Genomic DNA, 144,179 nt, shown 5'->3' on the forward strand with positions numbered 1-144,179 from the left:
GCCTTCATCCAATTAGGTTTCTGCTGTCCCTGTCAAGCAGTCAAAACATCAACTTACCTAGAGTAATTGGCAAGGAACTAACATCCTAATTGAGTGTAGAGTAAGTGAGGGGGAGTTGATTCTGTCAGAATTGAATCACTTTCTCTAGACAAGTGTCTGATTGTACACTGAGGATAAAATCAAAGCTACATTCTTTCAACATCATAATTTATGCGGGACTTATCAAGTTCTGATGTGTGTTTAAAGAACAACCAAGGGGTTTCATTGGAGGATCAGTGAGTGTTATGCAATTGGGAAGTAAGGAAGGCAAAAGACATGGGAAAGAAACAAGAACTTCCTTAGGAACAGCAAGAGCAACTAAATGCAGCTGTCTGTACTGACAGTGACACGTGCTACGGTTCAGAATAGTGGGCAGAAGTGATAGATGTGTTTTTGCACCTGAGAAGCGAGAACTTGAAGATGAATCACAGTATGACACGACATCTGCAGCACAGAATGTAACCATCCTCCCAGTCACCTCAGCATCATCTTTTCCTAATTGAGATGCCTCAGGTATAGATGGGCAGCTCAACAGCCGACATCAATGTACTTAATTACTTCATCAAAAAATTCTACAAAATTAGTGAGACAGGTATCCCCTGGACAAAATTATGCTGACTATCCCTCATCAGTCCCAGATTTTTCAAGAGAACAAGAGATACGTTTTTAAAATAGCTTCCTTTCTAGTGATGTAAGACTTACCAGCCTTACTTGATTTACCCCTGCTGCTCTTTTCAAATAAAAGAACAGTATTAACTATCCCCCATTGCCTGTGGCTATTGAAGATTTGGAAACCTTCATCAGAACTCTGCCATTCTCCACCCTTGGCTCTCCAACAGCCTGAGAACCTCATGAATGTACAAAGTCCAGCTCTCTTCAACCTCTCCTTGAGAGGCATTGATGAGCTTTCTTGAGTGCTTAGGATGTGTTCTGGGATCATAAGAGGTTGCATATGATGTGCAGTGTCCCAGGAGTTTGAAACTACAGTTTCCACTGGTTTTCCGCTACTGTAAAAGGGGGTGTGAGAGATATGAGTTCTCCTGAAGCCAATAAACATCTCCTTTGTCTTATTGACATTGAGGAGAAAGTTATTTGCCTGGCAACAGGCCTCGAGCTCTTCCACCTCCTCTCTCATCGTTGTTGGTGCTGAGCCCCACCACTGTCAAGTCATTTGGATAATGTGATTGCTCTGATGTTTGGCTGTGCAGTTGTGTTTGAGCAGAGTTTACAATAATGAGCTCAGCGCACAGCCCCCGGGGGGAACCTGTGTTAAGGATATGAGGAGGGAGGAGCGGTTGTGCATCCTGACTATCTGAGGTCTGTTGGTTAGAAAGTCCAACATTCAGTTGTACAGTGGTGCATTTAGACCAAGAAGTGGGAGTTTGTTCACAAAGTCTGTGGGACAATAGTGCTGAATACTGAGCTGAAATCCTAAATGAGCATTCTGACATAATTATCCTTGTTTTTTTGGTATGTCATTGCCAGGTACATGACAGATGCTGTAGTAGAGCACGCAGTAGCTATAGCATCTGTCACAGGCGGTTCTATCAGTAAACATATTGACGAGTGTCAATATTGCAGGAATGGAGTTTTTGATATGTGTCATTACCAGCCATCCAAAACACTTCATGATGATTGGTGTCCATGCCACTGTGTGGCAGTCATTTAGCTCTGAAGGTGTAGAGTTCTTTGGTACAGGGATGATGGTGACTGATTTGAAGCCTGTGGTGATATCAGCCTGGATGAGTGAAGTGTTGGAGATCTTCATGATGACATCAGTGAGCTGGTGTGCACATTCCTGAGTACTCTCTTGGCTGCCTTATAGGGATTGAATCTGCTGAATCCTTCTCATGTTTACTCTCACCAGAGAAGCAGCTGGCTTTCATGGCTGGCTGAATGTTGCATGCCTTGAAGTGTACATGGAAGTTGTTTACAGTATCAGGGAGGGAGCCATCGCTGCTACAGTTGATGTTGGTTTTTCTTGGCTGATTTGAGAGCTATTCCACCTCTGGACTTGAAGCTAGTGTCCCGGGCTTTTAGTAGGGAGGTCACCTCTTCATTCTGCCAGGGTTTTGGCTGGGTTGTGTGATGACCATTCTCGAGGTACCAATGTCATCTATACACTACTGATGTTGCCATTGATAACTGAGGCAAATATCCTGAGGTATGTGTCTTCATTTGTGGTAGCCTCCTTGAACATCTATCATGTTCAACAATGTCCTTGAATGTCTAGAACATAGAACGGTACAGCAGAGGAGCAGGTCCTTCAGCTCTGAATCTGCCGAATCAGTTAAATTAGTTATCAAATGGCTAACTAAACTAATCTCCTCTGCATATGGAAAATCCATAGCTTCCCATTTTCCTCAGATTCATGTGCCTATCTAAATGGCTCTTAAAGTCTCCAATGTTTCTGCCACTCCCAACAGCCCAGACAGGGCATTCCAGAAGCTCCCCACCAACTCTCTGTGTAAAAAAACTTGCCCCACTTATTTTCTTTGAAATTACCCCCTCTCATCTTCTGGTATAAGATATTTCAACCCTTGGAAAAAGATATTGTCTGCCTACTCTGTTTCTGCCTCTCGTACTCTTATAAACCTCGATCATATCTTCCTTCAGCCTCTTTTGCTTCATAGAAAACAACACAATTTTGTCCAATCTCAGTTATAGCACAGGAAACATCCTGGTAAACCTCTTCTGCACTTTCTCTGAAGCCTATAGGGCAATCAGAACTGCATGCAATACCCCAGATGTGACCTAACTAGAGTTTTGTAACTCGTAACATAACTTCCTGACTTTTGAAATCAATGCCTTGAACAATAGACAAGCATGCCATATGCATTCTTAACCAACCTATCAACCTGTGTAGCCACTTTCAGGGAGCAATGAACTTGGACTCCAAGATCCCTCTGCTCATCAACATTTTTAAGGATCTTGCCCTTAACAGTGCATTGTCTCTTTCCATTTGACCAGGCAAGATGTAACGCTTCACACTTGACTAGGTCAAACTCCATCTACCAGTTCTCTGCCCATGTCTGTAACTGATCTACAGTATATCCTGTTGTATTCTCTGCCAATCTTCAACATTGTCCACAACACCACCAATCTTATCTTCTGCAAATGTATTAACCCAAGTCATTTATATACTGTATATCATAAATAACAGAGGTCCTCATACAGATCCCTGTGGAACACCACTAGTGACAGGCACCCAACTAAAATAAGTCCCTTTGATCACAACCTCTTGCATTCTCTGGGCAAACTAATTCTGAAATGGAACAGCCAATTCACCATGGATCCCATGCATCTTAATCTTCTGATGAGCTTCCCATGAGGTACATTGTCAAACACCTTGCTAAAATCCATGTAAACACAATCAACAGCTCTAACTTCATCAATCACTCTCATCACCTTGTCAAAAAGCTCAATCAAGTTAGTAAGGCATGACTAACAACTAATCAGCAAGTGGCAGTGCATCAAAAGAGCTACCCTTCAGTCAGGCCCATGTTCAGGGTTTAAAAATGCAGAGCTTCACAGCAGCGTCTCTGCATTGAGGAACGTTATTAAATTCTGAATGCAGACCTGACTGAAAGTTAGCTCTTTTTACTCTGTTTGGCCACTCCTCAACAGAGAAACTCCTCAGCCACCTCTTTCAGAACCCTGGGGTGCGCATCATCTAGTCCAGGTAACTTACCTACTTTCAGACTTTTCAGTTCCCAAGAAACTTCTCCCTAGTAATGGCAACTTCACACACTTCTGTCCACTACTCTGCCTGAGTTGAGGAATGACCAATCAGCAAGAGATAATGTGTAAGGATTTGTGGCAGAGCAGCAATGGCTGGAGTTTCTTGGAGTAATTCAGAGGACACAGAATAGATGCATTCCAAAGAAGTGGAAGTATTCTAAAGGCAGGAAGATGTACTGTGGCTGACAAGGGAAGTCAAAGCCACCATAAAAGCAAAAGAGAGAACTTATAATAGAGCAAACATTCATGGGAAGTTAGAGGATTGGGAAAGTTTTAAAAATCAACAGAAGGCAAACAAGAAAAAAACATAAGGGGGGAAAAGATGAAATATGAAGGCAAGCTTCATATTTCAAAATAATATCAAAATTGATACCAGAAGATTTTTCAGAAATATAAAGAGTAAAAGAAAGCTGAGAGTAGATATTGGACTGCTGGAAAATGACACTTGAGACAGAGCAATGGGGGACAATGAAATGGCGGAAAATCTTGTCTGACAAATCTTTTGGAATTCTTTGAAAAAATCACAAGTAGGATACAAAAAGGATATTTGCTGGATGTTGTGTACTTGGATTTTCAAAAAGCTTTTGACAAGGTGCCATACATGAGACTGCTAAACAAGATAACAGCCCATGGTATTACAAGAAATATACTAGCATAGATAGGACATTCACTGATTGGCAGGAGGCAATGAATGGGGTAAAGTGATCCTTTTTGGATTGGCTACTGGTGATTAGTGGTGTTCCACAGGGGTCTGTGTTAGTACCACTTTCTTTTTACATTACATGTCAATGATCTGGAGGATGAAATTTTGTGGCCAAGTTTGCAGATGCTACCAAGATAGGTGGAGGGGCAGGAATCAGATTGAGGAATCAGAGAGGCTGCAGAAGGACTTAGAAAGATTAAAAGAATAGGCAAAGAGGTGGCAGATGGAATACAGTGTTGTGAAGAGTATGGTCATGCACTTTGGTAGAAAGAATAACAGTATAGACTATTTTCTAAATAGAGAGATTTGGAAGGGATTTGGAAGTCCTTGTGCAGGATTCCCTAAAGGTTAATTTGCAGGTTGAATCAGTGGTGAGGAAGGTGAATGGAATGTTAGCATTCATTTCAATGGGACTAGAATATATAAAAAAAGATATAATGTAGCTGTATAAGGCACTGGTTAGGCCTCACTGTGTACTTTGAGCAGTTTTGGGCCCCTTATTTAAGAAAGGATATGTTGAACTTGGAGAGGGTTCAGAGGGCATACATGAGGAGTATTCCAGGAAATAAAAGGTCATCATATGAACAGTGATTGAAGGTTTTGGGCCTATATGCACTGAAATTTATGAGAATGGGGATGAATCTCATTGAATCTTATTGAAAGTTGAAAGGCCTAGATAGAGTTGATGTGAAGAGAATGTTTTCTTTAGAGGAAAAGTCTAGGACCAGAGGGCACAGTTTCAATACAGAGGGACATACATTTAGAACAGAGCTGAGCAAGAATTTCTTTAGCCAGAGGGTGGTGAGTCTGTGGAATTCCTTGCCTTAAGTGTAAGCTTGTTGGGTGCATTTAAGGTAGAGTTTGATAGGTTATTGATTAGGTCATGAAAGTTTATGTGGAGTAGGTAGGAGAATAGAGTTAAGGGAAATAGATCAGACATGAAGAAATTTTAGGTGCAGTTAAGGTGGAGTTTGATAGATTCTTGACTAGTGAGGGCATGAAGGTTATAAGGACAAGGCAAGAGAATGGAGTTAAGGGAAATAGATCAGCCATGATGAAATGGCAGTGCAGACTCAATGGGCCCAATCGGTTAATTCTGCTCCTGTGTCTTATGGTCTCCCTACTGAAGAAGAAAAGTAAATACAATAGAAACAGTTCATGAGAATTTTCCAGAAATAATAAGTCAGAGGAGTGGGTTGTTTGATGTAGAAAGGTCATGCTAAGCTTGTATGAGCTGGAATTTATGATTCCAGTTGAGAGGAGCTTCAATTGAAAAAAGATAAGATCTGGGGGGATCTTGACAGGGTGGATGCACTGAGGATGTTTTTACCATGTGGGAGAATTTCAGTTGACAGCTGTATTGTTTAAAAGTAAGAAAAAAAGACAAAAATTTGGCACAACATCTCATTGGGTGGTGAGTCTCAGGTATGCTGTTGTTAACAGACAGTGGAAGCCATGTATCTGGCCAGAGGGAGACAGACACAATGAGCAATGGAATCAAGATAGGAATGTGGAGCTGTGATTACAGCCACATCAGTCACCTCACTAAATGCCAAGGGAGTTTTGAGTATTGGTGAAGTCTCTTCCAACCTTTGTGAGGGGCCAATCAGCAGTGGCAACTAAGCTTGACGAAGGAGTGCTTCTCGCAGGTCAGAGCTGGTTGATTTAAAGTGCTAGCTTCTTGGGCATTAGTCCATTGTGCAGGGCCTATTGACGAGCTAAATAAAAGTACCGAAGGGAGTAGAAGCACAGGCTTTTGCTCATTCAGGCTTTGGTGAAAGCGGGCTTTAGCGAAGTAAGTGGGTAAGTAGACTTCGTTTTTGGTTTTCTTTGCATTTTCTTTAGGAATAGCGAGCATGTCGGTAGGGTTAGCATTTTGCTCTGGGTGTTGGACGTGGGAATCCTGGGAATCTTCCAATCTCCCAGAAGGCTACAACTGCACCAGGTGCACTGAGGTACAGCTCCTCAGAGATCATGTTAGGAACCTAGAGCTGCAGCTCAACGACCTACAGCTTATTAGGGAGAGTGAACAGCAGATAGAGGGGAGATACAGGGAGTTAGTCACGCCGGGGCTGCAGGATTTGGATAAGTGGGTGACAGTCAGGGAAGCGAGGGAAAGAGCTCAGATAGTAGAGAGCATCCCTGTGACCATCCCTCTCAGTGATCGTTATTTTGTTTTGAATGCAGTTGAGGGCGATGACCTGACAGAGGACGATCATGGTGATCGGGTCTCTGGCACTGAGCCTGGTTCCATGGTGCAGAAGGGAAAGAGGAAGATGAGGAATGTAGTAGTCATAGTGGATTCCATAGTGAGCGAACGGACAGGAAGTTCTGTCAGCCTGATATGGATGTGCCAATGCCATGGTGTGCTGCCTCCCAGGTGCCAGGGTACGGGATGTCTTGAATTGGGTGCAGAGTATTCTGAAGGGAGAGGGTGAACAGCCAGAAGTCTTGGTACACATTGGTACCAATGGCATAGGTAGAAAAAGGGAGGAGGTCCTGAAGAGAGAATTCAGGGAGTTAGTTAGGAAGCTGAAAGGCAGGACCTCTAGGGTCGTACTCTCAGGATTACTGCCTGTGCCACGTGCTAGTGAGTACAAGAATAGCATGATCCGGCATATTAATGAGTGACTGGTGTAGGGGTCAGGGATTCAGATTCCTGGATCATTGCGGCCTCTTCTGGGGGAGGTACAACCTCTACAGAAAGGATAGGTTACACAGGAACCCAAGGGGGTCCAATATCCTAGCAGGCACATTAACGAGCTGTTGGGGAGGGTTTAAACTAATTTGGCAGGGGGATGGGAATCAGAGTGATAGGGCTAAGGAAAAGGAAAACAGAAATAAATCAAAGATAGTGTGCAACAGAGATTATAGAAAGAACAGGCAGGAAATGAGGTTTAATCAAAGCCATTGGCATGAGTTACAGGGCAATAGAGGTGTGGTGCAGTTAAATCAGAAAGCAATAAATACTGGACTGAGAGTGTTGTATTTGAATGCATGCAGCATAAGGAATAAAATGGATGATCTTGAAATTCAGCTACAGATTGGCAAATATGATGTTGTGGCCATCTCTGAAACTTGGCTAAAGGGTGGCTGCCATTAGGAGCTGAATGTCCAAGGATATATGGTATATGGGAAAGATAGGTTTGTAGGCAGAGGGAGTGGTGTGGCTCTGTGTATAAGAAATAATATTAAGTCACTGGAAACAGATGACATAGGATCGAAAGGTGTAGAGTGTCTATGGGTTGAGTTAAGAGATAGCAAGGGTAAAAAAACCTTAATGGCATTTGTATACAGGCCTCCAAACAGCAGCCAGGATGTGGATTACAAATTACAGCAGGAGATAGAAAAGGCGTGTCAGAAAGGCAATGTCATGATAATCATTGGGGATTTTAACATGGAAGTGGATTAGGAAAACCAGGCCAGTACTGGACCTCAAGAGAGGGAATTTGTAGAATGTCTAAGGGATGGCTTTTTAGAACAGCTTGTTGTTGAGGCCACTAGGGGATCGGCTGTGCTGGACTGGGTATCGTGCAATGATCTGGAGGTGATAACAGGGTTTAAGGTTAAGGAACCCTTAGGGAACAGTGATCACAATATAATCAAGTTCACATTCAAATCTGAGAGGGAAAAAATAAAATCCAACATGTCGGTATTTCAGTGGAATAAAGGAAATTACATTGGCATGAGGGGGGAACTGGGCGAAGTTGACTTGAAAGGGACACAGCAGGAAGACAGCAGAGCAGCAATGGCTGGAATTTCTGTGACAAATGAGGGAAGTGCAAGACAGATATATTCCAAATAAGAAGAAATTTTCAAAGGGAAGGACACTACCGTAGCTGACAAGTGAAGCGAGAGCCAAAGTAAAAACAAAAGAGAGGGCATACAAAGAATCCAGAGCTAGTGGGAAAATAGAGGTTTGGAGAGCTTTTAAAAAATTGCAGAAAGAAACTAAGAAGGTCATTTGGAAGGAAAAGATGAATTATGAAAGGAAGCTGGCAACTAATATCAAAGAAGATACTGAAAGCTTTTTTAAGTATATAAAGGGAAAAAGAGAGTTGAGGGTAGATTTAGGACCAATACAAAATGACGCTAGAGATATTGTAATGAGAGATACAGCGATGACAGAGGAAATGAATGCGTATTTTGCATCAGTCATCACAGTGGCAGATGTCTGCAATATACTGGACATTCAAGAGTGTCAGGGGAGTGAGGTTTGAGCAATGAAAATTATGACTGAGAAGGTGCTCAGGAAGCTTAATGGTCTGAGGGTGGATAAATCTCCTGGACCTGATGGAATGCACCCTTGGGTTCTGAAGGAAGTAGCTGGAGAGATTGTGGAGGCATTAATGATGATCTTTCAAGAATCGATAGATTCTGGCATTGTACCCGATGACTGGAAATTTGCAAATGTTACTCCGCTATTTAAGAAGGATGAGAGGCAGCAGAAAGAAACTATAGACCTGTTAGCCTGACATCAGTGGTTGGGAAGTTGTTGGACTCGATTATTAGGGATGAGATTACGGAGTACCTGGAGGCACATGACAAGATAGGCCAAAGCCAGCAAGGTTTTCTGAAAGGAAAATCCTTCCTGACAAATCTACTGAAATTCTTTGAGGAAATTACAAGTATGGTAGACAAAGGAGATGTAATAGATGCAGTGTACTTGTATTTTCAGAAGGCCTTTGACAAGGTGCCGCATATGAGGCTGCTTAGTAAGATAAGAGCCCATGGAATTACAAGCAAGTTATTAGTGTGAGTGGGGCATTGGCTGGTCGGCAGAAAACAGAGAGTGGGGAAAATAATGATCCTATTCTGGCTGACTGCCAGTTACCAGTGGAGTTCCACAGGGGTCGGTGTTGGGACCACTGCTTTTTATGATGTATGGCGATGATTTGGACTACGGTATTAATGGACTTGTGGCTAAATTTGCTGATGATACAAAGGAGTGGGTAGTGTTGAGGAAACAGAGAGATAGTTTAGGGGAATGGACAAAGAACTGGCAAATGAAATACAATGTTGGAAAGTGTATGGTCATGCACTTTGGTGGAAGAAGTAAACAGGCAGACTATTATTCGATGGGGATAGAATTCAGTATGCAGAGATGCAAAGGGACGTGAGTCCTTGTGCAAGATACCCTAAAGGTTAAGTCAGTTGTGAAGAAGGTGAATGCAATGTTGGCATTCATTTCTAGAGGTATAGAGTATAAGAGCAGGAATATGATGTTGCGGCTCTATAAGGCATTCGTGAGACAACGCTTGGAGTATTGTGTGTTGTTTTGGGCTCTTTATTTTAGAAAGGATATATTGACATTGGGGAGGGTTCAGAGAAGATTCATGAGAATGATGCCAGGATTGAAAGGGTTAACATCTGGCAGCTCTTGGGCTGTATTCCCTCGAGCTCAGGAGAATGAGGGGGGATCTCATAGAAACATTCCAAATGTTAAAAGGCCTGAACAGATTAGATATGGCCAAGTTAAATCCCATGGTAGGATATTCTAGGACAAGGGGGCATGAAGGTCATGCGTGGAACATCATGTTTGACAAATATTATTGAATTTTTTGAAAAGGAAAGTTGATGAGGGTAATGCAGTGGATGTTGTCTATATGGACTTTAGCAAGGCCTTTGACAAGGTTCCGTATGGAAGGTTAGTTAAGAAGGTTCAATCTTTAGGTGCTAATATTGAAGTAGTAAAATGGATTCAACAGTGGCTGGATGGGAGATGCCAGAGAGTAGTGGTGGATAACTTTTTCAGTTTGGAGGCCGGTGACTAGTGGTGTGCCTCAGTGATCTGTACTGGGTCAAATGTTGTTTGTCATATACATTAATGATCTGGATGATGGGGTGGTAAATTGGATTAGTAAGTATGATACTAAGATAGGTGATGTTGTGGATAATGAAGTAGATTTTCAAAGCTTGCAGAGAGATTTAGGCCAGTTAGAAGAGTGGGCAGAAAGATGGCAGATTGAGTTTAATGCTGATAAGTGTGAGGTGCTACATTTTGGTAGGAATAATCAAAATAGGACATACATGGTAAATGGTAGGGCATTGAAGAATGCAGTAGAACAGAGTGATCTAGGAATAATGGTGCATAGTTCCCTGAAGGTGGAATCTCATGTGGATAGGGTGGTGAAGAAAGCTTTTGGTATGCTGGCCTTTATAAATCAGAGCATTGAGTATAGGAGTTGGGATGTAATGTTAAAATTGTACAAGGCATTGGTAAGGCCAAATTTGGAGTATTGCATACAGTTCTGGTCACCGAATTATAGGACAGATGTCAACAAAATAGAGAGAGTACATAGGAGATTTACTAGAATGTTACCTGGGTTTCAGCACCTAAGTTACAGAGAAAGGTTGAACAAGTTAGGTCTTTATTCTTTGGAGCATAGAAGGTTGAGGGGGGACTTGATAGAGGTATTTAAAATTATGAGGGGGATAGATAGAGTTGACATTGATAGGCTTTTTCCATTGAGAGTAGGGGAGATTCAAACAAGAGGACATGAGTTGAGAGTTAGGGGGCAAAAGTTTAGGGGAAACACGAGGGGGAACTTCTTTACTCTGAGAGTAGTAGCTGTGTGGAACAAGCTTCCAGTAGAAGTGGTAGAGGCAGGTTTGATATTGTAATTTAAAGTAAAATTGGTTAGGTATATGGACAGGAAAGGAATGGAGGGTTATGGGCTGAGTGCAGGTTGGCGGGACTAGTTGAGAGTAAGCGCTCGGCATGGACTAGAAGGGTTGAGATGGCTGTTTCCATGCTGTAATTGTTATATGATTATAAGATGCAGGCACAACTCTGTACACACACAGCTTATGGTAAGGTCTGCATAACATCGCAGACTTCAAAGCTCAACGCAGTGGAGTTTCCAACATCGCTGCCTCTCTTCCAGATGAGCTAAATCTTTTTTACACTTGATTCAATGTCGCCAACACTGAGCCCCTGAGGAGAACCACTGAAGAGACCTTCAACTTGTCATCTCTGAGGCTGAAATATGCAAGTGTTTCCAACGAATGGACAGTTGCAATGCTGTGGGACCAGATGGCATCCCAGGGGAAATATTCAGAATGTGCGCAGCACAACTGGCAGGTGTGTTTACAGACATTTTTCATCTCTCCCTCTCCCAGTGTAGAGTGCCCTCCCGCTTCCAGCATTGTTCATCCTGCCTTGTGTAGCTGGATCCTGGTCTTCCTGTCAGATTGCCAGTAGGTGGTAATAGAGGGCTCCCTCACCTCTGCCCCTCTGACCCTCAACACAACAGAAGCCCCTCAGGGCTGTGTCCTAAGCCCCCTCCTTTACTCCCTGTATACCCATGGCTGTGTCACCACCCACAGCTGCAATCTGCTTATTAGATTTGCTGATGATACTACACTGATTGGCCTAATTTCAAATAATAATGAGGCAGCCTACAGGAAGAAGTCATCACACTGACACTGTGGTGTCAAGAAAACAACCTCTCCCTCAATGTCGCAAAAACAAAGGAGCTGGTTGTGGACTACAGGAGGAATGGAGACAGGCTAACCCCTATTGACATCAATGGATCTGGGGTTGAGAGGGTGAAAACCTTTAAGTTCCTCAGCATACACATCACCGAGGGTCTCATGTGGTCTGTACGTACAGGCTGTGTGGTGTAAAAGGCACAACAGTGCCTCTTTCACCTCAAATGGATGAAGAAGTTTAGTATGGGCCCCCAAATTCTAAGAACTTTCTACAGGGGCACAATTGAGAGAATCCTAACTGACTGTATCACTGTCTGATATGGAAACTGTACTTCCCTTAATCGCAGGACTCTGCAGAGAGTGATGCAGACATCCCAGCACATCTGTAGTTGTGAACTTCCCACTCTTCAGGACATTTACAAGGACAGGTGTATAAAAATGGCCCAAAGGATCTTTGGGGACTCGAGTCACCCCAACCACAAACTGTTCCAGCTGCTACCATCTGGGAAATGGTACTGCAGCATAAAAGCCAGGACCACAGCTTCTTCCCCCAGACCATCAGACTGATTAATTCATGCTGATACAATTGTATTTTTACGTCGTATTGACTATCCTGTCATATGTACTATTTATTATAAATTACCATAAATTGCACATTGCACATTTAGACAGAGACGTAACGTAAAGATTTTTACTCCTCATGTATATGAAAGATGTAAGTAATAAAATCAATTCAGTTCAATATCTACAAATCACATCATCATCCACAACACTGCAGATCCTTCATCAGAATCCTTTGGACTATCCTTAAGAGCAACATCCAGAAGCAGCCAAATCCATATCTTTAACTTTGGCAAACCTTGTTCCATCTTTCTCTCTCACATTCCTTACTAATTCCTGTTCATTCATATACCTATCAAAGAGCCTTGTGAACACTTCTATTGTATTTGACTTTAATACCCTCCCAGGTGGGGCATTCCAGGTATTCACCATATTCTTCCAGGGAGCTATGGAGTTGGACCCAAGATTCCTCTGCACAATAAAACTGTTAAGTGTTCAGCCAATAACAGTACAACATCCCTTTACATTGGATCTCTTTAAGTGCAACACTACATGTTTGGCCAGGTTAATCGCCATCTGCAATTTCTCAACTGCTCTATGGTATATCCCACTATATCCTTGTGTATATATCCACTATATACACACAAAATGCAGCTCCCCTCCCCCTTTCTTTCTTCCTAGGCCTCCCGTCCCATGATCCTCTCCCTTCTTCAGCTCTGTATCTCTTCTGCCAATCAACTTTCCAGCTCTTAGCTTCATCCCTCCCCCTCCTGTCTTCTCCTATCATTTCTGATCTTCCCCTCACCCTCCCACTTTCAAATCTCTTCTTTCAGTTAGTCCTGATGAAGGGTCTCGGCCCGAAACGTCAACTGTACTTCTTCCTATAGATGCTGCCTGGCCTGCTGTGTTCCACCAGCATTTTGTGTGTGTTGCTTGAATTTCCAGCATCTGCAGATTTCCTCGTGTTTCCAGTCTGCTATGTTATCCACACCAATCTTCAGATCATCTGCAAACTTACTAACTCATCCATCTATGCTTATTTATATTTCACAAACAGGAGAGGTCAATGTATGGACCCTTGTGTGGCACCACATGTCACAGACCTTCACTCTGAATGTCCTATTGTCCATAATTCCCTGTCTTTCATGAACAAGCCAATTCTGCATGCAAGTCACTGTGGATCCCATGCATCTTAATCTTCTGATGAGCATTACCATGACAGACCTTGTCAAATGCCTTGCTGAAATCAGTGTAGACTATTTCCACATGTCTACCTTCATCAATCACTTTCTTCACCTCCTTGAAAATCAAATTAGTAAGACACAAATTGCCCTGCACCATGCCATTGTTTTCTAAATGCTCATAAATCCTACCTCTAAGAACCCTATCCAGTAACTGTCCTACCACTGGCATGAGAATTGCCCTTCTATAGTTTCAAGGATTATCCCTATTCCTTTTCTTGAATAATGGAACAAATTTAGTGACTTGCCAGTCCTCTGGGACCTTGCCTATGGCTAATGAGGACACAAAAATCTTGGTCAAAGCCCCAGCAATCTCATCCCTTGCTTCTCTCAATAACTGAGGCATATTCTATTGGGACCTTGGGCCTTATCCTCCTTTATGTTTTTTAAGAGACCCAACAATGCCTCCTCCTTTATCTCAAAAATGCCCTAGCAAATTGGCATGTTTCCCACTAATCTGCTTATCATTCCCCTTGGTAATTACCGATGTAAAATACTCATTAAGGACCTCACCCACATCTTCGGCATCCAAGCCAAAGTTTCCCCCTTTATCCTTGAGTTGTCCTACCCTCTCCCTAGTTATTCTCTTGCTCTTGATCTATGTATAGAATGCCGAGTGATTCTCTGTTAATCCTATTTAGCAATCATACCTTTGGTGCCTTCATCCAAGTTATTTGTATGAATGATGTGCGTTATAGCACTGGTGTGGCTATTGCATTCAATGGTTGGAGGATTTGGAAAGGTGTTGTCTGTGGACATTTCTGTTGAAGTTGAGAACTTTGCAGATGTTGAAGTTGTCACTGAAATGAATGCATGTTAGATGTTCAGGAGCAACTGCTGTGGAGATAATGTTTGTTGTGTCACGTTTCTTACGACGGTGCATGTGAATCTTACGAACGGATGTTTGTTGAGGAAATTGTCAAACTTGTGGACATTGAGGCTGATGAGGCTGGTATGACTTTTCTTAATTCTCCCTATTGCGAATATTGTTGGTATTTCTGGGCTATGATTAACAATAAAGATTTTTGATATTGTCACCCCCACCAACCATCCCCCCCCCAAGCTCTCCTGAGGCAGGGTCTTGCATTGAAACATCAATCGACCCCCACCTCCACCTCCACAGATTCTGCCTGAACTATTGTGTTCCTTCATCAGTTGGTCTGTTACTCCAGATCTGAACATCTGGTAACTGATAATTGGTATTAGTTTATTTTTACACAGGTCATTTACTGAGATACATTGAAAAACTTATTTTTGCATGCAGATCATTACATAATAACAGCACATTGATGCATACGAGTGAAAAGCAATAATGAAATGCAGAATATGGTGTTATGGTTACAGAGAAAGTGCAGTGCAAGTGGACAATAAAGAGAAAGTCCATAGTGAAATGGATTGTCAAATCAAAGAACTATCATTCTAATTCAATCATATTGTTAAAAAAAGTTGTAGTCAATCATCTTACAGTGGGGCGGAAGCTGTCTTTGAACCTGGTGGTATTTGTTTGAGTAATGGGATGAACTATGGCTACATTTTTAAGAAGTCTTGGGAAGAGCAGATGCCATACAAAACTATGATATCCAGATAGGATACTTTCTATGGAGCATTTATAAAAATTGATGAGGGTCAACTGGGATAAGTCAAATTATCATTTGAGTCTCCTTTTAGATAATGCTGATGGTTTTGGGGTTTGTAGATATGTTGATGCTGGATGCTGTGCTACTTTTTAAAAGACGTGTTCTTGCACCCAGACAGTGATTCTCTGCAGCAAACTTCTATAAAAATGCCGAGTGCATCTCAGAACATAGCAAATAAAGTGAACCGAAATGCCCAGTAAGTATTCTCATCTGAAGGTAGATTTGTCACCTGAACCAGATGGACTACATCCTAGAATTTTGAAAGAAATAGCTAAAGAAATTGTAAAGGCATTAGCAATGATCTTTCAAGAATCACAAGATTCTGGAATAGTTCTGGTTGAATGGAAAATTGCAAATGTTACTCCACTCTTTAAGAAGGGAGGGAGGCAAAAGAAAGGAAATATAGGCCAGTTATTCTGTCAGCAGTGGCTGGTAAGATGTTTGAGTCTATTGTTAAGTATGAGGTTTTGGAGTACTTGGAGACACATGATGAAATAGGACAAAGTCAGCATGGTGTCTTTAAGGGGAATCGTGAATCTTGCCTGACAAATCTATTGGGATTCTTTGAGGCCAGATAGACAAAGGAGAGCCAGTGGATGTTGTTTACCTGTATATTCAGAAGGCCTTTGACAAGGTGCCCCATGTAAGGATGCTAAACAACATAAGAGCCCATGGCATTCAGGAAAAATACTAGCATAGATAGACGATTGTCAATCTGGCAGGAAGCAAAGAGTGGGAGTAAGGCGGACCTTTACTGGAAGACTGCCAGTGTCTAGTGGTGTTCCACAGGAGTCGGTGTTGGGACCGCTTCTTTTATATTGTACGTCAAGTATTTGGATGATGGAGGGGCAGGTAGTCTGTAGAAGGACTTAAGACAGATTAGAAGAATGGGAAAAGTGTGGCAGATGGAATATGGTATAGAGAAGTGTATGGTTGGTCTTGCACTTTGATAGAAGGAATAAAGGCATAGGCTATTTTCTGAATGTGGAAAAGATTCAGAAATCTGAGCTGAAAAGGTACTTGGTGGTCCTCGTACAGGATTCCTTAAAGGTTAATTTGCAGGCTCAGTCAGTAGTAAGGGAGGTATTCATTCAGAGAGGGGTATTACTATAAAAGCAAGGATGTAATGCTGAGGATTTACAAGGCATTCATCAGACTGCATTTAGGGTATTATGAGCAGTTTTGGGCCCCCCAACTAAGAAAAGTCATGCTGGCATTGGAAAGGTTCACGAGAATGATTCCAGGAATGAAAGGGTTAACATATAGGGAGCTTCTGGTGGTTCTGGGTCTGTACTTACTGGATTTACAAGAATGAGTGGGAATCTTACTGAAACCTATTGAATATTGAAAGGTGTATATATTCAGGGTGGAACTGAAGAGGATATTTCCTATACTGAGAGAGTCTAGGATCAGAAGGAAAAGCCTCAGAATAGAGGGACGTCCCTTTAGGACAGAGATGAGGAGGAAGTTCTTCAGCCAGAGGGTGATGTATATCTGGAATTCATTGTGACAAATAGCTGTGGAGGCAAAATCTTTGGATATATTTTAAATTGAGTTTGATAGGTTTTTGATTATTAAGGATGTCAAAGGTTATGGAGAGAAGGTAGGAGACTGGGCTTCAGATGGATAATAAAGCAGCCATGATGAAATGGGGCAGAGAAGATTCGATGGGTTGAGTAACCTAATTCTGCTTCTATGTTTTATGGTCTTATGATTAATGAAGATCATTTTGAAGCATGAGTTCATATCTGAATGAAGCTTATCATGAAATAGACCTGTCAAGAGAATGAAATTGTGTATTACATTGCAGAATTCAGAGCTGAAAATTTGAGAGTTCATATCACATCAATTTCTGAAAGGTTCCCAATCAACACAAAGATTCCACTGGATGACCCCTGTTAGTCTCATAAGAGACTGAATGGTAGAATCCCCTCATGTTTTATCTATATCCATATTTTTTTTCTCTGGAGTTGCATAGAGAAAAGGACAGAGATCAGTGCAGCGCAGAAACGAGCCCTTCAGCCTACAATATTGTTCTAAACCGATTAAACCAGTAATTAAAATCCTAATTGAACTAATCCTTACTCCCGACACAATGTCCAAATATCCCTTCATTCTTTGCATATTCATATGCCTAACTTAGATTCCTAATCGGTGTATTTCAACAGAACTTGAAGAGCTGTAAAGTGAAACTATCTAATTGCTTGGGCTATTAATTTGAAAAGCCTTCCATTATCTGACCATACTTACCAAAATATATGATCATAGTCAAAACACTAGCCAGCATTTATCAAATGTATGGAATGTTTCTGTTTCATTATTTGAGCATCTATGGCCATTAACCCATCTTAGCACATCCTCATCTTCCACCCCAACTCACCTTCTACCCCTCTCACCTTCCACCCCCTCAGCTTCTATCCCTTTCACCTTCCACCCCCCTCAGCTACCCCTCTCACCTCTACCCCTCTCACCTTCCACCCCTTCACCTTCTACCCCTCTCACCTTCCACCCCCTCAGCTTCTACACCTCTCATCTACCACCTCTCTCACCTTCTACCCCTCTCATCTACCACCCCTCTCACCTTCCACCCCATCAGCTTCTATCCCTCTCAGCTTCTATCCCTCTCACCTCTATCCCTCTCACCTTCTACCCCTCTCACCTTTTAGCCCTCTCAGTTTCTACCCCTTTCAACTTCTACCCCCTCACATTCTACCTCTCTCACCTACCACCCCACTCACCTTCTACGCCTCTCACCTTCTGCCCCTCTCACATTCTACCCCTTAACCTTTCCCCTATTTGTCCAAAAGTGTTCTCTTTCCCAGCCTTTCAGAGTGCAACCTGCTGTCTATAGCCAATGTTTCAGGTTTAAATGGATCTCTTGCTGCTGCCACTTTGCACTAGTTAATGTCTGGGTGATGCTCCTTGTAGTGATCAAAAGATAATTTAGTACTTTGGAGCAAAACTGAAAAACAAAATTGATCATCCAAGTCATGCGGTACAGAACTAGATTTTCCTAGAGCTAGCAAAACCATGACACAATGCATCATTGACAATCTATTATAAAAAAGAATTCATCATTCATTTATTACTTTTCCATATTTCAACTTCATAAAAATCCTTCAAGCTCATGAGACCTGATGTTCCTTTGAAGATTGCAGTTTACATAGATTTCAATGGTACTTTGAATTTTAATTATTTGAATTCAAAATGTAAATGCTCATGCTATTTTTCTTTGCTTTTGATCTCTGGAGTTTACTCTCATTTGATCTACACATTCATCTTCAATACATGAATTAAAAATCAGGATAGGTTCCAATTTGGATAAAATTATTTTGAATGCCTATGAATAATGCAGCTCAATCCACTGAGAGAATAATTAGAACACTGGATTAACTGAAAGGGATTTGTGGACTCCATGGAACTACTCAGACTGCGAACTGCTGGTCATTTAGACATGACACAGGAAGAGAGGGTTGATAAACCAAATTCCTCACCTTCTGAGACCATAAGTAATGAAACGTCTTCCTCCTCCATGTTGAATCACTAATAGTTGGATGTAAGTGAACATCTTGCTTTAAGTTCTAGAAATTATGAAATAATTACCAAAATGTTACTGGCAAAATACTGCAAGTCAAACAAGCCTCATGGGTCAGGAAGTTCATGGTTTGAATCCCCATGCGATGTTTATTCAGTATTAGGCAGGATAGAATTATCAATGCTGAGGACTCCTGGGCACTGTGATACACAGGTAGGTATTGCATCTGCACAGTTTGAGTAAAACAGTCATGACAATCACAGGGCATTGGACCCATCATCATCAGAGTTCCTCAATACCAGAAGCACCACTTGGCTGAAAGGAAGAACAATAAATCATAAGTGAAAGGCCTGGAGTAATAGGCGTTAGTAGTCGGAGTGAGAGAGAATAGCCAATCAGGGAACATGGTGAGCTAATGGTACAGTAACTCTGCTGCCTCACAGATCCAATGACTCAGGATCAAACCTGACCTTGGCTGCTGTATGTGTGGAGTCTGTAAGTTCTTCCTTTGACTGTGTGCCTTTCTTCTGGGTGATATGTGGGTTGGTAGGATAATTAGCCACAGAAAATTGGCTGCAACATGAGCAATAAAATTTGGAGGAGGAAGAGAATAGGTCAAAAGGAAATTGATGGGAATTAGATTGTTCTGAGCCATAGATATGATCAGACTAAATGGGTTCTTTCTCAAGGGAACGAGGAAAAGAATTAAAATATTGGAACCGTTATAATTTTATTAACCCTTGTATTATCACACAACACATATCCCCACATACTTTGAATGAATAATATACATTGGAACATGGAGGACAAAAACTAGCCAAAATCTATTCTCAATTTGGGATTTCCCCAACATTGTCCAAGTCAGTAGATTTGGTGGAGTATTTGTTACAGCACACTGATAGTCCACTGCTTGAATTTAGACCTTTGATGTAGACAAAACCTCTTCCCCACTATGCTGTTACTATATGTTACATGTTAACGTCACTGAGGGCAGTGGAATCTCCAACAGTCAACCTCTCAACAAGCAAAGTTAATCAGAATTAAAACATTATGAGGGATATAGATAGGGTAAATGCAAGCCCACTGAGTTTGGGTGGGACTACAACCAGAGGTCATGGGTTAAGGGTGAAAGGTGAAGGGAAAATTCTTCACTCAGAGGGTTGTGAGAGTGTGGAATGAGCTGCCAGCATAAGAGGTGCATGCAAGCTCGATTTAATGTTTAAGAGGTTTGGGTAGGTACATGGATAGCAGGGATATGGAGGGCTATGGCCCTGGTGCAGGTTGAGGGGAGTCGGCAGTTTAACTGGTTTCAGCACTGATTAGATGTGCCGAGAGGCCTGTTTCTGTGCTGTACTTCACTATGACTTTATGACTCTATGAAACTTTCAGAGTTTTTGAAAAGATAACCAAATCGGACAATGAGAGTAGATTGTTTATTTGGACTCTTGCATGCCTGTTGACAAAGTCCTATATATATGGCTGGCCTGGGAGGTCATATCCCATGGAGATTTAGTTAGGTGGATTGAACATTGACTCGGTGATGGAAAGCAGAGCATAGTGGATGCTGATTGGGAATGGAGGTTGGTGCCACAGAAGTCAGTGTTGTGATCCATGTTGTCAATTACTTATATGAATGATCTGGATGAAAATGCACAAATTGGAATGAGTAACTCTGTGGATGACACATCATTCGAAGATAGAGAAGGAAGTAACCACCAGTAGGAGGAGTGATGAGATCCTACAAGGTAAGTTTAGTGAGTCAGGTGCTAAGTTAAAGGACAGGACCTCCAGGGTTGTGACTTCAAGACTATTACCGGTGTGGTAGTGGAATTGGTACAGGGAGCAGCATTTCAGATTTCTGGATCATTGGGATCTCTGCAATGGAGGGTATGACATATAGAAAAAGGACAAATTACACCTGAACCAATATCCTTGTGAGCAGATTTGCTGGTATTGTTGGGAGGGGTTTAAACTAGTTTGGCAGGGAAATAGGTGCTAGAGTGATAGGTCAGAAGATGGGACAGCTGTTATAAAGATAGGGGCAGTGTATAGAGAGACTGAGAGGAAAAATAGACAGTTGAAAGGGTAAAACTTCAGTAGGATGTTGAAATGTGTCTATTTTAATACAAGATGTATCAGGAACAAACGTAATGAACTTGGAACATATGTCAGTACTTAGAAATCTGATGTTGCGGCCATTACATAGATTTGCATGCCACAAGGGCAGGATTAGCTGCTAGATGTTTCTGGGCTTAGATGTTTCTAAAAGAACAGGGTGGGAGGTAAAAGAGGTCAGGAGGTGGCATTGCTAATTTGGGACAGTATCACAGCCGTAGAAAGGGAGGACATCATGGAGGGATTATCCACTGAGCAAGTATGGTTGGACGTCAGAAACAAAGAAGGGAGCTATCATTCTACTAGGAATATTCTACACCCCGGTAGCAACAGAGACAAAAGAAATAGATCAAGAGGCAGACATTCAAAGGTGCTGAAATAACAGGGTTATTGCCATGGGTGACTTCAAATTCCTTAATATTGATTGTCATTTTCTTAGTGCACAAGGCTTAAATGGGCATGAATTTGTTAGTCGTGTCCAGGAAAGATCCCTGACACCATATATAGATAGGCCAATTACAGAGGAGGTCATACTGGATTTGGTACTAGGCAGTGAACCAAGTGAGGTAAGAGATTGCTCAGTGGGTGAGCATTTCGGAGACAGTGACCACAAGTCCCTAACTTTTACTATGGCCTTGGAGAGGGATTGGAGCAGACAGTGCAGGAAAGTACTGTATTTAATTGGGGAGGGGAAATTATGATGCTATTAGGCAGAAACCTGGGAGCTTAAGTTGGGAACTGATGTACTCAGAGAAATACACCACAGAAATGTGGAGGTTGTTTAGGGAGCACTTGCATGGGAGTTCTGGAAAGGATTGTCCCATTGAAGAAGGGAAAGGATGTGGGAAGTATAGTTGTCAAGAAACGTGGAACATCTTGACAAGAGCAAAAAAGAAGCTTACTTAAGATTTAGGAAACAAGGATCAGACAAGGCTCCAGAGAGTTACAAGGTAACCAGGAAGGGGCTGAAGAATGGATTTGAGAGAGCTATAAGGGGGCATGAGGCCTTGGTAAGTAGGATTAAGGAATGCACCAAGGTGTTCTGCACATATATGAAGAACAGGAGGATGACTAGAGTGAGTGTAAGACCAATGAGGAATTGAAGAGAACATAAGAGCATAAGAAATAGGAGCAGGAGTAGGCCATCCGGCCAATCAAGCCTTCTCCGCCATTTAATAAGATCATGGCTGATCTGTCTGTAAACTCAGCTCCATCTACCTGCCTTTTCCCCATAACCCTTAATTCCCTTACTATGTAAAAATCTATCTAACTGTATCTTAAATATATTTAGTGAAGAAGCCTCAACTGCTTCCCTGGGCAGAGAATTCCACAGATTCACCACTCTCTGGGAAAAACAGTTTCTCCTGATTTCCGTCTTAAATCTTCTCCCTGAATCTTGAGTCAATGTCACCTAGTTCCAGTGTCACGTACCAATGGAAACAACTTTTCTACTTCTATCTTATCTATCCCATTCAAAATTTTGTATGCTTCTATAGGATCCCCTCTCATTCTTCTGAACTCCAGAGAGTATAGTCCCAGGCGACTCAATCTCTCCTCACAGGTTAACCCCTCCATCCCTGGAATCAACCTGGTGAACCTCCTCTGCAGTGCCTCCAAAACCAGTATATCCTTCCTCAAGTATGGAGACCAGAACTGCACACAGTACTCCAGGTGTGGCCTCACCAATACCCTGCATCATGACCTCCCTGCTCTTGAATTCAATCACTCTAGCAATGAAGGCCAACATTCCATTTGCCTTCTTAATAACCTGTTGTACCTACAAGCCAACTTTTTGCGATTCAGGAAACAAGCACGCCCAAGTCCCTCTGCACAACAGCATGCTGCAATCTTTCACCATTTAAATAATAACCTGCTCTTCTATTATTCCTTCCAAAGTGGATGATCTCACATTTACCAACATTGTATTCCATCTGCCAGATCTTGGCCCACGCACTTAACCTATCTATATCCCTCTGCAGACTCTCCACATCCTCTGTAAAATTTGCTTTTCCACTCAGTTTCGTGTCATCAGCAAATTTTGCTATGCTACACTCTTCCAAATCATCAATGTAAATGGTAAACAGCTGTGGGCCCAGCACCGACCCCTACAGCACCCCACTCACCACAGACAGCCAAACAGAGAAACACCCATTTATATCAATTCTCTGCCTTCTGTCAGTTAGCCAATCCACTATCCATGCCAATATACTTCCTCCAACTCCATGCATCCAAATCTTATTTATAAGTCTCTTGTGCGGCACCTTATCAAATGCCTTCTGAAAATCTATGTATACAACATCCACCTGTTCCCCTCTATGCACTGCACTCATTATGTCCTCAAAGAACTCCAGTAAGTTTGTCACATAGGACCTGCCCTTTCTGAATCCATGCTGCATCTGTCTAATGGAACCACTCCTTTCTAAATGTTTTGCTATTTCCTCCTTAATGACAGCTTCAAGCATTTTCCCATCTACAGACGTTAAGCTAACTGGCCTATAGTTACCCGTCTTTTGCCTACATCCTTTTATAATAAGTGGCATGACATTTGCTGTCATCCAATCCATTGGGACCTTCCCAGAGTCTAGAGAGTTTTGATAAATAATTACCACCGTGTCTACTATAACTTCCGCCAGTTCCTTCAGCACCCTGGATGCATCCCATCAGGACCAGGGGACTTATCTACCTTCAGGCCCTCTAGTTTGCTCATCGCTATCTCTTTAGTGACACTGATTTTATCGAGGTCCTCACCTCCCATTTCATCCACAACATCCTTCTTTGGCATATTGAACGTGTCCTCCATCATGAAGACCGACACAAAATAGTCGTTCAATGCCTCAGCCATTTCCTTAGCACCCAATATCAATTTCCCCTTCTCGTCTTTCAAGGGAACTATGTCAACTTTAGCCATCCTCTACTGCTTTATATATTTATAAAAACCTTTGCTATCTGTTTTTATATTTTGTGCTAATTTACTTTCATACTTTATCTTCCCTTTCCTTATTTCTTGTTTAGTTGTTCTCTGTTGCTTTTTAAAGTTTTCCCAATCCTTTAGTCTCCCACTACTCTTTGTGACTTTGTACACACGAGCTTTTAATTTGTTACTATCTTCTATTTCCTTAGTTATCCAAGGCTGGCTCTCCCCACATTTACTGTCCTTACTTTTGACTGGAATATACTTTTGTTGAGTACTGTGAAAAATCTCTTTGAAAGTATTCCACTGTTCCTTAATTGTCCTACCAAATAGCCCTTGCTCACAATCCACATTAGCCAACTCCTCCCTCATCCCATTGTAGTCTCCCTTGTTCAAGTATAATACGCTAGTTTTAGATCTGAATATTTCATCCTCCATCTGAATGCGAAACTCAATCATACTCTGATCACTCTTTCTAAGAGGATCCCTGACTACAAGATTGTTAATCTTATCTGTCTCATTGCACAGGACTAGATCTAGACAGTATTTTCCCTTGTAGGTTCACTAACATGCTGCTCAAGAAAGCCATCACGGATGCATTCTATGAAGTCCTCTTCAAGACTTCCTTGACCAACCTGATTCACCCAATCTATGTGGAAGTTAAAATCCCCCATGACAACTGCTGTTCCACTCTTACAAGCTTCAGTTATTTGGTTATTTGGTTAATTGCCTCTGCCACTGCAATATTTTATTAGGTGGCCTATAGGCAACACCCACCAGTGATTTTTTTCCCCTTTACTCTTCGTAATCTCTACCTAGATGGACTCAACATTTTGCTCCATAGATCTTATATTGTCTCTCATAAATGCCCTGATCTCATCCCAAATTAAGAGCGCCACCCCACCTCCTCTGCCTTCCTGCCTATCTTTCCGTATGACTTGATTCCCTTGGATATTTAATTTCCAGACATCTCCACCTTGCAACTAGGTTCCTGTAATGGTCACTAGATCATATGCCTTGGTACCAATCTGTGCCACAAGTTCACTAACTTTGTTTCTAATACTATGGGCATTAAGATAAAGTGCCCTTATACTCATTGTCCTTTTAGAATCTAGTAACCTATGCATTTTTTGCTTTTTACTGTTATGCACTCTACTCTTACTTTTTCAACTCTAGCTTTGGTTTCTGCATCACTTCCTTCTTCTGTGTGGGTTCCCATCCCCCTGCCATATTAGTTTAAAGCCTCCCCAACAGTCTCCTAGGACATTGATCCCGGCCCTGCCCAGATGTAGACCATCTGGACGGTAATGGTCCCACCTCCCCCAGAAGCAATTCCAATGCCCCAAGAATCTGAAACCCTCCCTCCTGCATCACCGCACAAGCCACATATTAGACCATAAAACCATAAGACCATAAGACAAAGGAGCAAAAGTCAGCCATTCGGCCCATCGAGTCTGCTCCGCCATTTCATCATGAGCTGATCCAATCTCCCCTTTAGTCCCATTCCCCCACCTTCTCACCATAACCTTTGATGCCCTGACTACTCAGATACCTATCAATCTCTGCCTTAAATACACCCAATGACTTGACCTCCACTGCCGCCCGTGGCAACAAATTCCATAGATTCACCACCCTCTGGTTAACTTTTTTTTTTCGCATCTCTGTTCTGAATGGACACCCTGCAATCCTCACGTCATTTTCTCTTGTACTAGACTCCCCCACCATAGGAAACAATTTTGCCACATCCACTCTGTCTATGCCTTTCAACATTCGAAATGTTTCTATGAGGTCCCCCCCCCCATTCTTCTAAACTCCAAGGAGTACAGTCCAAGAGCGGTCAAATGTTCCTCATATGTTAACCCTCTCATTCCCGGGATCATTCTAGTGAATCTTCTCTGAACCCTCTCCAATGTCAGCACATTCTTTCTTAAATAAGGAGCCCAAAACTTCACACAGTATTCCAAGTGAGGTCTTACCAGTGCCTTATAGAGCCTCAACATCACATCCCTGGTCCTATACTTTATTCCTCTAGAAATGAACGTCAACATTGCATTCGCCTTCTTCACCACCAACTCAACCTGGAGGTTAACCTTAAGGGTATCCTGCACGAGGACTCCCAAGTCCTGTTGCATCTCAGAACTTTGAATTCTCTCCCCATTTAAATAATAGTCTGCCTGTTTATTTCTTCTACCAAAGTGCATGACTGTACACTTTCCGACATTGTAATTCATTTGCCACTTCTTTGCCCATTCCCCCAATCTATCCAAGTCTCTCTGCAGACTCTCTGTTTCCTCAGCACTACCGGCCCCTCCACCTATCTTTGTATCATCACCAAACTTAGCCACAAAGCCATCTATTCCGTAGTCCAAATTGTTGATATACAACGTAAAAAGAAGCGGCCCCAACACAGACCCCTGTGGAACACCACTGGTAACCGGCAGCCAACCAGAATGGGATCCCTTTATTCCCACTCTCTGTTTCCTGCCAATCATCCACGTATGTAACTTTCCCGTAATTCCATGGGCTCTTATCTTGTTTAGCAGTCTTGTGTGCGGCACCTTGTCAAAGGCCTTCTGAAAATCCAAATACACAACATCCACTACATCTCCCTTGTCTAGCCTACTTGTAATTTCCTCAAAAAATTGACTAGGTTTGTCAGGCAGGATTTTCCTTTAAGGAAACTATGCTGAGTTCTGCCTATCTTGTCACATGCCTCCGGGTACTCCATAACCTCATCCTTGACAATCGACTCCAACAACTTCCCAACCACAAATGTCAAGCTAACAGGTCTATAAATTTCCTTTTTGCTTCCTTGCCCCCTTCTTAAATAGCAGAGTGACATTTGAAATCTTCCAGTCTTCTGGAACCAGGCCAGAATCTATCGACTTTTGAAAGATCATTGCTAATGCCTCTGCAATCTCCACTGCTACTTCCTTCAGAACATGAAGGTGCATTCCATCTGGTCCAGGAGATTTATCTACCCTTAGACTATTCAGCTTCCTGAGTACTTTCTCTGTCGTAATTGTGACTGTGCATATTTCTCTTCCCTGACACCCTTGAGTGTCCGGTATACTGCTGATGTCTTCCTCAGTGAAGACTGGTGCAAAATACTCGTTCAGTTCCTCTGCCATCTCCTTATCTCCCATTACAATTTCTCTAGCTTCATTTTCTATCTGTCTTATATCTGCTTTCACCTGACTTTTACTCTTTATATACTTGAAAAAGCTTCTAGTACCCTCTTTGATATTATTTGCTCTTCCTTTCATAGTTCATCTTTTCCCTCTTAATGACCTTCTTAGTTTCCTTTTGTAAGCTTTTAAAAACTTCCCAATCCTCTGTCTTCCCACTAATTTTTGCTTCCTTGTTATGCCCTCTGCTTTGCTTTTACTTTGGCTTTGACTTCTCTTGTCAGCTGCGGTTGCATCCTTTTTCCATTCGAAAATTTCTTCTTCTTTGGAATATATCTGTCTTGCACCTTCCTCACTTCTCGCATAAACTCCAGCCACTGTTGCTCTGCCATCCTTCCTGCTAGTCTCCCTTTCCAGTCAACCTTGGCCAGTTCCTCTCTCATGCCATTGTAATTTCCTTTACTCCACTGAAATACCAACACATCGGATTTCGGCTTCTCTTTCTCAAATTTCACAGTGAACTTAATCATGTTGTGATCACTGCTTCCTAAGGGTTCCTTCACTTCCATCTCTCTAATCACCTCTGGTTCCTTACACACTACCCAGTCCAGTACAGCCGATCCCCTAGTGGGCTCAACAACAAGCTGTTCTAAAAAGCCATCTCGTAGACATTCTGCAAATACTGTCTCTTGAGATCCAGTGCCGAACTGATTTTCCCAATCCACTCACATGTTAAAATCCCCTACAATTATCATAACACTGCCCTTCTGGCAAGCCTTTTCTATTTCCTGTTGTAATTTGTAGTCCACATCACTGCAGCTGTTTGGGGGCCTGTAGATAACTGCCATCAGGGTCCTTTTACCCCTGCGATTTCTTAGCTCAACCCATAAAAATTCTGTACCTTCTGATCCTATGTCAACTCTTTCTAATGATTTAATATCATTTCTTACCAATAAAGCCATGCCACCCCCTCTACCTACCTGCCTATCCTTCCGATACACCGTGTATCCTTGGACGTTCAGCTCCCAGAGACATGCATCATTTAGCCACGTCTCAGTGATGGCCACAATATCATACCTGCCAATCTGTAACTGTACAACAAGATCATCCACCTTATTCCTTATGCTGCATGCATTTAAGTATAACACCTTAAGTCCAGTATTTGGTACTTTTTGCATTGATTGCACTGCAACCTTATTGCATTGCAACTCATCCCAATGGCTGCAAATTTGCTCCATCACCTGCCAGTCCTTCCTGACATTTTTACTGCTTACTATCTTAGATCCATTTCTGTATTCCCTCTCCTCCGCTCCATCATTCCGGTTCCCATCCCCCTGGCAAATTAGTTTAAACCCTACCTAACAGCTCTATTAAACCTTCAAGTGTAACTCGTCCTTTTTGTACAGGTCACACCTGCCCCAAAAGAGATATTCGTTCTAGCTGTCCTGCTCTTCCAACTCCAGCTAGCACGTGGCACCAGTAGTAATCCTGAAATGATTACCTTTGCGGTCCTACTCTTTAATTTATCTCCTAGCTCCCTAAATTCAGCTTGTAGGACCTCATCCTGCTTTCTTCCTTTATCATTAGTACCTACATGCACCACGACAGCTGGCTGCTCACCTTCCCCTTTCAGAATGCCCTGCAGCCTCTCTGAGACATCTCTGGCCCTTGCACCCGGGAGGCAACACACCATACGGGAGTCCTGTGCAAAGAGGAAACATGTATCTGGAGTAGGAAGAGGTAGGGAAGGTCCATAATGAATATTTTGATTCATTTTCACAAGTGAGAGGGACCTTGATGTTTGTAGTGTGGTATAAAACAAGTTGATCTGCCCTGGGCCCAACATAGTGTGCATTTACAAAAAAGGCAGGCCAGCAGCTATATTTCATGGTAAGTTTGAGGAGGTTTAGTATGTCATCAAAGACTCTAGCAAATTTCTGCAGGGGCACCATAGAGAAAGTTCTAACTGATTGATTCACTGTCTGTGTGGAGGGACCACTGTACAGGATTGGAAAAAGCTGCAGCAGATTGTAAATTCAGCCAGCTCTATCAGAGGCAATAGCCTCCTCACCATCAAGGACATCATCAAAAGGCCATGACTCACTAAGGCTGCATCCATCATTAAAAACCCCCACCACCCAGGGCATGCTCTCTTCTCATTATTTCCATCAAAGAGGAGATACAGAAGCATGAAGACACCCACTCACTGTTTTAGGAATAGCTTTCTCCCCTCCACCATCAGACTTTTGAATCTACCTCACTACCTGACTGCTTTTGCTCCCTTTTTGCATGACTTATTTAATTACTCTGATTATATTATCAGTGGCCACTTTATTAGGTACCTTCTGCCCTGATAAATTGGCCACTGAGTGTATGTTTGTGGTCTTCTTTTGTAGTCCATCCACTCCAAGGTGTGACATGTTACGCATTCCAAGATCTCTTCTGCACATCACTGTTGTAAGAGGTGTTTATTTGAGTTACTATCACTTTCAGCTTGAATGATCCTGGACATTCTCCACAAACCTCTGACATTAACAAGGCGCACTGATGCTCACTGGATTTTTTGTTTTGTTTTTTGCACCAGTCTCGTAAACTCTGGAGACTGTTGTGCGTGAAAATGCCAGGAGATCATCAGTTTCTGAAATATTTAAAACATCCCATCTGGTGCCAACAATCATTCCATGATCAAAGTAACAGAGATCACATTTCTTCCACTGTCAGACGTTTGGCCTGGACAACCTCCTGAAGCTATATAAAAGGGCCGGTTTGCACCTGAATTGGAGAGGGACTAAAATCCTAGTAGGAAGGTTTGTTAATGCTGCACAGTGGAGTTCAATCTAGAGTTTCAGGGGGATGGGAACCAGAGTGCCAGAGCATGTTCATGGAGAGGTTGTGGAGGCAGATGTTGGCAAGACCTCAGACAAAGTTAAGAATCAAAAGGTGGAGCATGGAGTGACTGGTGTCCTGGGCTGCGTATACCGTATTTCAATACAAGAGGTATTGTAGGAAAGGTGGAGAGTAGTGTAGAAGATGAGATAGCTGGTTTACAAAGAGAGGCAATGTGTAGTGAGGAGAGGCTGTTGATAGGGCAAAACTGCAGTCAACAGGATGAGTTGCAATGTAAAAGGTGGGCAAAATCAAAAAGGGTGAATACAGGACTGAACGTGTTGTCTCTGAATTTGTGCAGTATGGGAATAAGGTAGATAAGCTTGCAGCACAGTTGCAAGTATGATGTTATAGACATCACTGAATCATGGCTGAAAGAATATAGCTGGGAGCTTGATGTACAAGGAAACACATTGTATTGAAAGGATAGGCAAGAAGGTGGAAGGGTCTGTGTTGCTCTTTTGGTAGAAAATGAAAGCAAATCATTGGAAAGAAGTGACATAAGGTCGGAAGGTGTGGATTCATTGTGGATAGAGCTAAGGAACTTCCAGGGCCAAAAAACCCTGATGGAAATGGTATACAGAACCCCAAACAGTAGTAAGGATGTGGCCTACAAATTACAATGGGAGATAGAAAATACATTCCAAAAGGGCAATGTTACAATAGTCATGGGGGACATCAGTATTTAGGTAGATTCGGAAAATCAGGTTGGTGCTCAATTACAGGAGGAGAAATCTGTAATTACCAACAGAAGACAGCTAAAACAATCATTAAGAAGTTAAAGACAGAATATGAAAATAAGCTAGCCAATAATATTAAAGAGGATTCTTCAGATACATAAAGTGTAAAAGAGAAGTGAGAGTGAATGTTAGACCATTGGAAAATGATGCTGGTGTGTTAATAATGGGGGTGAGTGAAATGGCGGACAAACTGAATAAGTATTTTTCATCAGTCATCACTGTGGGAAGACACTAGAAGTATTGTGGACATTCCAGGTGTCAGGGGCCATGAAGTATATGAAGTTACCATAGCTAGAGAGAAGTTTCTCAGGAAACTGAAACTGATGTTTCTCAGGAAACTGATAAGTCACCTGGAACTGATGATGCACACACCAGAGTTCTGAAAGAGGTGGCTGAAGAGATCATGGAGACATTAGTAATGATTTTTCAAGAATCACTAGATTCTGGAATGGTTCCAGAAGAATGGAAAATTTCAAATGTTATTCCACTCATCAAGAAGGGAGAAAGGCAGAAGAAAGGAAACTATAGGCCAGTTAATCTGACCTCAGGTGTTGGGAAGATATTGGAGTCGATAATTAAGGATGATGTCTCAGGATACTTGGAGGCACATGATAAAACAGATAGTAGTTAGCATGGATTCGTCAAGAGAAAAACTTGCCTGACAAATCTGTTGGAATTCTTTGCAGAAATCACATGCAGGATTGCCAAAAGAGAATCTACTGATGTTGTATACTTTGATTTTCAGAAGGCCTCTGACAAGGTGCCACATATGAGGCTCCTTAGCAAGCTATGAGCCCATGATGTGACAGGAACCATTCTAGCATGGATTAAGCAGTGGCTGATTGGCAGAACACAATGAGTGAGATTAGAGGGAGCCTTTTCTGCTGGTTATCGGTGACTGGTGTTGTTCCACAGAGGTCTGTGTTGGGACTGATTGTTTTCCATTATATATCAATGATTTGGATGATGGAATTGATGGCTTTGCTGAAAAGGTTGTAGACAATATGAAGATAAGTAGGGGGCGGACAGCTTTGAGGAAGTAGAGAAGCTACAGAATGACAGATGGATTAGGAGAATGGGAAAGGAAATGGCAGATGGAATACAGTGTTGGGAAATGTATGGTCATGCACTTTGGTAGAAGAAATGAAAGAGTTGATTATTTTCTAAATGGAGAGAAAATGCAAAAAAGTGAGGTACAAAAGGCCTTGAGAGTCCTTGTGCAGGATTCTGTAAAGTTTAATTCTATGTTGAGGAAGGCAGGAGATTGGAGTTGATAGAAAAATTGGATCAGCCATGGTGAAATGATGGAGCAAACTTGATGGGCTGAATGGCTTAATTCTGCTCCTGTATCTTATGGTCTTATCCCTTCATGTTTTTATGCATTGGGTTTCTGCTACCTGGCTGAAGGGCCTGTTCCTGTGCTATACTGTTTTATGTGCTACATAATTGGCTGATCAGATATTTGCATTAATAAGCCGGCGTACAAGTTTACCTAATTAGTTGGCCCCTGAGTTTATATTTCTTACTTTACTTTATAGTATATTTTATGCACTGCCCTGTTCTGCAGCTGTGAAACAATACATTTCATGTTATTTGTCAGTGATACTGTACCTGGTACTAATTCTGATTCTGATTTGACATGTCCATGATAAGAAAGAGGATGTGCTGGAAATTTAGAAAAGTATTCAGATAGATAATTTCATGGGACTTATCATATCTAATGTGTTTCAAAGGTGAAACTATTGAAAAGACCATTTTAATTAACAGAGTTATGAAAACCACAAAAAACAGGGGTCCCAGAACAGTTCCCAGTGGAACTCCCAGGGGTTCCAGAACAGATCTCAATGGAACACTACTAGTTACTGACCTTCAGGCATAATACCCTCCATATACAACCTGCCTACTGACAGTAACCTCAGCTAAGAGGGAAGAAAGTATTGCATCTCTAGTGATGGTGTTTGCACCTCATTGGCCATAGGAGTAGTACCAGATGATTGGAGAGTGATAAACAGTATTCCCTTGTTCAAGAAAGGGAGTAGGAATAATGCTTGGAATTATAGACCAGTGAGTCTTACGTCGGTGGTGGAGAAGATTCTTAGAGACAGAATTTACAAAGATTTGGTCTGATGAGGGATAATCAGCATGGCTTTGAGAGAGGCTGGTCACTCCTCAGGAGCCTAATTTAATTCCTTGAGGATGTGACAAGGCATATTGATGAAGGTAGGGCAGTGGATATGCTGTATATAGAGGCTAGTAAGGTGTTTCATACGGATCCCACCATAGACTCATTCTGAAAGTCAGAAAGCACGGGATCCAGGGAAATCTTGTGGATAAAGAACTGGCTTGCCCATAGAAGGCAGTAGGTGGTTTGTAGATGGAGCCTATTCTGCCTAGAGGTCAGTGACCAGAGGTTTTCTACAGCGATTTTTTTTCTGTAGAAATCTCCTCTTTGTGATTTTTATAAATAAGTTGGATGAGGAAGTAAAAGCATGGGTTGATAATTTTGCAGATGACACAAAAGTTGTTAGAGGTTTGGACAGCATAGAAGATTGTCATGAGTAACCACAAGACATTGAGAAGATACAGAGTTGGTCTGAGAAGTGGCAGATGGAGTTCTACCCAGAATAGTGTGAAGTGATTCATGTTGGAGAGTTGAATTTGAAGGCAGAACACAGGTTGAATGGCAGAATGCTTAGCTGTGTGGAAGAACAGAGGTAGCTTGAGATCCTTGGCCAGAACCCTGAAAGCTCTTGCTCATGTTGATAGGGCTGTTAAGAAGGCAGATGGAGTGTTGGCCTTCATTCGTCATGGGACTGAATTCAAGAGCCACAAGGTAATACTGCAGATCCATAAAACTCTGATTAGACCATATTTGGAATATTGTGTTCAGTTCTGGTTGCCTCATTAATGGAAGGATATAAAAGCTTTTGGGAGGATGGAGAGGAGATTTACCAGGATGTTGTCTGGATTAGAGAGCATGTCTTATGAAGAAAGGTTAATTAAGCTAGGGCTTTTATCTTTGAAGATAAAAAAAGAGAGGTAACATTCTAGAGGTGTGTAAGGTGATAAGAGGCACATATCGAACGGAGCACCAGAGGCTTTTCCCTCCTGTGTAAATGGCTAGTACAAGGCACGTAATTTTAAGGTAATTGGAGAAAAGACCATAAGACATAGGAGCAGAATTAGGTCATCTGATCCATTGAGTCTGCTCCGCCATGGCTGATCCTATTTTTTTTATCTCCTTCTCAACCCCAGTTTCCGGCCTTCTCGCCCTAACCTTTGATGCCATGTCAGAGGTAAGTTTTTTATATAGAGAGTGGTGGGTGTGTGGAATGCTCTGCCAGAGCTGGTGATAGAGACAGAATCATTAGGGTCACATGGACGATAGAAAAATGGAGCAATATGTAAGAACAATTAATGAGATTGATCTTAGAGTAAGTTAAAAGGTTGGCACAGCATTGTGGGCTGAAGAGCCTGTACTGTGCTGAAATATCCTCTGTTCTGTTTTCTAACTACGTCAGCACCTGAGAAGATCAGCAAATAATGGCGGAAAAGGTCACATCCACTGCGCGAATAAAGGAGGTTCTTTGGCAGAAAGCTTGAATTTCTAAACACAGAGGAAATAGTCCTCATATCTCAGCAGTCTGGCTTTTTCCATTGATCTACACAGGTACTGGCACAAACTTTAGGAAGTGGAGTTTGGAGAAATTGCGATATATTAATAGAATGCACATAATGTATAATAAACTATGAATTTTGCCTTAAGAATTAATGGTCCTTATGTCTATAATGTAATGATTTTTCAAGCTTTGATACCTTCCCTGTTATCATGGCCCGAGCGACAAATTTGCCCTTTCACTAGTTCTCTGGTGAGTGACAAGTGGGAGACTTCTCAGACAAAGAAAGGTGTGGTTATTCTTGATGCAGATTTCTTTCTTATTATTTTAGAGGGTGTTCCATACTGTATTACTCAATGGAGACCACGTTCCAGCATCACACTGAGAAATAATGGAATGCACACAGCCAATGGCTGCACTAGGTTGGAGATCTAGAGAGTCAAATTGGCATGTGGTGTTGGTGGCTGAGAAGGGGACAGACTGATCTGCCTGGATCTAGTGTGAATGGAGAAGAAAGAGAGCAGGGGGGAGAAAACAGTGCTGGAACTGTCGTAACTGGAGCACTGCAAGCTGGAATAAAAGAGGCTGCTGAAAAAGCTCTACATTGAACTCCCATGACGCTGGGAGATGATAGGTGGAGGTGACAAATTTCTCAGTATGATGGAGTCTGATAGGAAAGGAAGATATGGCATGGAGACAAATAAGGGAGGTGAGATGGGCAAACAGGATCAGTGGGAGCAGTGTGCAGGTGATGGGCAGATGGAGTGTGTGGTGGACAGGAAAGAAACAGAGTTGGGGGCAGGGCAGACTGAGATGGATGTAGGAAAAACTGGGTAGATCAGTTTCCTGAAGTTGGAGAACTCCATGTTTATGCCATCAGATTGTAGAAAAGTCCAACCCAGCAAATTACCGCTCTATCAGCCTACCCTCAATCATCAGCAAAGTAATGGGAGGGCTCATCAACAGTGCTAAAATGCAGCACCTACTCGGCAATAACCTGCTTGCGGATGCCCAGTTTGGGGTCTGGCAAGGCCACTCAGCTCCTGACCTCATCACACCTCCTTGGTTCAAACATGGAACGAAGATCTAAATACCAGAAGTAAGCTGAGAGTGATAGCTCTCGACATCAAGGCAGCATTTAACCAAGTATGGCATCAAGGTGCCCTAACTAAAATGGAGACAATTGGAATTAGGGGGAAAACCTCCTGCTGGTTGGAATCATATCTGAAACAAAGGAAGATAGTTGTGGTGGTTGGAGGTCAACCATCTCATCCTCAGGACATCACTGCAGGAGATCCTCAGGGAAGTGTCCTAGGTCCAACAATCTTCAGCTGCCTCATCAGTGACCTTCTTCCGTCATAAGGTCAGAAGTGGGGATGTTTGCAGATGACTGCACGATGTTCTGCAACATTCGTGACTCCTCAGATAGTGAAGCAGTTCATACGCAAATGCAGCAGGATGAAGCTTGGGCTGACAAGTGGCAATGAATAAGTGCCAGGCAATAACTATCTCCAACAAGACAGGCTCAAACTATTGTTCCTTGACATTCAGTGGCATCACCATCACTGAATCCCCTACTATTGATATCCCGGGGGTTACCATTGACAGGAAGCTGAACTGGTCTAGCCATATAAACACCGTGGCTACCAGAGCAGGTCAAAGTCTAGGAATCCTGCAGTGTGTAACTCATCTCCTGACTCCCCAAAGCCTGTCCACCATTTACAAGACTCAGGTCAAGAATGTAGTGGAATACTCTCCACTTGCCTGGATGAGTGCAGCTCCATCAACACTCAAGAAGCCTGACACCATCCAGTACAAGGCAGCCCACTTGATTGGTACCCCTTCCACAAGCATCCAATCCCTCCACCATCGGTGAACAGTTACAGCAGTGTGTACTATCTACAAGATGCACTGCAGCAACACACCAAAGTTCCTAAGGCAGCACCTTCCAGATCCACGACCACTACCATCTAGAAGGACGAGAACAGCAGATACCTGGGAACACCATCATTTGGAAATCCCCCTCCAAGTCACTCACCATCCTGACTTGGAAATATAATGCCGTTCTTTCATTGTCGCTGGGTCAAAATCATGGAATTGCCTCCCTAACAGCTCTGTGCGTGTACCTACACCTCAGGGACTGCAGCGGTTCAAGGAAGCAGCTCATCACCGTCTTCTCAAGGGCACTAGGGATGGCTAATAAATGCTGGCGACGCCAACATGCCATAAATGAATAAGTTAAAAAAAGACTATCCAGGTGGCATAGAAGGTGCTGTTTGTCTAGTATAACATAGAACAGGGCTGAAATTTGTTTATTAAATCTACCATAATAGTGCAAATTGTGCAATAGTACCCGCCAAAGTCCAACAATAAAACACAGCTTTGTTGAGTAGATTTCTGATTTACTCCCTCAAGAAACGCTGGAATAGAGTCTTTGGAACAACCTTATGGTTTTTTTAACCTCTGTCCTTCTCCAGCCTAGCTAGTCTTGGAGGTTAAAACATTCAAAATCAAAGTTGATTTTATTGTCACAAACAAAAGTATATGTATGCAAGAGTGCAATAAAAAACTTACTAGCAGCAGCATCACAGGCACAAAAAAATATAAACAGGGCATAACTATCAAAAGAAATATAATTAGAATTTAAAAATGTACATTTTAGTGAAAACCAGTCAAAATGTTGTGCAAGTTCTTTCAAGAAGCAGGTGGTTGAAGGGAGGTAGATACTCCTGGACCTGCCGGTGTAGACGTCTCTACCTCCTGCCTGATGGGAGCTGTGAGAAGATGGTATGGCCCACATGCTGGGGATCAGTGATGATGGATGTTGCCTCCTTGAGGCAGCACCTCATGTAGATGCTGTGGATGGTGGGAAGGGATGCACCAATGGGTGCATTTGAATTGTCATGCCAGATCCTGCTGCAATCAGTCAGAGTTCCTACAACAGTACACTTGTAGAAGTTTGGTGACAAACCAAACATCCTTAACCCCCTAAGAAAGTAAAGACGCTGAGACCCTTCTGTTATAATTGCATCTAGGTGTTGAGCACAGTTCATCTGACATTTAACACTCAGGAACTTAAACCTGCTGACCCTCTCCACTGCTGATCTAACAACGTAGACTGGTGCATACTCTCCCTCTTTCCCTTCCTGAAGTCAACAATCAGCTCTTTAATGATACTGATGTTGAGTGAGAGTTTGTTGAAATCAACTCCAGGAGATAATTTGGAGAATAGTTCAGATGGTTTTCAGTTATTGATGTCAAACTATTATTGAGCTGATGAGGTGGCTACTATAAGAGTAATTTTTGTATATTCCTGACAGATTCTCCATGCCAATTATTATTCATACTAACTCTGTGTGATCCCCCCTGAGTTTAATGGCACGTGTAATCTCATCCTGTGAAGCAGAATAGTATTCTGCAAACAGTGCAGTCAGAGCATCCCATTCAACACGCAGCAGCTACGCTCATTGCACTGAATGAAAATCTTTCGGTAAAGAAACAGTGCACTTTATTTCACTGTGTATTCTGGTGCACTGCTGAGCAAGCTCCCTCCACCACTTCAATCTGCATCACTGTCACCATATTCCAATTGGAGCAGCAAATTTGAAGTGACGGTGATCCAGCTGTTTGAGATTTCCATGCAGCACATATCATGCACAGCACAGAGAGTAACTGGAAACCTGAAGCTTGTAATCCTGTCACTTTAATATGTGTCTTTGTAATTGTCTAAACCCTTATTCACAATGGAAGCTGTCAAGAGATTATGAAGAGCACGCCACTTCAGCACAAAGTCTGGAGCTGAGACTGCTGTCTGAAGCAATTACACCCTAGGCTTTGGATGCTTATAGATCTCAATGAATGAGGCACCTGAGATCTGAAAGGATTCACCAGATATGCTCACTGTCTTTCTAAAGCTCCCGCAGCCATTATGTTTGTCACATTCTATTTGACACTTCAAAGCATCACATTCATCAGTCAAAAAAACATTGCTCGTTTTGTGTTCACATTTCCCGTGGGATGGAGAAGTTGATCTCTCCCTGAGGAACATCGGTCAGGAACTTACAATGTCCAGAAGGAAAGACAGAGGAGCAATTTATGACACAGACAGTGCAAAATTTATTACTTTAAACAAATTACGATTGTCAGCATTGTCACTGTTATTGGACAATAAATGCAAATGACAGGCAATCAGATTTCTCATGCTAAACAAGGGTCACACTCTTTTGTATCGAATAAGAAGCTAAACACTGCACTGCAGGGTTGGAAAAACTGAAATAAAAATGAGTTAGTGCCAGAAATATCCAGTGGGACAGGTACCATTTGTGGAGAAATAAAAAAGATTTAACGTTGGAGGTTAGTGGCTTTACATCAAAAGCAGATATAGATGGCAACATAAGAACCAATGGAGGGGTAAGGTAGCAACAGCATAAAGGAAAGCTGACAATTGGGGTGAACACTTGTTAACTATATCTATTCTGCTACAGAAAGGTAGAAATGGAGTGTGATATATGAGAACAGAGGAGGGAAATGCAATTGCCACAAACTGGAAATATTCAGTTGGAAATACTAAGTGTTTTCTATTATTTAGGGAATATCGATGAAGAGAGGCAATCAATTAACATTAATGGCCCACAGCCTTTTGTCAAAACTGGCAAGAGTTACATCTGAAGATTAAAGACATCTTCTAATGGATTACACTGCACTAAACATCTCCTAATGGATTACATTGCACTGAACATCTCCTAATTGATTACACTACCCTGAAGATCTCCTAATGGATTACACTGCACTGAACACCTCCCAATAGATTACCCTGCACTGAACACTCCTAAAGGATTACACTGCACTAAACATCTCCTAATGGATTACACTGCACTGAACACCTTCCAATAGATTACACTGCACTGAAAATCTGCCAATGGATTACACTGCACTGAACACCTCCTATTGGATTACACTGCATTGAACATCTCCTAATGAATTACACTGCACTGAACATCTCCTTTCTATTTTTTCTTTTTCTTTTTCAATATTTTTATTAATTTCTTACATAAAAGAATACAAGGTACAGTAAGATATATAATAATTAAAATATATAATATATATCAATTACAATATATTGTAATCACAGATGAAGTTTAATTATGTCATATCCATATAGATTAAATTTAAACATAATATTGAAAAGAAATAATTTTATTATACATAAAATCTACCAGAAAAAAAAACAGCTGTTTGGTTAAAAAAAAATAAAAGGAAAGAAATCCTTAACATATTGTAAAACATATTATTAGCTACCATCTGTGCTTAATAGCAAATCAAAGATTTTGAAAGTAATTTAAAAAAGGTCCCCACAATGCTAAAAATTTTGTCTAGGTTCAGAAATTGAGCAGTGAATCTTCTCTAAATTTAAGCAAGATATAACATCATGAAACCAATGAGTATGAGTAGGCAGAGTGGCATCCTTCCACTTAAGCAACAATGCCCTCCTGGCTATAAGAGAAATAAAGGGCAAAATATGCAAATCGTGTGTCTCCAAAATAATATCATTTCCTTGAACAATACCAAATAAGGCAGTCAAAGGATTAGCTTTAAAATTTACTTTAAAAAGCACAAAAAAGTTTGGAATACTTCCTTTCAATAATTTTCAAGAGTCGGTCAAGTCCAAAACGTATTTATTAGTGAAGCTTCTCCATTATTAATCTATCACAATAGGGAGATATATCTGAGTAAAAACAAGACAGTTATCTTTAGACATATGGGCTCTATGAACCACTTTAAATTGTAGAAGGAAATGACAGGCACATACTGATGAGGTATAAACCAATTTAAAAATTTCATTCCAAGTGTCCTCAGAAACTGAAATCTGTAAATCTTGTTCCCAAAGATTTTAACATACCATAAATATTAGATATAGATGCATTATATAAAGGTTTTAAATTAAAAATTATCTCAAGTAAATTTTTATCTGGACTTTTAGGAAACGTATGTACTTGAGAATGCAAAAAGTCTCTAATTTGTAAACATCGAAAAAAGTGAGTTCTAGGTAGACTATACTTAAGTGACAGTTGTTCAAATGAAGAGAGACTATCTCTAACAAACAAATCATGAAAATGTTTAATACCCAATCTATTCCACTCTTTAAAAACTACATCAGACATAGAAGGTTTAAAAAAAATAGAAAAAATGGGACTGGAAAGTGAAAATCTCAGTAAACCAAAATATTTTCTAAATTGTACCCAAAACCTCAAAATGTGTTAAACTACAAAATTATCAGTTAAATTACTTAAAGATAAAGGAATTGAGGATTCGAAAAGAGAATTGATAGAAAATTTATTAACAGAGTTAGCTTCTAGAGAAACCCAGACCGGACAGTCCTCTCGATTAATATAATATAACCAAAACGTACGATTCTGTATATTGACCGCCCAGCAATAAAACCTAAAATTGGTTAAGGCTAAACCTCCATTTTTTTTAGCTTTTTGAAGATGAACTTTATTTAATCGAGAAGTTTTATTATTTCATATATAAGAAGATGTAATAGAATCCAAAGGATCAAAAAAAAAGATTTAGGAATAAAAACAGATATGGCCTGAAATAAATACAAAAATTTAGAGAAAATATTCATTTTAATAGAATTGATTCGGCCAATCAACGATAAAGAGAGGGGTAGCCAACCTGATAGTACCTCCTTAACATAATTCAGAAGTGTAAAAAATTTTCTTTAAGAAGGAATTTATAATTCCTAGTGATTGTTATGCCCAAATAAATAAAATGATTTCTTACAGTTCTAAAAAGGTTAGTATTAACTAATACCAAATTATTCAAAGGAAAAAGTTCACTCTTATGAAAGTTAAGTTTATATCCTGAAAACTGACTAAAGCCAGAGAGTAAAGAAAGTAAAGAAGGTAAAGAAGATTCCACAATTGAAATGTAGAGCAAAATGTCATTAGCCTAAAGCGAAACTTAGAGGGTAATACCCCTCCTTAAAATACCAGTTATACCATTAGATTCCCGGAAAGCAATAGCTAAAGGTTCTAAAACCAAATCAAAAAACAAAGGACTGAAAAGCCAACCTTGTCTAGTTCCACGATGAAGTTTAAATGGTTTAGAGTACTAAGGGTTAGAAAGAACCTGAATGGAGGGAGATAAATAAAGTAACTTAAACCATTGAATAAAATCGGGCCCAAAGTTAAATTTTTCTAAAGTTTTAAATAGATAATTCCATTCAACCCGATCTAAGGATATCACACATTCCAAAATCTTTTTAGAAGGAGAATAAATAACATCCAGTAAACAACGAACATTAAAGTGGGAGTATCAATTTTTGATAAATCTAGTCTGATCATCAGAGATAATAGATGGCAAAATATTTTCAATCCTACAAGCCAAAAGTTTAGATAAAATTTTATTATCAATGTTAAGTAATGTTACGTACCCGTGACACGTGACAGTGGTACCCTTGTCACGTGACTGGGGTTGAAGTTATACTGGACATGAGGTAATGGTGGAGTGATGTCATTTTCCCGCCAGTAGAGGTCATGTGACAGGTTTTTTCTACAGGGTATAAAAGGAAGACCCACCCTGTCAGGTGGGGCAGTTCGTGGCTGGATTTGCCAAGATGACTTCATATCACTGTGTGATTTAATGTGATGACGCAGTTTAGTTAAAAATGAAGTTTTATATAATGCCTAAAGTTTAAAAGGTCAGAGCCAACGGTTTCTTTGCTAAGGGAGAGTGAAGAAAAGTTTGGAAAATGGAAATTGAGAAGAATCGATTTTCAATGGATTGACTTCGACCTTGTGTGATCCTCATTCGGAAGGATTTCGTTTACTATTCTCACGATAGTCTCCGCGGGAAAAAGCGGGAGATTGAGAATATTTTGGAAGGAAGGTCAGTCACTTTAAGTTGTTATATTTAATAAAATTCGACGTGGGAGTTCGACGCTGGGAATCGAAGGACATCGACGTGGAAGAGAATTTACATCGCTTTAAAGAGTCTCTCCTTCTAAAAGTACCGTGAGCTTTTGAACTGTCGGCATATCGTTCTTTGAACTGTTTTCATTCGGCAATTCGCTTTAGAGAACTGAGTTTTTTTCAATACTACTTTAAAGACTGTTTGAGACTGCAAAGCTATTAAGAACTGTCTGACCAGCTGTCAGCAGCTGAGCTCGGATCATTGTTTGGGTTTGTTTACTTTTGAAGGGGGTTTGTTATCTGTGTTTAATAAACGTGTTATTCGTTATAAAACCCCTTGCCTAACTCATCTATATTATTGTTGCCTGAATACGTAACAGTAAGGAAAAATTCTATAAAAAGAGCAGTCAATTGGGTCCTTACTCTTTTTAAGAATAAGCGAAATACAGGCTTCATAAAAAGATTGTGGCAACTTACCTAATTTCAAAGGGTTGGAAAGGACTGAATATAAATGAGGTATAAGCAAAGAGGAAAAAGCCTTGTAAAACTCTATGAAATCCATCAGGACCCGGAGCACTCCCCGAGTGCAAAGTGTGAACAACCTCGGCAATTTCCTCATAAGAAATAGGCTGATCCAACAATTTTTGAATATCATCAGAAAGTGTAGGAATGTTTAATTGATCTAAAAATTATTCATTAGAGTATTACCTTTAGGAGGATCAGAACTATAAAGTTTAGAGTAAACTTCTCTAAAAGCATCGTTTATTTCTAAATGATCAGATGTTTTAAATTCACTTGGTCCATCTCAGACACTTCTCTCCCCTTTCTTGAACTCTCGGTCTCCATCTCTGGAGACAGACTATCCACTGACATCTTCTACAAACCCACTGACTCCCATAACTATCTTGACTATACCTCTTCCCACCCTGCCCAATGCAAAAATGCCATTCCTTATTCCCAGTTCCTCCGTCTCTGCCGCATCGATTCCCAGGATGAGGCTTTCCATTCCAGGACTTCTCAAATGTCCTCTTTCTTTCTGGATTGTTGTTTCCCTTCTGGCGTCATCAAAGATGCCGTCACCTGCATCTCCTCCACCTCCCGCACTTCAGCCCTTAACCCATCCTCCCATCACCACAACAGGGACAGGGTTTCCCTTGCCCTCACCTACCACCACAAGAGCCTCCGGATCCAACACGTTATCCTCCGCAATTTCTGCCACCTTCAACAGGACACCACCACCCAGCACATCTTTCCCTCCCTACCCCTCTCAGCTTTTCGCAGGGATCGTTCCTTCCGCGACTACCTGGTCCACATGTCCCTCCACACAGAACTCCTACCCGGCACTTATCCCTGTAAGCGCAAATGCTTCACCTGTCCCCACACCTCCCCCCTTACCACCATTGCGGGCCCCAGACAGACCTTCCAGGTGAGGAAACACTTCACCTGCGAGTCTGCTGGAGTTGTCCATTGCATACGGTGCTCCCAGTGTGGCCTCATCTACATCGGCAAGACCCGACACAGATTGGGGGACCGCTTCGTTGAGCACCTCCGCTCCGTCCGTCACAATAGACAGGACCTGCCTGTTGCCACCCACTTCAGCTTCTAATGGATTCTAATGGATTCCCGTGTAATGGATTACACTGCACTGAACACCTTCCAATGGATTACACTGCACTGAACACCTTCCAATGGATTACACTGCACTGAACATCTGCCAATGAATTACACTGCACTGATCATCTCCTAATGGATTACACTGCACTGATCATCTCCTAATGGATTACACTGCACTGAACTCCTATTGGATTACATTGCACTGATCATCTTCTAATCAATTGCACTGCACTGAACACTTTCTAATGGATTACACTGCACTGAACATCTTCTAATGGATTACACTGCACTGAACACCTTCCAATGGATTACACTGCACTGATCATCACCTAATGGATTAGACTGCACTGAACACCTTCTAATGGATTACACTGCACTGAACACCTTCTAATGGATTACACTGCACTGAACACTTTCTAATGGATTACACTGCAGTGAACACCTTCCAATGGATTACACTGCACTGAACACCTTCTAATGGATTACACTGCACTGAACACCTTCCAATGGATTACACTGCACTGAACACCTACTATTGGATTACACTGCACTGAACACCTTCTAATGGATTACACTGCACTGAACACCTACTATTGGATTACACTGCACTGAACACCTTCCAATGGATTACACTGCACTGAACACTTTCCAATGGATTACACTGCACTGAACACTTTCTAATGGATTACACTGCAGTGAACACCTTCCAATGGATTACACTGCACTGAACACCTTCTAATGGATTACACTGCACTGAACACCTTCCAATGGATTACACTGCACTGAACACTTTCTAATGGATTACACTGCAGTGAACACCTTCCAATGGATTACACTGCACTGAACACCTTCTAATGGATTACACTGCACTGAACACCTTCCAATGGATTACACTGCACTGAACACTTTCTAATGGATTACACTGCAGTGAACACCTTCCAATGGATTACACTGCACTGAACACCTTCTAATGGATTACACTGCACTGAACACCTTCCAATGGATTACACTGCACTGAACACCTTCCAATGGATTACACTGCACTGAACACCTACTATTGGATTACACTGCACTGAACACCTTCCAATGGATTACACTGCACTGAACACCTTCTAATGAATTACACTGCACTAATCATCTCCTATTGGATTACACTGCACTGAACACCTTCTAATGAATTACACTGGACTGAACACCTTCTAATGAATTACTCTGGACTGAACACATCCTATTGGATTACACTGGATTGAATACCTTCTAATGGATTACACTGCACTGAATACCTTCTATTGGATTACACTGCACTGAACACCTTCCAATGGATTACACTGCACTGAATACCTTCTAATGGATTACACTGCACTAATCATCTCCTATTGGATTACACTGCACTGAACACCTTCTAATGAATTACACTGGACTGAACACCTTCTAATGAATTACACTGGACTGAACACATCCTATTGGATTACACTGGATTGAATACCTTCTAGTGGATTACACTGCACTGAATACCTTCTATTGGATTACAATGCACTAAACACCTTCTAATGGATTACACTGCACTGAACACCTATTAGATTACACTGCTGTGAACACGTTCTAATGGATTACACTGCTCTGAACACCTCCTATTGGATTACACTGCACTGAACACCTTCTAATAGATTACACTGCACTGAACACCTCCTATTGGATTACACTGCACTGAACACCTTCCAATGGATTACACTGGACTGAACACCTTCTAATGAGTTACACTGGACTGAACACATCCTATTGGATTACACTGGACTGAACACCTTCTAATGGATTACACTGCATTGAACACCTTCTATTGGATTACACTGCACTAAACACATTCCAATGGATTACACTGCACTGAACACCTTCCAATGGATTACACTGCACTGAACACCTTCTAATGGATTACACTGCACTAAACACCTCCTATTGGATTACACTGGACTGAACACCTTCTAATGGATTACACTGCAGTGAACTCCTCCTATTGGATTACGCTGCACTGAACATCTCCTATCTATTTTTTCTTTTTCTTTTTCAATATTTTTTATTGATTTCTTACATAAAAGAATACAAGGTACAGTAAGATATATAATAATTAAATTATATAATATATATCAATTACAATATATTGTAATCACAGATGAAGTTTAATTATGTCATATCCATATAGATTAAATTTAAACATAATATTGAAAAGAAATAATTTTATTATACATAAAATCTACCAGAAAAAAAAACAGCTGTTTGGTTAAAAAAAAATAAAAGGAAAGAAATCCTTAACATATTGTAAAACATATTATTAGCTAACATCTGTGCTTAATAGCAAATCAAAGATTTTGAAAGTAATTTAAAAAACGTCCCCACAATGCTAAAAATTTTGTCTAGGTTCAGAAATTGAGCAGTGAATCTTCTCTAAATTTAAGCAAGATATAACATCATGAAACCAATGAGTATGAGTAGGCAGAGTGGCATCCTTCCACTTAAGCGACAATGCCCTCCTGGCTATAAGAGAAATAAAGGGCAAAATATGCAAATCGTGTGTCTCCAAAATAATATCATTTCCTTGAACAATACCAAATAAGGCAGTCAAAGGATTAGCTTTAAAATTTACTTTAAAAAGCACCGAAAAAGTTTGAAATACTTCCTTTCAATAATTTTCAAGAGTCGGTCAAGTCCAAAACGTATTTATTAGTGAAGCTTCTCCATTATTAATCTATCACAATAGGGAGATATATCTGAATAAAAACAAGACAGTTATCTTTAGACATATGGGCTCTATGAACCACTTTAAATTGTAGAAGGAAATGACAGGCATATACTGATGAGGTATAAACCAATTAAAAAATTTCATTCCAAGTGTCCTCAGAAACTGAAATCTGTAAATCTTGTTCCCAAAGATTTTAACATACCATAAATATTAGATATAGATGCATTAAATAAAAGTTTTAAATTAAAAATTATCTCAAGTAAATTTTTATCTGGACTTTTAGGAAACGTATGTACTTGAGAATGCAAAAAGTCTCTAATTTGTAAACATCGAAAAAAGTGAGTTCTAGGTAGACTATACTTAAGTGACAGTTGTTCAAATGAAGAGAGACTATCTCTAACAAACAAATCATGAAAATGTTTAATACCCAATCTATTCCACTCTTTAAAAACTACATCAGACATAGAAGGTTTAAAAAAAATAGAAAAAATGGGACTGGAAAGTGAAAAACTCAGTAAACCAAAATATTTTCTAATTGTACCCAAAACCTCAAAATGTGTTAAACTACAAAATTATCAGTTAAATTACTTAAAGATAAAGGAATTGAGGATTCGAAAAGAGAATTGATAGAAAATTTATTAACAGAGTTAGCTTCTAGAGAAACCCAGACCGGACAGTCCTCTCAATTAATATAATATAACCAAAACGTACGATTCTGTATATTGACTGCCCAGCAATAAAACCTAAAATTGGTTAAGGCTAAACCTCCATTTTTTTTAGCTTTTTGAAGATGAATTTTATTTAATCGAGAAGTTTTATTATTTCATATATAAGAAGATGTAATAGAATCCAAAGGATCAAAAAAAAGATTTAGGAATAAAAACAGATATGGCCTGAAATAAATACAAAAATTTAAAGAAAATATTCATTTTAATAGAATTGATTCGGCCAATCAACGATAAAGAGAGGGATAGCCAACCTGATAGTACCTCCTTAACATAATTCAGAAGTGTAAAAAATTTTCTTTAAGAAGGAATTTATAATTCCTAGTGATTGTTATGCCCAAATAAATAAAATGATTTCTTACAGTTTTAAAAAGGTTAGTATTAACTAATACCAAATTATTCAAAGGAAAAAGTTCACTCTTATGAAAGTTAAGTTTATATCCTGAAAACTGACTAAAGCTAGAGAGTAAAGAAAGTAAAGAAGGTAAAGAACATTCCACTATTGAAATGTAGAGCAAAATGTCATTAGCCTAAAGCGAAACTTAGAGGGTAATACCCCTCCTTAAAATACCAGTTATACCATTAGATTCCCGGAAAGCAATAGCTAAAGGTTCTAAAACCAAATCAAAAAACAAAGGACTGAAAAGCCAACCTTGTCTAGTTCCACGATGAAGTTTAAATGGTTTAGAGTACTAAGGGTTAGAAAGAACATGAATGGAGGGAGATAAATAAAGTAACTTAAACCATTGAATAAAATCGGGCCCAAAGTTAAATTTTTCTAAAGTTTTAAATAGATAATTCCATTCAACCCGATCTAAGGATATCACACATTCCAAAATCTTTTTAGAAGGAGAATAAATAACATCCAGTAAACAACGAACATTAAAGTGGGAGTATCAATTTTTGATAAATCTAGTCTGATCATCAGAGATAATAGATGGCAAAATATTTTCAATCCTACAAGCCAAAAGTTTAGATAAAATTTTATTATCAATGTTAAGTAAGGAAAAATTCTATAAAAAGAGCAGTCAATTGGGTCCTTACTCTTTTTAAGAATAAGCAAAATACAGGCTTCATAAAAAGATTGTGGCAACTTACCTAATTTCAAAGAGTTGGGAAGGACTGAATATAAATGAGGTATAAGCAAAGAGGAAAAAGCCTTGTAAAACTCTCTATGAAATCCATCAGGACCCAGAGCCTTCCCCGAGTGCAAAGAGTAAACAGCCTCGGCAATTTCCTCATAAGAAATAGGCTGATCCAACAATTTTTGAATATCATCAGAAAGTGTAGGAATGTTTAATTGATCTAAAAATTATTCATTAGAGTATTACCTTTAGGAGGATCAGAACTATAAAGTTTAGAGTAAAATTCTCTAAAAGCATCGTTTATTTCTAAATGATCAGATGTTTTAAATTCACTTGGTCCATCTCGGACACTTCTCTCCCCTGTCTTGAACTCTCGGTCTCCATCTCCAGAGAAAGCCTATCCACTGACATCTTCTGCAAACCCACTGACTCCCATAACTATCTTGACTATACCTCTTCCCACCCTGCCCAATGCAAAAATGCCATTCCTTATTCCCAGTTATTCCCAGTCTCTTCCGCATCTGCTCCCAGGATGAGGCTTTCCATTCCAGGACTTCTCAAATGTCCTCTTTCTTTCTGGATTGTGGTTTCCCTTCTGGCGTCATCAAAGATGCCGTCACCTGCATCTCCTCCACCTCCCACACTTCAGCCCTTAACCCATCCTCCTGTCACAACAACAGGGACAGGGTTCCCCTTGCCCTCACCTACCACCACAAGAGCCTCCGGATCCAAGACATTATCCTCTGCAACTTCTGCCAGCTTCAACAGGACACCACCACCCAGCACATCTTTCCCTCCCTAACCCTCTCAGGTTTTCGCAGGGCTCGTTCCCTTCGTGACTACCTGGTCCACATGTCCCTCCCCACAGAATTCCGACCCGGCACTTATCCCTGTAAGCGCAAATGCTACACCTGTCCCCACACCTCCCCCCTTACCACCAGTGCGGGCCCCAGACAGCCCTTCCAGGTGAGGAAACACTTCACCTGCAAGTCTGCTGGAGTTGTCCATTGCATACGGTGCTCCCAGTGTGGCCTCATCTACATCGGTGAGACCCGACAGAGATTGGGGGACCGCTTCTTCGAGCACCTCCGCTCCGTCCGTCACAATAGACAAGACCTGCCTGTTGCCACCCACTTCAGCTTCTAATGGATTCTAATGGATTCCCTTGTAATGGATTACACTGCACTGAACACCTTCCAATGGATTACACTGCACTGAACATCTGCCAATGGATTACACTGCACTGATCATCTCCTAATGGATTACACTGCACTAAACACCTTCTAACGGATTACACTGCACTGAACACCTTCTAATGGATTACACTGCACTGAACACATTCTAATGGATACACTGCAATGAAGATCTTCTAATGGATTACACTGCACTGAACACCTTCTAATGAATTAAACTGCAGTGAACACCATTCAATGGATTACACCGCTCTGAACACCTTCCAATGGATTACACTGCACTGAACACCTTCTAATGGATTACACTGCACTGATCATCTCCTATTGCATTACACTGCACTGAACACCTTCTAATGAATTACACTGGACTGAACACCTTCTAATGAATTACAGTGGACTGAACACATCCTATTGGATTACACTGGACTGAACACCTTCTAATTGATTACACTGCACTGAACACCTTCTATTGGATTACACTGCACTAAACACCATCCAATGGATTACACTGCACTGAACACCTCCTATTAGATTACACTGCTGTGAACACGTTCTAATGGATTACACTGCACTGAACACCTCCTATTGGATTACACTGCACTGAACACCTTCCAATGGATTACACTGCACTGAACATCTGCCAATGGATTACACTGCACTGATCATCTCCTAATGGATTACACTGCACTAAACACCTTCTAACGGATTACACTGCACTGAACACCTTCTAATGGATTACACTGCACTGAACACATTCTAATGGATACACTGCAATGAAGATCTTCTAATGGATTACACTGCACTGAACACCTTCTAATGAATTAAACTGCAGTGAACACCATTCAATGGATTACACCGCTCTGAACACCTTCTAATGAATTAAACTGCACTGAACACCATCCAATGGATTACACTGCACTGAACACCTTCCAATGGATTACACTGCACTGAACACCTTCTAATGGATTACACTGCACTGATCATCTCCTATTGGATTACACTGCACTGAACACCTTCTAATGAATTACACTGGACTGAACACCTTCTAATGAATTACAGTGGACTGAACACATCCTATTGGATTACACTGGACTGAACACCTTCTAATTGATTACACTGCACTGAACACCTTCTATTGGATTACACTGCACTAAACACCATCCAATGGATTACACTGCACTGAACACCTCCTATTAGATTACACTGCTGTGAACACGTTCTAATGGATTACACTGCACTGAACACCTCCTATTGGATTACACTGCACTGAACACCTTCCAATGGATTACACTGCACTGAACACCTTCTAATGGATTACATTGCACTAAACACCTTCCAATGGATTACACTGCACTGAACACCTTCTAATAGATTACACTGCACTGAACACCTCCTATTGGATTACACTGCACTGAACACCTTCCAATGGATTACACTGCACTGAACACCTTCTAATGTATTACACTGCACTAATCATCTCCTAATGGATTACACCGCACTGAACACCTTCTAATGAATTAAACTGCACTGAACACCATCCAATGGATTACACTGCACTGAACACCTTCTAATGGATTACACTGCACTGAACACCTTTCAATGGATTACACTGGACTGAACACCTTTCAATGAATTACACTGCACTGAACACCTTCTAATGGATTACACTGCACTGAACACCTTCTAATAGATTACACTGCAGTGAACACCTTCCAATGGAGTACACTGGACTGAACACCTTCTAATAGATTACACTGCACTCAACACCTTCCAATGGATTACACTGCACCGAACACCTTCCAATAGATTACACTGCACTGAACACGTTCTAATGGATTACACTGCACTGAACATCTTCTAAAGGATTAAACTGCACTGAACACCTTCCAATGGATTACACTGGACTGAACACCTCCTATTGGATGACACTGCACTGAACAGCTTCCAATGGATTACACTGCACAGAACACCTTCCAAAGGATTACACTGCAGTGAACACCTTCTAATGGATTACACTGCACTGAACACCTTCTAATGGATTACACTGCACTAAACACATTCCAATGGATTATACTGCACTGAACACCTTCTAATGGATTACACTGGACTGAACACCTTCTAATGGATTATACTGCACTGAACACCTTCTAATGGATTACACTGCACTAAACACATTCCAATGGATTATACTGCACTGTACACCTTCTAATGGATTACACTGCACTGAACCCCTTTCAATGAATTACACTGCACTGAACATCTTCAAATGGATCACACTGCAGTGAACACCTCCTATTGGATTACGCTGCACTGAACACCTTCCAATGGATTACACTGCACTGAAAACCTTCTAATCGATTACACTGCACTGAACATCTTCTAATGGGTTACACTGCACTGAACACCTACTATTGGATTACACTGCACTGAACACCTCCTATTGGATTACACTGCACTGAACATCTTCTAATGGATTACACTGCACTAAACACCTTCTAGTGGATTACACCGCACTGAACACCTTCTAATGGATTACACTGCAATAAACACCTTCAATGGATTACACTGCACTGAACACCTTCTAATGGATTACACTGCACTGAACACCTCCTATTGGATTACACTGCACTGAACACCTTCCAATGGATTGCACTGCACAGAACACCTTCCAAAGGATCACACTGCAGTGAACACCTTCTAATGGATTACACTGCACTGAACACCTTCTAATGGATTACACTGCACTAAACACATTCCAATGGATTATACTGCACTGAACACCTTCTAATGGATTACACTGCACTGAACACCTTTCAATGAATTACACTGCACTGAACACCATCTAATAGATTACACTGCACTAAACACCTTCTAATGGATTACACTGCACTGAACATCTTCTAATGGAGTACACTGGACTGAACACCTTCTATTGGATTACACTGCACTGAACACATTCCAATGGATTATACTGCACTGAACACCTTCTAATGGATTACACTGCACTGAACATCTTCTAATGGAGTACACTGGACTGAACACCTTCTATTGGATTACACTGCACTGAACACCTTCTATTGATAGATAGATAGATAGATACTTTATTCATCCCCATGGGGAAATTCAACTTTTTTCCAATGTCCCATACACTTGTTGTAGCAAAACTAATTACATACAATACTTAACTCAGTAAAAATTATGATATGCATCTAAATCATTATCTCAAAAAGCAGTAATAATAGCTTTTTAAAAAGTTCTTAAGTCCTGGCGGTAGAATTGTAAAGCCTAATGGCATTGGGGAGTATTGACCTCTTCATCCTGTCTGAGGAGCATTGCATCGATAGTAACCTGTCGCTGAAACTGCTTCTCTGACTCTGGATGGTGCTATGTAGAGGATGTTCAGAGTTATCCATAATTGACCGTTGTCTACTCAGCGCCCTTCGCTCAGCTACCGATGTTAAACTCTCCAGTACTTTGCCCACGACAGAGCCCGCCTTCCTTACCAGCTTATTAAAACGTGAGGCGTCCCTCTTCTTAATACTTCCTCCCCAACACGCCACCACAAAGAAGAGGGCGCTCTCCACAACTGACCTATAGAACATCTTCAGCAACTCACTACAGACATTGAATGATGCCACCCTTCTTAGGAAGTACAGTCGACTCTGTGCCTTCCTGCACAAGGCATCTGTGTTGGCAGTCCAGTCTAGCTTCTCGTCTAACTGTACTCCCAGATACTTGTAGGTCTTAACCTGCTCCACAAATTCTCCATTAATGATCACTGGCTCCATATGAGGCCTAGATCTCCTAAAGTCCACCAGCATCTCCTTGGTCTTGGTGATATTGAGACACAGGTAGTTTGAGTTGCACCATATCACAAAGTCCTGTATCAGTTTCCTATACTCCTCCTCCTGTCCATTCCTGACACATCCCACTATGGCCGTGTCATCAGCGAACTTCTGCACATGGCAGGACTCCGAGTTATATTGGAAATCTGATGTGTACAGGGTGAACAGGACTGGAGAGAGTATGGTTCCCTGCGGCACCCCTGTGCTGCTGACCACCGTGTCAGACCTACAGTCTCCCAACCGCACATACTGAGGTCTATCTGTCAAGTAGTCCACTATCCAATCCACCATGTGAGAGTCTACTCCCATCTCCATTAGTTTACACTGCACTGAACACCTTCTAATGGATTACACTGCACTGAACACCTTCTATTGGATTACACTGCACTGAACACCTACTATTGGATTACACTGCAGTGAACACCCCCTATTGGATTACGCTGCACTGAACACCTTCCAATGGATTACACTGCACTGAAAACCTTCTAATCGATTACACTGCACTGAACACCTTCCAATGGATTACACTGCACTGAAAACCTTCTAATCGATTACACTGCACTGAACATCTTCTAATGGATCACACTGCAGTGAACACCTCCTATTGGATTACGCTGCACTGAACACCTTCCAATGGATTACACTGCACTGAAAACCTTCTAATCGATTACACTGCACTAAACACCTTCTAATGGATAACACCGCACTGAACACCTTCTAATGGATTACACTGCAATAAACACCTTCAATGGATTACACTGCACTGAACACCTTCTAATGGATTACACTGCATTGAACACCTCCTATTGGATTACACTGCACTGAACACCTTCCAATGGATTACACTACACAGAACACCTTCCAAAGGATCACACTGCAGTGAACACCTTCTAATGGATTACACTGCACTGAACACCTTCTAATGAATTACACTGCACAGAACACCATCTAATAGATTACACTGCACTAAACACCTTCTAATGGATTACACTGGACTGAACACCTTCTAATGGATTACACTGCACTAAACACCTTCCAATGGATTACACTGCACTGAACACCTTCTAATGGATTACACTGCAATAAACACCTTCAATGGATTACACTGCACTGAACTCCTTCTAATGGATTACACTGCACTGAACATCTTCTAATGAATTACACTGCACTGAACACCTTCTAATGGATTCCACTGCACTGAACACCTTCTAATGGATTCCACTGCACTGAACATCTTCTAATGGATTACACTGCAGTGAACACCTCCTATTGGATTACACTGCACTAAACACCTTCCAATGGATTACACTGCAGTGAACACCTCCTATTGGATTACACTGCACTAAACACCTTCCAATGGATTACACTGCACTGAACTCCTTCTAATGGATTACACTGCACTAAACACCTCCTATTGGATTACACTGGACTGAACACCTTCTAATGGATTACACTGCAGTGAACTCCTCCTATTGGATTACGCTGCACTGAACATCTCCTATCTATTTTTTCTTTTTCTTTTTCAATATTTTTTATTGATTTCTTACATAAAAGAATACAAGGTACAGTAAGATATATAATAATTAAATTATATAATATATATCAATTACAATATATTGTAATCACAGATGAAGTTTAATTATGTCATATCCATATAGATTAAATTTAAACATAATATTGAAAAGAAATAATTTTATTATACAAAAAATCTACCAGAAAAAAAAACAGCTGTTTGGTTAAAAAAAAAAGGAAAGAAATCCTTAACATATTGTAAAACATATTATTAGCTACCATCTGTGCTTAATAGCAAATCAAAGATTTTGAAAGTAATTTAAAAAAGGTCCCCACAATGCTAAAAATTTTGTCTAGGTTCAGAAATTGAGCAGTGAATCTTCTCTAAATTTAAGCAAGATATAACATCATGTAACCAATGAGTATGAGTAGGCAGAGTGGCATCCTTCCACTTAAGCAACAATGCCCTCCTGGCTATAAGAGAAATAAAGGGCAAAATATGCAAATCGTGTGTCTCCAAAATAATATCATTTCCTTGAACAATACCAAATAAGGCAGTCAAAGGATTAGCTTTAAAATTTACTTTAAAAAGCACCGAAAAAGTTTGAAATACTTCCTTTCAATAATTTTCAAGAGTCGGTCAAGACCAAAACGTATTTATTAGTGAAGCTTCTCCATTATTAATCTATCACAATAGGGAGATATATCTGAATAAAAACAAGACAGTTATCTTTAGACATATGGGCTCTATGAACCACTTTAAATTGTAGAAGGAAATGACAGGCATATACTGATGAGGTATAAACCAATTAAAAAATTTCATTCCAAGTGTCCTCAGAAACTGAAATCTGTAAATCTTGTTCCCAAAGATTTTAACATACCATAAATATTAGATATAGATGCATTATATAAAGGTTTTAAATTAAAAATTATCTCAAGTAAATTTTTATCTGGACTTTTAGGAAACGTATGTACTTGAGAATGCAAAAAGTCTCTAATTTGTAAACATCGAAAAAAGTGAGTTCTAGGTAGACTATACTTAAGTGACAGTTGTTCAAATGAAGAGAGACTATCTCTAACAAACAAATCATGAAAATGTTTAATACCCAATCTATTCCACTCTTTAAAAACTACATCAGACATAGAAGGTTTAAAAAAAATAGAAAAAATGGGACTGGAAAGTGAAAAACTCAGTAAACCAAAATATTTTCTAAATTGTACCCAAAACCTCAAAATGTGTTAAACTACAAAATTATCAGATAAATTACTTAAAGATAAAGGAATTGAGGATTCAAAAAGAGAAATGATAGAAAATTTATTAACAGAGTTAGCTTCTAGAGAAACCCAGACCGGATAGTCCTCTCAATTAATATAATATAACCAAAACGTACGATTCTGTATATTGACCGCCCAGCAATAAAACCTAAAATTGGTTAAGGCTAAACCTCCATTTTTCTTTAGCTTTTTGAAGATGAACTTTATTTAATCGAGAAGTTTTATTATTTCATATATAAGAAGATGTAATAGAATCCAAAGGATCAAAAAAAAAGATTTAGGAATAAAAACAGATATGGCCTGAAATAAATACAAAAATTTAGAGAAAATATTCATTTTAATAGAATTGATTCGGCCAATCAACGATAAAGAGAGGGATAGCCAACCTGATAGTACCTCCTTAACATAATTCAGAAGTGTAAAAAATTTTCTTTAAGAAGGAATTTATAATTCCTAGTGATTGTTATGCCCAAATAAATAAAATGATTTCTTACAATTTTAAAAAGGGTAGTATTAACTAATACCAAATTATTCAAAGGAAAAAGTTCACTCCTATGAAAGTTAAGTTTATATCCTGAAAACTGACTAAAGCTAGAGAGTAAAGAAAGTAAAGAAGGTAAAGAAGATTCCACAATTGAAATGTAGAGCAAAATGTCATTAGCCTAAAGCGAAACTTAGGGGGCAATACCCCTCCTTAAGATACCAGTTATACCATTAGATTCCTGGAAAGCAATAGCTAAAGGTTCTAAAACCAAATCAAAAAACAAAGGACTGAAAAGCCAACCTTGTCTAGTTCCACGATGAAGTTTAAATGGTTTAGAGTACTAAGGGTTAGTAAGAACCTGAATGGAGGGAGATAAATAAAGTAATGTAAACCATTGAATAAAATCGGGCCCAAAGTTAAATTTTTCTAAAGTTTTAAATAGATAATTCCATTCAACCCGATCTAAGGATATACACATTCCAAAATCTTTTTAGAAGGAGAATAAATAACATCCAGTAAACAACGATCATTAAAGTGGGAGTATCAATTTTTGATAAATCTAGTCTGATCATCAGAGATAATAGATGGCAAAATATTTTCAATCCTACAAGCCAAAAGTTTAGATAAAATTTTATTATCAATGTTAAGTAAGGAAAAATTCTATAAAAAGAGTAGTCAATTGGGTCCTTACTCTTTTTAAGAATAAGCGAAATAGAGGCTTCATAAAAAGATTGTGGCAACTTACCTAATTTCAAAGAGTTGGAAAGGACTGAATATAAATGAGGTATAAGCAAAGAGGAAAAAGCCTTGTAAAACTCTCTATGAAATCCATCAGGACCCGGAGCACTCCCCGAGTGCAAAGTGTGAACAACCTCGGCAATTTCCTCATAAGAAATAGGCTGATCCAACAATTTTTGAATATCATCAGAAAGTGTAGGAATGTTTAATTGATCTAAAAATTATTCATTAGAGTATTGCCTTTAGGAGGATCAGAACTATAAAGTTTAGAGTAAAATTCTCTAAAAGCATCGTTTATTTCTAAATGATCAGATGTTTTAAATTCACTTGGTCCATCTCGGACACTTCTCTCCCCTGTCTTGAACTCTCAGTCTCCATCCCCAGAGAAAGCCTATCCACTGACATCTTCTGCAAACCCACTGACTCCCATAACTATCTTGACTATACTTCTTCCAACCCTGCCCAATGCAAAAATGCCATTCCTTATTCCCAATTCCTCTGTCTCTTCCGCATCTGTTCCCAGGATGAGGCTTTCCATTCCAGGACTTCTCAAATGTCCTCTTTCTTTCTGGATTGTGGTATCCCTTCTGGCATCATCAAAGATGCCGTCACCTGCATCTCCTCCACCTCCCGCACTTCAGCCCTTAACCCATCCTCCTGTCACCACAACAGGGACAGGGTTCCCCTTGCCCTCACCTACCACCACAAGAGCCTCCGGATCCAAGACATTATCCTCTGCAACTTCTGCCAGCTTCAACAGGACACCACCACCCAGCACATCTTTCCCTCCCTAACCCTCTCAGGTTTTCGCAGGGTTCGTTCCCTTCGTGACTACCTGGTCCACATGTCCCTCCCCACAGAACTCCCACCCGGCACTTATCCCTGTAAGCGCAAATGCTACACCTGTCCCCACACCACCCCCCTTAACACCATTGTGGGCCTCAGACAGCCCTTCCAGGTGAGGCAACACTTCATCTGCGAGTCTGCTGGAGTTGTCCATTGCATACGGTGCTCCCAGTGTGGCCTCATCTACATCGGTGAGACCCGACAGAGATTGGGGGACCGCTTCTTCGAGCACCTCCGCTCCGTCCGTCACAATAGACAAGACCTGCCTGTTGCCACCCACTTCAGCTTCTAATGGATTCTAATGGATTCCCTTGTAATGGATTACACTGCACTGAACACCTTCCAATGGATTACACTGCACTGAACATCTGCCAATGGATTACACTGCACTGATCATCTCCTAATGGATTACACTGCACTAAACACCTTCCAATGGATTACACTGCACCGAACACCTTCCAATAGATTACACTGCACTGAACACGTTCTAATGGATTACACTGCACTGAACATCTTCTAAAGGATTAAACTGCACTGAACACCTTCCAATGGATTACACTGGACTGAACACCTCCTATTGGATGACACTGCACTGAACAGCTTCCAATGGATTACACTGCACAGAACACCTTCCAAAGGATTACACTGCAGTGAACACCTTCTAATGGATTACACTGCACTGAACACCTTCTAATGGATTACACTGCACTAAACACATTCCAATGGATTATACTGCACTGAACACCTTCTAATGGATTACACTGGACTGAACACCTTCTAATGGATTATACTGCACTGAACACCTTCTAATGGATTACACTGCACTAAACACATTCCAATGGATTATACTGCACTGTACACCTTCTAATGGATTACACTGCACTGAACCCCTTTCAATGAATTACACTGCACTGAACATCTTCAAATGGATCACACTGCAGTGAACACCTCCTATTGGATTACGCTGCACTGAACACCTTCCAATGGATTACACTGCACTGAAAACCTTCTAATCGATTACACTGCACTGAACATCTTCTAATGGGTTACACTGCACTGAACACCTACTATTGGATTACACTGCACTGAACACCTCCTATTGGATTACACTGCACTGAACATCTTCTAATGGATTACACTGCACTAAACACCTTCTAATGGATTACACCGCACTGAACACCTTCTAATGGATTACACTGCAATAAACACCTTCAATGGATTACACTGCACTGAACACCTTCTAATGGATTACACTGCACTGAACACCTCCTATTGGATTACACTGCACTGAACACCTTCCAATGGATTGCACTGCACAGAACACCTTCCAAAGGATCACACTGCAGTGAACACCTTCTAATGGATTACACTGCACTGAACACCTTCTCATGGATTACACTGCACTAAACACATTCCAATGGATTATACTGCACTGAACACCTTCTAATGGATTACACTGCACTGAACACCTTTCAATGAATTACACTGCACTGAACACCATCTAATAGATTACACTGCACTAAACACCTTCTAATGGATTACACTGCACTGAACATCTTCTAATGGAGTACACTGGACTGAACACCTTCTATTGGATTACACTGCACTGAACACATTCCAATGGATTATACTGCACTGAACACCTTCTAATGGATTACACTGCACTGAACATCTTCTAATGGAGTACACTGGACTGAACACCTTCTATTGGATTACACTGCACTGAACACCTTCTATTGATAGATAGATAGATAGATACTTTATTCATCCCCATGGGGAAATTCAACTTTTTTCCAATGTCCCATACACTTGTTGTAGCAAAACTAATTACATACAATACTTAACTCAGTAAAAATTATGATATGCATCTAAATCATTATCTCAAAAAGCAGTAATAATAGCTTTTTAAAAAGTTCTTAAGTCCTGGCGGTAGAATTGTAAAGCCTAATGGCATTGGGGAGTATTGACCTCTTCATCCTGTCTGAGGAGCATTGCATCGATAGTAACCTGTCGCTGAAACTGCTTCTCTGACTCTGGATGGTGCTATGTAGAGGATGTTCAGAGTTATCCATAATTGACCGTTGTCTACTCAGCGCCCTTCGCTCAGCTACCGATGTTAAACTCTCCAGTACTTTGCCCACGACAGAGCCCGCCTTCCTTACCAGCTTATTAAAACGTGAGGCGTCCCTCTTCTTAATACTTCCTCCCCAACACGCCACCACAAAGAAGAGGGCGCTCTCCACAACTGACCTATAGAACATCTTCAGCAACTCACTACAGACATTGAATGATGCCACCCTTCTTAGGAAGTACAGTCGACTCTGTGCCTTCCTGCACAAGGCATCTGTGTTGGCAGTCCAGTCTAGCTTCTCGTCTAACTGTACTCCCAGATACTTGTAGGTCTTAACCTGCTCCACAAATTCTCCATTAATGATCACTGGCTCCATATGAGGCCTAGATCTCCTAAAGTCCACCAGCATCTCCTTGGTCTTGGTGATATTGAGACACAGGTAGTTTGAGTTGCACCATATCACAAAGTCCTGTATCAGTTTCCTATACTCCTCCTCCTGTCCATTCCTGACACATCCCACTATGGCCGTGTCATCAGCGAACTTCTGCACATGGCAGGACTCCGAGTTATATTGGAAATCTGATGTGTACAGGGTGAACAGGACTGGAGAGAGTATGGTTCCCTGCGGCACCCCTGTGCTGCTGACCACCGTGTCAGACCTACAGTCTCCCAACCGCACATACTGAGGTCTATCTGTCAAGTAGTCCACTATCCAATCCACCATGTGAGAGTCTACTCCCATCTCCATTAGTTTACACTGCACTGAACACCTTCTAATGGATTACACTGCACTGAACACCTTCTATTGGATTACACTGCACTGAACACCTACTATTGGATTACACTGCAGTGAACACCCCCTATTGGATTACGCTGCACTGAACACCTTCCAATGGATTACACTGCACTGAAAACCTTCTAATCGATTACACTGCACTGAACACCTTCCAATGGATTACACTGCACTGAAAACCTTCTAATCGATTACACTGCACTGAACATCTTCTAATGGATCACACTGCAGTGAACACCTCCTATTGGATTACGCTGCACTGAACACCTTCCAATGGATTACACTGCACTGAAAACCTTCTAATCGATTACACTGCACTAAACACCTTCTAATGGATAACACCGCACTGAACACCTTCTAATGGATTACACTGCAATAAACACCTTCAATGGATTACACTGCACTGAACACCTTCTAATGGATTACACCGCATTGAACACCTCCTATTGGATTACACTGCACTGAACACCTTCCAATGGATTACACTACACAGAACACCTTCCAAAGGATCACACTGCAGTGAACACCTTCTAATGGATTACACTGCACTGAACACCTTCTAATGAATTACACTGCACAGAACACCATCTAATAGATTACACTGCACTAAACACCTTCTAATGGATTACACTGGACTGAACACCTTCTAATGGATTACACTGCACTAAACACCTTCCAATGGATTACACTGCACTGAACACCTTCTAATGGATTACACTGCAATAAACACCTTCAATGGATTACACTGCACTGAACTCCTTCTAATGGATTCCACTGCACTGAACACCTTCTAATGGATTCCACTGCACTGAACATCTTCTAATGGATTACACTGCAGTGAACACCTCCTATTGGATTACACTGCACTAAACACCTTCCAATGGATTACACTGCAGTGAACACCTCCTATTGGATTACACTGCACTAAACACCTTCCAATGGATTACACTGCACTGAACTCCTTCTAATGGATTACACTGCACTAAACACCTCCGATTGGATTACACTGGACTGAACACCTTCTAATGGATTACACTGCAGTGAACTCCTCCTATTGGATTACGCTGCACTGAACATCTCCTATCTATTTTTTCTTTTTCTTTTTCAATATTTTTTATTGATTTCTTACATAAAAGAATACAAGGTACAGTAAGATATATAATAATTAAATTATATAATATATATCAATTACAATATATTGTAATCACAGATGAAGTTTAATTATGTCATATCCATATAGATTAAATTTAAACATAATATTGAAAAGAAATAATTTTATTATACAAAAAATCTACCAGAAAAAAAAACAGCTGTTTGGTTAAAAAAAAAAGGAAAGAAATCCTTAACATATTGTAAAACATATTATTAGCTACCATCTGTGCTTAATAGCAAATCAAAGATTTTGAAAGTAATTTAAAAAAGGTCCCCACAATGCTAAAAATTTTGTCTAGGTTCAGAAATTGAGCAGTGAATCTTCTCTAAATTTAAGCAAGATATAACATCATGTAACCAATGAGTATGAGTAGGCAGAGTGGCATCCTTCCACTTAAGCGACAATGCCCTCCTGGCTATAAGAGAAATAAAGGGCAAAATATGCAAATCGTGTGTCTCCAAAATAATATCATTTCCTTGAACAATACCAAATAAGGCAGTCAAAGGATTAGCTTTAAAATTTACTTTAAAAAGCACCGAAAAAGTTTGAAATACTTCCTTTCAATAATTTTCAAGAGTCGGTCAAGACCAAAACGTATTTATTAGTGAAGCTTCTCCATTATTAATCTATCACAATAGGGAGATATATCTGAATAAAAACAAGACAGTTATCTTTAGACATATGGGCTCTATGAACCACTTTAAATTGTAGAAGGAAATGACAGGCATATACTGATGAGGTATAAACCAATTTAAAAATTTCATTCCAAGTGTCCTCAGAAACTGAAATCTGTAAATCTTGTTCCCAAAGATTTTAACATACCATAAATATTAGATATAGATGCATTATATAAAGGTTTTAAATTAAAAATTATCTCAAGTAAATTTTTATCTGGACTTTTAGGAAACGTATGTACTTGAGAATGCAAAAAGTCTCTAATTTGTAAACATCGAAAAAAGTGAGTTCTAGGTAGACTATACTTAAGTGACAGTTGTTCAAATGAAGAGAGACTATCTCTAACAAACAAATCATGAAAATGTTTAATACCCAATCTATTCCACTCTTTAAAAACTACATCAGACATAGAAGGTTTAAAAAAAATAGAAAAAATGGGACTGGAAAGTGAAAAACTCAGTAAACCAAAATATTTTCTAAATTGTACCCAAAACCTCAAAATGTGTTAAACTACAAAATTATCAGTTAAATTACTTAAAGATAAAGGAATTGAGGATTCAAAAAGAGAAATGATAGAAAATTTATTAACAGAGTTAGCTTCTAGAGAAACCCAGACCGAATAGTCCTCTCAATTAATATAATATAACCAAAACGTACGATTCTGTATATTGACCGCCCAGCAATAAAACCTAAAATTGGTTAAGGCTAAACCTCCATTTTTCTTTAGCTTTTTGAAGATGAACTTTATTTAATCGAGAAGTTTTATTATTTCATATATAAGAAGATGTAATAGAATCCAAAGGATCAAAAAAAAAGATTTAGGAATAAAAACAGATATGGCCTGAAATAAATACAAAAATTTAGAGAAAATATTCATTTTAATAGAATTGATTCGGCCAATCAACGATAAAGAGAGGGATAGCCAACCTGATAGTACCTCCTTAACATAATTCAGAAGTGTAAAAAATTTTCTTTAAGAAGGAATTTATAATTCCTAGTGATTGTTATGCCCAAATAAATAAAATGATTTCTTACAATTTTAAAAAGGGTAGTATTAACTAATACCAAATTATTCAAAGGAAAAAGTTCACTCCTATGAAAGTTAAGTTTATATCCTGAAAACTGACTAAAGCTAGAGAGTAAAGAAAGTAAAGAAGGTAAAGAAGATTCCACAATTGAAATGTAGAGCAAAATGTCATTAGCCTAAAGCGAAACTTAGGGGGCAATACCCCTCCTTAAGATACCAGTTATACCATTAGATTCCTGGAAAGCAATAGCTAAAGGTTCTAAAACCAAATCAAAAAACAAAGGACTGAAAAGCCAACCTTGTCTAGTTCCACGATGAAGTTTAAATGGTTTAGAGTACTAAGGGTTAGTAAGAACCTGAATGGAGGGAGATAAATAAAGTAATGTAAACCATTGAATAAAATCGGGCCCAAAGTTAAATTTTTCTAAAGTTTTAAATAGATAATTCCATTCAACCCGATCTAAGGATATACACATTCCAAAATCTTTTTAGAAGGAGAATAAATAACATCCAGTAAACAACGATCATTAAAGTGGGAGTATCAATTTTTGATAAATCTAGTCTGATCATCAGAGATAATAGATGGCAAAATATTTTCAATCCTACAAGCCAAAAGTTTAGATAAAATTTTATTATCAATGTTAAGTAAGGAAAAATTCTATAAAAAGAGTAGTCAATTGGGTCCTTACTCTTTTTAAGAATAAGCGAAATAGAGGCTTCATAAAAAGATTGTGGCAACTTACCTAATTTCAAAGAGTTGGAAAGGACTGAATATAAATGAGGTATAAGCAAAGAGGAAAAAGCCTTGTAAAACTCTCTATGAAATCCATCAGGACCCGGAGCACTCCCCGAGTGCAAAGTGTGAACAACCTCGGCAATTTCCTCATAAGAAATAGGCTGATCCAACAATTTTTGAATATCATCAGAAAGTGTAGGAATGTTTAATTGATCTAAAAATTATTCATTAGAGTATTGCCTTTAGGAGGATCAGAACTATAAAGTTTAGAGTAAAATTCTCTAAAAGCATCGTTTATTTCTAAATGATCAGATGTTTTAAATTCACTTGGTCCATCTCGGACACTTCTCTCCCCTGTCTTGAACTCTCGGTCTCCATCCCCAGAGAAAGCCTATCCACTGACATCTTCTGCAAACCCACTGACTCCCATAACTATCTTGACTATACTTCTTCCAACCCTGCCCAATGCAAAAATGCCATTCCTTATTCCCAATTCCTCTGTCTCTTCCGCATCTGTTCCCAGGATGAGGCTTTCCATTCCAGGACTTCTCAAATGTCCTCTTTCTTTCTGGATTGTGGTTTCCCTTCTGGCATCATCAAAGATGCCGTCACCTGCATCTCCTCCACCTCCCGCACTTCAGCCCTTAACCCATCCTCCTGTCACCACAACAGGGACAGGGTTCCCCTTGCCCTCACCTACCACCACAAGAGCCTCCGGATCCAAGACATTATCCTCTGCAACTTCTGCCAGCTTCAACAGGACACCACCACCCAGCACATCTTTCCCTCCCTAACCCTCTCAGGTTTTCGCAGGGTTCGTTCCCTTCGTGACTACCTGGTCCACATGTCCCTCCCCACAGAACTCCCACCCGGCACTTATCCCTGTAAGCGCAAATGCTACACCTGTCCCCACACCACCCCCCTTAACACCATTGTGGGCCTCAGACAGCCCTTCCAGGTGAGGCAACACTTCATCTGCGAGTCTGCTGGAGTTGTCCATTGCATACGGTGCTCCCAGTGTGGCCTCATCTACATCGGTGAGACCCGACAGAGATTGGGGGACCGCTTCTTCGAGCACCTCCGCTCCGTCCGTCACAATAGACAAGACCTGCCTGTTGCCACCCACTTCAGCTTCTAATGGATTCTAATGGATTCCCTTGTAATGGATTACACTGCACTGAACACCTTCCAATGGATTACACTGCACTGAACATCTGCCAATGGATTACACTGCACTGATCATCTCCTAATGGATTACACTGCACTAAACACCTTCTAACGGATTACACTGCACTGAACACATTCTAATGGATACACTGCAATGAAGATCTTCTAATGGATTACACTGCACTGAACACCTTCTAATGAATTAAACTGCACTGAACACCATCCAATGGATTACACTGCACTAAACACCTTCTAATGGATTACACTGCACTGAACACCTTTCAATGAATTACACTGGACTGAACACCTTCTAATGAATTACACTGCACTGAACACCATCTGATAGATTACACTGCACTAAACACCTTCTAATGGATTACACTGGACTGAACACCTTTCAATGAATTATACTGGACTGAACACCTTTCAATGAATTACACTGGACTGAACACCTTCTAATGAATTACACTGCACTGAACACCATCTGATAGATTACACTGCACTAAACACCTTCTAATGGATTACACTGGACTGAACACCTTTCAATGAATTATACTGGACTGAACACCTTTCAATGAATTACACTGCAGTGAACACCTTCCAATGGATTACACTGGACTGAACACCTTCTAATAGATTACACTGCACTCAACACCTTCCAATAGATTACACTGCACTGAACACGTTCTAATGGATTACACTGGACTGAACACCTTTCAATGAATTATACTGGACTGAACACCTTTCAATGAATTACACTGCAGTGAACACCTTCCAATGGATTACACTGGACTGAACACCTTCTAATAGATTACACTGCACTCAACACCTTCCAATAGATTACACTGCACTGAACACCTTCCAATGGATTACACTGGACTGAACACCTTCTAATGGATTACACTGCACAAAACACCTTCCAAAGGATTACACTGCAGTGAACACCTTCTAATGGATTACACTGGACTGAACACCTTTCAATGAATTATACTGGACTGAACACCTTTCAATGAATTACACTGCAGTGAACACCTTCCAATGGATTACACTGGACTGAACACCTTCTAATAGATTACACTGCACTCAACACCTTCCAATAGATTACACTGCACTGAACACCTTCCAATGGATTACACTGGACTGAACACCTTCTAATGGATTACACTGCACAAAACACCTTCCAAAGGATTACACTGCAGTGAACACCTTCTAATGGATTACACTGCACTGAACTCCTTCTAATGGATTACACTGCACTAAACACATTCCAATGGATTATACTGCACTGAACACCTTCTAATGGATTACACTGCACTGAACACCTTTCAATGAATTACACTGGACTGAACACCTTCTAATGAATTACACTGCACTGAACACCATCTAATAGATTACACTGCACTAAACACCTTCCAAAGGATTACACTGCAGTGAACACCTTCTAATGGATTACACTGCACTGAACACCTTCTAATAGATTACACTGCAGTGAACACCTTCCAATGGATTACACTGGACTGAACACCTTCTAATAGATTACACTGCACTCAACACCTTCCAATAGATTACACTGCACTGAACACGTTCTAATGGATTACACTGCACTGAACATCTTCTAAAGGATTAAACTGCACTGAACACCTTCCAATGGATTACACTGGACTGAACACCTCCTATTGGATGACACTGCACTGAACAGCTTCCAATGGATTACACTGCACAGAACACCTTCCAAAGGATTACACTGCAGTGAACACCTTCTAATGGATTACACTGCACTGAACACCTTCTAATGGATTACACTGCACTAAACACATTCCAATGGATTATACTGCACTGAACACCTTCTAATGGATTACACTGGACTGAACACCTTCTAATGGATTATACTGCACTGAACACCTTCTAATGGATTACACTGCACTAAACACATTCCAATGGATTATACTGCACTGTACACCTTCTAATGGATTACACTGCACTGAACCCCTTTCAATGAATTACACTGCACTGAACATCTTCAAATGGATCACACTGCAGTGAACACCTCCTATTGGATTACGCTGCACTGAACACCTTCCAATGGATTACACTGCACTGAAAACCTTCTAATCGATTACACTGCACTGAACATCTTCTAATGGGTTACACTGCACTGAACACCTACTATTGGATTACACTGCACTGAACACCTCCTATTGGATTACACTGCACTGAACATCTTCTAATGGATTACACTGCACTAAACACCTTCTAATGGATTACACCGCACTGAACACCTTCTAATGGATTACACTGCAATAAACACCTTCAATGGATTACACTGCACTGAACACCTTCTAATGGATTACACTGCACTGAACACCTCCTATTGGATTACACTGCACTGAACACCTTCCAATGGATTGCACTGCACAGAACACCTTCCAAAGGATCACACTGCAGTGAACACCTTCTAATGGATTACACTGCACTGAACACCTTCTCATGGATTACACTGCACTAAACACATTCCAATGGATTATACTGCACTGAACACCTTCTAATGGATTACACTGCACTGAACACCTTTCAATGAATTACACTGCACTGAACACCATCTAATAGATTACACTGCACTAAACACCTTCTAATGGATTACACTGCACTGAACATCTTCTAATGGAGTACACTGGACTGAACACCTTCTATTGGATTACACTGCACTGAACACATTCCAATGGATTATACTGCACTGAACACCTTCTAATGGATTACACTGCACTGAACATCTTCTAATGGAGTACACTGGACTGAACACCTTCTATTGGATTACACTGCACTGAACACCTTCTATTGATAGATAGATAGATAGATACTTTATTCATCCCCATGGGGAAATTCAACTTTTTTCCAATGTCCCATACACTTGTTGTAGCAAAACTAATTACATACAATACTTAACTCAGTAAAAATTATGATATGCATCTAAATCATTATCTCAAAAAGCAGTAATAATAGCTTTTTAAAAAGTTCTTAAGTCCTGGCGGTAGAATTGTAAAGCCTAATGGCATTGGGGAGTATTGACCTCTTCATCCTGTCTGAGGAGCATTGCATCGATAGTAACCTGTCGCTGAAACTGCTTCTCTGACTCTGGATGGTGCTATGTAGAGGATGTTCAGAGTTATCCATAATTGACCGTTGTCTACTCAGCGCCCTTCGCTCAGCTACCGATGTTAAACTCTCCAGTACTTTGCCCACGACAGAGCCCGCCTTCCTTACCAGCTTATTAAAACGTGAGGCGTCCCTCTTCTTAATACTTCCTCCCCAACACGCCACCACAAAGAAGAGGGCGCTCTCCACAACTGACCTATAGAACATCTTCAGCAACTCACTACAGACATTGAATGATGCCACCCTTCTTAGGAAGTACAGTCGACTCTGTGCCTTCCTGCACAAGGCATCTGTGTTGGCAGTCCAGTCTAGCTTCTCGTCTAACTGTACTCCCAGATACTTGTAGGTCTTAACCTGCTCCACAAATTCTCCATTAATGATCACTGGCTCCATATGAGGCCTAGATCTCCTAAAGTCCACCAGCATCTCCTTGGTCTTGGTGATATTGAGACACAGGTAGTTTGAGTTGCACCATATCACAAAGTCCTGTATCAGTTTCCTATACTCCTCCTCCTGTCCATTCCTGACACATCCCACTATGGCCGTGTCATCAGCGAACTTCTGCACATGGCAGGACTCCGAGTTATATTGGAAATCTGATGTGTACAGGGTGAACAGGACTGGAGAGAGTATGGTTCCCTGCGGCACCCCTGTGCTGCTGACCACCGTGTCAGACCTACAGTCTCCCAACCGCACATACTGAGGTCTATCTGTCAAGTAGTCCACTATCCAATCCACCATGTGAGAGTCTACTCCCATCTCCATTAGTTTACACTGCACTGAACACCTTCTAATGGATTACACTGCACTGAACACCTTCTATTGGATTACACTGCACTGAACACCTACTATTGGATTACACTGCAGTGAACACCCCCTATTGGATTACGCTGCACTGAACACCTTCCAATGGATTACACTGCACTGAAAACCTTCTAATCGATTACACTGCACTGAACACCTTCCAATGGATTACACTGCACTGAAAACCTTCTAATCGATTACACTGCACTGAACATCTTCTAATGGATCACACTGCAGTGAACACCTCCTATTGGATTACGCTGCACTGAACACCTTCCAATGGATTACACTGCACTGAAAACCTTCTAATCGATTACACTGCACTGAACATCTTCTAACGGGTTACACTGCACTGAACACCTACTATTGGATTACACTGCACTGAACACCTCCTATTGGATTACACTGCACTGAACATCTTCTAATGGATTACACTGCACTAAACACCTTCTAATGGATTACACCGCACTGAACACCTTCTAATGGATTACACTGCAATAAACACCTTCAATGGATTACACTGCACTGAACACCTTCTAATGGATTACACTGCACTGAACACCTCCTATTGGATTACACTGCACTGAACACCTTCCAATGGATTACACTGCACAGAACACCTTCCAAAGGATCACACTGCAGTGAACACCTTCTAATGGATTACACTGCACTGAACACCTTCTAATAGATTACACTGCACTAAACACCTTCCAAAGGATTACACTGCAGTGAACACCTTCTAATGGATTACACTGCACTGAACACCTCCTATTGGATTACACTGCACTGAACACCTTCCAATGGATTGCACTGCACAGAACACCTTCCAAAGGATCACACTGCAGTGAACACCTTCTAATGGATTACACTGCACTGAACACCTTCTCATGGATTACACTGCACTAAACACATTCCAATGGATTATACTGCACTGAACACCTTCTAATGGATTACACTGCACTGAACACCTTTCAATGAATTACACTGCACTGAACACCATCTAATAGATTACACTGCACTAAACACCTTCTAATGGATTACACCGCACTGAACACCTTCTAATGGATTACACTGCAATAAACACCTTCAATGGATTACACTGCACTGAACACCTTCTAATGGATTACACTGCACTGAACACCTCCTATTGGATTACACTGCACTGAACACCTTCCAATGGATTACACTGCACAGAACACCTTCCAAAGGATCACACTGCAGTGAACACCTTCTAATGGATTACACTGCACTGAACACCTTCTAATAGATTACACTGCACTAAACACCTTCCAAAGGATTACACTGCAGTGAACACCTTCTAATGGATTACACTGCACTGAACACCTTCTAATGGATTACACTGCACTGAACACCTTTCAATGAATTATACTGGACTGAACACCTTTCAATGAATTACACTGCAGTGAACACCTTCCAATGGATTACACTGGACTGAACACCTTCTAATAGATTACACTGCACTCAACACCTTCCAATAGATTACACTGCACTGAACACCTTCCAATGGATTACACTGGACTGAACACCTTCTAATGGATTACACTGCACAAAACACCTTCCAAAGGATTACACTGCAGTGAACACCTTCTAATGGATTACACTGGACTGAACACCTTTCAATGAATTATACTGGACTGAACACCTTTCAATGAATTACACTGCAGTGAACACCTTCCAATGGATTACACTGGACTGAACACCTTCTAATAGATTACACTGCACTCAACACCTTCCAATAGATTACACTGCACTGAACACCTTCCAATGGATTACACTGGACTGAACACCTTCTAATGGATTACACTGCACAAAACACCTTCCAAAGGATTACACTGCAGTGAACACCTTCTAATGGATTACACTGCACTGAACTCCTTCTAATGGATTACACTGCACTAAACACATTCCAATGGATTATACTGCACTGAACACCTTCTAATGGATTACACTGCACTGAACACCTTTCAATGAATTACACTGGACTGAACACCTTCTAATGAATTACACTGCACTGAACACCATCTAATAGATTACACTGCACTAAACACCTTCCAAAGGATTACACTGCAGTGAACACCTTCTAATGGATTACACTGCACTGAACACCTTCTAATAGATTACACTGCAGTGAACACCTTCCAATGGATTACACTGGACTGAACACCTTCTAATAGATTACACTGCACTCAACACCTTCCAATAGATTACACTGCACTGAACACGTTCTAATGGATTACACTGCACTGAACATCTTCTAAAGGATTAAACTGCACTGAACACCTTCCAATGGATTACACTGGACTGAACACCTCCTATTGGATGACACTGCACTGAACAGCTTCCAATGGATTACACTGCACAGAACACCTTCCAAAGGATTACACTGCAGTGAACACCTTCTAATGGATTACACTGCACTGAACACCTTCTAATGGATTACACTGCACTAAACACATTCCAATGGATTATACTGCACTGAACACCTTCTAATGGATTACACTGGACTGAACACCTTCTAATGGATTATACTGCACTGAACACCTTCTAATGGATTACACTGCACTAAACACATTCCAATGGATTATACTGCACTGTACACCTTCTAATGGATTACACTGCACTGAACCCCTTTCAATGAATTACACTGCACTGAACATCTTCAAATGGATCACACTGCAGTGAACACCTCCTATTGGATTACGCTGCACTGAACACCTTCCAATGGATTACACTGCACTGAAAACCTTCTAATCGATTACACTGCACTGAACATCTTCTAATGGGTTACACTGCACTGAACACCTACTATTGGATTACACTGCACTGAACACCTCCTATTGGATTACACTGCACTGAACATCTTCTAATGGATTACACTGCACTAAACACCTTCTAATGGATTACACCGCACTGAACACCTTCTAATGGATTACACTGCAATAAACACCTTCAATGGATTACACTGCACTGAACACCTTCTAATGGATTACACTGCACTGAACACCTCCTATTGGATTACACTGCACTGAACACCTTCCAATGGATTGCACTGCACAGAACACCTTCCAAAGGATCACACTGCAGTGAACACCTTCTAATGGATTACACTGCACTGAACACCTTCTCATGGATTACACTGCACTAAACACATTCCAATGGATTATACTGCACTGAACACCTTCTAATGGATTACACTGCACTGAACACCTTTCAATGAATTACACTGCACTGAACACCATCTAATAGATTACACTGCACTAAACACCTTCTAATGGATTACACTGCACTGAACATCTTCTAATGGAGTACACTGGACTGAACACCTTCTATTGGATTACACTGCACTGAACACATTCCAATGGATTATACTGCACTGAACACCTTCTAATGGATTACACTGCACTGAACATCTTCTAATGGAGTACACTGGACTGAACACCTTCTATTGGATTACACTGCACTGAACACCTTCTATTGATAGATAGATAGATAGATACTTTATTCATCCCCATGGGGAAATTCAACTTTTTTCCAATGTCCCATACACTTGTTGTAGCAAAACTAATTACATACAATACTTAACTCAGTAAAAATTATGATATGCATCTAAATCATTATCTCAAAAAGCAGTAATAATAGCTTTTTAAAAAGTTCTTAAGTCCTGGCGGTAGAATTGTAAAGCCTAATGGCATTGGGGAGTATTGACCTCTTCATCCTGTCTGAGGAGCATTGCATCGATAGTAACCTGTCGCTGAAACTGCTTCTCTGACTCTGGATGGTGCTATGTAGAGGATGTTCAGAGTTATCCATAATTGACCGTTGTCTACTCAGCGCCCTTCGCTCAGCTACCGATGTTAAACTCTCCAGTACTTTGCCCACGACAGAGCCCGCCTTCCTTACCAGCTTATTAAAACGTGAGGCGTCCCTCTTCTTAATACTTCCTCCCCAACACGCCACCACAAAGAAGAGGGCGCTCTCCACAACTGACCTATAGAACATCTTCAGCAACTCACTACAGACATTGAATGATGCCACCCTTCTTAGGAAGTACAGTCGACTCTGTGCCTTCCTGCACAAGGCATCTGTGTTGGCAGTCCAGTCTAGCTTCTCGTCTAACTGTACTCCCAGATACTTGTAGGTCTTAACCTGCTCCACAAATTCTCCATTAATGATCACTGGCTCCATATGAGGCCTAGATCTCCTAAAGTCCACCAGCATCTCCTTGGTCTTGGTGATATTGAGACACAGGTAGTTTGAGTTGCACCATATCACAAAGTCCTGTATCAGTTTCCTATACTCCTCCTCCTGTCCATTCCTGACACATCCCACTATGGCCGTGTCATCAGCGAACTTCTGCACATGGCAGGACTCCGAGTTATATTGGAAATCTGATGTGTACAGGGTGAACAGGACTGGAGAGAGTATGGTTCCCTGCGGCACCCCTGTGCTGCTGACCACCGTGTCAGACCTACAGTCTCCCAACCGCACATACTGAGGTCTATCTGTCAAGTAGTCCACTATCCAATCCACCATGTGAGAGTCTACTCCCATCTCCATTAGTTTACACTGCACTGAACACCTTCTAATGGATTACACTGCACTGAACACCTTCTATTGGATTACACTGCACTGAACACCTACTATTGGATTACACTGCAGTGAACACCCCCTATTGGATTACGCTGCACTGAACACCTTCCAATGGATTACACTGCACTGAAAACCTTCTAATCGATTACACTGCACTGAACACCTTCCAATGGATTACACTGCACTGAAAACCTTCTAATGGATCACACTGCAGTGAACACCTCCTATTGGATTACGCTGCACTGAACACCTTCCAATGGATTACACTGCACTGAAAACCTTCTAATCGATTACACTGCACTGAACATCTTCTAATGGGTTACACTGCACTGAACACCTACTATTGGATTACACTGCACTGAACACCTCCTATTGGATTACACTGCACTGAACATCTTCTAATGGATTACACTGCACTAAACACCTTCTAATGGATTACACCGCACTGAACACCTTCTAATGGATTACACTGCAATAAACACCTTCAATGGATTACACTGCACTGAACACCTTCTAATGGATTACACTGCACTGAACACCTCCTATTGGATTACACTGCACTGAACACCTTCCAATGGATTACACTGCACAGAACACCTTCCAAAGGATCACACTGCAGTGAACACCTTCTAATGGATTACACTGCACTGAACACCTTCTAATGGATTACACTGCACTAAACACATTCCAATGGATTATACTGCACTGAACACCTTCTAATGGATTACACTGCACTGAACACCTTTCAATGAATTACACTGCACTGAACACCATCTAATAGATTACACTGCACTAAACACCTTCTAATGGATTACACTGCACTGAACATCTTCTAATGGAGTACACTGGACTGAACACCTTCTATTGGATTACACTGCACTGAACACATTCCAATGGATTATACTGCACTGAACACCTTCTAATGGATTACACTGCACTGAACATCTTCTAATGGAGTACACTGGACTGAACACCTTCTATTGGATTACACTGCACTGAACACCTTCTATTGATAGATAGATAGATAGATACTTTATTCATCCCCATGGGGAAATTCAACTTTTTTCCAATGTCCCATACACTTGTTGTAGCAAAACTAATTACATACAATACTTAACTCAGTAAAAATTATGATATGCATCTAAATCATTATCTCAAAAAGCAGTAATAATAGCTTTTTAAAAAGTTCTTAAGTCCTGGCGGTAGAATTGTAAAGCCTAATGGCATTGGGGAGTATTGACCTCTTCATCCTGTCTGAGGAGCATTGCATCGATAGTAACCTGTCGCTGAAACTGCTTCTCTGACTCTGGATGGTGCTATGTAGAGGATGTTCAGAGTTATCCATAATTGACCGTTGTCTACTCAGCGCCCTTCGCTCAGCTACCGATGTTAAACTCTCCAGTACTTTGCCCACGACAGAGCCCGCCTTCCTTACCAGCTTATTAAAACGTGAGGCGTCCCTCTTCTTAATACTTCCTCCCCAACACGCCACCACAAAGAAGAGGGCGCTCTCCACAACTGACCTATAGAACATCTTCAGCAACTCACTACAGACATTGAATGATGCCACCCTTCTTAGGAAGTACAGTCGACTCTGTGCCTTCCTGCACAAGGCATCTGTGTTGGCAGTCCAGTCTAGCTTCTCGTCTAACTGTACTCCCAGATACTTGTAGGTCTTAACCTGCTCCACAAATTCTCCATTAATGATCACTGGCTCCATATGAGGCCTAGATCTCCTAAAGTCCACCAGCATCTCCTTGGTCTTGGTGATATTGAGACACAGGTAGTTTGAGTTGCACCATATCACAAAGTCCTGTATCAGTTTCCTATACTCCTCCTCCTGTCCATTCCTGACACATCCCACTATGGCCGTGTCATCAGCGAACTTCTGCACATGGCAGGACTCCGAGTTATATTGGAAATCTGATGTGTACAGGGTGAACAGGACTGGAGAGAGTATGGTTCCCTGCGGCACCCCTGTGCTGCTGACCACCGTGTCAGACCTACAGTCTCCCAACCGCACATACTGAGGTCTATCTGTCAAGTAGTCCACTATCCAATCCACCATGTGAGAGTCTACTCCCATCTCCATTAGTTTACACTGCACTGAACACCTTCTAATGGATTACACTGCACTGAACACCTTCTATTGGATTACACTGCACTGAACACCTACTATTGGATTACACTGCAGTGAACACCCCCTATTGGATTACGCTGCACTGAACACCTTCCAATGGATTACACTGCACTGAAAACCTTCTAATCGATTACACTGCACTGAACACCTTCCAATGGATTACACTGCACTGAAAACCTTCTAATCGATTACACTGCACTGAACATCTTCTAATGGATCACACTGCAGTGAACACCTCCTATTGGATTACGCTGCACTGAACACCTTCCAATGGATTACACTGCACTGAAAACCTTCTAATCGATTACACTGCACTAAACACCTTCTAATGGATAACACCGCACTGAACACCTTCTAATGGATTACACTGCAATAAACAACTTCAATGGATTACACTGCACTGAACACCTTCTAATGGATTACACTGCATTGAACACCTCCTATTGGATTACACTGCACTGAACACCTTCCAATGGATTACACTACACAGAACACCTTCCAAAGGATCACACTGCAGTGAACACCTTCTAATGGATTACACTGCACTGAACACCTTCTAATGAATTACACTGCACAGAACACCATCTAATAGATTACACTGCACTAAACACCTTCTAATGGATTACACTGGACTGAACACCTTCTAATGGATTACACTGCACTAAACACCTTCCAATGGATTACACTGCACTGAACACCTTCTAATGGATTACACTGCAATAAACACCTTCAATGGATTACACTGCACTGAACTCCTTCTAATGGATTACACTGCACTGAACATCTTCTAATGAATTACACTGCACTGAACACCTTCTAATGGATTCCACTGCACTGAACACCTTCTAATGGATTCCACTGCACTGAACATCTTCTAATGGATTACACTGCAGTGAACACCTCCTATTGGATTACACTGCACTAAACACCTTCCAATGGATTACACTGCAGTGAACACCTCCTATTGGATTACACTGCACTAAACACCTTCCAATGGATTACACTGCACTGAACTCCTTCTAATGGATTACACTGCACTAAACACCTCCTATTGGATTACACTGGACTGAACACCTTCTAATGGATTACACTGCAGTGAACTCCTCCTATTGGATTACGCTGCACTGAACATCTCCTATCTATTTTTTCTTTTTCTTTTTCAATATTTTTTATTGATTTCTTACATAAAAGAATACAAGGTACAGTAAGATATATAATAATTAAATTATATAATATATATCAATTACAATATATTGTAATCACAGATGAAGTTTAATTATGTCATATCCATATAGATTAAATTTAAACATAATATTGAAAAGAAATAATTTTATTATACAAAAAATCTACCAGAAAAAAAAACAGCTGTTTGGTTAAAAAAAAAAGGAAAGAAATCCTTAACATATTGTAAAACATATTATTAGCTACCATCTGTGCTTAATAGCAAATCAAAGATTTTGAAAGTAATTTAAAAAAGGTCCCCACAATGCTAAAAATTTTGTCTAGGTTCAGAAATTGAGCAGTGAATCTTCTCTAAATTTAAGCAAGATATAACATCATGTAACCAATGAGTATGAGTAGGCAGAGTGGCATCCTTCCACTTAAGCGACAATGCCCTCCTGGCTATAAGAGAAATAAAGGGCAAAATATGCAAATCGTGTGTCTCCAAAATAATATCATTTCCTTGAACAATACCAAATAAGGCAGTCAAAGGATTAGCTTTAAAATTTACTTTAAAAAGCACCGAAAAAGTTTGAAATACTTCCTTTCAATAATTTTCAAGAGTCGGTCAAGACCAAAACGTATTTATTAGTGAAGCTTCTCCATTATTAATCTATCACAATAGGGAGATATATCTGAATAAAAACAAGACAGTTATCTTTAGACATATGGGCTCTATGAACCACTTTAAATTGTAGAAGGAAATGACAGGCATATACTGATGAGGTATAAACCAATTTAAAAATTTCATTCCAAGTGTCCTCAGAAACTGAAATCTGTAAATCTTGTTCCCAAAGATTTTAACATACCATAAATATTAGATATAGATGCATTATATAAAGGTTTTAAATTAAAAATTATCTCAAGTAAATTTTTATCTGGACTTTTAGGAAACGTATGTACTTGAGAATGCAAAAAGTCTCTAATTTGTAAACATCGAAAAAAGTGAGTTCTAGGTAGACTATACTTAAGTGACAGTTGTTCAAATGAAGAGAGACTATCTCTAACAAACAAATCATGAAAATGTTTAATACCCAATCTATTCCACTCTTTAAAAACTACATCAGACATAGAAGGTTTAAAAAAAATAGAAAAAATGGGACTGGAAAGTGAAAAACTCAGTAAACCAAAATATTTTCTAAATTGTACCCAAAACCTCAAAATGTGTTAAACTACAAAATTATCAGATAAATTACTTAAAGATAAAGGAATTGAGGATTCAAAAAGAGAAATGATAGAAAATTTATTAACAGAGTTAGCTTCTAGAGAAACCCAGACCGGATAGTCCTCTCAATTAATATAATATAACCAAAACGTACGATTCTGTATATTGACCGCCCAGCAATAAAACCTAAAATTGGTTAAGGCTAAACCTCCATTTTTCTTTAGCTTTTTGAAGATGAACTTTATTTAATCGAGAAGTTTTATTATTTCATATATAAGAAGATGTAATAGAATCCAAAGGATCAAAAAAAAAGATTTAGGAATAAAAACAGATATGGCCTGAAATAAATACAAAAATTTAGAGAAAATATTCATTTTAATAGAATTGATTCGGCCAATCAACGATAAAGAGAGGGATAGCCAACCTGATAGTACCTCCTTAACATAATTCAGAAGTGTAAAAAATTTTCTTTAAGAAGGAATTTATAATTCCTAGTGATTGTTATGCCCAAATAAATAAAATGATTTCTTACAATTTTAAAAAGGGTAGTATTAACTAATACCAAATTATTCAAAGGAAAAAGTTCACTCCTATGAAAGTTAAGTTTATATCCTGAAAACTGACTAAAGCTAGAGAGTAAAGAAAGTAAAGAAGGTAAAGAAGATTCCACAATTGAAATGTAGAGCAAAATGTCATTAGCCTAAAGCGAAACTTAGGGGGCAATACCCCTCCTTAAGATACCAGTTATACCATTAGATTCCTGGAAAGCAATAGCTAAAGGTTCTAAAACCAAATCAAAAAACAAAGGACTGAAAAGCCAACCTTGTCTAGTTCCACGATGAAGTTTAAATGGTTTAGAGTACTAAGGGTTAGTAAGAACCTGAATGGAGGGAGATAAATAAAGTAATGTAAACCATTGAATAAAATCGGGCCCAAAGTTAAATTTTTCTAAAGTTTTAAATAGATAATTCCATTCAACCCGATCTAAGGATATACACATTCCAAAATCTTTTTAGAAGGAGAATAAATAACATCCAGTAAACAACGATCATTAAAGTGGGAGTATCAATTTTTGATAAATCTAGTCTGATCATCAGAGATAATAGATGGCAAAATATTTTCAATCCTACAAGCCAAAAGTTTAGATAAAATTTTATTATCAATGTTAAGTAAGGAAAAATTCTATAAAAAGAGTAGTCAATTGGGTCCTTACTCTTTTTAAGAATAAGCGAAATAGAGGCTTCATAAAAAGATTGTGGCAACTTACCTAATTTCAAAGAGTTGGAAAGGACTGAATATAAATGAGGTATAAGCAAAGAGGAAAAAGCCTTGTAAAACTCTCTATGAAATCCATCAGGACCCGGAGCACTCCCCGAGTGCAAAGTGTGAACAACCTCGGCAATTTCCTCATAAGAAATAGGCTGATCCAACAATTTTTGAATATCATCAGAAAGTGTAGGAATGTTTAATTGATCTAAAAATTATTCATTAGAGTATTGCCTTTAGGAGGATCAGAACTATAAAGTTTAGAGTAAAATTCTCTAAAAGCATCGTTTATTTCTAAATGATCAGATGTTTTAAATTCACTTGGTCCATCTCGGACACTTCTCTCCCCTGTCTTGAACTCTCAGTCTCCATCCCCAGAGAAAGCCTATCCACTGACATCTTCTGCAAACCCACTGACTCCCATAACTATCTTGACTATACTTCTTCCAACCCTGCCCAATGCAAAAATGCCATTCCTTATTCCCAATTCCTCTGTCTCTTCCGCATCTGTTCCCAGGATGAGGCTTTCCATTCCAGGACTTCTCAAATGTCCTCTTTCTTTCTGGATTGTGGTTTCCCTTCTGGCATCATCAAAGATGCCGTCACCTGCATCTCCTCCACCTCCCGCACTTCAGCCCTTAACCCATCCTCCTGTCACCACAACAGGGACAGGGTTCCCCTTGCCCTCACCTACCACCACAAGAGCCTCCGGATCCAAGACATTATCCTCTGCAACTTCTGCCAGCTTCAACAGGACACCACCACCCAGCACATCTTTCCCTCCCTAACCCTCTCAGGTTTTCGCAGGGTTCGTTCCCTTCGTGACTACCTGGTCCACATGTCCCTCCCCACAGAACTCCCACCCGGCACTTATCCCTGTAAGCGCAAATGCTACACCTGTCCCCACACCACCCCCCTTAACACCATTGTGGGCCTCAGACAGCCCTTCCAGGTGAGGCAACACTTCATCTGCGAGTCTGCTGGAGTTGTCCATTGCATACGGTGCTCCCAGTGTGGCCTCATCTACATCGGTGAGACCCGACAGAGATTGGGGGACCGCTTCTTCGAGCACCTCCGCTCCGTCCGTCACAATAGACAAGACCTGCCTGTTGCCACCCACTTCAGCTTCTAATGGATTCTAATGGATTCCCTTGTAATGGATTACACTGCACTGAACACCTTCCAATGGATTACACTGCACTGAACATCTGCCAATGGATTACACTGCACTGATCATCTCCTAATGGATTACACTGCACTAAACACCTTCTAACGGATTACACTGCACTGAACACATTCTAATGGATACACTGCAATGAAGATCTTCTAATGGATTACACTGCACTGAACACCTTCTAATGAATTAAACTGCACTGAACACCATCCAATGGATTACACTGCACTAAACACCTTCTAATGGATTACACTGCACTGAACACCTTTCAATGAATTACACTGGACTGAACACCTTCTAATGAATTACACTGCACTGAACACCATCTGATAGATTACACTGCACTAAACACCTTCTAATGGATTACACTGGACTGAACACCTTTCAATGAATTATACTGGACTGAACACCTTTCAATGAATTACACTGCAGTGAACACCTTCCAATGGATTACACTGGACTGAACACCTTCTAATAGATTACACTGCACTCAACACCTTCCAATAGATTACACTGCACTGAACACGTTCTAATGGATTACACTGGACTGAACACCTTTCAATGAATTATACTGGACTGAACACCTTTCAATGAATTACACTGCAGTGAACACCTTCCAATGGATTACACTGGACTGAACACCTTCTAATAGATTACACTGCACTCAACACCTTCCAATAGATTACACTGCACTGAACACCTTCCAATGGATTACACTGGACTGAACACCTTCTAATGGATTACACTGCACAAAACACCTTCCAAAGGATTACACTGCAGTGAACACCTTCTAATGGATTACACTGGACTGAACACCTTTCAATGAATTATACTGGACTGAACACCTTTCAATGAATTACACTGCAGTGAACACCTTCCAATGGATTACACTGGACTGAACACCTTCTAATAGATTACACTGCACTCAACACCTTCCAATAGATTACACTGCACTGAACACCTTCCAATGGATTACACTGGACTGAACACCTTCTAATGGATTACACTGCACAAAACACCTTCCAAAGGATTACACTGCAGTGAACACCTTCTAATGGATTACACTGCACTGAACTCCTTCTAATGGATTACACTGCACTAAACACATTCCAATGGATTATACTGCACTGAACACCTTCTAATGGATTACACTGCACTGAACACCTTTCAATGAATTACACTGGACTGAACACCTTCTAATGAATTACACTGCACTGAACACCATCTAATAGATTACACTGCACTAAACACCTTCCAAAGGATTACACTGCAGTGAACACCTTCTAATGGATTACACTGCACTGAACACCTTCTAATAGATTACACTGCAGTGAACACCTTCCAATGGATTACACTGGACTGAACACCTTCTAATAGATTACACTGCACTCAACACCTTCCAATAGATTACACTGCACTGAACACGTTCTAATGGATTACACTGCACTGAACATCTTCTAAAGGATTAAACTGCACTGAACACCTTCCAATGGATTACACTGGACTGAACACCTCCTATTGGATGACACTGCACTGAACAGCTTCCAATGGATTACACTGCACAGAACACCTTCCAAAGGATTACACTGCAGTGAACACCTTCTAATGGATTACACTGCACTGAACACCTTCTAATGGATTACACTGCACTAAACACATTCCAATGGATTATACTGCACTGAACACCTTCTAATGGATTACACTGCACTGAACACCTTTCAATGAATTACACTGGACTGAACACCTTCTAATGAATTACACTGCACTGAACAACATCTAATAGATTACACTGCTCTAAACACCTTCTAATGGATTACACTGCACTGAACACCTTCTAATGAATTAAACTGCACTGAACACCATCCAATGGATTTCACTGCACTGTACACCTTCTAATGGATTACACTGCACTGAACACCTCCTATTGGATTACACTGCACTGAACACCTTCTAATGGATTACACTGCACTAAACACATTCCAATGGATTATACTGCACTGAACACCTTCTAATGGATTACACTGCACTGAACATCTTCTAATGGAGTACACTGGACTGAACACGTTCTATTGGATTACACTGCACTGAACACATTCTAATGGATTACACTGCACTGAACACCTTCTATTGGATTACACTGTACTGAACACCTTCTATTGATAGATAGATAGATAGATAGATAGATAGATAGATAGATAGATAGATAGAGAGATAGATACTTTATTCATCCCCATGGGGAAATTCAACTTTTTTCCAATGTCCCATACACTTGTTGTAGCAAAACTAATTACATACAATACTTAACTCAGTAAAAAATATGATATGCATCTAAATCATTATCTCAAAAAGCAGTAATAATAGCTTTTTAAAAAGTTCTTATGTCCTGGTGGTAGAATTGTAAAGCCTAATGGCATTGGGGAGTATTGACCTCTTCATCCTGTCTGAGGAGCATTGCATCGATAGTAACCTGTTGCTGAAACTGCTTCTCTGTCTCTGGATGGTGCTATGTAGAGGATGTTCAGAGTTATCCATAATTGACCGTAGCCTACTCAGCGCCCTTCGCTCAGCTACCGATGTTAAACTCTCCAGTACTTTGCCCACGATAGAGCCCGCCTTCCTTACCAGCTTATTAAGACGTGAGGCGTCCCTCTTCTTAATACTTCCTCCCCAACACGCCACCACAAAGAAGAGGGCGCTCTCCACAACTGACCTATAGAACATCTTCAGCATCTACCTACAGACATTGAATGACGCCAACCTTCTTAGGAAGTACAGTCGACTCTGTGCCTTCCTGCACAAGGCATCTGTGTTGGCAGTCCAGTCTAGCTTCTCGTCTAACTGTACTCCCAGATACTTGTAGGTCTTAACCTGCTCCACACATTCTCCATTAATGATCACTGGCTCCATATGAGGCCTAGATCTCCTAAAGTCCACCAGCATCTCCTTGGTCTTGGTGATATTGAGACACAGGTAGTTTGAGTTGCACCATATCACAAAGTCCTGTATCAGTTTCCTATACTCCTCCTCCTGTCCATTCCTGACACATCCCACTATGGCCGTGTCATCAGCGAACTTCTGCACATGGCAGGACTCCGAGTTATATTGGAAATCTGATGTGTACAGGGTGAACAGGACTGGAGAGAGTACGGTTCCCTGTGGCACCCCTGTGCTGCTGACCACCGTGTCAGACCTACAGTCTCCCAACCGCACATACTGAGGTCTATTTGTCAAGTAGTCCACTATCCAATCCACCATGTGAGAGTCTACTCCCATCTCCATTAGTTTACACTGCACTGAACACCTTCTATTGGATTACACTGCACTGAACACCTTCTAATGGATTACACTGCAGTGAACACCTCCTATTGGATTACGCTGCACTGAACACCTTCCAATGGATTACACTGCACTGAAAACCTTCTAATCGATTACACTGCACTGAACATCTTCTGATGGGTTACACTGCACTGAACACCTTCTAATGGATTACACTGCACTGAATTTCTTCTAATGGATTACACTGCACTAAACACCTTCCAATGGATTACACTGCACTGAACTCCTTCTAATGGATTACACTGCACTAAACACCTCCTATTGGATTACACTGGACTGAACACCTTCTAATGGATTACACTGCAGTGAACACCTTCCAATGGATTACACTGCACTGATCACCTTCTAATGGATTACACTGCACTGAACATCTTCTAATGGATTACACTGCACTGAACATCTTCTAATGGATTACACTGCACTGATCACCTTCTGTTGGATTACACTGGACTGAACACCTTCTAATGGATTGCACTGCACTGAACACCTTCTAATGGATTGCACTGCACTGAAAACCTTCTAATGGATTGCACTGCACTGAAAACCTTCTAATGGATTACACTGCAATAAACACCTTCCAATGGATTACACTGCACCAAACACCTTACAATGGATTACACTGCACTAAACAACATCCAATGGATTATACTGCACTGAACACCTTCCAATGGATTACACTGCACTGATCACCTTGTAATGGATTACACTGCACTGAACACCTTCTAATGGATTGCACTGCACTGTACATCTTCTAATGGATTACACTGCACTGAACACCTTCTAATGGATTGCACTGCACTATACATCTTCTAATGGATTACACTGCACTGAACACCTTCCAATGGATTACACTGCACTGAACATCTTCTAATGGATTGCACTGCACTGTACATCTTCTAATGGATTACACTGCACTGAACACCTTCTAATGGATTACACTGCACTGAACACCTTCTAATGGATTGCACTGCACTGAAAACCTTCTAATGGATTACACTGCAATAAACACCTTCCAATGGATTACACTGCACCAAACACCTTACAATGGATTACACTGCACTAAACAACATCCAATGGATTATACTGCACTGAACACCTTCCAATGGATTACACTGCACTGAACACCTTGTAATGGATTACACTGCACTGAACACCTTGTAATGGATTACACTGCACTGAACACCTTCCAATGGATTACACTGCACTGAACATCTTCTCATGGATTGCACTGCACTGTACATGTTCTAATGGATTACACTGCACTGAACACCTTCTAATGGATTACACTGCACTGAACACCTTCTAATGGATTGCACTGCACTGAAAACCTTCTAATGGATTACACTGCAATAAACACCTTCCAATGGATTACACTGCACCAAACACCTTACAATGGATTACACTGCACTAAACAACATCCAATGGATTATACTGCACTGAACACCTTCCAATGGATTACACTGCACTGAACACCTTGTAATGGATTACACTGCACTGAACCCCTTGTAATGGATTACACTGCACTGAACACCTTCCAATGGATTACACTGCACTGAACATCTTCTAATGGATTGCACTGCACTGTACATCTTCTAATGGATTACACTGCACTGAACACCTTCTAATGGATTACACTGCACTGAACACCTTCTAATGGATTGCACTGCACTGAAAACCTTCTAATGGATTACACTGCAATAAACACCTTCCAATGGATTACACTGCACCAAACACCTTACAATGGATTACACTGCACTAAACAACATCCAATGGATTATACTGCACTGAACACCTTCCAATGGATTACACTGCACTGAACACCTTCTAATGGATTACACTGCAGTGAACACCTTCCAATGGATTACACTGCACTGATCACCTTCTAATGGATTACACTGCACTGAACATCTTCTAATGGATTACACTGCACTGAACATCTTCTAATGGATTACACTGCACTGATCACCTTCTGTTGGATTACACTGGACTGAACACCTTCTAATGGATTACGCTGCAGTGAACACCTTCCAATGAATTACACTGCACTTATCACCTTCTATTGGATTACACTGCACTGAACATCTTCTAATGGATTGCACTGCACTGAACACCTTCTAATGGATTACACTGCACTGAACACCTTCTAATGGATTGCACTGCACTGAAAACCTTCTAATGGATTACACTGCAATAAACACCTTCCAATGGATTACACTGCACCAAACACCTTACAATGGATTACACTGCACTAAACAACATCCAATGGATTATACTGCACTGAACACCTTGTAATGGATTACACTGCACTGAACACCTTCCAATGGATTACACTGCACTGAACATCTTCTAATGGATTGCACTGCACTGTACATGTTCTAATGGATTACACTGCACTGAACACCTTGTAATGGATTACACTGCACTGAACCCCTTGTAATGGATTACACTGCACTGAACACCTTCCAATGGATTACACTGCACTGAACATCTTCTAATGGATTGCACTGCACTGTACATCTTCTAATGGATTACACTGCACTGAACACCTTCTAATGGATTACACTGCACTGAACACCTTCTAATGGATTGCACTGCACTGAAAACCTTCTAATGGATTACACTGCAATAAACACCTTCCAATGGATTACACTGCACCAAACACCTTACAATGGATTACACTGCAGTAAACAACATCCAATGGATTATACTGCACTGAACACCTTCCAATGGATTACACTGCACTGAACACCTTCTAATGGATTACACTGCAGTGAACACCTTCCAATGGATTACACTGCACTGATCACCTTCTAATGGATTACACTGCACTGAACATCTTCTAATGGATTACACTGCACTGAACATCTTCTAATGGATTACACTGCACTGATCACCTTCTGTTGGATTACACTGGACTGAACACCTTCTAATGGATTACGCTGCAGTGAACACCTTCCAATGAATTACACTGCACTTATCACCTTCTATTGGATTACACTGCACTGAACATCTTCTAATGGATTGCACTGCACTGAACACCTTCTAATGGATTACACTGCACTGAACACCTTCTAATGGATTGCACTGCACTGAAAACCTTCTAATGGATTACACTGCAATAAACACCTTCCAATGGATTACACTGCACCAAACACCTTACAATGGATTACACTGCACTAAACAACATCCAATGGATTATACTGCACTGAACACCTTCCAATGGATTACACTGCACTGATCACCTTGTAATGGATTACACTGCACTGAACACCTTCTAATGGATTGCACTGCACTGAACACCTTCTAATGGATTGCACTGCACTATACATCTTCTAATGGATTACACTGCACTGAACACCTTCCAATGGATTACACTGCACTGAACATCTTCTAATGGATTGCACTGCACTGTACATCTTCTAATGGATTACACTGCACTGAACACCTTCTAATGGATTACACTGCACTGAACACCTTCTAATGGATTGCACTGCACTGAAAACCTTCTAATGGATTACACTGCAATAAACACCTTCCAATGGATTACACTGCACCAAACACCTTACAATGGATTACACTGCACTAAACAACATCCAATGGATTATACTGCACTGAACACCTTCCAATGGATTACACTGCACTGAACACCTTGTAATGGATTACACTGCACTGAACACCTTGTAATGGATTACACTGCACTGAACACCTTCTAATGGATTACACTGCACTGAACATCTCACAACATTTACTTCAAGCTAATGACTGAAACACCGTGGAATGTAAGTTTAGTGGGGGGGGCGATTATTGGAAAAATAAATTATAATAGATGGCATTTGATAATTGTTATGCATATGCTACTTGAAAGTATATTTGCCTGTGCAGTGATGTACTCTATGTAAACAATGTGTTTAAGTAAATCCTAGAAGTTAGGCAGCTGAACAATCATTAAGGAAATGGACATTAAGAATGCAAATGTCAAAGACAAAGGTCAAGAAACAGTGATGTCATCAAGGAGATATAGAGAAAGCAGAAGTATTGGACAATATCAGGAGAGACGAGAATTCCTAGAAATATTTGCAAATGTTTAAAGAAAAGAGCGGCAGGGATTAAAGATGGAGGAGTGACTTTACTAGTCAGGGAAAATGTCACAGCAGTTCTCAGTCAGGACAAACTGGAGAACTCATCTAGTAAAGATTTAGACCATAAGTCCAAAAACCATAAGATATTGGAGCAGAATTGAGCCATTTGCCTGTGGCAAAGAATTCCACAGATTCTCCACTAACTTGCTAAAGAAGTTCCTCCTCAACTCCATTCTAAAAGGTCGCCCCTCTATTTTGAGGGTGTATAAACTCACCCACCATAGGAAGCATCATTTCCATATCCACTCTATCAAAGTCTTTCACTGTTCAATAGGTTTTAATTAGGTCACTTTTCATTCTTCTAAATTCTAGTTAATAAAGGCCCAGAGCCATCAAACGCCCTCATATGACAAACCATTCAATCCTGGAATCATGTGATCCTTCTTTGAACCTTCTCTAGTTTCAACACACCCTTTCTAAGATAAGGGGCCCAATATTGCTGACAAACATTGCAATACACCAATGCTTTATAAAGTCACAACATTACATCTTTTTAGTTTTATATTCTAATCCTCTTGAAATGAATGCTAACATTGCTTTTGCCTTCTTCATCACAGACTCAACCTGCAAAGTAACCTTCAGGGAATCCTGCACAAGGTCTCCCAAGTCCCTTTGCACCTCAGGTTTTTCAGATTTTGTCTCCATTTAGAAAATAATCAACCCTTTTATTTCTTCTACCAACATGCATGACCATACACTTCACAACATTGTATTGCATTTGACATTTCTCTGCCCATTTTCCTAATCTGTCCATGTCCTTCTGCAGCCACTTTACTACCTCAAAACTACCTGGCTCTCCAGCTATCTTCATATCATAGGCAAACTTTGCAACAAAGCGTTCAATTCCATCATCCAAATCATTGACATATAATGTAGAAAGAATCAGTCTCAAAACAGACCCTTGTGGAACTCCACTAATTACTGGCAACGAACCAGACAAAGGTTCCCTTTATTCCCATTCTTTGTTTTCTACCAATCAGCCACTGTTTTATCCCTGCTAGTATCTTTCCTGTAATACCATGGTCTTGCAGCTTGTTAAACAGCCTCATGTGTGGCACCTTGTCAAAGGCCTTCTGAACATTAAAGAACACAACATCAACAGATTCTCCTTTGTGTATATTGCTTGTTATTTCTTCAAGGAATTCCAACAGATTGGTCAAGCAAAATTTTCCCTTGAGGAAATCATGCTGACTACAGACTATTTTATCATGTACCTCTCAGTACCCTAAGACCTCATTCTTAATAATCGGCTCCAATATCTTCCCAACTACTGAGGTCAGATTAACTGGACTATAGCTTCCTCTGCTTCTCTTCTTTCTTAAAGAGTGGAGTGACATCTGCAATTTTCTAGTCCTCTGTAACCACTCCAGAATCTATTGATTCTTAAAAGATCATTACTAATGCCACAGTGATCTCTTCAGCCACCTTTAGGAGGTGGGCTTAAAGGAGGGGGGCTTGCTGTTCTGGTTAACAACAGATGGTTCAATCCTGGTCATATTACGAGCAAGGAACGTGTTTGTAGCCCGGATATTGAACTTTTTGCTGTTGGACTCTGGCCATATTATTTGCCAAGGGAAATCTCACATGCAATCGTGGTTGTTGTGTACATCCCTCCCTCTGCCAGCTTGACGTCGGCGTGTAACATCATTCACACCGTCATAGCCGGACTACAAACCCAGCACCCGAGTGCTCTCTTTACCATCTCGGGTGACTTCAACCATGTTACCATGGCTAGAACACTGCCCAATTTCATGCAGTATGTGAGCTGTACAACCAGAGGGGAGAAGACCCTGGACTTGATGTATTCTAACATTAAGGATGCATACAGCTCCTCTCCACTGCCCCCTCTGGGAAGGTCAGATCACAACCTGGTGCATCTCAAACCCTGCTACGTGCCTCTGGTGAAGAATAAACCTGCAACCTCGATGACAGTGAGGAAATGGTCGGGGGAGGCTTATGAGGCACTCCAGGATTGTTTTGAGGCGACAGACTGGCAGGCCCTCTGTGAGCCACATGGAGAGGACATTGATGGGCTCACAGAGTGCATCACTGGTTACATCAACTTCTGTGTGGACTGCAGTGTTCCAGCAAGAACTGTCCTTTGTTATTCAAATAACAAGCCATGGGTAACAAAAGACATTAAGAACATCCTGAACGCTAAAAAGAGGGCATTTAGAAATGGAAATAGGGAGGAGCTGAGGACAATACAGAGGGACCTGAAAGCCAAGATCAAGGAAGCTAAAGACAGGTATAGGAGGAAGCTTGAGTGGAAACTCCAGCAGAACAACATGAGAGAGGTCTGGAGTGGGATGAGAACAATCACTGGGTTTCGACAAACTAGCAACTGTGGAGCTGAAGGCAGTGTGGACAGGGCCAACGAACTTAACCTGTTCTTCAACAGATTTGACACTGTGGCCCCGCCCATCCCCCACATGATTCATCTGTTGTCGGCCCCCAACCAACACATACTCCACTCTCCCCTCCTATCCCTCCTCACAGCCCTCCACCCTGCTCTCATGACTACACCCCTCCCCCACCTGAAACCACCACGGTGGGCTTCACAGCTGAACAGGTGAGAAGGCAGCTGAAACGTCTCCATCCAAGCAAGGCTGCAGGCCCGGATGGTGTCAGCCCCAGGGTGCTCAAAGCCTGTGCCCCCCCCCCCCCCAGCTATGTGGAGTACTTCACCATGTCTTCAACCCGAGTTTGAGTCTCCAGAGGGTTCCTGTGCTGTTCCTGTACCAAAGACGCCACGCCCCAGTGGCTCCAATGACTACAGACCGGTGGCATTGACTTCCCACATCATGAAGACCCTGGAGAGACTTGTTTTAGAGCAGCTCTGGCCTATGGTTAGGCCACACTTAGACCCCCTCCAGTTTGCCTATCAGCCCCGACTAGGAGTTGAGGATACCATCGTTTACCTGCTGAACTGTGTCTACGCCCACCTGGATAAGCCGGCGAGCACTGTGAGGGTCATGTTTTTTGACTTCTCCAGGGCGTTCAACACCATCCGCCCTGCTCTGCTGGGTGAGAAGCTGACAGTGATGCAGGTGGATGCTTTCCTGGTGTCATGGATTATTGATCACCTGACTGGCAGACCACAGTACGTGCACTTGCAACACTGTGTGTCAGACAGAGTGGTCAGCAGCACTGGGGCTCCACAGGGGACTGTCCTGTCTCCCTTTCTCTTCACCATTTACACCTCGGACTTCAACTACAACACAGAGTCTTGCCATCTTCAGAAGTTTTCTGATGACTCTGCCATAGTTGGATGCATCAGCAAGGGAGATGAGGCTGAGTACAGAGCTACGGTGGGAAACTTTGTCACATGGTGTGAGCAGAATCATCTGCAGCTTAATGTGAAAAAGACTAAGGAGCTGGTGGTGGACCTGAGGAGGGCTAAGGCACCGGTGACCCCAGTTTCCATCCAAGGGGTCAGTGTGGACATGGTGGAGAATTACAAATACCTGGGGATACGAATTGACAATAAACTGGACTGGTCAAAGAACACTGAGGCTGTCTACAAGAAGGGTCAGAGCCGTCTCTACTTCCTGAGGAGACTGAGGTCCTTTAACATCTGCCGGACGATGCTGAGGATGTTCTATGAGTCTGTGGTGGCCAGTGCTATCATGTTTGCTGTTGTGTGCTGGGGCAGCAGGCTGAAGGTAGTAGACACCAACAGAATCAACAAACTCATTTGTAAGGCCAGTGATGTTGTGGGGGTGGAACTGGACTCTCTGATGGTGGTGTCTGAAAAGAGGATGCTGTCCAAGTTGCATGCCATCATGGATCATGTCTCCCATCCACTCCATAATGTACTGGTTAGGCACAGGAGTACATTCAGCCAGAGACTCATTCCACCGAGATGAAACACTGAGCGTCATAGGAAGTAATTCCTGCCTGTGGCCATCAAACTTTACAACTCCTCCCTCAGAGTGTCAGACAACCTGAGCCAATAGGCTGGTAATGGACTTATTTCCACTTGGAATAATTTACATATCATTATTTAATTATTTATGGTTTTATATTGCTATATTTCTGCACTATTCTTGGTTGGTGTGACTGTAACAAAACCCAATTTCCCTCGGGATCAATAAAGTCTGTCTGTCTGTCTGTCTGTCTGTCTGTTATCAGAACCCTGGGGAGTATACTGTGTGGTCCAGGTGACTTATCTCCCTTCAGACCTTTCAGTTTCTAAAGAACCTTCTCTAGTTATAGTAACTTCACAGACTTCATGACCTCTGACACCTGGAAATTTCACCATACTACTAGTGTCTTCCACAGTGAAGACAGATGCAAAATACTTAAGTTCATCCGCAGTTTCATTGTCCCCCATTACTAGCTCTCCAGCAACACTTTCTAGCAGTCTAATATACACTCTCGTCTCTCTTTTATACTTTATATATCTGAAGAAACATTTAGTATTCTCTCTAATATTATTGGCTAGCTTACTTTCGTATTCCTTTTTTAACCTCTTATATGACTTTTCTTAGTTACTTCTGTAAGGTTTTAAAAGCTTCCTGATTCTCTAACTTCCCACTAATTTTTGCTCTATTATATGCCCTCTCCTTGACCTTTATATTGGCTTTGATTGCTCTTGTTAGCCACTGTTGTGTCATCCTTCCCTCAGAATACTTCTTCCTCTTTGGCATGTATATATCGTGTGCCTTCCAAATTGCTTCCAGTAATTCCAGCCATTGCTGCTCTGCCATCATCCCTGCCAGTGTTCTTTTCCAATCAATTCTGGCCAACCCCTCTCTCATGCCTCTGTCATTCCCTTTAATCCACTGTAATGCAGATACATCTGACTTTAGCTTCTCCTTCTCAAATTTCAGAGTGAATTCAATCAAATTATGATCTATTTCCCCTAAGGGTTATTTTACCTTAAATTCTCTAATCAATTCTCGTTTGTTGCACATTTATGGGTGGAACTAAGGATTAAGAAAGGTATGACCACATTAATGGGGCTATATTGTAGACCACCCAATCGTCGCAGGTTTTGTAGGAACAGAATTGTACAGAGATCGCAGACTGTTGCAATTAACGTAAGTTTGTTATAGAAGGTGATTTGAAAAGTCCACATATTTACTATGATTACCATACTGTAAAAGGATTAGATGGGATAGAGAGTTGAGGAAAGTTTCCTTAATCAGTACATAGAAGTCTGAATGAGAGAGTGTGCGATACTAGATCTGCTATTAGGGAATGAGACAGGCAGGTGACAGAAGTTTCTGTAGGGGGACATTTTGCATCTAGTGATCAAAATGCCATTAGCTTCAGCAAGGTGCTAATGAGGTTAACTTGATCAGCAAATTTGTGTATGAAGTGTAGTAGACAGGGAGAAGGACGATGAAAGCTTACTGCAGGATGTGGACCAGCTGGAAAATCAGGCTGAAAAGTGGCAGGTGGAATTTAATGCAGGAAAGTATGAGTTGCTGCACTTTGGTAGGACCAACCAGGATATGTTTTACACAGTGAATAGCAGGGCACTGACAATTGTGGTAGAATAAACGGATCTGGGAATACAGGTCCATAATTCATTGAAAGTGATGGCACAGGTGGATAGGGTCATAAAGAAAGCTTTTGTCACATTGTCCATCATAAATCAAAGTATTGAGTACAGGAGACAAAACATTATTTTGAAGTCATGTAAGACCTTGCTGAGGTCTAATTTGAAGTATTGTGTGCAGTTTTGGTCACCAACCTATAGGAAAGATGTAAATAAGGTTGAAAGAGTACCGAGAGAATTTACAAGGATGTTGCTGGGGCTGGAGGACTTGAGTTATAAGGAAATATTGAATAGGTTAGGACTTTATTGCTTGGAATGTAGAAGACTGAGAGGAGATTTGATCGAGGTATACACAATTATGAAGGGTAAATGGAAGCAGGTCATGGGTTAAGGGTGAAAGGCGAAAAGTTTAAGAGGAAGTTCCTGAGGGGAAATTTCTTTGCTCAGAGGGTTGTGAGAGTGTGGATCGAGTGGCCAGTGCAAGTGGTGCATGCAAGCTGAATTTTCATGATTACACAAAGTTTGTTTAGGTACATGGATGGCAGGGTTAATGGAGGGCTTTTTCTGGAAGAAATTCGATGTGAGTAGCCAGTTTAATCAGTTTGGCATGGACTAAATGGGCCAGCGGGCCTGTTGCTTTTTCATGACTCAATGCATTTTTAGACTGGGTGTTTATGTAAAGCTGTGACCTTTGGGATAATGTGCAATGTGGACTTGAAATGAGGTACAGGCACAAGCATTTGGATGATCTTAAGTTATCATAAGATGGACTCTGTCCCAGGCAGCAGCCCTTTGATTGAGATCGCTTTATATTTTTTGAAAGAAAGTAAGCCAAGTATTAAACACACTTCAAAATGCAAGCTTTGCTGAAAAACGTATCACTAACCTTTGCTGAAAAACTTATCACTAACCTTTGCTTCCAATTGCCGTCAAATGAGAAAATGTCAAGGGAGATGACTAGTGACCCAATGCGCAGGGAGCCTTCCTGCAGCATTTAAAATGCCAGTGTGGGGTGTATTATCAATGGATCAGAGCTGCCAGATACTTGCATGTTGTTATTATATTTGCAAAGCAGCGGGGAGTATGCGATCAAAGCCTGCAATTTTGTAGTCAGATATGATCCAGTTCACTTACATTCAGTTTAGGAGGTTTGAAATGTTCTGTTGTCATCTCCTGTATGCCTTCACTTCCACTCTAAGTAGTTTAGAAAATACAGTGATATAAAAAAAAATCACCATGGTATTGGTCTGTACCAGATCTTTATAGTTTGGGTACTCCATCTATTCAAACAGCTACATGGAATACTACAGGTTGGGAAAGGAAGTGAAAAATCACTCAGAATTTGTTCCTGCTCCAGGCTTTGTGTCTGCAGGCTCCGCGATGTTTACTCGGCTCTGTGATGAACTGAGGCTGAGGTTGTGGGCCTGCTCCGGCTGTTCCAGGCTTTGTGTCTGAGAACTCACTTTTGTTCCAAATGCTATTTGCTTACTTTTATAGTTTGCATGAATTTTTTATTTTACTCTCTTCTCACTGGTTGTTTGTCAATCTTTTTTAAAATGTTTTCTTGTAGATTTCTTGATTTGTAGCTGCCTGTAAGGAGACGAATCCCAAGGTTGTATATAGTGTACATACTTTGATAATTAATGTACTTTCTACATCGGCCCAGATACTGAGGGCTGGGTGAATCCAATATCCCATGAACCAAAATCACTATGGACAATTAGAGGTCAAAGTTAAGTGATTGCAAACAATACACACAAAATGCTGGTAGAACACAGCAGGCCAGGCAGCATCTATAGGAAGAAGCACTGTCGATGTTTCGGGCCGAGACGTCGACAGTGCTTCTCCCTATAGATGCTGCCTGGCCTGCTGTGTTCCACCAGCATTTTGTGTGTGTTTGAATTTCCAGCATCTGCAGATTTCCTCGTGTTTGCTCTTAGGTGATTGCATTTACTTTCCCTTGCTGTCTGCAAATAGTTTGTTTGAAAGCTATTCCCTGAAAATCTAAAAAAGACTGCAGATGTTGTAAATATAAGATATAAGGTACAGTGTAGGGAAGTTATAGTCCTGAACTTTGATAGAAGGAATAAAGATGCAGACTATTTTCCAAAATGGGGAGCAATATCAGAAATTGGAGATGCAAAGGAACTCGGGAGTCCTGTTGCAAAATTCGCTAAAGGTTAACATACAGGTTGAGAAACTAGTAAGGAAGGCAAATGCAATGTCAGCATTCATTTTGAGATGACTAGAATATAAAAGAAAGGATGTAATGATAAGGTATTGATCAGACTGTGTTTAGAGTATTGTGAACAATCTTTAGCCAAAATTGAAGAAAGAAGTGCTGGCATGGGAGAGGGTCCAGAGGATGATCAGAAGAATGATCCTGGATATTAAAGGGTTAATGTATGAACAGCATTTGAAGGTCTTGGTCATACAGAGACACAGGCACGTTGACCCATCTAGTCCATGCTGAAATATGAATCCGTCTAGCCCCCATCAGCCTGCAACTTGACCATAGCCCTACTTACTAAAGTCCATGATAGACAACATCCACTGCCTTGCCTTCATCCACTTCCTGGTAACTTCCTTGAAAAAGTCTATAAGATTGGTTAGATATGACTTACCATGCATGAAGCCATGCTAACTATCCTTAATTAGATCATGTCTATCCAAATACTTTAATATGTAATCCCTTAGAAAACCTTCTAATAACTTTCCTAATGTCGGATTCACTGGCATATCATTTCCCGGTTTATGTTTAGATCCTTTCTTAAATAGTGGAACAACATTGGCTATCCTTCAATCCTTTGGTACCTCTCCTGTCTCTAAGAATGCCTTAAATATCTCTGCTGGGGCCCTGGTAATTTTTGCACTTGCTTTCCGAAGGGTCTGAAGGGACATCTTGTCAGAACCTTGAGATTTAACCACCCTGATTTGCCTCAGGACAGCAAGACCTCTTCCACTGTAATCTGTGTAGGATACATGAAGTTTGAGCCACTTTGCCTCACTTCTACTGACTCAGTGTCCCTCTCCTGAGCAAATACAGATGCAAAAAATGTATTTAAGATCTCCCCAGTCTCTTTTGTCTCCATTCATAGATCACCATTCTGATCTACCAAGGAACAATTTGGTCCCTTGCTATCATTTAGCTTTAATGTATCTGTATAATTTCTTAGGATTCCCTTTCATCTTGTCTGTTTGGGCAAATTCATGACTTCCTTTGGCTCTCCTGATTTCTTTCTTAAATGTTCTCAAAGGTTCAAAGGTCCAATTTAATGTCAGAGAAATGTGTAAAATATACATCCTGAAATGCTTTTTCTTCACAAGCATCCAAGAAACCAGAGAAGTATCCCAAAGAATGAATGGCAATTAAACATGAGAACCCCAAAGTCCCCTCCATCTCCCCTCTCTCCCCTGTGTAAGCGGCAGCAAATAAGATAGATAGATAGATAGATAGATACTTTATTCATCCCCAAGGGGAAATTCAATGTTCCTCCAGTATGATATCACATAAACACAAGACAGACCCCCCCTCCCCTTACTGGCAAAAAAAAAGCATTGGCACCTGCCACTGAGCACTCAAGTGTCAACAAAGCAATAGCAAAGACACAGACTTGCAGTTACCCAAAGACTTTGCGTTTCACCTGGCATTTGACATACCACTGGCTCTCTCTCTCCCTAATAAGGGAGAAGGAAGTGTCTCCATTTTCCCAGCGAGTGGGGAGACATAACAAACAACTCGCTGGTTTATGATGTGAGAAGCCCATTGTGTCACTTTTTTCGAGCTCTGTGCCTGAAGATCGCAAGATCCCAGGTCTCCAGGCATACAGCAAAGATTCCGACTCCCCCGACGACACACAAGTCTTCTGTCATGACACTGACCTTCGATCCGCCCGTCTCCAGAGCCCAGAGATCTTAGGCTTCCAAATCCGAGCTGGACTCTCAGGCCGAACCCTTGGTGTGCCGAACAACGGCCAGTCCTGGAACCCTGAGAATGGGTCCCATTCCCGCAAAGAACTGAAGTCAGCGTGTAATTCCAGGTCAGGGTCTTCAAAAGAACCTTGAAAGGGAAAAAAAAAGATATTAAAGATGGAAATAAAGCTGTTTCTGAAGATTCAAGCAAAGGAGTCGTCGTTTAGCACCATCTTAACTCTGTCTCTGTCTCTTTCATTTCTTATCCTCCATAAGCACCTCATTTGTTCCTACCTACCTATACCTGCTATGCACTTTTTTTTTCTTAACCAGGGCCTCATTATCTCTTGAATACCAAGGTACCCAATGAAATTTCACTTTTGAAGGCCTCCTACAAGCACATCTTTGTCAGAAAACAGCCTATTTCAATCCGTACTTGCCAAATTATTTCTGATACCATCAAAACTGGCCTTTATCCAATATAGAATCTCAACCTGTAGACCCAGCCTATCTTTTTCCATATTTACTTTGAAACTAATGGCACTGTGATCATTGTTCCTCTACACAGACTTCTGTCACCTGTTCCTTTTCCTCATGTAACTTTCATTTTGGCTAGTAGCTTAATATAGGGGGTGATAGCCCCTGGCCCGGCCAAACAAGAAATCTCATTTGGGTGGATGCTGCATGATGTGTCCCCTGTTACAAATCAGTACCCTGAAATAACAAACAGTACACAATACCTGTATGCAATTAAACGATTGAGCTTTATAATTCTGGATTTGACTATATGGTTAGTGAAAAAAACAAAAAAGAAAATGGGCCCATTCTCATGAAACAAGTTTATTGCACAAGGTTGGAGCTCACTGATAAAGTCATTCATCCACCATCGACCTCCAACGAACATCACAGACCTTTGGACCGTCACTCCAGGTCCACTCCGTCTGGTGGTCTACCAACTCTCTCCATTCGTGTCTTCTCCCCTCATCTCTCCCTGGCCAAAAAAACCCCCGCAAATTCCCGGCTCTCAGACACATGAGAAAGAACAACATCCTGCTCTTTGGCTAGCATGCCCCATTGTCTCTAGATAGATAGATAGATAGATAGATAGATAGATAGATAGATAGATAGATACTTTATTCATCCCCATGGGGAAATTCAACTTTTTTCCAATGTCCCATACACTTGTTGTAGCAAAACTAATTACATACAATACTTAACTCAGTAAAAAAATATGATATGCATCTAAATCACTATCTCAAAAAGCATTAATAATAGCTTTTAAAAAGTTCTTAAGTCCTGGCGGTAGAATTGTAAAGCCTAATGGCATTGGGGAGTATTGACCTCTTCATCCTGTCTGAGGAGCATTGCATCAATAGTAACCTGTCGCTGAAACTGCTTCTCTGTCTCTGGATGGTGCTATGTAGAGGATGTTCAGAGTTTTCCATAATTGACCGTAGCCTACTCAGCGCCCTTCGCTCAGCTACCGATGTTAAACTCTCCAGTACTTTGCCCACGACAGAGCCCGCCTTCCTTACCAGCTTATTAAGACGTGAGGTGCCCTCTTCTTAATGCTTCCTCCCCAACATGCCACCACAAAGAAGAGGGCGCTCTCCACAACTGACCTATAGAACATCTTCAGCATCTCACTACAGACATTGAATGACGCCAACCTTCTAAGGAAGTACAGTCGACTCTGTGCCTTCCTGCACAAGGCATCTGTGTTGGCAGTCCAGTCTAGCTTCTCATCTAACTGTACTCCCAGATACTTGTAGGTCTTAACCTGCTCCACACATTCTCCATTAATGATCACTGGCTCCCTATGAGGCCTAGATCTCCTAAAGTCCACCACCATCTCCTTGGTCTTGGTGATATTGAGAAGCAGGTAGTTTGAGTTGCACCATATCACAAAGTCCTGTATCAGTTTCCTATACTCCTCCTCCTGTCCATTCCTGACACACCCCACTATGGCCGTGTCATCAGCGAACTTCTGCACATGGCAGGACTCCGAGTTATATTGGAAGTCTGATGTGTACAGGGTGAACAGGACCGGAGAGAGTACGGTTCTCTAGTCATAACCGAAATATTGCTGCTATAGAGGAACCATTAACACAGTGGAACATTACAGAGCAGCCATTACATCAGCAGTGAAACCTTACAGTGTGTTATACTCCCTAATAGCAGATTAAGAATTGCATACTCTTTCATTGGGCCTTCTATTTACTGATTAAGGAAACTTCCCTGAACACATTTGATAAACTCTATCCCATCTAATCCTTTTATAGTATGGAAGTCCCAGTCAATATGTAGAAATTTAAAGTCACCTACTATAACACCTACTTCTTCCAACAGTCTGCAATCTCTTTGCACATTTGTTTCTCTAAATCCTATGGAGCATTGGGTGGTCTGGAAGGTAACCCCACTAACAAGATCATATCTTCTTAATTCTCGGTTCCACTCATACCACCTCACTAGATGAGTTCTCCAGTCTGTCCTGACAGAGAACTGCCGTGACATTTTTCCTGGCTAGTAATGCAATCCCTCCTGCTTAATCCTTCCTGTTCTGTTACATCTAAAACAACAAACCCTGGAATGTTGAGCTGCCAGTCCTGCTCCTTCTACAACCAAGTCTCACTAATGGCTACAATATTATAATTCCAATATTATAACAATGAAACAACATAATATTATAATATATTAATATTATAATTGTTGACCTCTGCCCTGAGCTCATTCGTCTTTCCTATGAGACTTTTGCATTGAAATATACACAGCTCAGGACATAAGTCGCACCAACTCTTAAATGTTGAAATTGTGTTCACATCCACCACTTTTGCTGACAGTTTAGTCCACCGTCTCAACACCCTCTGAGCGCAGGAGTTCCTCCTCATGTTCCCCAGAAACATTTCACCTTTGACCTTTAACACATGACCTCTTGTTCTAGTCTCCACTAACCTCAGTGGAAAATGCCTGCTTGTATTTACTCTCCTAATTTGGTATGCCTCTATGAAATTACTCCTCATTGTCCTACAATCTAGCAAATAAGGTCCTAACCTTTTTGATCTTTCACTAAAGTCCTCAAGCTCTTGTAACATCCTCGTAAATTTTCTCTGAACCTTTTCAATATTATTGATACCTATTGATAATTGAGTGAGAGTTTGGGACAAGAGGGCACACAATGATGTCCCTTTAGAGCAGAGATGAGGAGACATTTCTCTACCAAGTAGGTGGTGAATGTGAGGAAATCATTGCCATTGGTCAGAAACAGAAGTGCAATCAGGTCAATACCACCAGAAAACACTAAAAAAATTGCTGGAGGACTCAGCATGTCAGGCAGCATCTATGCAAATGAATAGTCAGACAATAGTTCTAACTAAGACCCTTCATCAGGATTGGAAAGGAAGGGGGAAGAAGCCAAAATAAAAAGGTGAGAATTGTGAAGAACTACAAGCTAAACGGTCATAGGAGAAGCCAAGTAGGTGGGAGAGGAAGTAAGAAACAGGGAGGTGCAAAATGGAAAAGGTATAGGGCTGGAGATGAAGAAATTTGATGGGAGAGGAGAGTGGTCCATGGGAAAAAGGGAAGAGGAGGGGCATCAGGAGAGATAATAGGCAGGGGAAGAGAAGAGAAAAGATGAGAGAAGAACCAGAGTGCGGGATGGAAGAAGAGTGGAGGAGAGGCCACTCTTACCAGAAGCTGGAGCAATTGATGTGCGTGCTATCAGGTTAGAGGCTACCTAGATTGAAAAGCAGGTGTTGCTCCTCCAACCTGAGAGTAGTCTTATCGTGGAAGTAGAGGAAGCTATGGACCAACAGGTCAGAATTGGAATTAAAATGCCTGGCCACTGGAAAATCCTACATTTTTCAAATGGAGGAAAGGTGTTCAAAAGAGCAGTTCCCCAATCTACTTTGGATATCACCAGTGAAGAGGAGACTGCACCAGGAGCCCCAGATACAGTGGACAATCCCGACAGATTCACAGGTGCCTCACCTGGAAGGACTGTTCAGGGGGTCGAATAGAGGTGAGGGAGGGGGTGAGTGGGTGAGTATAGCACTTTTTCCACTTTCAGGGATAAGTGCCAGGAGGGGTATTAGTGGAGAGGGACTAATATCAAGAGAATCATGGAGAGAGCGTTCTCTGCAGAAAGTAGAGTTGGTGAGAGGGGGATGAAGGTAAACCGTGTTTGGTAGTAAGATCCTGTTGAAGATGGCAGAGATGGCCTCCTTCTTTAATAAATGGAGTTTCACCTCCTCCACCACTGACACTGCCCTCCCACAACTCCTCCATTTCCTGGACATCCACCCTCACCAAACCCAACTGCCGCCTTAACAGGGTGGAGTTCCTCTTGTCCTCTCCTACCACCCCATGACCCTCTGCATCATTCTCCATAGCTTAAACCATCTTCAATGGGGTCAAGCAATCTTCATCTTAAGTCTTCATCTTAAACTTACCACGAAACACATCTTTAACTTCCTCCACTCTCTGCTTTCTGTAGAGATCATTCCTCTGTGATTCCCTTATGCATTGTCACAGTCCATTAATCTACTTCCTGGCACATATCCCAGCAAGCAGAAAAAAGTGATGCATCTGCCCGTTTCCCTCTTCCATCATCTCCATTCAGCACCCCAAGCTGTCTTTCCAGATGAGGCAACACTTCATTTGCAAATTTGTTGGGGTTATCCAGTTTCTTGTGGTCACAATGTCATCTCTTCAACGTTGATGAAACTTGAATAGATTGGGGGTATGTACCTTCAATCCTTCTGCAGAAAGCAGGATTTCCTGGTGCTCAACCATTTTAATTCCAATCCCCATTCCCATTCTCTACTGCCACGATGAGGCTACTCTCAGCTTCTAGGAGCAACACCTCATGTTCTGTCTGGGTAGCCTCCAACCTGATAGCATGATCTTTGATTTCTCTAACTTCTGATCATTTTTCTTCCTTCCCCTTCCTCTTTTTCCATCCCTTACACTGACTTCCCTCTCTCCTCTCATCTTCTCCTCATCTGCCTATCATCTCCCCTTGGTGCCCCTTCTCCCAACATCCACTCTCTGATATCAAATTCCTCCTTCTTCAGCTGTTATCTTCTCCACCTCTCTCTTCTTCTTATTTCCTCCCACAGCAACCTAGCTTCAACCATCACTTTTTAGTTTGTACTATTTTCCCTTCCCCCAACTTTTTGGTCTGGCTTCTTCCCCCTTCCTTTCCAGTCATAAGGAAGGGTCTCAGCCCGATTGGATCTGACTGCTTTATCATTATTTTCTTTGCAGCTTAACAATTAATTCTCTGCTTGTGTTTTACATACATGTAGTAGTTTAGTATGTTTTCTAATGGCCACCGTAGGTATATTCAATTGTTTAATGTGTCTCCTTGTGGTTATATTGGCATGATTCTGGAAACTTTTGGAATCTGGTTGTGGTACTGCATTATTTGAATAGGGGCTTTCTCCTTGGTTGACTAACCTGCAATTTTAGTGGAATTTTTCTTATCCATGTAGTATAAAAAAGCTGCTCATCGTTAGGCCCCATTGTTTGACTTTCTCTCCCTTTCATTCGTAGACCTCTAGCACTGTTTATTTTGAACTCTCCTTCCTCTGTTCATGCTTAATGAAATTAATGTGATGCAACAGGCTTTGTCCCTGTTTCCTAACTTCCAAAAGAACCATGGATTAAAACATCAGAATCCGCAATTGCCATGGTTAGCAAGCACGATCGCTGTGTTTTGGTGATTCGCAACAATCTCAGACAAGCTGGAAATTTTTCAACACCTGAACAAAAGGGTAAGAATGTCACCTGCTCTAATTTGTCCAAGAGAAAAATAGTTCCAGATTCAACACATCATTGGATAGAAGTAGGATTAGGGAAACTACCATAGTGCTATTTTTGACAAAAATCGATGTGTAAAAATTAAACGCAAGCTGTTGGAGCCATGTGATAGCCAGTAGAGTGCTAATTAAAAACACAAGCTGATGGAACCACATGCAACCCCTTAGAGCGTTAATTAAATATGCAAGCTGGTAGAGCGTCAATAATTAAATTTGTGCAAGCAAGCAGCAGAGCAATGTACAAACTAGTGGAGCATGGAAAAAAATTGGTTTGCAGGGCAGCTTAGTAAAATTTCAGTTGCAAGCTATTAATATTTCAAGATCACGGTCAAATTAATAAAAAGTACATATGAATTAAGATTGAATAGACAATGGCCAAAGTTGTGAAAGCTACTAAGAATTCTTACCTGAATAAATCATCTCAGTTTGATAAAATTAAAAAAAAATCTGGACAAAATATACCAACCATGTTAACTTTATTAAGATCCAGAATCAGAATAATTACAGTAAGTATGTATGTGTATATTAAATAGTTAAACTAAGCATATTGCAAAAACAGAAATAATATTTAAAAAGTGTGGTATTGTTCATGGGTTCAATGTCTGTTGAGGGATTGTATGGCAGAGGGGAAGAAGCTGTTCCTGAATCACTGAGTGTGTGCCTTTAGGCTTCTGTACCTTCTTCCTGACAGTAAAAATAAGAAGAGGAGATGTCCTGGGTGATGGGAGTACTTAATAATATATGCTGCCTTTGTAAGGCTCTGCTCCTGGATTCTATGAAGGATAGTTGTATTGTTGATCAGTGTCAAAAACAAAAGCCAAATTAAATCCACTGTGATGTAATGTCGTAAAACAAAAAAACATGAAAACTCCCAGGGAAGGTGGATATTTTTTATAGGCACTGTTTGTACTATCAAACAAGCTGCTTCATTTTGGGTACCATCTTTTGACTTTCCCTCTCGTTTTCAACTCTCTTTGCTCTATTAATGTTTAATGAAATGATCATGAAATGACAAGCTTTGTGTGTCTTCCCTGACTTCTAAAGAAGCTTAGGTTAAAACATCAGAATCAAAACCCCTGAAATGCCGACTGTTCATTCATTTCCATAGATGGTGGCTGATCTGCTGAGTTCCTCTATCATTTTGATAGTGTTGCTTTGGATTTCCAGCATCTGCAGAATCTATTGACCTTTAGATCTCATAAACAGCGTTGAGCTCATTGGTGATGTTAGGTTTCACCTTGTAGGAAGTAATGGCCTGCAAACCCTGCCAGACCTAAAGTATATCCATTTCCATCTGTAACTTTACTTGGTACTGTTTTGTTTGCTCTTGAAATAACTTTCTGCTGGTTGTACCTGTACCTTGTGTAGTTCTGCATCACCGTTCTTGAATGCTACAGATCTAGCCTGCAGCAGACTACAAATCTCCTAGATTTTTTATCCCTCTCAAACGTATTCTCTTGCCTTCTCCCAGTATCCTTTAATGCTCTTACTAATCAAGAACCTTGAACCTCCATTTTAAATATACCCAAAGTCTTGGCCTCCACAGCCATCTATGACAATTTCCTTCTGAAAATCCAATTAAGCAACATTCACTGACTCTCCTTTGTCCGTCCTGCCCATTATTTCCTCTAAGAATTCCAAAGATTTTCAGGCAAGATTTTCCCTTAAGAAAACCATACTGACTTTGGGCTATTTTATCATGTGCCTCCAAGTACCCCGAACCTTCATCCTAATAATGGTAAAGTTTCAGCTCTATAAAACCCACACTTGGTATATTGTCTTCAGTTCTGGTGACTTCAGGGAAGTATAGAGGAATATCAGAGGTTTTATGCTGTCATTGACTTCCGCTGTCAGTACAGTTGTCTCATCCTCCCTTTAAAATATACTGCACCTTCAAATTTCTCCAGAATCTCCAGCCATGGTGTTGCCAGCTTCTCTCTCATGCCTCTATCATTCCCTTTACTGTATTGTAATACAATTTTACCTCTGACTTTATCTTCTCTTTCTTAAACTGCGGTGTGAATTCTATCATATTATGATCACTGGCTCCTAAGGGTTCCTTTACCTTAAGGTTCCTAATCAAATCTGCTTTATTAAATAACACCCAAGGCAATATTACTTTTCTCCTAGTGGGTTCAACCACTAACCACTCTAAAAGCCATCTCGTAAGCATTCTACAAATTCTCTCTCTTGAGATCCAGCACAAATCTGATTTTCCCAATATACCTGCATATTGACATTCCCCTCACTATTATAACATTGTCCTTTTAACATGCCTTTACTATTTCCTGTTGTAATTCATACCCCACCTCCTTCCTACTGTTTGGAGGCCTGTGTATAACTCCCATCAGGATCCTTTTACTCTTGCAGTTTCTTAATTCTACCCACATTCTACATCTACAGGATTTTATATCTTCTAATATTATGTCATCTTTTTCTAAGGATTTGATTTCACTTTTTACCAACAGAGCCACCTCGCCCACTCTGCCTACCTATTTGTGCTTTCAGTACAAGTTACAAGGTACAATGACATTCTGATCTACAGGCTTCTCCTCGGGCCACACACAACAACATCTATTAAGTGCTGCTGGGAGATCATTAACTTTAGTCCAGCTGAAATTTATTAGTCTCTGAGTACAATGAGATGCCGGTAAGCAAATACTGCCAACAGTCACATGCCAGACTGCTAGAGAATGTGCCGAGGGGTGCACTGAGATTCAATGTGACAAATGCAAAGGCTTTGTGGAGAAGGTCTGCAGACCCTGGTGTCCTTCTGTCATTGGACACTGAGGGAATCAGTCCTATGTAGGAGCCACCTGGACACTAGTAATGTTCCAGATGGTCACAATGGTACTCCATACACAGACTAAACCACAACAGGAATGTAAAATATGTAAAATATCATGCACTGCCATTAAGTAATTCTTGTATATAAGACCATAAGGCAAAGGAGCTGAATTAGGCCATTTGGCCCATCAAATCTTCTCTGCCATTGTATTATGGCTGATTTATTGTCCCATTCTCTTGCCTTCTCCCTGTAACTATTGGCACTATTACTAATTAATTTATTTTATTTAGAGATACAGCATAGTAACAGGCCCTTCTGGCCCATCAAATCCATGCTGCCTAATTACACCCAATGAAGCTACTAACCCGTATGACTTTGGTATGTAGGAGGAAACAGATGCACCCTGAGGAAACCCAGGAGGTAATGGGGAGAACGTATAAAGAGCTTACAGATGGCAGTGGGAATTAAACCCACATGCTGGCTGTAAAATGTTGTGCTAACCACTGTGCTACCATGATGCCCTGTTGAGGAACTATCAACCCTGAGCAACACACACAAAATACTGGAGGAACTCAGCCGGTCAAGCAACATCAATGGACATGAATAAATAGTCAATGTTTTGGGTCAAGACCCTTTTTCAGGACTGGAAAGGAAGGGGAAGACACTAGAATAAAAAAAGGGGTGGAAGGGAAGTAGGATGGCTAGAAGGTGATTGGTGAAACCAGATGGATAGGAAAGGAAAAGGGCTGGAGAGAAAGGAATCTGTTGGGAGAGGAGAGTGGATCATAGGAGAAAGGGAAGGAGGAGGCAAGCCAGGGAGAGGTGATTGGCAGGTGGGAAGAGGTAAGAGGCCAGAGTGGGGAATCGTAGTGGAGAGGGGGAGGGAATTTATTTTTACCAGAAGGAGAAACCGATATTCATGCCATCACTGTGAACATTATCCAGACAGAATATAAGATGTTGCTCTTCCACCCTGAGGGTGGCCTCATTGTGGTTCAAGAGGACGCCATAGAACAACATGACAGAATAAAATGGGAATCAGAATTAAAACCTTTGGCCATCAGCAAGTTTCGTTTTTGGTACATGGAGCAAGGTGCTCAGCAAAGCGGTCACCAGATTTATGACAGGTCGCACCAACATAGAGGAAGCTGCATCGGGAGCACCGGACACTGTAGATGATCCCAGGTGAAATGGTGCCTCACCTGGAAGGACTGTTTGGGGCCCTGAGTGGAGGTGAATTGGCAGGTGTTGCATTTCTACTTCTTGCAAAGGTAAGTGCCAGGAAGGAGATTAGTGGGGAGGGATGAATGGACAAGGGCCTAACAGAAGAAGCGGTTCTGTGAAAACAGGAGAGTAGGGGGTGACGTAGAGGTATGTTTGATGGTAGGTTTCCTTTGGAGATGGTGGAAGTTGTGAAGAATGTTGTGTTAGATCTGTAAGCTCATGGGGTGGTAGGTGCAGACAAGAGCAACTATCACTGTTAAGGCAAGATGAGGTGAACATGGATGTTCCGGAATTGGATGAGATGCAGGTGAGGGAAGCATTAATGCTGGAAGAAGGGAAGCAATTCTTAGAAGAAGAAAGACATTTCTGGGGACGTCACGTGATGACGTCCGATCGAGACGATGGAACCCAGCTCTCCCGTAAAAAGTTAATAAATTAATGTTCAAGTGAAGAAAAGTTAGTCAATACTTTCTAAAAGTCACTTATAAACTACTCCGGATTGTTTCAAGCTATGCCTCAAAAACAGAAGATGAAGAAAACTAATACCGGGAAGACAACGCAAGTTGGAGCAGGAGCAAGGCCCACGTCTACCAAAGAACCGCGGTCTCAGGTACATTATACCACCGGCGATACGGAACAGGAAACTGCGGCAACATCGGCCATTTCTGAAGGAAAAGACCAACAAGAACTGCACAAACGTGAAGGAAGGAGCATGCACAAACGGGAGCAACCAGAACTACAAAGCCCATTTACTACTGCAACTGAAAGTGAAAGTGAATCTGAGGGAGAGTCAGATTCTCTGGAAAGATCAGATGAAGAGGGAGATAAAAGTTCTTCTGGAAATATAGAAAAGACTTTGAGGCAAATAATGCGTAAATTAGATGCATTAAAAGTAATTAAAAGTAATCAACAAGTACTTAAAAAATGATAAATATGGAGATTATGCTTGATAAAATGACAAAGAAACAGGAAAAAATGGAAAAGAAAATTATGGATGGAAACTAAAATGGAAGACATGGTTGAAAGAATGGACAAAATGGAAAATGAAAATACTGCTTGGACATCAGAAAGAAAACAATTTATGGAAAAAATTGATAAGCTTGAAAATTTTAGTAGACGAAATAATATTAAAATTGTTGGACTTAAAGAAGATATAGAAGGAGAAGATTCAATAAAAAATTTTCAAAAATGGATCCCTGAAAAATTGGAAATGGAAAGAGAAACTCCAATTGAGATTGAAAGGGCTCATAGATCCTTAAGGTCAAGACCTCAAGCTGATCAAAATCTACGATCAATTTTGATAAAATGTTTAAGATACCAAGATAAAGAAAAGATCCTGAAGGCGGCTGTCCAAAGTGCCAAAAATAGAAACGGGCCATTGATGATAGAAGGGAAACCAGTTCTTTTTTATCCTGATATAAGTTACAACCTTTTGAAGAGAAAGAAGGAATTTAACCCAGTGAAAAAAGCCTTATGGGAAAAGGGTTATAAATTTATAATGCGTCACCCAGCAACACTGATAATTTTTTTGGAGGAAGGAAAAAGATTTTTTTCCGATTATCGAAAAGCGGAGGAGTTCGCACAAAAACTTTCATCTATTGACTAATTACACATAGAGGCTTCCAAACGTAATGGATTAAAGATGAAGATAGAGTCAGTGAACAGAAGTGATGGACATTTATGGATATTATAGAGGAGAAAAGCAAAATTTAAGAAATACTAATTGAGAATAGTATTTTTTTCTTCTTATATATATACTTTTTTATGTTGCGGGGGGGCTGGGGAGCTTTGGATCGGTTACTACGGGATTCACGTGTGTAATCATGGCGATTGCCATGACCCGTACAACAGAGGGGGGTAATGTTGTGTTTTTTTTCACAACATTAGTAGGAGGGTATTTTGTTTTTTTCTTTATATTCTATTTTTCTTCTATCTTTTTGCCTGGATGATTGGTGGGGACACACATAGCAACATGGAGATTTTTATAAAGATTTCCCAGGATACCACGAAAGTTGAAAGATTAGGTATTATTATAGATTGGAGTAATATAATTTTTAAAAAAATGACTAATCTACTGAATTTTTAAAGTTTTAATGTTAATGGGCTTAATGGGCCGGTAAAAAGAAAAAGAATTTTAACATACATTAAAAAAATGAAAACAGATATAGCTTTTTTACAAGAAACTCATTTAACAGACATAGAACATCAGAAATTAAAAAGAGACTGGGTTGGAAATGTTATTGCAGCTTCATTTAATTCAAAGGCGAGAGGAGTTGCAATTTTGGTTAACAAAAATTTACCAATTAAAATACAAAACATATTAATTGATTCGGCGGGGAGATATCTAATTATACATTGTCAAATTTTTTCAGAACTATGGACCCTTATGAACATTTATGCACCAAATGAAAATGATGTAAAATTTATACATGAGGTCTTTTTGAATTTGGCTAACGCACATGATAAAATATTAATAGGTGGAGATTTTAACTTTTGTCTAGATCCAGTTTTAGATAGATCAACAAAGGTTGTCACAAAATCAAAAGCAGTAAAATTAACTCTATCATTGATGAAAGACTTAAATTTGATTGATATATGGAGAAGAATTAATCCAAAAGAAAGAGATTATTCATTTTATTCAAATAGACATAAAACATATTCAAGGATAGATTTTTTCCTATTATCAACGAATATTCAAGATACAGTGAAAAACGTGGAATATAAAGCAAGAATATTGTCAGATCATTCTCCTTTAATAATGACAATGATAATGATAGATAAAGAGGAATCAATTTATAGGTGGAGATTTAATTCAATATTATTAAAACGTCAAGATTTTTGTGATTTTATGAGAAAACAGATTCAGTTCTTTTTAGATATAAATTCACATTCAGTTGATGATAAATATATAGTGTGGGAAGCAATGAAGGCATATTTGAGAGGTCAGATAATAAGTTATACTTCTAAAATTAAGAAGGAATATATGATAGAAATAGATCAATTGGAAAAAGAGATTACAAAATTAGAAAAAGAATCCCAAAGAAATATGGCAGAAGAAAAATGAAGACAACTTATTAATAAGAAGTTACAATATAATACACTCCAAACATATCAAACAGAAAAAGCAATTATGAGAACTAAACAGAGATATTATGAACTAGGTGAAAGATCACATAAGGTTCTTGCATGGCAGTTAAAAACAGACCAGACTTCTAAAACAACAAATGCAATTCGAACAAGAGTAAATAAAATTACTTATAAACCTTTAGAAATTAATGAAGCTTTTAAGAATTTTTATTCTGAGTTGTATAAATCAGAATCACAAAATGACAATGTCAAGATAGAAAGGTTTTTATCACAAATAACTCTTCCAAAATTAAATACGGAAGAACAGAAGGGAATAGATATGCCTTTTACATTGAAAGAGGTCGAAGAAGTCCTAGGATCATTTCAAAGTAATAAATCTCCAGGAGAAGATGGTTTTCTGCCTGAATTCTATAAAAAGTTTAAAGATTTATTAATTCCTCCTTTTATGGAGTTAATACACCAAGCGGAAAGAACACATAAACTTCCAGAATCTTTTTCGACAGCTATTTTAACAGTATTGCCAAAAGAAGATAGAGATCTTTTAAAGCCAACATCATATAGACCTATTTCTTTATTAAACACTGATTATAAAATAATAGCAAAAATCTTATCTAATAGATTATCTAAATGCTTACCAAAATTAGTACATATGGATCAAACAGGATTTATTAAAAATAGACAATCGGCAGATAATGTAACTCGGTTATTTAGTATAATTCATTTAGCGCAGAAGAGGGAGGAAATGAGCGTGGCAGTTGCTTTAGATGCAGAAAAAGCATTTGATAGATTGGAATGGGATTTTTTATTTAAGGTATTGGAAAAATATGGATTAGGAGTATCTTTTATAAAATGGATTAAAACCTTAAATACTAATCCCAAAGCTAAAGTAGTGACAAATGGTCAAATTTCAACACCATTTCAGTTAACAAGGTCAACTAGGCAAGGTTGTCCATTATCACCTGCTTTATTTGTGTTGGTGATAGAGCCATTAGCTGAATTGATTAGAATGGACCCAGACATTAAGGGTTTCAGAGTTAATCAGGAAGAAGACAAGATTAACTTATTTGCTGATGATGTTCTGCTTTATCTAACAAACCCATTGCACTCGTTGCGTAAATTATCCTATAGATTAGAAGAATATGGGAAAATATCAGGTTATAAAATAAATTGGGATAAAAGTGAAATTTTACCTCTTACTAAAGGAGATTATAATCAATGTCGATTAATAACTCAATTTAGATGGCTGGCAAATGGTATAAAATATTTAGGTATAAGAGTTGATAATGACATAAAGAACTTATACAAATTAAATTATTTACCACTATTGAAAAAAATTCAAGAAGATCTTGATAAATGGATGGTATTACCAATAACATTAGTAGGTAGAGTAAATACCATAAAAATGAATATATTCCCTAGATTACAATACTTATTTCAATCACTACCAATACAATTACCCCAGAAGTTTTTTCAAGAGCTAAATAAATATGTGAGGAAGTTTCTTTGGAAAGGTAAGATGTCAAGAATATCGTTGGAAAAATTGACATGGAAATTTGAGCTAGGAGGGTTACAACTTCCAACTTTTAAGAATTATTATAAAGCAAATCAACTTAGATTTATTGCATCATTTTTTGAGAAAGATAAACCAGCATGGATCAGAATAGAACTAGATAAAATAGGAGAAAACACACCAGAAGATTTTATATATAAATGGGAATCTAAATGGATACGGGAAAAGAAAGATTCTCCTATATTAAACCATTTGATTGACTTATGGAATAAGATAAATGTTGACGATGGGACAAAGAAATCCTTATTAGCAAAGAGATCTTTAATTCAAAATAGACTTATTCCTTTTACAATGGATAATCAACTTTTATATAATTGGTTTCAAAAAGGGATTAGATATATAGGAGATTGTTTTGAAGGAGGTATATTAATGTCATTCAATCAATTAAAGAATAAATATAAAGTATCAAACAACACTCTTTTTTTGTTACTTTCAACTAAGGGCTTATTTAAGAGAAAAATTAGGTCAAACAATGTTATTACTGAAATCCAATGAAATAGAAACTTTAATTCAAAAAGGAAAGATTTAAAAAATTATCTCTTGTATGTATAATTTGATTCAAAAACAGGCAATTAAACAAGGAGTCCATAAGTCAAGACAAAAATGGGAAAGTGACTTGAATATTAAAATTGAAGAAAAAAATTGGTCAAGACTATGTCTTGAGAGTATGACAAATACAATAAATGTCCGATTAAGATTAGTGCAATACAATTTTTTACATCAATTATATATTACACCACAAAAAATAAATAAATTAAACCCAACTTTATCTGATTAGTGTTTCCGATGTAACCAATAAATTGGTACTTTTTTACATTCTACTTGGTCTTGTTCTAAGATTCAACCTTTTTGGACAAATTTAAGAGTTTTATTGGAACAAATTATTGGAATACAACTTCCACATAATCCAATATTACTTTTACTAGGTGATATTGAAGGGATAAAACCGATATCCAAATTGAATAAATATCAGAAAGAATTTATAAAAATTGCATTGGCAGTAGCCAAAAAGGCAATTGCAGTTACTTGGAAATTGGATACATATTTAAGTATAGATCGTTGGAAGAAAGAAATTTATGGCTGTATTCCACTTGAAAAAATTACTTATAACTTAAGAGATAAATATGAAACATTTTTGAAAATTTGGCGCCCTTATTTACAAAAGATAGGATTAAATATATAGGTGTTCTGAAGATGAAATAATTGGTTACTTGGGGAAAGAAATAAATATATATACTAAAGTTATTACGAACTCCATGGAGCATGTGGGGATCTTCCAATATCCAGGCATTCCTTCTTTATTTTTCTTTCTTTCTTTCTTCTTTTTTTTCTATAGGGATGTTAGGGGGGAGGGGTTATGGGGAGGGGGTAGGGTAACATACATTTTCTTTTTCATATACTTTTATTCTGTAACTACTTGAAAACACAATAAAAAAAAAATTAAAAAAAGAAAGACATTTCTGATGTCCTGGAAAGGAAAGTTGCATCCTGGGAACAGATGCAGTGGAGATGAAGGAACTGAGAAGAGGCAATGGCAGTTTTACAGGAGACAGGATGGGAAGAGGTACAGTCAAGATATCTGTGGAAATTGGTAGATTTATAAAAGATGTTGTTTGACAGATTGTTTTGAGAAAGGTGGGGGAGGCGTCACAAATGGACCAAGTGAATTTAAGGGCAGGGTGGATGTTGAAGGCAAAGTTGATGAAATTGTTGAGCTCAGCATGGGAGAATGAAGCAACACCAAGGGAGTCATCAATGTAGGGGAGGAAGAGCTGGAGAGCATTACTGGGAAAGGTTTGGATCATGGACGATCCTATGTAGTTAATAAAATGGCAGGCATATCTGGTGCCCATGCAGGCCCCACCAATGAGGCAGAAACAGGATGATCTAGCAGATTAATGCATGGCTGAGAAGCTGGTTCAGGGTCTTGGATCCTTGGCATCTTTTCTGGGAGAGGTACGACCTGTTCAAAAGTGATAAATTGCTCCTGAATCCTAGGGGGAGCCAATATTCTCATGCGCAGGTTTGTTAAAGCTGTTGGGGAGGGTTTAAACTAATTTGGCAGGGGGCTGGGAACCAGAGTGAAGGGACTCAGCATAGGGTGGATGGCAAAAAAAGCAAAGATAGCATGCAGTCAGACTGCTAGAAAGAGTGAGCAGGTGATAGGACAAAATTGTAGCCAGCAGGGTGAGTATCAGTGCATTAGGAATGCAGAATCAAAAAAGGTAGCAAATGCAGTCCTTAAAGTGTTACATCTCAATGCACTGAATATAAGAAATAAGATGGATGATCTTTTTGCACTATTACAGATTGTCAGGAATGATGTTGTGTGGCCATCACTGAATTGTGGCTGATGGATGGTTGTAGTTGGGAACTGAATGTCCAAGGTTACACATTGTATCAGAGGGATAGGAATGTATGTAAAGTAGGTCTATGGCTCTGCTGGTAAAGGATAGCATCAAATCAGTAGGAAGATGTGACAAAGGATTGGAAAATGTTGAATCTTCATGGGTAAAGTTAAGAAACCACAAGGGCCTCCCTACAGAAGCTGGAATATGGAACACAGCTCACAACAGGAAATAGAAAAGACATGTCAAAAGTGCAATATTATGAAAGGCATGGGAAATTTTAACATGCAGGTTGATTGGGAAAACCAGGTTGGTAATGGATCTCAAGAGAGTAAGTTTGTTGAATGATTACAAGATGGCTTTTTAGAGCAGTTTGTTGTTGAGCTGACTAGGGGCATCAGTTATACTGAATTAGGTATTACATAATCAACCAGAGACGATTGGGGTGTTTAAGGTAAAAGAACATTTTGGAGACAGTCATCACAATATGATTAAGTTCAATATGAAATTTGATAGGGAGAAAGTAAGTCTTAAATAGTAGTATTTCAGAGGAGTAAAGGTAATTACAGTGGTATGAGAGAGGTGTTCGCCAAAGTGAATTGGAAGGAGATGCTGGCAAGGATGACAGCAGAACAACAATGGCTTGAGTTTCTGGGAAAAATGAGGAAGTTGCAGGACAGATGTATTTCAGAAATGAAGAAATACTCAAATGGCAAAATAGTACAATCATGGCTGACAAGGGAAGTCAAAGCTAATGTAAAAGCAAAAGAGAGGGCATACAACAAAGCAAAAATTAGATAGATAGATAGATAGATACTTTATTCATCCCCATGGGGAAATTCAACTTTTTTCTAATGTCCCATACACTTGTTGTAGCAAAACTAATTACATACAATACTTAACTCAGTAAAAATATGATATGCATCTAAATCACTATCTCAAAAAGCATTAATAATAGCTTTTAAAAAGTTCTTAAGTCCTGGCGGTTGAATTGTAAAGCCTAATGGCATTGGGGAGTATTGACCTCTTCATCCTGTCTGAGGAGCATTGCATCGATAGTAACCTGTCGCTGAAACTGCTTCTCTGTCTCTGGATGGTGCTATGTAGAGGATGTTCAGAGTTTTCCATAATTGACCGTAGCCTACTCAGCGCCCTTCGCTCAGCTACCGATGTTAAACTCTCCAGTACTTTGCCCACGACAGAGCCCGCCTTCCTTACCAGCTTATTAAGACGTGAGGCGTCCCTCTTCTTAATGCTTCCTCCCCAACACGCCACTACAAAGAAGAGGGCGCTCTCCACAACTGACCTATAGAACATCTTCAGCATCTCACTACAGACATTGAATGACGCCAACCTTCTAAGGAAGTACAGTCGCCTCTGTGCCTTCCTGCACAAGGCATCTGTGTTGGCAGTCCAGTCTAGCTTCTCGTCTAACTGTACTCCCAGATACTTGTAGGTCCTAACCTGCTCCACACATTCTCCATTAATGATCACTGGCTCCATATGAGGCCTAGATCTCCTAAAGTCCACCACCATCTCCTTGGTCTTGGTGATATTGAGACGCAGGTAGTTTGAGTTGCACCATATCACAAAGTCCTGTATCAGTTTCCTATACTCCTCCTCCTGTCCATTCCTGACACACCCCACTATGGCCGTGTCATCAGCGAACTTCTGCACATGGCAGGACTCCGAGTTATATTGGAAGTCTGATGTGTACAGGGTGAACAGGACCGGAGAGAGTACGGTTCCCTGCGGCGCTCCTGTGCTGCTGACCACCGTGTCAGACCTACAGTCTCCCAACCGCACATACTGAGGTCTATCTGTCAAGTAGTCCACTATCCAATCCACCATGTGAGAGTCTACTCCCATCTCCGTTAGTTTGTGCCTTAAGATCTTGGGCTGGATGGTGTTAAAGGCACTAGAGAAGTCAAGGAATGTAATCCTCACAGCACAACTGACCCCATCTAGGTGAGAGAGTGATTTGTGCAGCAAATACGTGATAGCATCCTCCACTCCCACCTTCTCCTTATACGCAAAGAGGATCCTGGGCGTGCAGGAAGGGGGAGGATTGGAAACCTTTTAAAAACCTACAGAAAGAATCTAAAAGATTCATTAGGAGGGAAAAGATGAAATATGAAAGCAAGCTAGCAAGCGATATCAAAATGTATAGTAAAATCTTTCTCAAGTATACACAAAATAAAAGAGAGATGAGAGTGGATATAGGACTGCTAGAAAATGAGATCGGAGAAATAATAATGAGGGACAAGGAGATGGCAGATGAACTAAATGAGTATTTTGCATCAGTCTTCACTGTGGAAGACACGAACAGTGTGCCAGATGTTGTAATGTGTGAAGGAAGAGAAGTGGGTGCAAGGGAGAAGGTGCTGAAAAAGCTGAATAAGTCACCCAGGAAAGATGAACAGCACCCTAGGGTTCTGAAAGAGGAAGCATTAGAGATTGTGGCAGCATTAACAATGATCTTTCAAAAATCAATTGACTCTGGTATGGTGCCAGAGGACCGGAAAATTGCAGATGTCACTCCACTCTTTAAGAAAGAAAGAAGGCAGCAGAAAGGAAATCATAGACTAGTTAGCCTGATCTCAGTGGTTGGGAAGATGTTGGAGTCAATTGTTAAGGATGAGGTGATGGAGTACTTGGTGACACAGGACAAGATAGGACAAAGACTGCATGGTTTCCTTGAGGGAATATCTTGCCTGACAAACCTGTTGGAATTCTTTGAGGAGATTACAAGTAGGATGGATAAAGGGGATGTAGTGGATGTTGTATATTTGGACTTTCAGAAGGCCTTTGACAAGGTGCCACACATGAGGCTGCTTACCAAGTTAAGAGCCCGTGGTTTTACTGAAAAGTTGCTTGCATGGTTCGAGCATTGGCTGATTGGTAGGAGGTAGTGAGTGGGAATAAAAGGATCCTTTTCTGGTTGACTGCCAGTGACCAGTGGTGTTCTGCAGGGATCAGTGTTGGGACCATTTATTTTTATGCTGTATATCAATGATTTTGATAATAGAATTGATAGATTTGTTGCCAGGTTTGCAGATGACACAAAGGTTGGTGGAGGGGAAGGTAGTGTTGAGGAAACAGGTAGGCTTCCAATGGACTTAGACAGATTAGGAAAATGGCAAGAAAGTTGCAAATGAAATATGATTTTGGATAATGCATGGTTATGCAGTTTGGTAGAAGAAGTAAATGTGCTGACTATTTTCTAAATGGGGAGAAAATCCAAAAAAATCTATAGATTTTCTGTTGCAAATAATAGAAAATCTGCAGATGCTGAAAATCCAAGCAACACAGACAAAACACTGGAGGAACTCAACAGGCCAGGCAGCATCTAGGAAAAGAGTACAGTTGACGTTTCAGACCGAAACCACCGAAACCCCATCAAGCACATTTTTCCCTCCTCCCAACTTTCTGCTTTCCGCAGCGATCACTCCCTACGCGACTCCCTTGTCAATTCCTCTCTCCCTACTGATCTCCCTCCTAGCACTTATCTTTGCAAACAGAACAAGTGCTACACCTGCCTCTACACCTCCTCCCTCACTACCATTCAGGGCACAAACAATCCTTCCAGGTGTTGCAACACTTTACTTATGAGTCTGTTAGGGTCATATTCTGTGTCCAGTGCTCCCGGCATGGCCTCCTATCTATTAGTGAGACCCGACGTAGATTGGGAGACCTCTTCGCCGAGCACCTATCCATCCACCAGAAAAAGCGGGATCTCTCAGTAACTACCTGCTTTAATTCCACTTTCCATTCCCAATCTGATATGCCCATCCACGACCTCTTCTACTGTTGTGATGAGGCCACACTTAGGTTGAAGGAACAACACCTTATATTTTGTTTGGGTAGCCTCCAACCTGATGGCATGAACATCGATTTCTCAAGCTTCCAGTAATGCCCCTAAGTACTTCTCCTTCACCATTTCCCATTCGCTTTTGCCCCTCTGACCTTATCTCCTTGCCTGCCCATCGTCCCCCTCTGCTGTTCCTCCCTTATTTTTCTTTCTTCCATGGCCTGCTGTCTCTTTCACCAATCAACTTCGCTGCTCTTTACTTCATCCCTGCCCCTCCAGGTTTCACCTCTCACCTTGTGTTTCTCTCTCCCCTCCCCCCACCTTTTAAATCTACTCAGCTTTTATCTCCAGTCCTGCTGAAGAGTTTTGGTCCGATAGGTCGACTGTACTTTTTTCCATAGATACTGCCTGGCCTGCTGAATTCCTCCAGCAATTTGTGTATGTTGCTATAGCTTTTCTGTTGATCAGCACAAACAAAATGCTGGAGGAACTTAGCAAGCCAGACAGTGTCAATGCAGAAAAATGAACAGTTGACATTTTGGGTCAGGACCCTTCATCAAGACTATCTGTGTGTTGCATTAGCTACAGAATCTCTTGTGTCAATCGATACTCGTTCTCACCACCTCTCCAAACTTTCTCTGCAAAATAATGTTTACTTTGTTTCGAACTTTTCTAGATTCTGAAGAAAAATCATTGAACGTAAGCAATAACTTTCCAGAGTTGCTGCCTCACCTGCTGAGTGTTCACATTTTCAGCTTTTCTTTCAGATTTCCAGTATCACCATCCAAACTTCTACTCTGTTGTGCCACACAAAAACCTGGTGAGCATGCTTCTGCAATAATGCTGCATTTGCTCATATTGTGCATTAACAAGGCCAGCCCACTGAATATGATTCACACATATCAAAGCAGTTAAATGCGGTTTGTTTTCGGGTGCTCATCAGTGAGAACCAGTGTGCAACAAAAATAGCTGCTCAGAAGAGATTTTTGCAGAATTAGACTGTGATGCTGCTGATGTACAAAGATTTAAATGAGCATTTACCAGGGGACAAAAGTTTTCTACCGAGCCAAACTAACGCATGTCGTGCATTGTCATTTAATGAATCTTCACCTTACATATTATAAACATTTCTGAGCAGTTAAAATGAGATTTATTGTTATGATTGCCCTTGTCAAATTTCCATGTAATGCCTTATTTTGATTATTTATCTGTCATTTAACAAAAAAAATAAAGAGATCATTGTGTTTGCCCTGTGAGTTTATGCGGGGCTGGCCTTCAATCTAACTGGGTTAAAGTTTTGTTCACCGAAGCTTTGTTCTCTGCACAGTGCAATGTTCCAATATTGTTCAGAGCTAACTTCTTCACGGCTGTTTTCTGGAGACATGATTGTCTATTGTCAAAAAATATACAGTCGGCCCTCCTTATCTGCAGGCTCCGCACAGGCGGATTCAACCAACCGCGGATCGGAAAAACCCGGAAGTTTTCTCTCCAGCACTCGTTGTTTGAGCATGTACAGACTTTTTATCTTGTCATTATTCCCTAAACAATACAGTATAACAACTACTTACATAGCATTTACATTGTATTATGTATTATAAGTGATCTAGAGATGATTTAAAAGTATACGAGGATTGGGAATCGAGAAAAAAATGGAAGTTCTCTAAGTCGGAACAGGTACATCCGGTATTATTTAGCGTCAGTTAGTCAAATGTTTGTCTTAGTATATAGTATATATTTTACCTTTCTATGCATATAAAACACTTAAGAAACATATGTATTTCAATAATTAAACCACTGCGTTGCTTAGTAATAATTGCAGCTTTCATCAGGGGCAGGGTCTTCACATGTTCCATTATTCTCACTTTATCCTTTAAAATTTTTCCGATTGTTGACCGGCTGTAGCCTAACGCTTTTCCAATGACTGATGGCATTTCACCTCTTGCCAATCGCTTTATTATTTCCATTTTATTTTCAATTGTGATCGTTTTCCAGAACAGAAACGCTGCGGGCGGCAGGTCCCAAACTCCGCTGGGTCCTGAAGTCCAACACACTGAGACAGGTTAAATAAGCTCCGGTGCTCCGCGGGGTCCTAAAGTCCATGACATTGAGACAGATTAAAATAGCTTCGGTACTCTGCCAGAGCTCTGCCTAAAGTCCACTGCACTGAGACAGGTTAAATAAGCTCCAGTGCTCCGCGGGGTCCTAAAGTGCATCACATTGAGACAGATTAAAATAGCTTCGGTACTCTGCTAGAGCTCTGCCTAAAGTCCACTGCACTGAGACAGGTTAAATAAGCTTTGGAGCTCTGCCGGGCCCTAAAGTCCACCGACTTGAGCATCCATGTTTTTTGGTATCCGCGCGGGTCCCAGAACTAATCCCCTGCACATAAGCAGGGCCGACTGTATCCCAGAGGCTACCATAACAATAAGGAAAGTACCCTCTGAGGTAGAGATGCCGTGGCACTGAAGTAGACCAGACACATAAGGATGGTTGGATGTTAATAACACAGAGACTGGGATTCTTTTCCCGGACAAATAGAGGGTCAGAAAGAGAAAAACTGCTTAAAGAAGCACATCTCTGACAAAGATAGTAACTAGTGCTGATCCCAGTCACACTTGTCGCCACTTGACATCTTTTAGTCATGTGACTGCCAATAAACTGGTGCCATCACCACTGCGGCTCTGAGCTGCATGGGGCAGGAAGAGGTAGTGCTGCAGTGGGATAGGGGAACCAGGTTGGCTGGGTTGCCGTGCACAGTCTATTCACTGTGTGATTATAAATCTCTTCAGCCCAATTCAAACAGAAGGATATTATAATGGGAAAGCAATAACTGAATGCAGAATATAGTGTTACAGCTCTATTATTCTGAGATGGCTTTGATGATCAAAGAAGTTTGGAAGGAGTTAAAAACATTTAAAATATGTTGATTATCTAAAAATATATAAATTGAAATGAAATATAGTTTTAGCTCTGATAACTAAGCAGAGATAAAATTAATTAATTAATTAATTATTAATTTACGGGATGTGGGCATCATCAGCTAAACCAGTATTTATTGCCCATCCTTAGTTGCCCTTGAGAAGGTGGTGATGAGCTGCCTTCTTGAACCACTGCAGCCCCTGAGGTGTAGGTACACCCACAGTGCTGTTAAGGAGGGAATTCTATGATTTCGACCCAGTGACAGTGAAGGAACGGTGATATGTTTCAAAGTCAGGATGGTCATCTTAGAAGAGATTTGCTGGCATTGGAGATGGTCAAGAGGAGGCTCTCAAGGATGATTCTAGGGAAGGAAAGGATTATCATGTGAGGAACGTTTGATGTCTCTGGGTCTGTACTTGCTGGAACTTAGAAGGATGGGGGGGGATCTCATTGAAACCTTTCGAACATTGAAAAGCCTAGACCATGCCTTTCCTATAATTCGGTGACCAGAACTGTACGCAATACTCCAAATTCGGCCTTACCAATGCCTTGTACAATTTTAACATTACATCCCAACTCCTATACTCAATGCTCTGATTTATAAAGGCCAACATACCAAAAGCTTTCTTCACCACCCTATCCACATGAGATTCCACCTTCAGGGAACTATGCACCATTATTCCTAGATCACTTTTTTCTACTGCATTCCTCAATGCCCTACCATTTACCATGTATGTCCTATTTTGATTAGTCCTACCAGAATGTAGCACCTCACACTTATCAGCATTAAACTCCATCTGCCATCTTTCAGTCCACTCTTCTAACTAGCCTAAATCTCTCTGCAAGCTTTGAAAATCTACTTCATTATCCACAACATCACCTATCTTAGTATCATACTTACTAATCCAATTTACCACCCCATCATCCGGATCATTAATATATATGACAAACAACATTGGATCCAGTACAGATCCCTGAAGCACACCACTAGTCACCGGACTCCAACCTGACAAACAGTTATCCATCACTACTCTCTGGCATCTCCCATCCAGCCACTGTTGAATCCATTTTACTACTTCAATATTAAGTAAAAGATAAATTAAGTAAAGATAAAATTATATTGTAAGAGGAAGAATGGAGAATAGGTATGCTAGTCAGGAAGTACTTTTAGAGAGCAGCAAATGCTATAATACTTTTTTTATTTATTAATTGACGGAATGTAGGTATCATCAGCTAAATCAGCATTTATTGCCCATCCTTAGTTGCCCTTGAGAAGGTGGTGATGAGCTGCATTCTCGAACTACTGCAGTCCCTGAGCTGTAGGTACACCCACAGTGCTGTTAGGGAGGGATTTCCATGCTTTTGACCCAGTGACATTGAAGGAACAGCGATATGCTTGCAAGTCAGGATGGTGAGAGACTTGGAGGGGGATTTCCAAGTGGTGGTGTTCCCAGGCATCTGCTGTTCTCGTCCTTCTATCTAGGTGGTAGTGGTCATGGATGCCATATCCAATGTATGCACAATAACAGTGAATGACCAGCCCATGTGTTAGTGATGTGTACTAAAGGATGTGTATGAGCTTGGATATGAGACAATGCTCCTGCTTGTTACATATGTACCGAACAAGAACAACAAGGGAACAGTGAGTTAAACCTTTTCACTGAGCCATGTTAGCCATTGTAAACACTGGGGAACTTACAATGCAAGAGTGAACCAACCAGGCCTGTCGATACTAAGACTGCACACTTAAAAGCCCACGCAAAATATGAGTGCCTCCCACGTCCATTGATTCACCGCACAATCATTCGGACTCATGCACACTTACAGTATTCTTGTAAAGGATCCGATGAGGTTCACTGCTCATCTGCAGAACAGTGATTTGGGCCATCTTAGAACATAACGCATAAAATGGTACAGCATAGGAGCAGCCTCTTAAATGTCTCTGTGTTATCTGCTTCCACCACTACTTACTGCTATGTAAAATACTTGCCTACATATCTTCTTAAACACTCTTTGCCTCCTTTGCCTTGAAAACTCCCAGCAACTTGCCCTCCACATCTGCCTATGGTAGCAAATTCCACAAATTCACTACCCTCTGGCTAAAGAACTTTCTCCGCATTTGTCTTAAATGGACGTCCCTCTATCCTGAGGCTGTGCCCTCTCATCCCAGACTCCCCCGCCATGGGAAACGTTCTTTCCACATTTACTCTGTCTAGGCTTTCCAATGTTCGAAAGGTTTAAATGAAATCCCCCCCATCCTTCTAAATTCCAGTGAGTACAGACCCAGAGACATCAAATGTTCCTTGTATGATAACCCTTTCATTCCTGGAATTATCCTTGTGTACCTCCTCAGAACCTTCGCCAATGCCAGCACATCTATTCTAAGATGAAGGGCCAAAAACTGTTCACAGTACTCAAGGTGAGGCCTAAGCATCACATCCTTGCTCTTGTATTCTAGACCTCTTGAAATAAATGCTAATATGGCATTTGCCTTCCTCACCACTGGCTTGACCTGCAAGTTAACCTTTAGGGTGTTCTGCACAAGTACTCCCAAGTCCCTCTGCCTCTCAGATTTTTGGATTTTCTCCTGATTTAGAAAATAGTCCGCACATTTATATCATAACCATGCATTTTCCAGAATTATATTTCATTACCACTTCTTGCCCATTCTCCTAATCTGTTTCAGTCCTTCTGCATCCTACCTGCTTCCTCAACATACCTGCCCTTCCACCAATCTTTGTATCATCCGCAAACTTGGCAACAAAGCCATCTATTCCATCATCTAAATCATTTATATACAGCTTAAAAATAAGTGGTCCTAACAGCGACCCCTGTGGAACACTACTAGTCACTGGCAGCCAACCAGACAAGAATCTTTTTTATTCCCACTTGATGCCTCCTACCAATCAGCCAATGTTCTAACCAGGTTAGTAGCTTTCCTGTAATATCACAGGCTCTTAACTTGGTTAGCAGTTTCATGTGTAGCACTTTGCCAAAGGTCTTCTGAAACTCCAAATATACAACATCCACTACATCCCCTTTATCTATCCTACTTGTAACCTCCTCAAAGAATTCCAACGTTTGTCAGACAAAATTTTCCCTTAAAGAAACTATGCTGACTTTGTCATATATTGTCCTGTGTCACCAAGTACACCATCACCTTATTCTTAACAATTGACTTTAACATCTTCCTAACCACTGAGGCCTGGCTAACTGGTCTATAATTTCCTTTCTGCTGCCTTCCTCCTTTCTTAAAGAGTGGAGTGACATTTGCAATTTTCCAGTCCTCTGGCGCCATGCCAGAGTCAATTGATTTTTGAAAGATCATTGTTAATGCTGCCACAATCTCTAATGCTGCCTCTTTCAGAACCCTAGAGTGCTGTTCATCTTGTCCGGGTGACTCAGGTACCTTTACATCTTTCAGCTTTTTGAGCACCTTTTCTCTTGAACCCACTTCTCTTCCTTCACACATTACAACATCTGGCACGCTGTTCGTGTCTTCCACAGTGAAGACTGATGCAAAATATTCATTTACAAATGAATTACATTTGTAAGTACATTTGTACTTCATCTGCCATCTCCTTGTTCCCCCATTATTATTTATCGTGCCTCATTTTCTAGCGGTCCTATATCCATTCTCATCTCTCTTTTATTTTGTACATACTTGAAGAAGTTTTTGCTATCCACTTCGATATTATTTGTTAGTTTGCTTTCATATTTCACCTTTTTTTGTCTAATGATTCTTTTATTTGCTCTCTGTAAGTTTTTAAAACCTTCCCAATCCTTTATCTTCCTAGTAAATTTTCCTTTGTTATATGCCCTCTCTTTTGTTTTTACATTAGCTTTGACTTCCCTTGTCAGCTATGGTTGTACTATTTTGCCTTTTTGAGTAGTTCTTCATTTTTGGAATACACCTACCCTGCACCTTCCTCATTTTTCCCAGAAACACACACCATTGGTCCTCTGCTGACATCCCTGCCAGAAGCTCCTTCCAATTTACTTGGGCCAACACCTCTCTCATACCATTCTAATTTTCCTTACTCCGCTGAAATACTACAACGTTAGACTTTACTTTCCTACTTTCAAGTTTCAAGTTGAACTCCTTCATATTGTGATCACTGGTTCCTAAAGGTTCTTTTTCCTTAAGCTCCCTCTTCACCTCCAGTTCATTGTATAACGTCCAGTCCTGTACAGCTGATCCAATAGTAGGTCCAAATGACAAATTGTTCTATAAAGCCATATAAAAAGACAGTGCTGAGTGGGAGGGGGCAGAACGCAAAAGTGGCAGGTAATCAGAACTGCAGGGCTGCCATTGTGGACCAAATTTAACTATCCGAGTAAACACGATCAGTATCCAATTTGCTAATTTAGAGGAGATTACATTATGACATATCACTGCATCAGCTGGAAAAACCGCCAGTGACACAGTGATACAAATGCTGGCATATGGAGCAAAAAACAAGATGCTGGAGGTACTCAGTGGATCAGACAGCATCTGTGGGGCAAGTGTTTTAAGTCAAAATGCTGCATCTGGATTGAAAGACAATTTAAGGAGATTAGAGTGAGGGGTGGGGCAAGAGCTGGGTGACAATTGAAGTAAGATGAGGAGGAGTTGATTGACAGGTGGAGGAGGGAAGAGTGGCATAAGCAACGGAGGTTGAGAGGTCATATGTGGGACAACAAAGAGCTGCAGATGGTGGAATCTGATATTCGAGGAAGGTGGAGCATGAAGCCAAATAAGGGAGGTAGGGAGGAGAGTTGGGAATGGTAAAGGAGGGGACTCAGTGGCAGTAATTTGTAGGTGATGGACTGATGGGCTGGGTAGAAGTTGGAAAAGAAATAGGATGATAAGGGTACTGGGTGGTAGGTTAGAAGCAAATATTCCTGGAGGATGTTCTATGACTAATAATCCCTGACAATGAGAGTTTATTACCTCTACTTCAAAGACTATAAATCTATTTCAAATGCCCATCACTTCCCTCTGGTGTTCCTCCCACTTCCCTTTCATCCCTGGCCTTCTCCAATCAGATTCCTCCTTTTCCAGCCCTTTATCTCTTTCACCATTTGACTTCTCAGCTCTTTACTTCAACCCTGACCCTCTCCTGTTTCATCTATAACTTACTATCTTAAATTTCTTCCTCTCCTCCCCCACGTTCTTACTCTGACTTCTCATCTCTTTTTGTCCAGTCCTGATGAAGGATCTCAGCTTAACATGGCTACTGTTTACGCTTTTCCTTAAATGCGTCCTGGTCTACTGAAGAAGAATAGCCCCTTAACTCGGCACTGGAGTTATCAGGGCACCGTCTTTTGACGGTGTTTCCGTAGCAAGCTATTCTTGTTTTTACAAGGCTGAGTTGCTACCTCGATGCTCAACCCGATTTGGATTTGAACTCGGGAACCTTCGCTCTGGAGTCCGGCGCTGATATTATTGCACCACCAAGCGGGAAGGTCTGCTGAGTTCCCCCGGAATTTTGTGTGTATTACAACCAAGTGGTTCAATTTAATGTCAGAGAATGTATACTGTATACAACCTGAAATCCTTACTCTTCACAGATATCCATGAAACTGAGAGGAAAAAAACACAAAGAACGAATGACAGAAAAATGTTAGAACCCCAAAGCCCCTCTTCCCTCTCTCCCGCACAAGTGGCAGCAAAGCATCAACCTCCCCCACCCCCCCACTTGTTCCAGCAGAAAACATCAATCCCCCTCACCTCCCACCAAACAATTACAAGCCCCAGAAACCATGATTTATAGACTATCAACAACTATTGTTCATCCCAACACCTCGACATCCCACAGGCCCTCTCTTTCACTAATGAGAGAGATATATCGCTCCTGTAATAGCAAAAGAGAAGGCCAACAGCTTGCTGATTGGATGATACAGTGTGTAGCATTGCTAATTTTGAGCTCCCCCATCTCAGGATTCAGCAGTAAACTCCCTTTCATCATAAAGAGAGGGAGAGAGAGATAGAGAGAAAGAGAGAGCAATTGTGAAGTGCAGAGGCCTCCAACAGCTGCAACTGCTGTATCAATGTTCCGATCTCCTACAACGCTTCGGTTGATGACATTGGCGAGGAATTGGGTTATCCGCAGAGCCGCACAAGGCCACAACCTGCAGGAGTACATTTTCCAAGCTGCTGCCGGAGACTGTGAGATGCAGGCTGCTTGGCGGGTTCCAAAGGGTTAGAACCACCATCCATGAAGAACACAGTTTGAGCAGAGCTGTAGATCGTGGACTCCACTTTGAGGAGGTGTATGTGAATCTCTGCCTTCACCTGGAAAGACTGTTCAGGTCCTGAATGGTGATGAGGGAGGAGGTGTAGTGACAACGTTACAGTACCTGCGGTCACATGGAAAGTGCCCGGGGGACAGTGAGAGGTGAGTTTGGGGAGAGAGGATTGAGTGCACCAGATAGTCTTGGAAGGAGTAATCTGTGCAGAAAGCAGAAAGGGGTGAAGAAGAGAAAATATAGCTAGCTGGTGGTGGTATCATGTTGCAGCTGGCAGAAATGATGAAGGATGGTATACTAGATTTACTGGCTCGTGGGATGAAAGGTAAAGAACAGGGAAACTCTACCTCTGTTCTCCGCTGGGAGGGAGAGGTGAGATGACAGCAAAAATGGAGGAAATGGTCAGCCATTTGGACTTTGAGACAGTGAGAGGTAAGAGAAAAAAGAACAGGTGATAAAACTGGTAAAAGTGGGAGGGTTTCCTGTTGAGGTGGCAGAATGAATGTGACAATCCCAAAGGGAAGAATCTCTTTGTGTGTCTGAAGGCAGCGGTATCATGTTCGAGGTGTTGCATGCCACAGGGACCTCTAAAGAAGGTGAGGACGCGGTGAACCTTTCTGTTTTGTTAATTGAGAGTGAGTGTGCCTCTATCCATTCTGTACCATGCCAGTTCACTTTCGATACATCACCACTGCTGTCAGGTGAGTGTAATCTTAAGTATATAATGTTTGTCTCATACTCTTTCTTTGTTACTTACCTCACTGTATAGCAGTATGAAACAGCCTTTGGAGACTGCACTACTTCAACTGTACATGGGAGGAGAGTAGCTGAGACTAGAAATGTGGCAAATGTAATTGACCATGTTTCTCTGGTAATAAACAGAATCATTGATCAACCACCAGCTCAGCTCAGTGCTTTGGCAGGAAAATGATTATTCTGCATTTTTTAAACTCTTTAATCTCATCACATCATCAGAAACTGTCCAGAATGTTTGGCATTTCAGGAATTTTCACTGTTCATTGGATAGGACAGTGCTGTAGCTGGTAGAGACTGCTGAATCACAGCTCCAGCAGCCCAAGGTTCAATCCTGACCTCCTGCAATGTCTGTTTGGAGTTTGTACATTGCAACACGATTGGGAGAAGCTGCTTGAGGAAAAAGAGACATCTGGCAAGTTGGGGGCTTCTAAAAGTGAGATAAGGAAAGTTCGGGGCCAGCATGTTCCTTCTAGAGTGAAGAACAAGGCTGCAAGGATATGGGAACCCAAGGTGTATGTAGTAGGTCTCCGTTAGTCTTGATAGACCATGGATTTGCACCTTGGAAGGTTTCCAGGGCACAAGCCTGGGCAAGTTTCTTTTTACGGGAGACCGGCAGTTGCCCAAGCTTGCAGGTCTTCCCTCTCCATGCTACCGATGTTGTCCAAGGGAAGGGCATTAGGACCCATACAGCTTGGCACCAGTGTTGTCGCAGAGCAATCTGTGGTTAAGTGCCTTGCTCAAGGACACACACACGCAGCCTCAGCCAAGGCTCGAACTAGCGACCTTTAGATCACTAGACCGATGCTTTACCTACTTGGCCACGCGCCAACAACCCAAGATGACAAGGGATAGTGAAGAGTGAGGAAATGGGAGATACATTCAGTGGCCATTTTATTAGGTTTGGGAGGTACCTAAGAAGTGGCCTCTGAGTGCCTGTTTGTGGTCTCAGTTGCTGTAGTCCATCCACGACAAGGTTCAACATGTTGTGCATTTAGATATGTTCTCCTGGACGCCACTGTTGTGACATGCGGCTATTTGAATTACTGCTGTCTTCCTGTCGGCTTGAACCTTTCTGGCAATTCTTCTCTGACAAAGTGTTTTCACTCACTGAACTGTCGCTCACTGATTTTTTCTGGTTTTTTTGTACCATTCTCTGTAAATTCTAGAAACTCTTGTGCATCGAAGTCCCAGAAGATCAGTAGTTCCTGAGATATTCAATCGGTTCCATCTGGAACCTACAATCATTCTATGGTCTAAGTTACTTAGCTCACACTTCTTTTGCATTCTGATGTTTGGTCTGTACAACATGTGAAACTCTTGATCATGTCTGCATGTTTTTATGCATTGAGTTGCTGCCAAGTGATTGGATGATTAGATATTTGCATCAATAAGCAGGGATATGAGTGTGCCTAATTAATTGGCCACTGAGTGTGTAACTACTGTTTAAGGAAATTAAGAGGGTGTGAAAAGGACATGAGATATACTTTGCAGGTAAGGCAAAGGAGAATATTTTATGAGTGTATGGAAGGGAAGAAGTAGGTCTCCTTGAGGATCAGTGTGGCCATCTATGTCTGGAGCCACAGGAGATGTGAAAAGATTAAATAAATACTTCACATCTGTGTTTATGGTAGAAAAAGACACAGAGGCTAAGGAATTCAGGGAAAAACAGAGTGCGTCCTCACTTAGAACTGTAATTGGAATCAGTCTATTACTCTCACATGTACCAAGAGATATTGAGGAGCTTTTCTTGCATACTGTTAATACAGATCACACAGTGCATTGAGGTAGTAAAAGATAAAACAGTAACAATGCAGATTAAGGTGGAAAAGCAAACTTCAGTGCAGGTACCCACAGCTGAGGGACCTGAGACTAACGGCTGGCTCATATTGTGCCTTTACCTCAGAAGGGCTACAAGGACAAGTTAAGGAACTACAGGCCAGTGAGACAAATGTCAGTGGTGGGGATTCTGAAAGAAAGGATCTTCTTGAATTTGTAGAGGCAAGCAGAGATCAAGGATAATAAGCATGGATTTATGTGGGAAATTAATGTCTTACAAATTCAAATGTGATTTTTGAAGATGTAACCAAGTGGGGATATCAGTGGAAGTGTAAAGATTATGACAAGGTCCTGGATGGTAGGCTGGTCTGGAAGGTGGGGAATTCTGGAATTAAGGGTAAAGTGGCATATTGGATACAAATTGGCTGGTGGTAGTGGAGCACTGTTACTTGAACTTAATTTCAAGTTCTAGTTCAAATTCTAGTTTAATTATCATTCAACCATACATGAATGCCCACAAGTTCAGCTAAAGGAAACAGCATTCCACTGGGGCCTGTGGTGTACTACAGGGAGCAGTGTGCGGTCTACATGTTCATTATCTGTGTTAATGATTTATATGTGAATGAGGACAACATGATTCATATTTCCAGATGAAATCAGAATTGGTTATACAGTGGACAGTGGAGAAAGTTATCCAAGGTTACAACAGGTTCTCGATCTACTGGAAAACTGGCAAAGGAATAGCAGTTGGAAATTAGCTTATACACCTGCAATGTGACGGATGTTGGGAAGATAAATCAAGCCAGATCATACATAACAAAATGATGTTAAACAGTGCGGCATTGAGGTACAAGTACATTATTCACTGAAAATATGCAACAATGGCAGACAGTGTGGTGAAGAAGGCTTTGGTATGATTGCCTTCATTGAGTTTAGGAATTAGGTTGGCACGTTACAGCTGTACGTTTGGTTAGGTTGCTGTTGTAGTGTTATGTGCAGTTCTGGTTGCTGAGTTGTGTGAAGGATGTGATTGAAGTAAAGAAGGTGAAGAAAAGATTCATGGGAACATTAACACAAGAGAATCTCCAGATGCTGGAAATCCAGAGCAACACACACAAACTCCTGAAGGAACTCAAGAAGCCAGGCAGCAATCACAGAGGGGAATAAGCAGTTGATACTTCGGGTTGAGAACCTTCATCAGTACTGGAGAGGAAGGGGGTAGAAGCCAAAATAAAGAGATGGGAGAGGGGAAAAGGTACAAGCTGGCAGGTGAAACCAGATGAGGTGTAAGGTAGGTGGGTGGGACAGGGGTGATGATGTGAGAAGCTGGAAGGTGATAAGTAGAGGTAAAGTGCTGAAGAAGAAGGAATCTGACAGGAGTTGAGAGTGGACTATGGGAAAAAGGGAAGTGGGGGGCACCAGAGGAAGGTGATGGCCAGGTGAGGGGAAGAGAAGGAGTAAGAGGGGAGCCAGAATGGGGAATGGAAAAACAGAGGAAGTGTAGAAATTACCAGATACTAGAGAAATTGATGTTCATGCCATCAGGTTGTTGGCTACCAAGATGGAATATGAGGTGTTCAAGTCAAGTAAAGTGTCAAGTGAAGTTTATTGTCATTTAACTATGTACACGTACATAATGTATACAGAAACAAGACAACATTTCTTCAAAACAGGGTGTAAAACACATAACACACAATAACTTATGAAGGTAAAGATGAAATCCACAGATTTGGATTATGCATAAATAACAAACTAAAGTGCATTAATATTAAATATTGTAACATACAGAACAGATTAACCAGTGACACTTTGAATACGATGCAGCCAGGAGTTCAGAAGCCTAATGACCTGGGGAAAGAAACTGTTTCTCATCCTGACTGTTCTTGTCTTCATGCATCATAGTCTCCTGCTTGATGATAGAAAATCAAAGAGGATGCTGGATGGTTGAGTGGGATCCTTAATAATACTAGTGGTCTGATCATGACAATAGAGGAAGCCATGGACTGACATGTCCGAATAGGAATGGGAAGCAGAATTAAAATGAATGAACCAGGAAATCGCAGCTTTTCTGGCCACCCATTTTAATTCTACTTCCAATTTCCGTCACTTCCTACAAAGCAAAACCAAGCAGATAAAAATTCCTTTCATGCTCACTTTGACCAATAATACATGGAGCCACCTTCATAAACCTTAGATCTCTCAACAACCCTGTGATGTCATCTCTGAAGCCAACATGAGAGCATTCTTCTGGAGGGTGAATGTACAGAAAGTATCTAGGCCAAGCAGCATGCCTGGCTGAGCACTGAAGACCTGTTCTAATCAACAAGTTTTTCATAATGACAGTCTGAGGTAGCACCCAGCTTCACACAGGCTTCAGTCATCCCAAGAAAATTGTTATAACGTACCTTAACAACTATCTTCCAGGAGCACTTTCATCCACTGTGATGATGTACTTTGAGCTAATGCCCTTCCCTTGGACAACATCGGTGGCGTGGAGAGGGGAGACTTGCAGCTTGGGCAACTGCCGGTCTTCCATAATAAAAAAACCTTGCTCAGGCTTGCGGCCTGGAAACTTTCCAAGGCGCAAATCCATGGTCTATCGAGACTAACGGAGGCCTACTACTACTTTGAGATGGTGGTCATGAAGCATATCAACTACTGCCTGAGAAATGAGCTGGAGCCACTCTAGTTTGCCTACTGTCACAACAGGTCAGCAACAGAAGCCATTCATTAGTGCTTCGTTCAGCTCTGGAACAACTGGACAATGAAGATCCATACACCTAGATGCTCTTCATACTCTATAATGCAGTAATCAACACAATCATCCCCTCAAAACTCAACTCTAAGCTCCAGGACCTGGGCCTCAATACCTCCCTGTGCCACTGGACACTTGATTTCCACATTAGCAGACCCCAGTTAGTGTGGGTTGGCAACCCACTGTCAGTGTAGGTGAACCACGAGGCTGTTTGATTAAACCCCATGCTTTATTCACTTTGTGCCTACCATTGTGAAGCCAGCTCCAATACCGGATTTAGGCTTGTTGATGACACCACTGTTGATGGTGACAAATCAGCATATTGGAGGGAGATCGAAAATCGGTTTGAGTAGTGCATCAACTTCCCTCTCAAAGCTTAAGAGCTGATTATTGAATACAGGAGGAAGAAGCTGGAGGTCCATGAGCCAATTCTCATTAGGGGATCAAAGGTGGAGAGTGTCCATGCTTTTGAATTCCTTGCTGTTATCATATGATAGGATCTGACTGGGGGCCAGGAAAACATTCTTTGAAGTTTGCGTAGATTTGGCATGTCACTAAAATCTTTGACAAACTTCTATAGTTGCAGAGTGGAGAATACCCTAACTGGTGGCATCAAGGCCTGGTATGGAAACACTGGTGCTCTGGAATAGAAAAGTCTACAGAAAGTGATAGAATCAGCCCAGACCAATGCCCTCCTCACCATTGAGTATGTCTACACAGAACACATGAAATCAGCTTCCATCATCAAAGACTTCCACCATCCAGGCCATGCTCTCTTTTTGCTAATACTATTGGTACAGAAGTCTTAGGCCCCACACCACCAGATTCAGGAACAGGTACTACCCTACAACCATCTTGAATTGGCTTGGATAGCTTCACTCACTACTGATTATCTGACCTACTGTCTCACTTTCCAGGACTTGACAACTCATGTTCTCAGTGTTATTTATTATTTATTTTATTTTATTTAGACTAGAGGATAGAATAAGGCCTCAGAATAGAAAAATGTCCATTTAGAATGGAGACGAGGGGGAATTTCTTTAGCTAGAGAGTCATGAATCTGCTGAACTTAATGCCACAGGTGACTGTGGAGGTCAAGTCATTGGGTATATTTAAGGCAGAGATTGATCAGTTCTTGATTAGTCCAGATATGAAAGGTTAGGTGAAAAAGAAGGAGATAAGGTCAAAGAGGGAAATAGATCCGCCGTGATGAAATGGTGTAGCAGACTTGATGGGCCAAATGGCCTAATTCAGATTCTCTGGTCTTATGGTCATTATGCCCAGAACTGTACAGCAAACAGTTAATTTAATCTGAATCCTAACATTAATCAGAAATTGAAGTTACACAAATATTATAATATGTTGGAATTTTGATAATGTTGGGATGTCATGCTTTAAACTTTTTGAATGTTTACTTGAGCATGATAAGTAACTTAAATGTTTCTTTGTCTTAAAGTCTTGAAATAACTTATTCCCTCAATTTTGACTGACTGTAATTGCATATTTTGGTAACAGTTTAACCCTTAGAAACAGGAGACTTTCTGTAACAAGGAAATCTAAAGATTTCCTAGCAACACACACAAAATACTGGAGGAACTGAAGAGATTTTCTGAAAAGATTTAAAGTGTTTTTATGATTCAATTGTGTGCAGTGTGGCCACATCAGAGTGTAGTTGAGAAAGTGTTAATGTCTGTTTGCGAGAGAGAGAGTGTGTGCAAATGCTACTCCGTGTTTGCTCAATTGATGTTGGGAGAAAGTCTGAACTAATCCTGAGTTTCTAATGAAAAAGGAGAGCAATTGAAATATTTTGCAACTCTGAAGTGAACTGGCTCGTCTTTTAAGAGGCTGTGTCTTTAAGAGGTTGCATGAATGTGTTAGTGTGTCAGGGGCCCCCATTTAGCCAAATTCTCCTTTCTTTTGTTCCTTGAAAAATATTTCACAGTGGGAATTGACTGCTAATAAGTTTTGCAGTTAACTGCGAAGGTTCTGAAGGAAGAATAGTAGAAGCATGGATTTTTGTTTTGCTTGTCTATATATTTTACTTGTGTTTCTTTATTTGTTTTCCATGCAGTTGGGTTTAGAGAGTACCTGACTTCCACAGTGTCCATGTGGATCCAGAGTAAATAGAAGGAAATCTGTGCTGCATCACTACTTCGGATATGAGATGTCCATATTTCAGAGGGAAATGGGCATTTGTAGTAATTGCTCATTGATAGACAGTTAAATTGGGAATTTGAAATTATCATTTTGGGGAATTGGAATATTTGGGGAGCAATCCTAGACGTTGCTTTTACTAACAAGACTGCTTTTGTTTTACAGAACATAAAAGATGTTGCTCAAGGCTTTTGATATATAGATTTTCCATTTGTGATTCCTTGGAAAATAGTTTTGATGTAATTGGTGAGTTTGTCTTGTAAATTACAAATGGAAACTGAATTTAAATATTGAACTGGTTCAAACAACAGTTCAGTAGTAATTCCCTCACCATCTTCAAGCACACGTTTATTTAGCTGCTGCTGGATGTTCAGATTTAAATTGTCTTGGTTAATCAGCTTTAACACTGCAGGGTTGGGATCTAGTTGTAAAGTTTTCAACTTTCCTTGTAAATAACCTTTAGTGTACTGTGGAACCACACGGGAGTCAGGGTATGATAGCAAATGATCCCAAGGGATCATTTTTATCAAAATAGTCAGGGGGAAGGTAGATGGTGATCAGAAAGCAATACCCAAGAACAAAGACACAAAGGAAATACTATTGTTTTTTTGTAGATAGTTCCTCACCTGTACAGTATGGTGAGAGGAGAATCAACTGTGGATATATAATGCTGATTAAAAGTATTCAACCTCCTTGAAAGTTTTCATGTGTTTTTTGTTTTACACATTGAATCACAATGGATTTAATTTTCTATAGGCCCCCTGGTAGCAGCAGAGATACCGAGGAGCAGATTGGGAGGCAGATTTTGGAAAGGTGCAAAAATAACAGGGTTGTTATCATGGGTGACTTTAACTTCCCTAATATTGATTGGCACTTGATTAGTTCCAAGGGTTTAGATGGGGCAGAGTTCGTTAAGTGAGTCCAGGACGGATTCCTGTCACAGTATGTTGACAGGCCGACTAGGGGGAATGTCATACTAGATCTAGTATTAGGTAACAAACCAGGTCAGGTCACAGATCTGTCAGTGGGTGAGCATCTGGGGGACAGTGATCACCGCTCCCTGACCTTTAGCATTATCATGGAAAAGGATAGAATCAGAGAGGACAGGAAAATTTTTAATTGGGGAAGGGCAAATTATGAGGCTATAAGGCTAGAACTTGCGGGTGTGAATTGGGATAATGTTTTTGCAGGGAAATGTACTACGGACATGTGGTCGATGTTTAGTGATCTCTTGCAGGATGTTAGGGATAAATTTGTCCCGGTGAGGAAGATAAAGAATGGTAGGGTGAAGGAACCATGGGTGACAAGTGAAGTGGAAAATCTAGTCAGGTGGAAGAAGGCAGCATACATGAGGTTTAGGAAGCAAGGATCAGATGGGTCTGTTGAGGAATATAGGGTAGCAAGAAAGGAGCTTAAGAAGGGGCTGAGAAGAGCAAGAAGGCGGCATGAGAAGGCCTTGGTGAGCAGGGTAAAGGAAAACCCCAAGGCATTCTTCAATTATGTGAAGAACAAAAGGATAACAGGAGTGAAGGTAGGACCGATTAGAGATAAAAGTGGGAAGATGTGCCTGGAGGCTGTGGAAGTGAGCGAGGTCCTCAATGAATACTTCTCTTCGGTATTCACCAATGAGAGGGAACTTGATGACGGTGAGGACAATATGAGTGAGGTTGATGTTCTGGAGCATGTTGATATTAAGGGAAATGAGGTGTTGGAGTTGTTAAAATACATTAGGACGGATAAGTCCCCGGGGCCTGACGGATTATTCCCCAGGCTGCTCCACGAGGCAAGGGAAGAGATTGCTGAACCTCTGGCTAGGATCTTTATGTCCTCATTGTCCACGGAAATGGTACCGGAGGATTGGAGGGAGGCGAATGTTGTCCCCTTGTTCAAAAAAGGTAGTAGGGATAGTCCAGGTAATTATAGACGCGTGAGCCTTATGTCTGTGGTGGGAAAGCTGTTGGAAAAGATTCTTAGAGGTAGGATCTATGGGCATTTAGAGAATCATGGTCTGATCAGGGACTGTCAGCATGGCTTTGTGAAGGGCAGATCGTGTCTAACAAGCCTGATAGAGTTGTTTGAGGAGGTGACCAGGCATATAGATGAGGATAGTGCAGAGGATGTGTTCTACATGGATTTTAGTAAGGCATTTGACAAGGTACCACACAGTAGGCTTATTCAGAAAGTCAGAAGGCATGGGATCCAGGGAAGTTTGGCTAGGTGGATTCAGAATTGGCTTGCCTGCAGAAGGCAGAGGGTCGTGGTGGAGGGAGTACATTCAGATTGGAGGGTTGTGACTAGTGGTGTCCCACAAGGATCTGTTCTGGGACCTCTACTTTTTGTGATTTTTATTAACGACCTGGATGTGGGGGTAGAAGGGTGGGTTGGCAAGTTTGCAGATGACACAAAGGTTGGTGGTGTTGTGGATAGTATAGAGGATTGTCTAAAATTGCAGAGACATTGATAGGATGCAGAAGTGGGCTGAGAAGTGGCAGATGGAGTTCAACCCAGAGAAGTGTGAGGTGGTACACTTTGGAAGGACAAACTCCAAGGCAGAGTACAAAGTAAATGGAAGGGTACTTGGTAGTGTGGAGGAGCAGAGGGATCTGGGGGTACATGTCCACAGATCCCTGAAAGTTGGCTCACAGGTAGATAGGGTAGTTAAGAAAGCTTATGGGGTGTTAGCTTTCATAAGTCGAGGGATAGAGTTTAAGAGACGCGATGTAATGATGCAGCTCTATAAAACTCTAGTTAGGCCACACTTGGAGTACTGTGTCCAGTTCTGGTCGCCTCACTATAGGAAGGATGTGGAAGTATTGGAAAGGGTACAGAGGAGATTTACCAGGATGCTGCCTGGTTTAGAGAGTATGGATTATGATCAGAGATTAAGGGAGCTAGGGCTTTACTCTTTGGAGAGAAGGAGGATGAGAGGAGACATGATAGAGGTGTACAAGATATTAAGAGGAATAGACAGAGTGGATAGCCAGTGCCTCTTCCCCAGGGCACCACTGCTCAATACAACAGGACATGGCTTTAAGGTAAGGAGTGGGAAGTTCATAGGGGATATTAGAGGAAGGTTTTTCACTCAGAGAATGGTTGGTGCGTGGAATGCACTGCCTCAGTCAGTAGTGGAGGCAGATACACTAGTGAAGTTTAAGAGACTACTAGACAGGTACATGGAGGAATTTAAGGTGGGGGGGGTTATATGGGAGGCAGGGTTTGAGGGTCGGCACAACATTGTGGGCCGAAGGGCCTGTAATGTGCTGTACTATTCTATGTTCTATAATTTGGCTTTTTTTTGGCACTGATCAACAGAAAAAGTCTGCACAAAGTGATCTAAATTAATTATAAATATAAAACACAAAATAGTTGATTGCGTAAGTATTCATCCCCTTCAAGTCAATATTTATTGGATAAACCTTTGGCAGCAATTACAGCCTTGAGTTTGTGTGGATAGGTCTCTATTATCTTTGCACATTGGACACTGCAATTTTTCCCCATTCCTCTTTACAAAACTGCTCGAACTCTGTCAGATTGCATGGGAATCATGAGTGAACAACCATTTTCAAGTCCACCAATAAATACTCAATTGGATTGAGGTCTGGACTCTGACTTGGCCACACCAGGACATTAACTTTTTTGTGTTTAAGCCATTCCTGTGTAGCTTTGGCTTTATGCTTGGGGTCATTGTCTTGCTGGGAAAACAAATTTCCCAAGTCACAGTTCTCTTGCAGACTGCATCAGGTTTTCCTCCAGAATTTCCCTGTAATTTGCTACATTCATTTTATCTTCGACCCTCACAAAACTTCCAGGGCCAGTTGCAGTGAAGCAACCCCACAGCATGATGCAGCCACCACCATGCTTCACGGTCCGGATGTAATGTTTTTGATGATGTGTGGAGTTTGGCTTATATCAAACATAGCATTTAGTCTGATGGCCAAAAAGCTCAATTTTGGTTTCATCAGACCGTAGAATCTTCTTCCAGCTGAATTCAGAGTCTCCAATATGCCCTCTGGCAAACTCTAGCTGAGATTTCATGAGAGTTTTTTCAACAGTGGCTTTCTCTTTGCCACTCTCCCATAAAGCTGTGACTGGTGAAGCACCCGGGCAATAGTTGTTCTATGTGCAGTCTCTCCCATCTCAGCCAGTAAAGCTTGTAACTCCTCCAGAGTCATCATAGGTCTCTTGATGGGTTCTCTAACTAGCAGTTGAACCTTCCAGATCCAGGTGTATTTTTACTACAATCAATTGAAACACCTTGACTGCACACAGGTCTGCAAAATCAGATCTCCATTTAACTAATTATGTGACTTCTAAAACCAATTGGCTGCGCCAGTGATAATTTGATGTGTCATATTAAAGGGGATGAATGCTGATGCACTCAATTATTTTATGTTTTATATTTGTAATTAATTTAGATAATTTTGTAGAGATCTGTTTTAACTTTGACAGAAAATAATCTTTTCTGTTGATCAGTGTCAAAAAAAGCCACTGTGATTCAATGTTGCAAAACAATAAAATATGAAGACTTCTGGGGGGGTGAATACTTTTTATAGGCACTGTATGTGAGGGTCAAAGAACACGGTCATAACAGTTGACAGCTAACTCAAAATTACCCTTGGGGAAATAAAAGGCTAACAAATTAGCAAAACAAGGTACTGCAATCTGACAAGGCAGTTACAAATGAGGGAATCTGGAAGGTCGATTGAACAACAGGTTAAAGTTAGGGATTTAAGAGGAGAAAAGTAAAAACTGAATTTCAATAACTTATAGAAGAAGCAGGCTCAGAAATATACAAAGGGCACAGGGGAGTGCTTGCTAGAGAATGAATGGTTTTATGTGAAATTTGTGGTTCCAGAGGGGGAATGAAACCAAATGGCCCACTGGTGCCATGACCTATGAGGTTATCAGCGAGCTTTAAGTGCTGTAGAAAGGCTGCAGGAAAGTGTAAGCCTTTAAACCCAAGATTTCGTTTAATCCAGCATGAAGGAAATAATGTATTTTGTTGCATTGGAATTATGACTGGGGTCACGGTTGGTTTTGCTCCAGAGCCATTAAAGTAGGCAAACATGTTAACAGTGATGTTGTTACTTGGAGAGCAGTCAGTGATCAAAAACAACTTTTCTAAATGGATTTGGGTAACACAAGGTTAACAAAGGAGGAATAGAAACTTAAATTTACATTATGTAACAGTGGATGGTCTGACACGTATGTACAAAATTTTAGGTATCCTAGGTGGTACAAATGTATGGCTCTTGTATATAAAATTCTAGAGGAAACATATCCCAGAGAGAATTATAAATTACTTTTTAGGTCCAATTACTGAGCAAACTTAAGTACTGTGGGCCATGGTAAGATTAGATTTCTATTGGGGTGGCTACAACAAGTATTTTCCAAAGGATGCTTCAATCATTATTAACCGCACGGGGGAATGTAGAGTAAAAAGGTTCACAATGTGGGCAAATATTATGAGAAGACTTGAACATCCTTGAGTAACCCACTAACACCTGCTATTGTTATGAATGGTACTGCGAAAGGGATAGATTTATCAAGATGCTATTGAGAGGAAGAGCACTTATCTTGCCCAGAGGAAGTGACAAGACAAAAACTTACAAATTGTCATTTCAATTTTGTCTATTTTGCCTGTGAATAATCAGCCTGTCTTGCAGTAGGCAATGGTGGGACATACTATGTAGCAACAGCAGCTGTGAATTACAGCATGGTTTGAAGCAGTGCCCTTTGTTGCAATTGGGAATGTGACTTTAGATTTGGCTATTGAAGAACAAACATTGTCTCAGCCAGCATAAACTCAGTAACAAAGGAAAACCTCAGAATTTGTGGAACCATGTTGTTACCGAGTTGCAGCACAATAATTCATCAATGTACTAAGCACACTAAGGTAATTAAAACACACGCTGGTAAGGCTGAGTAACACAGACCTTTGAAGAAAGTTTTGGAATTGGGGAACAAATGTTCAAATACATACGTGGGTGAGATTAGTATCGCATGCTGCTTTAATACTTATTTACCCTGATAATTGCATTGCTTAATGTATATCAACTTAGTAGGTGGAAGGCAAAATAATACAAAATTTAGAGGATGATGCTTTTTTAACATGGAAGAGATGATTTTCAGTAATAAAGGATGTGAATTCAGTAAGTAAATATTATTTTTACATTTATATAATGTAAATATTGCACACCTATTGGGAGCCCATTGCAGTCCTATGGACAGTCAACAAAATGAGAAGAGGATAATGATCCAAAGATAAAAATCATTGGATCAAGAGGAGGGGGATGTTGGCCAGAAAGAAAACAATCAGTGAACGAGAATGGAGACAGCCATTTGCTGAGACTGTCCTTGCAGCTGCCATTTTGCAAAGTGATTTCTTGCTTTGGGGCAATTTCATCAGAGAAATGGAACGTGGATGCAAGGAATCTTCTTATAATGACCTGTTGAATCTGAGACCATTCTTAGGCTACATCCACACTACACCGGATAAATCCGTAACCAAAGCTTTTTCTCTTCGTTTTTACCCTCCGTCCACACTAAAACGGCGTTTTCATCCCCCGAAACCGGAGATTTTCAGAAACGTTCTCCAGAGTGTGTAATATTGAAAATGCCGGATTGGCCAAAGCAGTGTGGACGGGGTAACCAAAGAAACCTAAAAATGCTGTCATGACGTGCTGGAACAGATGATGACGGCAGCACACCATTTCATTGTTTTCCTGAACGCAGCCTAACAATTTCAGAACAGACGGCAACGAGACTGAAGCCAGAAGAGTTAGAAATATACTCAGCAAATACTTTGACCCATAACTTACTGAATAAATAAGTATACTCACTTTGCCCTGTTTTCTGTCCTTGCTCGTATGAAGGTGGTTTACCTATTTATGCAAGTACTTCTCTGACAATAGATGTGTAACAGCTTAGTGTAACACTGTATGGAAATACAAGATAACACTGATGCAGACGTGTTTTATACATTTAACAAGGGGCTTTATTAATGCAACAGAGTAAGTCAGTTTTTCAATGTTCGTCGTCAGCCGGGTCAATCTGTCTGTGAACTCTCTGTCGGTTGCCTTCGTACGCTCCAGTATTAGATTTTTTTTAACTTTTAAGTCCTCCTGCGTGAGAGCCAACAGCTGTCCATCATTTAAGTTTTTCTAGTCTGTAACTGAACAAACATGAACTTTCACAGCGAGATTCAACACTAAACATGTCGCTTGTTTTCAGTAGATGTGTCTTGCACATGCGCAGGAGGAGGAGATTCACTGAAATATCCATTTTAATGTGGACAGAAATATTTTTGAAAACACATAGTGTGGACGCATATCATTTTTATGCGAAACTGGCATTTTCAAAATTATCCAGTCTAGTGTGGACATAGCCTTAGACAAGTAGCTATTTGTTATGTAAAGTGAAAATCTTGCAGGAGGAGCAATTTACAATCACATGAGGCTCATGTCTAGGTCACCTGGTTTGACTGCTTTGAATCAGTAAGAGTTGATAAGAACAAAAGGCACAAGGCTGAGGGCAAAGGCCACAGAACAATACTGGACCCGAGCCAACAAAAAGTTGACCCAGGTCGGTCAGGTGAGTTCGAACCAATGAGATTGAAGCACAAGTGATGAGGACAGAGTTAAAAAATGAGAATGCAAGGCAGCGTCATCTCTCCGGTGACCAGCGATCATGAACATGGAGGATCCCCTCATCAGACCTGTGGCGATTATAGATCAGGAACACAAGGAACACCTACCAGTGTGGACTCCTTTCCTGGGTAATACCTTTTCTCTTCATTGACTGTTTGTGGAAGATCAGGGGATCCTAGCAGGAGTGCACACAGGTATTCGGATTTGTGAATTCATGAGCGTTTTAGTTGAGACAATGAAGGTACTTGTCAGTAAACACAGATTCTCTCTGATCATTATGATTAAAGGGTATTTCTTGCAACAGAGTGCAGCACATGTGTCCTCTGTGGAGTCATTGCCAACCGGTGAGGAAGCTTCATGACAATCCTACAATGGGTGGGTGGGTCTGATTTTGGACTGTGTGAAACTCTGTTGCATTTCAGGGATATTCTCAGTCATGAGCGTGATGATCAGACCTCCATAGACCATTCTGTTCAGGAGCTGTAAACACTGGTTACCCACATTCTGACAATAAGATCAATGTAAACAGAGACTAATGTCCTTAATCGGTCCTGGCTGTAGGCCAGGTAACTGATGGTTTACCTCATGCAGATTCTGCCTCTGAACTAATCACATTATTGCAGCTTGAGCTGGTGTTGGGACCTTTGAATCAAATGAGACTCTGTCTTTACTTTCACTCTCTCCACACTGGGATAAAGCTCTTGTGCAAACAGTGGCCTCAACAGTGCACAGCTTGCAAATCAACCAGAAAACTAGATAAAAAGAAATGTTTGTCTCCTCTGATTTCAGTCTCCTTAACTTGGAATGACTACACAGGCCACCTTCAGACATATGACAGAGTACTGTTGATCAATTATAGCTCGGTGTTCAAAACCATCATTCCCTCAGTACTAATCATTAAGCAACAAAACCCATTCCCTCTACAACTGGATCATTGACTTCATTATTGGGAGACCACAGGTACTGTGGATCAACAATAACATCT

The sequence above is a fragment of the Hemitrygon akajei genome, chromosome 11 (assembly GCF_048418815.1).
Source record: "Hemitrygon akajei chromosome 11, sHemAka1.3, whole genome shotgun sequence".
NCBI lineage: Eukaryota > Metazoa > Chordata > Chondrichthyes > Myliobatiformes > Dasyatidae > Hemitrygon > Hemitrygon akajei.